This window comes from Nansenia antarctica, assembly GCF_963989245.1.
Source record: "Nansenia antarctica genome assembly, chromosome: 1".
NCBI lineage: Eukaryota > Metazoa > Chordata > Actinopteri > Argentiniformes > Microstomatidae > Nansenia > Nansenia antarctica.
Window position 1 is genome coordinate 54,541,164 of NC_137674.1, and position 121,896 is coordinate 54,663,059.

Genomic DNA, 121,896 nt, shown 5'->3' on the forward strand with positions numbered 1-121,896 from the left:
TGTTTACTAGGATTTTGTATTGTTTACTTAGGATAGCCAAACAGTTATTTTATGTTTTTATGTCAATGAATGAATGAATGAATGAATGAATGAATGGACTTTATTGTCATTGCTACAGTACAGGTACCAAACAACGAAATTTAGGAGGGGTGGCTCCCCTGGTGTTAGGAAAGGGAGAAAAAAAAACTTTTAAAAAATCACAAGAAGGGAAGGAGCTGGTTTACATAAATAAAGGCTATGTACACTATCCACTGTACTATACTGTACAGATAGACGACTAGGGTTGTCATATTGCACAATAGTATTATTTCACATTTATTTAAAGTGTCACAGTTTGCAGGCTTGAAATGTACATGTTTGTGCCTCAGCACTACACCTGATTTTTTCAGGCCAGCAGCTGCCATCAATCCGTCCAGACTGTCCAGGGCCCAGAACTTAGGTCTTTGCTGTGTTCAGGGCCTGGACGGCCCTGTGGTAGAAGCTGTTCTTCAGTCTGTTTGTCCTTGCGGCCAGGGTCCTGAACCGCCTTTTCGAGGGCAGCCTGGTAAAGTGTTCGTACCCAGGGTGGGTCGGGTCCCTGGAGATCTTGGAGGCCTTCCTGAGACAGCGTGTGTTGTACAGCTCTTCCAGAGAGGGGAGGGGGGCGCCGGTGATCTTCTGTGCTGTTCTCACGACTCTCTGTAGCGCATTTCTCTCCGCTGTTGTTAATGAGATGGTGGGAGGAAGAAATACGTTGTCAAAGATAAATCATAATGAATAAATACATTTGTTGGAGACCTACTAAACATGCAACATAGTGTAATATGTTTCATGCACCATTTTAGTGTGTTTGTGTGTACCAGCTAGCCAAACAAGTGTTAGCTTGTTAGCTAGCTAGCTAACTTTGTTAGAGATATAATAGATTATTTAAAAAGTTAATGCTTTTGTAATGAACGATAATGTTGTGTGGAATCAAAAATAATGATTAATTCATTGATATGTAGATTTGCTGTAGTATAATACTGTGAATTGAAATGATTTCACAAGCCTACTTCAGTACAAGTACAGTACACTGAGTCTATGGAAAACCTACCCTAGAGAAGTGTCCACACCTCTGACCTGAAATGTGTGTTACAGAATGAGGAGGTGAGAGGTTCTGAGAGATGACACCTTGATGAGTCACCAGCACTTCAGGTATTTGTCATTGTCATTGTATAAGCAATTCTATTTTATGAAGATAGTAGTAGGCTATTTCGTTAAAAGTGGTGTTGGTAACAGTGGGCAATCATTTGAAATGTACTGTCTTCTTTTTTTATTACAGCTTTGATGCCCAGATGGGATGGGAAGGAACTACAAGTCCCACTAGATGCTTTATGGACTATAATGATAAATGCATGTGCACACGGACACAACATTATTATTTTTTACCATTCTATTATTGTATTGCTCAATTGTATCTTGCCTAATTTTTTCCATTGCCATGAATTTTACTCTCTTGTACTTGTAATGGGATGTAATAAACTTTTGGCACACATGGCAAAAAATAAGAAATCATGAATCTTGAATTATTATTATTATTAGTAGTAGTAGTAGTAGTAGTAGTAGTAGTAGTAGTAGTAGTAGTAGTAGTAGTAGTAGTAGTAGTAGTAGTAGTAGTAGTAGTAGTAGTAGTAGTAGTAGTAGTAGTAGTAGTAGTAGTAGTAGTAGTAGTAGTAGTAGTAGTAGTAGTAGTAGTAGTAGTAGTAGTAGTAGTAGTAGTAGTAGTAGTAGTAGTAGTAGTAGTAGTAGTAGTAGTAGTAGTAGTAGTAGTAGTAGTAGTAGTAGTAGTAGTAGTAGTAGTAGTAGTAGTAGTAGTAGTAGTAGTAGTAGTAGTAGTAGTAGTAGTAGTAGTAGTAGTAGTAGTAGTAGTAGTAGTAGTAGTAGTAGTAGTAGTAGTAGTAGTAGTAGTAGTAGTAGTAGTAGTAGTAGTAGTAGTAGTAGTAGTAGTAGTAGTAGTAGTAGTAGTAGTAGTAGTAGTAGTAGTAGTAGTAGTAGTAGTAGTAGTAGTAGTAGTAGTAGTAGTAGTAGTAGTATTGTTTAGCTATTTAAACGTGTCAGCCCTGCAACAACCCCACTGACAGGTGACAGGTAGATAATGACAGGTAGTGTAATGGGGGTGTGGTTGTCTTGAGGGAGTGATTAGGGTGGAGTTAACCAGCTATTGTTCCCACCCATTACCTCTGTGAAAAATGTCTCTGAAGACTTTGATTTTGCTGGATATCTCAGTACGGTGGTTCAGGGGGTATCAACATTAAAATATCCATGACTTCATCATTTTAAAGCTTACAATCTACCCTTTCATAATCTGGAAAAAACAGAAAAATGATTTAGTTGCGGACTTTTTAACCATGCCCTGTCACATATTATTAAACATGTTGGCCGGAGATGCTTTTCATCAGCACTACAACCTATATCTCAAAATAAAGCTTTCCCTCCTGGTGTAGGAAAGAGTATATTTGAAGACTGGCACTCAAAACAACTAAGACTTGTTGCTGACTTATTCGAAGGTGATAATTTCATGTCATTCTCACAACTTCAGAGTAAATACGAAATACCTTACAATCACTTTTTTGCACTCCTTCAGGTGAGACATTTTGTAAAATCTGATCTATCATTCCCAACAGACCAACCAATGAAAAGCTCAATTGATAACTTCCTTCTCAATTTGAACTGAACTCCCTTTAACAACAAAAAATTCATTTCCTTTTTTTATGAAAAACTTTACCCTACTAACTCTATTAATATCAACAGATCTAGAGAGCTATGGGAAAAGGATTTGGAGGTTGAACTTGATGCCGACATGTGGTCAGATGCTTTTGAATCTGCTAAGAAAGTATTCACCTGTAATAGGCTCAAAGAGAGTCAGTACAGAATATTACACAGACTACAACGCACTCCCCACTTCCTAAACAAAATTAATCCCCAGATTTCTCCCACCTGTGTGAAATGCAAAAAGGATGTAGGAACTTATTTTCATTGTATCTGGCAGTGCCCCTTGATATCCAGATACTGAAAAAACATTGCTAAAGAACTTAGTTCGATATTCCACACTTCGGTTGGGGCTGAGCCAGGCTTGTTTATTCTGAATATACCTACGGGGCAACTCCCTCTCTCCACTGGACGGTTAACTTTATTGAGTAAACTTCTACTTCTGGCGAGGCGATGCATCCTATTCCAGTGGATCGAGGAGAAACCCCCCACAGTGGTACAGAGAAACTTTTAAGGTCTTTCCTATGGAACGCCTCAGTGCTACATTAAGGGGGAATTACAACTTTTTCTATGGTATTTGGCAACCCTTTCTTGATTATCTCCCTGATGATTTAGTTGACCTACTGCAGAAAGGGCGCCCACGATTTGTTTTCACAAATAAATCATAGTCATCTGTTTTGCTTTTGTAGTCTCTTTACCTTTGATGTGATTCTATTGTGTTTGATATGTCATATATGTCCAGTGTACTAATTCAACCCATGTTACCTGTGCTGTCTAATTGTTCTGTTGTGCAAATTGAATAAAATATTATATTTTAAAAATGAACCTACCATTAAAATTATAGACTGTTCATTTCTTTGTAAGGGGCGGGGGGTGAAATACTTATTTTCCACACTGTATGTCTCAGGAAACTCAAAAACACGGCATTGTCGTTTTCAAATTATTTGTTTTCAAACTGCATTATGTTCAAACCAAAGTATTAAAATCAAACCAACAATTATGTAATTATTGTTTTGACTACACAATATTTTGTGATATTGATCATTAGAAAGTATGAAACATGAGTCATAGTCTGCACTTGGGTCTTGGGTTACAGCACATGGGCCTGGAAGCTTGAGTTGAACAACAGGAAAGGAACAATGTCCTCTGGGGGAATTATTACATTCTTAATTAGGGTTTAGGTTCATGCTGAAACAGGCAGCATTACATACATCTTAAGGACCTGTAGGCTGGGAATAATCACATGCAAACTCACATTCCTAACAAATCCCAAAACGTCTCATTAAATGTCCACATTTTACCTCAAGGACTATTTTTCTTTTTACCATACATGTCTTTCATACCTAGAAAGTGATGGTTTGTGATGAAATGTAGGCCTATACTACACATGTACACGGATGAGCCAAAACATTATGACCACCAGCCTAATATACTGTTGGTCCTCCGTGTGCCACCAAAACAGCACCCACCTGCCAAGACATGGACTCTACAAGACCCTTGAAGGTGTCCTGTGGTATCTGGCACCAACCCATTAGCAGCAGATCCTTCAAGTCCTGTAAATTGCGAGGTGGATTGGACTTGTCGGTCCAGCACATCCCACAGATGCTCAATTAGATTGAGATCTTGAGAATTTGGAGACAGCGCAACACAGTGAACACTTCATCATGGTCCTCAAACCCTTTCCAAACAATATGTGTTGTGTTTGAAATCATGAACGCACGATACACTCGTAACATACTTCAATCTAGCTTTACTGAACAACGAGAGAACAGAGCAATCCATCACAGATATATATACAGATCAGGGGCCTCATTTATAGAAAGTACTTTGGATCAAATTTGATCTTACCCGTGGCGTACGTAGAAAACCACGTCAAAGTAATGATTTATAAAATGTCAACGTGAGTCAATTCGACTGTGGAAATGATCGTAGCAGGCACCATATTCGTTGTGTGCACTCCTTCATATATAATACGTGAGAGGTAATATTTCGATTTATGTTGGTGGAAATGGTATCCATTTCAAAGCGTTTCTCCTGTTTCCTCCTTCTGCCAATGGAGTCGCAGTTGACATTGCTCCAGTTTCTGTGTGTACGCATGGATCACAGTGTGCGTAGAGTGTGCGCAGTGTGCACAGTTTCATGCCATGTTCCTTTTTTATAAATCCCAAAATTGCAGGAAAATTTGCGTACGCACATTTTGGGCGGACGCAAGCTTTATAAATGAGGCCCCAGGTCACAAGGAAGGGAAAAACTACTGGCGCTACTTATGCAGATGTATTTATTTACTTTAACTTTAAAAAGAAGTGGAATCCCATTCTCCTTTTATATTGTTTAATGTTTAGTTGTTTAGTGTGGAAACAGAGAAGGAGGAGAAGGGTAGACATAGGATTAGAACTCGAGTAAAGCCTGGTACACACAAAGATTTTCTAAATCTTAACAGATGTTTTATCTGAGAGAGACACATGGAGATAAAAAATCATGGATTGAACAGTTTTGATCGTATTGTGTGTGGGGTAATCCGATATTCCCAATAGATATACATAAAGGTCTGATCTACGACAGTCTAGTCACGTACCCCAAGCCAGAAATCTCGCGTGATCCAGTAGTACCCTGACTGACCTGTACGAGGCAGCCATGTGCGACAGGGCAAATAAAGTGCAGAAGAACGAAAAGAAGAAGACGCGTCCGTCAGCTCGCTTCTTGATTGGCTACATTCCATTCCACGTCACAATCGGACTTGCGAGCAGGGTTGCCAGATGGGGCGGGTTACCGCCGAATGGGCTACTTTTGATCACACTGGGCCGGAAAAAAAGCATTTGGGCGGTTGGGCTGGATAAATAGCATTTAGGCGGTATCAAAATATCAGTGCCTGAAAGTTACAAAATGTGTGACGTTAAAACACACCCCCTAATAGCTACATACAATGTGCAGGGTTTTTATTTTATTTTACAAACATCATTGGCAACATACATAGAGTTTAGGGGGCAGGAGATGGGCACCTGCCCAATAGTAATTAGTGGTTTTCTGACAATATAGGTTTTGGGCTGGTTTTTGGTGGATTTTGTGGTTTTTAGACTGTGGTTAGGCTGGAAAATGTCAATCCTATCTGGCAACCCTGATCGCAAGTTGTCAGTTTTGCCCACACACAAGAGGACTTTTGATCTGCTCGGAAAATGGTCGGGCCGACGATTGTAAATATTGAACACGACCGGAGAAATTGACTCTTAACACACCTCACACCACAGGATAATCTTGTAGGATTAGAGATGCTCCGATCAGGGTTTTTGGTGCCGATCACCGATCACCGATCACTGGAATCAGTGATCTGCCGATCCGATATCACCGATCACCGATCACAGCGTCGAAAATGGCAATTGAAGCATTCTATTTATTGTGTAGCATTATTTATGTTTTAAATTATTCTTAACACCATTGACATTGTATATTAAGTATTTAAATGAAATTAGGAGATGAGAAAGTATCATGAATTGACGACCATCTGTTTTATTGAATTCACAACCACCTGTAGCTTACTTCAGGAAAAACAAATAAAATGTGAAAATAAAAATCATAATAAATAAAATGTACACTGTCACATCAAATGTGCAACATTCCACTCTAATGAGAGGAACTAGGGGCTCTTAGAGAACTTGGAGCTTATACTGTAACTGTAGCTTTCCTGAGGAACAATAAACATACCCAAACTAAACTGCAACATAAACAGGCTATAGCCAAATATAAAATACTGTTTCAAGTCAGTCAGTTTCAAGTCATATTTAGGAGGAGATAAGACAGCAAGTCAGCAATAATCAATAAAACAAAAAAACAAAACATTGCATCTAAGGAGATTTCAGACTCAAACCTTACTTCTGATTAAGCAGCATCACTGGCAGATTAGCCTTGAGAAATACAAGCATCTCAGCGTTTTTGGCACTCAGCCTGTTCCTCTTATCATCTAAAATATGTCCTGCTGCTGAAAAGTCGCTCGCTATCTACACTTGTGCAAGGTGCACAGAGGAAGACCTAAAACTCACGCGCTAATAGTTGTTGTTGCTATGGGCCAAGTGACTTCCTGCTCGCGGGGTCACATGACGTCGGTGAACACTACCTACACTACGCTCGTGAAGTCGCGCTGGAACTCTGACCAGCACTCGTGGAACGCCTCTCGTCCAATCAAAGCACTCGGTCCCTTTATGACGTCGAGCCCAGTGTGCGCTTCGGCGCTCTCTGAGCGAATCGACGAACGCAGCAAATGCCGTATGATATTCGTGGTATTGAAAGACCTTGCGTGCGTTCCTCCGCAAGGTATTTCTTTTGAGCAGACATTACAAACGGCATATTTGTTGTCTCTTTCCGACACTGTGTAATATTTCCAGACTGGCGACGCCATTTTGTAAACTGATCGGTCATGTTTGATCGGCCGTTTTGAGAACTCCGATCAAAACCGATCAAGGCCATATCGGCCGATACCGATCGGCGCCGATCAGATCGGAGCATCACTATGTAGGATAATCTTTAGAGCCATCTGATAATCGGGCGTTTGCTGTCCTTGGTCGGAAGGGGGGAAATCAGGCCAAAATCGGCCAGATTATCTTTATGTGTGTACCAGGCTTTACCTGTACAGAACGTGCTCCAGCCGTGCAGATCTTGATGGCAACGTATCGTTCCGCAAGGCCATAGAGAGTGGGTGACCAACACCAACTGAGATGGTTTGTGTGGCAAATGTGGCTTGCCACGCAATCTCAGGCACTTAATAGTGGAAACCACATCACAGAAATGCCTTGCCATGAACAACAGGGACAGAAACAGGACAGGATCAATGAGTCTCTGTACACACCAAGGGCGCAACCTCCTGGTCTGGCCTTGTCGGCTGTAGTTGTCTGCTGGTATGGATGCTAGTATATCCCAGGGCCCTACCCCCAATCCATCGCCTTAGTGCTGAGTGCTAAGCAGAGAATCAGAATCAGAATTCTTTTCATTGCCAAGTATATTTGCACATACAGGAAATTGACTTGGTGAAGTTGGTGCATAGGACATAAAGATACAAACAACAATATAATAAAACAACAATATATAAGCAAAAATAGTTTTGAAAGACAATGACAAAAGGGGCAGTAGAAAAATAATTATTCAGGTTGTAAATTAGAGTAATGTAAAACTAATATAGTTTATATATAGTTCATAATATAACATTGTCAGTTGTATTTGTGTGTGTGTGTGTGTGTGTGTGCTTGGGTGGGTGTGAAGGGGGGGGGGGGGGGGGGTTGGGGGTGGAGTGGAAGTCCCAGAGTCAGGGGGCTTGTTTGTGAGGCCCACTGCCATGGGGAAGAAACTGTTCAGGTGGCATGAGGTTTTGGTCTTTAGGACAGGAGCCTTTTCCCGGATGGAAGACTTTGGAAGAGGTGGCCGGCATGGGAAGGATCATCAATGATCTTTCCTGCTCGCTTACTGGTCCTGGAGTGGAACCGGTCCAGGACAGATGGCAGGTTGCAGCCGATGACCTTCTCGCCTGACCGAATAATCCGCGGTAATCTGTCTCTGTCCTTGACAGTGGAGGCAGCGAACCAGACGGATGAGCTGAGGATGGACGTGTAGAACTCGACCATCACTTTCTGCGGAATATTGAATTGCCGCAGGAATAACATCCTCTGCCGGGCCTTCTTGATGGTGGAGGTGATGTTCTCCTCCCACCTGAGGTCCTGTGAAATTATTTTCCCCAGGAATCTAAATGTCTCCACACTGCTAATTAGGGAGTCACACATGATAAGGGGGGCAGTTGGGGCTGGGCTCCTCCTGAAGTCCACTACCATCTCTACAGTTTTTAGAGCGTTGAGTTCCAGGTTGTTCTGGCTGCAACAGGAGGCCAGGCTGTCAACTTCCCTTCTGTCGGCGGACTCATTTCCGTTGGAGATTAATACAATGAGGGTTGTGTCATCCACACATTTCAGGAGTTTGACAGAAGGGTGGCTAGAGGTGCAACTGTTAGTGTAGAGAAGCATCAGGTCCCACTTAAAAAAAAATCTTTGCTTTGATGGAACACCAACTTTCCGATCTTAGGTTAGACACTAACAAGGCCATTGAGTTTGTTTCATGTCATATATTGTAGCTAGCAACAAAATGATTCACTTTGTCATTATCATTGCTGTAGTCTTGATATTGAATATTTCTATGCTACATTCTTCAAGAATCAGTGGGTATATATCCTGAATTGAAATAACCATACATTATTATTTATTGAGCACATTTCTTGTAACAGAATTAACTTATCAAAACAGTTGACAGGTTTGCCAAAACACAGATCAGGATCCCTCTCCAGAAGGTAGGCGTGAATGTGTCATAGACTACCATCCGCAGAGTACGTCACCAACCAAACTACAAAGTCTTCACTGTAAGGTACAAACCACTAATCCTAAAAAAAAAGACCACAAAAGCCAGCAGAGCTCTGGAAAAGGTCTTGTGGACAGACAAGATTAATATGATCATCTACCTGATTGATTGCATGTAGAAAGTTTAGAGAAAAACGGATCTGCCCAAGATTTACAGGATACCACCTCATCTGTGAAACATGGTGCAGAGGGTGTTAAGTTTGAGCCTCACAGGTGTGAAATCCATGTTCGTAAGATGAGCATGAGATGGAGTTGATAGACTGCTATTGTAATCAATGTTATCTGCTATACCAGTACTAGTAGAAAGGATTGGAGTCTTTTTTTCTCAAATCCACAAGTGAAACCCTATGCAAAGTACCTGAAATAATAGGTTTCAATGCCTTTTGGACACTTAAAAACATATTCATTCAGCTTTATGAGTATTCATAGTATGATAATGTAATAGAAACATTGATATTAGCAGTGCATGCATACAGTGCCAGTACCTGTTTTAAAAACTAGCTGATATGCCGAAATACAGTCCTTGTTTATATTGGGAGGTAAAGGACAAGCTCCAACTCTCAACAGAAAACAACATGTTCATCGTCAAGAATTTATACATTTGAAGTATATTTATTCTGCTACCATGTGTGCAACTGTTTCTGGTGTAGCAGATTACATTACTGCGTTGATGGGTACTTCACGGATTGTGCATGCTGCATCCCGGAGTAGAAATAGTGCCAATGGGAAAAACTACAGTTGGAATCTGGAATCAATACCATTGACTGTCTGAGGCAAATGTCATTTGTGGTCACATTTCTGTAGTCAGCACCATTCACCTCTGTCTGTCTGAAGCTGTGCCCCAATCAAACAAGTTCAAAGCAATGTCACCAGTCTTAACTCTTAGACTAGATGCTTCTTGAAATCTTACTTTAATATGCTGTACCTTCTCCTGTATAACCATTATAAGGAAATCTATACGGTCAAATAAAAATAAAAAAATAAAGCAAAAACTGACACTTGGGCTAAACAAAGTGTGTTTGTGTGTGTGCGTGTGTGTGTGTGTGTGCTTTAGATGGACTTGCAACACTCTTGTTGTTAAGGTTTCAGTAACATCATGTTTTGAAGATCTAGCTACTTTAGTAATTTAGTAAATGCTTTTATAATGACATAGTAATGGAGTTGAGAGGTTTTGCTATTACATAATCATTAGAATACAATGAAGTTGTGCTTGGTTGTGTCTCTTTGCAGAGAGCAATTTCTCAAGATTTATCTGATCGCTGACAGTGCCTGAACATTGGCACATGAGCAGTACTGTGGCAGGGCATGGGATGCATTAGAAGCCCTGCGGCATTGATTGCTTCTAAAGATAAGTCTCACAGGACATTCTCTCTGCAAGTTTCTCTCCATCCATTTCTTAATGCCTCCCCATCTCTCTATCCCCCTATCCACACCTAATGTAACCATGACGCTCACGCACGCACGCACACACACACACACACACACACATACACACACACACACACACACACACACACAGTCCGTCTGTCTGTATTTCTGACCCTATATGCTTATGACCTCGCTCCTATCCACCTAATGTCAAGCTCATCACCAGACTTGTCTGTGAACCAAACACAGTTTGTCTATCTCTACTCCTCCCCCCCCCCCCCCCCTTAATCCAATTAAGACCCGGTGAATGGCCTGAGGGAACAGCGTACTGGATGTGAAAAAGTACCACACTGTTTTTGACGGTGAAGCTAATTACAGTGTGGCTGCAGCACTTTGTTTGATAGGGAAATGTGATCCTGACTTGGGAGGAGTGTAATGAAGTTAAAGGTACCATGAAAAAGCAGGCGTAAGAGGGCTTAATCCTCTCTAAGGAAGAGTGTCTGACAGATGCCGTGAGGCAAGTGATTAGAGAAAGAGAGAGAGGTGGCTTTGTGTGTGCTGTGTGCAAGTTGTAAGTAAATAAAAGGTACAGGTACACTTATAGTATTTAAAACAAATTAAAATAATCTATTATAGAATATTTTGTGAATGTACAGACTATACTCTATAGTATGCGTACAGTTCTCACCATCCATGATCAGTGACACACATGTTTGCTAGTCAATGCCTCTGAAAGCTCCCTGCCAGGGTCAAAGTCTTGGAATTAAAAAAAGCCTTCTCGCCTCTACTGCCAGCATCCACTCATATTCATTGTGTGGCGGAGATGGGGAGAACAAAGACATTTTCCACCCAAGGAACTTTGGGTTCCTGTTGATAAGCAGAGGGGCTGCTCAAAGCAGAGTGGTATTTACACGCCTGTGTACAGTACAGAGCAATGGGCTATAAAGAGCAGAGGAGGCTAATGCTTTAGTGGCGCTGTATAAATAGTCACCCTTTGGAAAAACATCAAAGGGGAGAAAATTCTGGCCAATTAACAAGATTCCCAGCCTTACAGCCGTGTGTGAAATCGTGCGACAACAGTGTGTGTCAGACTTATCCTTGAGGCAAAAATAGATTGAATCAACATTGTTTTTGTGTAGCTGCTCTACACAGCACTTGATGCTGAGTCAATTTTGGCAAATAGATTGGACATACACACAAATCTTTTTTGCTGATTGGAATTTGGTGATGTGGGATGGTAATGTTTTCTGTGGGATGGTAATTATTTCGGGTGATGATATGAAGTGGATAATCACTTTACATATTGTGGCTGAAGGTAATGTATACTGCAACTTACCTTTGGGTCAAACAGTGTTAATTAGTTTCTCAAATCATTACCAGTTGAGTCAACTTTGAATGCAGTACTCGGTTTCTCACAACATAACTCCTGTACTTTTTTGATTAGGCTACTTTGAGGCAGATTAGGAGCTTCTCATAAATAATACAAAAAAGGATTTAATTACAATAAATTACACTACGGGTTCCTTATTTTACAGCCATTGATCCTAGTAGGGCATAAATTATTAACACTAGATCAACCATAATGAGGTCATTTGACACCTGTGAGTAAAAATAAATTCTATCTTTGCACAAATTTCAGGACCCACCTTTCATGACTTTTCCTAGATATGTGTGTTCTACCACCCAGTATCCTTACAAAATCTAGCTAGTATAAAGTGTTTTTGCAGTATTTGTGTGTGTTTCTCTGTATTTACGCTATAGTATTTGGCTGCCATCTTTTTTCTCCAAGGCTGCAATTCTCTTCCATATCAGCAGAGGTTGCAGGGACACACACACTGTGCTGAATCTTCATGCTTCATGCTTCAGTGCTGAATTAGATTCAGTGAAATTGATATTTGTAACATAATGTGTTTATATATAGGCTATATATAGCAATAGTGTTACATAAGATATGTATATGTACAGACAGTTATGAAAATTATAAACTGTACAGTATGTCTCCCACATGGCTTTCCACCGCGGATTTACCCAAGTTACATACGCAATAGTTATAAGATATTATAATGTGTGTGTACAATTATGTATGAACGATAAACTGTACAGTATGTCTCCCAGTTGTGTGTTGCATGCTATAGCTACCGCAGAAAAGTAATTGCAGTAGCCTACATTTGATTATGTCTGTAATCATCAACAAATATTATATAACGAACGGATATTTATAATACAGTATATAATGTATTGATAATGTATTTGCGGTTTCTGCTGCCGCAGAAAGTCGCTTGAAATGACATGCTTTGTGCATTGAATGACATTATTTACAGCTGTAAATGTTCAAATAATGCAATAGGCTATATACATGAAACACAGACATTATAATCATGAATAGACAAATAAACGTGTAAGTAAGAACTAGTAGGTTACAATGTGCAGTGAACAAATCAATTGTTGGGTGAATAAACTCTCTCTTGCCACAAATCTCGGTATTCTCTTTCCATGAAATGTGTACATTTCCATCTTGCTTGTGTTGGCACGATTGTGAGATATGAGATATATTAATTTATATATTTGCCTCACTTCCCGGGGGGCTAACATCCCCATGTTTGACACACATGACACCTGTGTGGGCAACTCTTTGCAACATGGAACAAATAAAAGGATATTTATAATACAGTATATAACGTAATCAAGTGTATTTTCACCGCTTGATTCTGTATTTGCGGTAGGTTACAATGTGCAGTGAAATGTCTTTACATAGATATATCAGATGGATATTTGTACTAATTTTCAAACATTGCAAACAAATGAACACAGAGAGAAAGACACACCTTGTGGAGGAGGGTAGCCTAATCTTTTTCTGACAACAACATGTCAGTAAATTTCCATCTTGCTTATGTTAGCATGATCATGAAGTACTAAAACCAATAACATTCTGAATGATTTGTCATTCTGTAATACTACTCTTTCTCTCCTTTCTTTAATTTATTTTCTTTCAGTTCTTTTCAGTAATAGGTGAAACTAAACTATAACAGGGTGCGGTGCATGCTGAACTTGAACGCCAGAAAATACCGGCATCAAAAGTGAAAAGGGAGGGGGATTAGAATTAATCACGTGTATGTAGAGATGTAGCAGGGGTGGGATGCAAACGGTGAGTTGTTCCAATCTTTGGAATCTGTTCCAAAATGTAAGATTGTACTACGCCGGTTTCACTCTGAACTTGAATGTGAGAACGTACCAGCATCAAGAATGACATACAAGTTGTTGACACTAAGAAGTAAATAAGTGTGTCATTTGAGTGTTCCTGTCATCACTCCTTTTTCTAATTAAATAAACCCAATGGGCTGAATTGCAACATTTTGCAACATGGAAATACTATTAAAATAAATTATATTTAGAATACAGTATATAATGTAATCAAAATGTATGTGTTCGCCGCTTGATAATGTATTTGCGGTAGGTTACAATATGCTGTGAAATGTCAGTCTTTACTCTTCAGTACTCCTAACCCAGGAGGAATTGATCATCTCCACCCCCCAGTCCACCTTTTGGGAAACACTGACCACAGATAGGGCTTTCACACCGGCAAAGAACCGTTAGGGGTCGCGTTCGGGAACCATCAAACCTTGGTGCTGTCTTGCGAACCAGCCCGTGTTCACCCCAGTGTAACCAGAACCCTCCGCGTCATCGACGATGGGCGATGAAGGGGCGGGATAAACAAAAATGTCACAACTAGATGGCAGCTACTTCACTGGAAATGAGGATAATATTTTCCACTACATATCTGAAATAAATACGATTGTCTATGAAACAAAACAAAAACACTTTCTACACACGTTCTCTTACTAACCAGCTGCTCCATTGCTGGAATAGAAATGGCTTACGAAATTTGCGTTCACGCGTGTGCGTGCGTGTGTGCGTTTGTTGAGCATGTGAGGAAGAGAATGATGAAACTTTTGATAATTGTTTTGATCACTAATGATTAGATTTAGATTAGATTACATTTTGTCTCCTTCCTTCTTGCTGGTCTTTGCAGCCTAGAATATGACACACCCACTGACGACGTGACTGTTTTGTGGTTCCTGCTGTGAACCAACTTTTCAGGCTCCGAACCAATTGAGTTTCGGTCTGAACGCGCCGGCCGGTTCCAGACTTGGTTCGCGAACGCAAACTGAACAGTTCTTTGCCGTGTGAAAGCCCTATGAGTGCTGCCAGTTGATAATGGAGGCCTGCCCCTCTTATCGTGTCTTTGTCCTTTATCTCACACACTCTCCCGTTGACTAAACCCTTCAAGCGCCCTGACATGTTGGTGTGTGTAGTGTGGTCTGACGACCTTCCGTCACCACATTAGGATCCTTCTTCTCCCCCTGTGACTTTGTCCTCCACTTGACACAGCAGGTGTCTGGGCTGCCAAAGATGCAGCACACTGCATTTGATTATAAGCAGTACATGATGTCTATAACAGCTTGTTTAAATGTCTATACATAGGCAGAAAACAGCATTGTAATTGTTCTGTTTATTAAGTATTAACACATACCTTTAGATGTTTCTGTCTCCCCCTAGCCGTTATTTGTATAATCTGTTACTCTTCTGATTCATGTGACCTGATAATGTGACCTCTATCTTCAAGAAGTGTACGTTGATTTCTAAGAAGAACAAGTATTCATCTGCAACTACCTGTTCTAATCCAGTTCAGTCTTCTAACGTGTTATGCATTTAGTTGCATTGTCGCTATGTTACCAATTCATTGACTACTTACCTGAATTCATAGATGGTTATTTTTGGAACTTCATTTCATGATTATATTTGTAAAAATAGTGAAAATACCACCACTCATCCATGATCAGACTTTGCTGAGGTGCTGGAACTGAAGAGTATCAATAGCAGTGCAAAATAACAGCATCCGCACACTCAAATACTGTGCAAAAAAGTTGTTTATTGCGAGCTTTCGGTCATAGACCTTCTTCAGGCATAAAGCAGACAAGTGAATGCAGTGGTATAAAGGGTTCAAACAACATCTCTTGAAATTTCACCTAGTGGCTAGGCTACAATGGAATTGTAGTCTTAGATTTAGTGGACAAAAACAAAAGCATACACAAGTGTTCATGAGACAGGAAACACCTAAATCAAATATTTACAATATATATACATAGCAGAACAAAAAACAATAGAGAAATGCTACAAACATGCAGAAATCAGGCAGTAGCCATCATATAGTATAGAACATATAAATCTAATGTAATTTATTCAAAGCACAACACTTATGTCGAAATCCTCATTTAGACCTAGGGGTTGTAGACTTTCTAGGGTATGGATCCAAAAAAGCTCTCTCTGGCATAACCTCCTGTCAACATCACCCCCTCTCTGAAGAGTAATCTGCTCTATACCCTGGAACCTAAGGGAGAAAATGGGATGGGAGTGGTTATTAAAATGACAGGCTACGGGGTAGTTCACATCTTTTCGTCTTATGGAACTTTTGTGTTCACTGATTCTTTGTTTGAGGGGACTCAAACAAAGTACTGGGACCTTTTACTATCACTCCGCCACACATGTATTCTATTAAATTACTGTTAGTTAGGCTAGGCTACACTAACGGTCGTTATCTATCAGACTGTAACAAACTTTGCACCACAAAGATGGATATATTTCCACAAATAACATTTGAGTTAAATTATGAATGGTCGTCAGAAGAGGACGTAGGGAAGGAAAGTGTTCAGGTTGCTTGGCAACAGTCCAGTTCAAGTTCAAGAGCAAATTCAGTTGCAGAACTATTTATTTGGCGGAGCCAAGATTACATAATCACCATGAAAACTGATAGTTACAAGCTAAACTGTAATTTTCCATCCTGACGACAATTTGTAGAAATATAATCATGAAATGTAACAAAGTTCCAAAAATAACCATTCCAATAACCATTCAGGTAAGTAGTCAATGAATTTATTACATACCAACAATGCAACCAGATGCATAACATGTTAGATGATTGAACTGGATTAGAACAGGTAATTGAAGATGAATACTTGCTCTTCTTAGAAAACAAGGTACACTTCCTGAAGGTAGAGGTCGTGCTGATATTCAGTATAACAGCACTCCCTCTTGTGTGATATTGCTTAATTATTGTTTTTCTTTCTCAGTTTCACCCTTTCTAATTCAAAACCTGGAGTCAGACTAATATACTCTCTCCGGACTGTTGATGATGGGAGGTGTTTAGATGTCTGCCTAGCTATACGCAGCTACGTATTATGAGGACAGAACAATAATACTTGATAATACACTCCCATCTTAATAATACATTAAGTAGGCCTATTTGCTAACTGTACATACTGTAGCTCCTTACAGCAGCCTAATGTGTATGCATGCATACATCATTCATAATGCATTACACATCAGTATACTTCATTATAAGAATTGCTGTAAGCATTGATAAGATTGTATGGCTTCTTTTGTTCAGGTGTTTTTTTAGTGTTATGGATACGGCTCCCTCCCATCACAGTTTTGAGCTGTGCTCATTGATTTCTCTACTACAGGACTCACTGCAGCTTTTTGTAATTCTGCAGCAAAGACGGTCAATAGGTTTATGGCTGAGGGAGGGAGGGAGCCACTCCTACTACACCCAGAGAATGAGAGAAAAAGGAAGCAAAGTTGTATAAGAGACAATTGGCAGGATCTCTTTTGTGGGAAATCAGTTTGTATGCATTTATGTTAAGGTTAGTAGAATATGTTGTTATTATACTTGATGTATTTTGTATTTGATGCATCTTATGTTACACTTTTTGCAACCCCTAGTTGCACATACTACTATTAGTGGTTTGGGATGAGAACTCAAAGTGGCTTCCATTCTTCAGTGCCAAATTCAATTTCAACTCTATTTGAAGTGCCTTTAACGTACAAGGCACAACACACTACACTCAACACAAGCCACTCAATGCAAATAAGGCACTTCAAAATAACAATACAAATGCTTTGAATTATTTGAAATCTGAAGTCTAAAAGTCTCATATATACAGGGCCCAGCCAGGACAAAACTGGCATCTCGTCCAGTCAAAGATTCCTTAGTGGATAACGCTTGTTCAGCCCTGTTTTGGGCCATGCAGGATTTCACCCCAATATCAATATGGTGGCCAAAATCCAATATGTGACACGTTCTAATGCTTTGGTCCTCATATCAGGATCCGATGTAATGATCAGATTTTTCTTTCGAAAAATGTGAATACATTTCCGCGATGTTGAAAATCGATGACACATCGCTAGTCAACGAACACAGCATGTTTTGTGAGACTGCTAACAATCTAAAATAGTGTTATAGTTTACTAGGTAGTAGTGGGGATTACTCACTGAATCCGTTGCGTTGCAGTATTTTGGCTTGACTAGCGAGTTTGTGTTGTGTGTGATTCTCAACAGCGTTGAAACGTAGTTCCGTGTTTCAAAAGAAAAGTCTGAACGTTTTGATTGGTTGCCAAAGCAGGACCAAAGCATTAGAACGTGTCACATAATATTCCAGCCATAATACCATTGAATGGAGGGTTAATTGAATCTAATAAGAAGAAGTTATGAATCAGTGCGCATAAAGACCGTTTTGGTGTAAATACTCTCTCCATTACTGTGAATCCAATATGGTTGTCATAATGAGCCCTTTTCACAGAAGGATCTAAATGGAAGGGTTCAACATGGAACCCAAAAGGGTTCTCCTATGGGGTCGAATGAAGAACTCTTTTTTCCAAGACACTAATTGAGTATTCAGGCTGATTCTCCTCCCTCCTATGCACAGGACCTAGCTGTACCCTGGTGGGGTGGCGCTGTGCTCTGTAGTGGAGGGTGCTTGTGTTTGTGTACATTCAAGATGATACCGCTCCACTTTTGTAGCAGGCAACTCATCTGGTGACCCAGCCAAATGCGAGGAGGAACTGGAAGCGCCAGGTACAGTTTCATAAAAGGGCCTGGCGGTCCCGGTGCAGAATGTCCCTGAAGCTGCAGCTCCTATCCCGCCCTGGGATGTTGGATGAGCCCTGGGATGTTGGATGAGCCCAGCAAAGAGGAGGGATCTGCTGGAAGGCCAAAGGTAGGGAGGGATTTTGGAAGGGGGGGGGTAAAGTAGGGGTGAAGGTGCCAAAAGCTGGACTGGGGATGGGGGTTGGTTCACGTAATGGGGGTTTGGGCTTTATACTTTATGAGATTCAATAAAAAACTAAAAAACATCACAAAAACACAACTAGTAAATCTTGTATCATCATCTACAGTTCATTCTAAACATTGTACATACTGAAGCAGAATCAAAGGTCTTTTGACAGATGTCTTCTTAAGTAATGTACATATTACTGTCTTGTTTGACACTAATTTGTGTTGTTGAAATGGGGACCTTGCAAGCGATTGCCAAGGAGTGAGGAGGAATCAGAGCCAGCCAAAAGGAAACCATAGCCAACTCTGGGACTAAATCAGAGGAGTGCCACCAACAGACAGCCACTGCTGAGGAGTGTGCATGTGTGTGTGTGGGTGCGTGCGTGCGTGACAAAACAAGAAACACATTTAGAGGTATCCATTCATAACGTAGGAGGTTAGAGGTAGAGGTTGCTCTTAACCATAGATTGAGGATACAATTACCCTACCCTCTCAGAACTCTAACTACTGTAACTACAGTATTAGAAGACCGGGTAAACTTCATCCTAATTTGACAGATGCTACATTGTCAACATGATATGAAACATTGAGGAGAGAGACTGCAGCAGAGACATAACAATAAGGTGAGGAGAGAGTGCAAGGTAAACATAGCAGTAAATATGATGAGCTACGTGTGCGTGTGCGTGTGCGTGTGTGTGTGTGTGTGTGTGTGCGCGCGCGTGCGTGCGAGCGTGCGTGCGTGCAAAGTGTTTGATGATTGTGCTCTTGGGCCAGGAATTTTGCATGTGGCCTTGCTCACACTGCCCTCTGTTGACTAACCTCTGAGCCTGCAGCCTCCAACTTTCTTGTCTAAGCTCATGTGTACATACATAGCTCTTTAGACTAGCCTGACCAGCAATACATGGTCATTCATTGTCTCTCATTGAACAATATTGTCAACAGAAATATACAGCAAAAAAATTAGCAAACATGCTAATTGTTTAACACATTGCTGCATGTGGCAAGTACACATCATGCAGACCACTTTAAAAGGAGGGAATCCAAATAATATAGCCATGTTGACCATATGGAGTGGACTTCCTGAATTGTCATTCTTTAGACAAACAGTTGAATTGTCATGAGATGAGATGAGATGATTGTCTCATCGTGAATGCACCTTTTTGTCCTGTAGCTCAGCATGAGTTACTGGGTATGATACAGGACACAATTCCTTCTTCTAGCACAACGACTGCCAATGGCCCCTGGCCTGAGCAGAGATAACTTTTTCCTGCTAGGACTGGTGGATAGATGATTCACTTACTTAGTCAAATGCATTTGTGTAAGTCGCTTTGGAATAAAGCATCTGCTAAATCCCCAAAATTTAATGTAATTGTAATAATAATAATAATAATAATAATAATAATAATAATAATTGGAAATCAGATATTAGGAAGCCAAATGACTGCCGCTCCCTAATTCTCAATCTAATAAAACCATTATTGATTATATAAACTCCTCAAAAAAAGTTCGGAAACGTTATTTCGGTCGATTATTCCTCCCCTTTAATAATACCAATTTGTGATGTCCGGACTGGACTTGTAAGTAATAATAGTAGATAGAGAACGTGGTCCATCAAACGCAGGTTTATTCTTTACAGCATCAGTATAGCAGCAAACTACTCAACATAACTTCTCAGCATGAATGAGTATGGCAGCCAACTACCCAGCATACACTTCAACTTCCTCCCTAGTCTAACACGTGATTCCGTCTTAAAGGGCAGGACACAACATTTCCCCCTTTCTGGAAAAGAGTTACTTGTACTAACAACAAGGCAAGCAAAAAAATGAAATGGTAGATTCAGCATGTATAAACAAAACAATATCACATTACCCAATCAATATCACATAAGGAAACTTAAATATTATTAATCTAGGTAATGACAGTCTAATACAATAACAATAGACCAAAGTAGTGCAAACAGTATAAGTGCAACAATCCCCATACAACAGGAATACAATTCAACAACTGTCAGTGACCCATTATTAGGCTATTCAAGAGACATAGTCCTTTAGCCATCCAGACCTCTGGATATTACGTCTAGGCCTGGGTGAATGATCAACCACAGGCTCTACAGTGTCTCCGTCTGTGGTTGCGGCAGTGTCTGGGAAAGCAGTGAGATGAGAGGCATTCCAAGTCTTTCCATCACTCAGAATGTATGTGCTGTCCCCCACCTTCTTGCTTATGGTGAGAGGATTACTGTACCTTCTGTGACCTTTCATCACATGCAGAGGATTCTTAACCCGCACTTTGTCCCCTTTTTGAAAAGCAGGAGGACGTGCACCACGTTTGGCATCAGTGTAGGCCTTCATCTTGCGCTGTCGTTCACTGACTCTGTGGCGAATGTTCATCGTCGCCGGAGTACACTCAGGAGCAGGAGGTAACAGAGTCAGCTTGGTTCGCATGGGCCGACCGTGGAGCAGTTCAAAAGGAGATGAACCAGTAGTGGCATGAGGAGTGGCACGGTAGACCTGGAGAAAGTCTACCACAGCTGGTTTCCAAGGCTGATGTTGCTGAATGGCCAGCTGGATGGTTTGTTTCAGCACCCGATTGAACCTTTCTATGGCCCCATTAGCAGCAGGGTAGTAGAGAGAAGATCGGCTGTGTGAGATTTGTCTGTCTTTCAGGAAGGATGTGAATGATGCAGACGTAAACTGCACACCGTTGTCAGTGACAATGTTCAGCGGGTTCCCATGCCGGCTGAACACAGATGACATAAAGGCAAGCACAGTGTTAGTAGTGATGTCTCGGGTGAAGGCTACCTCAGGCCATTTACTAAAGTAGTCAGTCATTGTAACAGCGTATCTGCAGTCTGGAGCAGCTGTTTCGAATGGGCCGACTATATCCATGGCAACCTTTTGCCATGGCCCATCAGGAAGTGGTACAGGTTGCAGTGGACCTGGACGTGGCTTTGCTGTCTTGTCATTTGACTGGCACAAGTGGCAGGCACGGATAGCACTGAGCACCTGATCATCCATTTTAGGCCACCAGTACAGTTCACGAAGTCTCTGTTTGGTCCGCACCACTCCTTGGTGGGACTCGTGAGCAATGGAGATCAGTGCAGGGCGGAGAGCGTCAGGGACAAGCACTCTGGAGCCTCGAAATATGAAGCTGTCCTTCACAGACAGTTCATGGCGGAGTGGGTAGTATGGTAGCAAGACAGGGTCGAGACCTTTAGAGGAAGGAGGCCAACCACTTGAGATGATGACGCGGAGCATTGTGAGCTCGGGACATGAGGCACAGGCAGAGTCCAGGTCAGCAGCAGAGAGAGACTCACTAGTAGAGGTGAGAAGAGCAACGTACTCCGTGTCGTCGTCAGCCGGAGCAGATGCAGCAGGCAGAGGTAAGCCGAGGAAGGAACGCAGTGTAGTAGCGTCAGTGGGTGCTGGAGCCTCAGCGATGGCCTGTATGCGTACAGTGTCTGGAAGCAGACCATCAGCAGAGACAGTGTGACCCAGGAATGGTAGACTGGGCTCACGGAAACGGCATTTGTCGTTATTAAGCTGCAAGCCAGCAGATTTCAGACGTTGCAGGGTAACTTTAAGAGCCTCGTCATGTGTGTGCCTGTCACTGCCATGTATGATGACATCATCAATGTAGTACTCCACACCCGGCAGGTCAGCGAGAATGATGCTCATCATCTTCTGAAAGGCAGCTGGCGCTGATGCCAGTCCATATGGCACACGGCAGAACCGATACAGTCCATCATGGGTGATGAATGCCGTTAGGTCGCGTGACTCCTCAGCAAGAGGCACCTGGTAGTAGGCGTTAGCCAGGTCAATGGATGAGAAGATGGTGGAGCCTTTCAGGCTGGAAAGGAGCTCATCCATATGAGGCAGTGGAAAGGCGTCAATAATGACCGCCTTATTGGGCTCACGCAGGTCGACACACATCCTTATTTTTCCAGTCTTCTTTTGTATGACGACAATGGGGGACACCCAAGCAGAGGCGTCGACAGGTTCGATCACTCCAGCAGCGAGTAAGCGCTTCAGTTCATCAGAAACTGCGTCTCTGACAGACAGCGGTAGCCGGCGCAGCTTTTGGCGTACCGGTGTGACAGAGGAATCGACCTTCACGCGGTGCACAAAGTTTTCTGCACACCCTACAGCAGCGGGAGCAGATGCAGTAGTGCACTGGAGCACAGGAGTAGGCAGAGATGCAGAGTCATTAGGAGGCACCACTTTGTTGTTTGCAATATGCACACTTAACACAGTCATTAGGTCCCTCCCCATCAGTGAGGTCCCCCTCTCCACAATGAAGAAGGTACCTGGAGCAGTGCGGCCATGGAGAGAAACATCAGCAGACATGCACCCCAGCACTGGAATGCTGGTTTTAGAGTAAGACACCAGCCTGGCAGTCGGTTCAGTAAGTGGAATGTTTTTAAAGTACTGTGCGTAGATGCTCTGTGGCAGTATAGAGACAGATGAACCAGTGTCAACCAGCAATTCCACTTTACTGGACTGTGAGTGTTCTGAAATAATCTCCACAGTGCATGTGATCTTATCACTATTACGTGCAGAATGTTCAGTATATAACACTGTAAATTCAGGGAGATCAACCTCACGTACCTCCTTGGTGTGTGTCTGTGTACTGCGACACACCTTGGCAAAGTGACCCACTCTGTTGCATTGTCTGCATGTAACTGATGCAGCTGGGCAGTTAGTTGCATTAGCTAAATGTCCATCTGATCCACAGCGGTAACATGTTTTCCGCTGTGAAGCCTCCCTAGGCTTTGTACGCTTACCCCACTGTCCCCCTTTTCGTTGTGGAGTGTGCTGCACCGCCTGCACAGATGCAGCCCGCGGCTCACAGAAGGCCTTAGCTTGCTCCGTAGCAGCCTCAATCTGTGTAGCAGTTGTCATGGCCCTTTCCAGTGTAAGTTTATTGTCCATCAAAAGTCTTTCACGGATCCGCGGGTTGTGTAGATGTTCAACTAGCTGATCACGGATCGCCTCATCCGCACGATCGCCATAGTCGCACGTAGCTGCAAGTTCACGTAGTGCAATCACATACTGAAGGACCGTTTCATTCTGCATCTGTACTCTCTTACGGAAAGCATGGCGTTCAGCAACAGTGTTTGTCTTGGGCACAAAGTACTCCTCCAACGCAGTCATTGCAGTGTCGTAATCTGCACCTGTGTTCGGGAGCGAGTAGAAGAGACGCTGTCCCTCGGTGCCCAGGCAGTGTAGTAAGACGGCTCTACGCCGTGCAGCAGGCCAAGCATTACCGCTAGCATTGATGACCAGCAAATAGTTCTCAAAAATTCGCCGCCATGTCTTGAATGGAATGGTGGGCTCACCAGGCGCAGGCAGGAAAAAACAGGGAAACGGCACGTTTACAGCCATTGTAAAAACTAGTAACTCCGATTACTCGTCGCCAATTGTGATGTCCGGACTGGACTTGTAAGTAATAATAGTAGATAGAGAACGTGGTCCATCAAACGCAGGTTTATTCTTTACAGCATCAGTATAGCAGCAAACTACTCAACATAACTTCTCAGCATGAATGAGTATGGCAGCCAACTACCCAGCATACACTTCAACTTCCTCCCTAGTCTAACACGTGATTCCGTCTTAAAGGGCAGGACACAACACAATTGTTATGGTATTTTATATAGTTGGAAAGCCTGATTAGTCACCTTTACAACGAGGTACAACTTGTAAGGATCATGCATTTGTGGAATGAGCAACACAGCTAACCGTGTGGGTAGCGGCCCAAAGAAATTTGCCAAAATCCCCTGCAATATTCTTTCAATGGGGGCAGTGTCATGGTGTGGGGTGGTATCTCTCTCACAGGCAAAACAGAACTTGTTATCATTGAAGGCAATCTCAATGCAGTGAGATATCAGAATGATATTCTGGAGCCAGTGGCGATCCCATATCTCCAGAATCTGGGACCTAACTCCATCCTCCAGGAGGACAACACTCATCCCCACAGAGCCAGGATCATCACAGAGTACCTCCAGAATTTGGGAGTGGAGAGGATGGAATGGCCTGCCGTGAGTCCAGACCTCAACCCAATTGAACACTTGTGGGATCAGCTTGGGCGTGCTGTACGTGCCAGAGTGACCAACGCAACCGTGTTGGCTGACTTGTGGCAAATCCTGGTTGAGGAATGGGATGCCATTCCACAGCAGTGTGTGACCAGCATGAGGAGGAGGTGCCAAACTGTTGTGACTGCGTATGGATCTTCCACACGCTACTGAGGTCCCTGACAGTGTAAAATGAATAAAGTGTAAAAATGGGCAATATGTTGTTGTTTTTTTGTCTTATTACTATGGAAGAGTGTAATCATCCAATCCACCAAGAAACTCAAAACGAGAGTGAATACCAACAGAAGGATTTTGCTGTGTTGCTCATTCCACGAATGCATGATGCTTACAAGTTGTACCTCGTTGTAAAGGTGACTAATCAGGCTTTCCAACGATATAAAATACAATACCAATTGGTATTATTAAAGGGGAGGAATAATCGACCGAAATAACGTTTCCGAACTTTTTTGGGGGAGTTTATATATGAGTGACTTGGATAGGTCATGCACCATGGTAGAGGGTTGAGAGAAGATTCGACTGTATATCATCTCTCAATTCAGATTCTTGGGATGTAGGAAGTAAAAAGTGAATTCAACAAATTTAACTGAATCAACTAGAACATTTTGGGGACAACCCTACTTTTTAGCTAGCGATACCCTCTTCAATGCATAATCCTGTGGAATCAAGAAACTATTGCTCTTGCATGAGTGTGTTTGTGAATGAGCAAACCTGGATGAGAGCTGTGAAAGCTCACTCTCAGCAACTACTGTATGTCAGTGTGTATGTGTGTTTTGTGTAGTATCTATGCATGTGTATGTGCTTGTGCACTGTATGTGTGTCCAGTGGGGAGATGGCAGCTCAGTGTAATCATTAGTAATGCCACCAAATGCAAATGCTCAACAAACAGACCAATTAACAGGGTGTCCTATGTTCCAGGCCTCCATATGCGGACACAAAGACACCCATTATATTATGTATACTGACCATAAATCAGTTTCTGATGTCATCCTGTGACAGTGCAACACAATGTAGCACTGAGGCTTTTACGGTAGCTACAGTAGCCAGAGTGGTGGCTGAGGCGTGAGAGGTTGCTACACATTTCTCATCCCGCTGCCCCCTGTGCCTTTTGCATCCTATAGTGCTGGCAAACGTGTAGCTCCAAATACGGTATACAATGCCTTAACCGTTTTATGTTTAAAAACTTAACAGGGCAAAACCAAGCTGTGCTTGGATGTCATTCATGTGTACCTTGGTGGAAGACACAGAATCTCACTGTGAAAACATCAACACACACATTCCACAAAGCAACACATTAAATATACAACATGTCGTGGGCAATTCTTTCAATATCTTATTTATTTTTACTCAATTACTGACTAGTAAATTATTATAGAAATCAGAGTTGTTGATTGTTCAAGTTAGACTGCATTTATTGTAAAGCACAATAGCATACAGCCGAGATCCGTTTGCAAAGGCAACTCCACTCCTGTTCCCAACACCTTCCTTATATCTCTCAACCAGTAACTCCCCACATTACTAATTTACATATATTGGTCTAAGACAATTGGCAATCAGCCATAAATCATGCGGGAGAAAAGTCCCCCCTCGGTTCCTCCGCTAGTCAGGGTCCGGTTGATTGAGTACCGACCCCCTCCCTGGAACTCTAACGGTCATCCATGGTCAAGGATGTAGAAAACACAGGTGGTGTTCAAATCTCTACAGAGACCTCCCTGTCGTTATTGCCAAATGCACCGGCTAGTTTCTCACCTCCTTGACCATCAGTTCGACCCCTACATTACTACTAATTTAAACAAAACCTTACTGTTCTGTTCCCTTAATTGACCCTCCTCGAGAGTAGAATAGATCTCTCCTGCTAGATGATAGTTACTCCAATAACACTACCAAAACAAGTAATTTGTTTTTAGAAAAGTATTTTTCAACAGCCTGATTAGTAGACATTGGTCAAAGGCCACAGCCTACCCTGTCTAATCTTTAATGCATACACTTTTACTGTAAAAAAAGGGATTAACAATCTCATAACCATATTGTTTACATCCTATTAACCTACACCACATTCCCATTCACCAGAGTCACCTAGGGAAGAAAGGTTAATCAATTTGCATTTTTATTTTATTTTACACAGTCCAATATTCCTAATGTTCGATATTCAATCTTTAATCTTTAGAAGAGAGGTGGATCTCCCCCTTCCTCCTGTAGACTCGTCTTGGCTCTCCTTGTAGACTCGTCTCGGCTCTCCCTGTAAACTCGTCTCGGCTTTCCCTGTAGACTCGTCTCAGCTCTCCCTGTAGACTCGTCTCGGCTCTCCCTGTAGACTCGTCTCGGCTCTCCCTGTTCAAGTCCTCTGCTGGGCCGTGTGAGAACAGGAGGCCTGGTTGTTCTCCCCCCCCTGGTTTCATCGGCCGCACTCTTCCAGCTCCAATCAGATTGTTGTCTGGAACACAGGACACAAACCAACCAAGCAGTATCTTCGAAAATTCAAACACCACTGTATTCTTTCTCAAAACATGTTTTTGTTCAACGCTGCTATTTTTCTCATTTTACTTTTTCCCACTTCAGGCAAAACTGCAAAACTCTTATAACCTCCACAATTTCTGTTATAACCTCCCCCCTGGTTTCAACACTCATATCTTTCCCTGCAGACACACCTGTAGGTATGGTACAGTGGGGGACATATTGAGACATCAGCTGTGATTTCCCAAAATGTCATCTTCACCCTGAATAGGCCCCCACACTCTAAACAGTGTAGATCTGTAGTTCGAAGGCTCTGCACCAGTGACCCATGCCATTATTGTCCCTCTTTTGGAGTGTTGAAACCCAATACTTTACAATTTCCCCAGAAGCAATTGTCAAATTGAGATACTGAGATGCAATGATCACATTTGTAAGATAATGCCATCAAAAGTTCAACTTTTTAGTTCCATTTAACTTCAATTACACCAGATGCACATTTTAGTCACACTCTCGATTATTATGATAATTCCTGCAGAACCTGTGTGTGTGTCCTTGCAAGATACAGCCAAATCTCCCTGGCCCAATGGCCTGCTTTGCCACAATAGTGACACACATCAGTCATTCTCTCTCCCCCCTCTGCCCTGACACACGACAGAGGGGTCTCCTACAAAGATTGTTGGCCTGTGTCATAGTTCTTTCGTCTACAGACTTCCAGCCAGTGTTCTAACAGGTCCCATTCTGGGACATAACGGTACGCCACACTCCCTCCTCGGCCTTGTGGGCCAGATGAGGAGACGGCGCTCTCCCCCTCCTCTTCAGACTCATTGTAAACACACCACACGTGGTCCCATGCTCCCCCCTCCACCGAGGATGAATTCTGCATGTTAGCTTGTGCTAATTTCTCCTCTGCCTTAATCACTTCATGATGATAGACACAGCTAGTCAAACTCATTTCTGAAACAGCTTGTAGTGACATTCTAAGACTAGACTAGCCCGTGTAGAGAGGCAAGCGAGGGAGAGGGACAAAGTGAACTGTGTGTGTGTGTGTGTGTGTGTCGAGTCTGTGTGTTGAATCTGGCCAAGGTTACCAGACACAGAGTCCTTTTTTCCTCTGAGAATAACTCAACTCTTAAACTTGGTTGGGTCACTGAATCAATGTATGACACACAACGTCTATATCAACTTCCCCAAATCTCCCTTATTATTCTTTATCACCAATTGTATTGACAAAGGAAGCACCAATTACCCACAAGCTTGTTTTTTCTTGATATGTAGACTGTTTGTTCTACAAGATCCCAATATCACAGTAAGACAGTAGCCTATCCTGTCCGCTTTATTCCCAATTGTATGGACACAGAAAATTCCCCACAAGCTTGTTATGATTAGTTTTCAGATTTCTCCCATACTAGACAAAGCCACCACCTGTATTATGCATTTGTCGTCAGGGAGACTGTATCATATCTCCTGTTTCGATAGACCACTGGACTTTCTATAGGCTTGTCGATAGACAAACTATAGACTTACCAGCAGACAACTAGACTTGATCAATAGACAACTATAGACTTAAGCTCTAGACCACTATAGACTTTATTGAGACAACTATAGACTTTATCAATAGCCAACTATGGACTTTATTGAGACAACTATAGACTTTATCAATAGCCAACTATGGACTTTATTGAGACAACTATAGACTTTATCAATAGACAACTATAGACTTTATTGAGACAACTATATACTTTATCAATAGCCACCTATAGACTTTATTGAGACAACTATAGACTTTATCAATAGCCAACTATAGACTTTATTGAGACAACTAGATTTTTAGAACTCACTTTTTAGTTGATCTTTGCTGTAAGCACGGACTGGAGCCACCTGTCACCACGGAGTTCCTCTCCTCTGTCAGGAAGGGAGTGGAGGGGTGCACGTCTTTGTTTTTGCTGTCCGCCGGCTCACTGTTACCACGATGTACCAGTTCAAAAGTTCAGTCGCTAAATCCTGGGTCACGGAAACCAATTGTAGAATCTTCTTGTCGGTAAAATGATGGAATGGATCAATCTATTGAGGATTGTGATCTTAAATGCGTTGTGTGTCATCTCAGGATAGATTAGGTGCGCAGCATACACGATTTGACAAGAAAATAGAATGTTCAACACGGGTCGGAATCTCTGTACTTGATTTATTAAGACAGCCAGCGAATGGTTCATCAGCACAGTATCTCAGCATACGGCATTCAACGACCATTCCACGACATTCAACGAACTCAACGACATCATTATGACATACAGACAGGCTTAAATACTCTCTCGACCACCCTCTGTCTGTGCCCTGGCGCCTAACCCCCAAGGTTTAAGATAACAACCTCTCGAGTCTGCATATTGTGGCGTTATTGCTACCCCTGAAGAGCAGGCTGACCTGGAAGGAACAGAATGTGTGTGTCTGAGTGACCTGAGAATAGAGTACCGGTATGTGTGTGTGTGTGGGTCTGTGTCATGTGTGTGTCTGACAGACAGAAGCATAAATGTTGCTAAGATCTAACACCGGTGTTCATTTTAAAGGTACAATTAAAGATAGTTTATTTGACCATGACAATATAGTGTCTTTTAGCAATGAAGAAATAGAATTAGAAATAACCAACAAACGCCTCATACAAAATCACAAAAAGTCACAAAGAACACATCCACCAAGGATGGTTTTCTAATCAAATTAAAGTCACCATATCAGACTCTTTAAAGTATAAAGGTGACTATTAAAGCACAAAATCAAAGTATCAACTAAAGCCCGGTACACACATAAGGATTTTCTAAATCTTAACATATTTTTTATCTGAGACAGACCCCACACATGAAGATAAGAAATCATGGATTGAACAGCCTTGATCGTATTGTGTGTGGTGTGCGCCGATATTCCCATTTCAGCACACCCCATACATAAAGATTATCGTTACGACAGTCTAGAGTCGCGTTCCCCAGGCCAGAAATCTTGCATGATCAAACGTGATCTAACGTAGTACCCTGACTGACCTGTATGTGTGACAGGGCAAATAAAGTGGCGAAGAACGAAAAGAAGAAGTCAGCTCGCTTCTTGATTGGCTACAATCCATCCACGTCACAATTGGACTCGCGAGCAGGGTTGCCAGATGGGAGAGATAGAGTTGGGTGTCATCGGCATAGCAGTGGAAGCGGAGGCCGTGGCGGCGGAGGACCTGTCCAAGTGTTGGTGGACCTGTCCACCTGTGTTGGAGACGGGTGAGGAGGATGGAATGGTTGATGGTGTCAAAGGCAGCGCTGAGGTTGAGGAGGATGAGGATAGTGAGGCGGCCATAGTCAGCAGAGAGGAGTATGTCATTGGTGATTTTTAGTAGTGCTGTTTCAGTGCTGTGTTTGGAATGGAAGCCAGATTGGAATGGTTCATACAGGTTATTGGAGTCTAGGTGGGATTTGAGTTGGGCAGCAACAACTTTCTCAAGGATTTTGGACAGGAAGGTGTGATTGGAAATGGGTCGGTAGTTGTTGGGGGTGTCAGGGTCGAGACCGGGTTTTTTAAGGATGGGGGTAATAGCAGCGAGCTTGAGGGCAGGGGGGACAATGCCGGTGGACAGGGAGGAGTTAATTATGTTTGTGATGAGTGGGGTGAGTGTGGGGAGACAGGCTTTGACTAGGGAGGAGGGAATGCGCAGGTTGAGGACTTCATGCTGGTGACTGTGGAGGATAGGACGGAATCAGTTATTGGGCTGAAAGATGTAAGAGGATGACTTGGGGGTCGTGGGGGGTTGGAATGGGGGTCAGGGAGGGTGGTGGGAGAGGCAGCAGTCAACTGGTTGTGTATTGTGTACATTTTGGTTTGAAAGAATGTTAGAAATAGGTTGCATTTGCATTTGGGGTTGTTACGGCCAGAATCGATGATGAAGAATAGTAGGAGGAGCGCGCACTGTTGAGGGCTTCTTTATATTGTTGTTGCTGAAGTTTGTAGGCATCCAAATGGACAGTGAGACCAGTTCTTTTGTGTAGGCGTTCAAGTTGACGGCCTTTGGCTTTGAGATGGTGGAGTTGGTCGGTGTACCAGGAGGCAGAGTGAGTGAAGGAGACAGATTTGCTTTTGGTGGGAGCAACCTGGTCAAGGCAGGAGGAAAGTGCATCATTGTAGGTGTTGACCAGTTTAGTGGGGGAGACGCCTGGAGTGAGGGCAGAGTCAGAGATGGAGTCAGCCAGGATGGAGGAGAAGGAGGAGAGGTTAATGGACTTGAGGTTCCGGAATGTTATGGTGCGTTTCTGTTTGTCATGGGGGGTGGGGATGTCTATGTCCAGGGTGATGGCCAGACGGGCAGAGATAGTGAGGTCTGTGCTGGTCAGATTGCTGATGATGATGCCAGAGGTGCAGACCAGGTCCAGTGTGTGTCCTTTTCTGTGGGTGGGGATGTGGTAGAATGGGAGATTCACAGCTTGAAAGTGCACTTGAAACATCTGCAGGAATTGCGTGACGCAATCAAGTCATCATGGACCAGAATCTCAAAGGAATGTTTCCAACATCTTGTGGAATCAATACCACAAAGAATTGAGGCTGTTTTGAGAGCAAAGGGAGGCCCTACTCAATATTAGTAAAGTGTTCCTAATAAAGTGTTCATCATCGTGAGTGTATATCATGCATTACTCAGGGCTTCGCTATTTCTTATAATACGATCTGCTGTAACATTCATATGCCACTGAGGACATCGACACATCGGCCTGTAAGCAGTCTGTTAATATTTGCATACCCTCGCATCTCCACATACTGTATCTATACACTCACCACTTTATTAGGTACCGGGTTGGGCCCCCTCTTTTGCCTTCAGAACTGCCTTAATTCTTTGTGGCATAGATTCAACAAGGTGCTCCTTCCTTAGAGATTTTGGTCCATATTGACATTATAACATCACACAGTTGCTGAAGATTTGTGACAAAAATATATCCCCCACACCATTACACCACCACCACTATTTTTGTCCAGAGAACTGCCGCACACTGGATCTCTGGCACCAACACCCATGTCACATTCAAAGTCACTTAATTCACCTTTCTTTCCCATTCTGATGCTTGGTTTGAAGTGCAGCAGATCGTCTTGACCATGTCTACATGCCTAAATGCATTGAGTTGCTGCCACATGATTGGCTGATTAGATATTTGCGTTAATGTGCAGTTGAAAAGGTGACCTGATGGGGGGATAAGAGAACATGAGCGGCTATGGCTCAGGAGGTAGAGTCGATGATTGCAAGGTGATTAATGATTGCAGGTCGGCAGATTGGTGGTTCGATCCAACACATGGCCACATGTCGAGGTGTCCTTGGGTAAGACACTGAACTCCAAATTGCTCCCAATGAGCGGACCGGGCACCTTGCATGGTAGCTTGCCGCCGTTGGTGTGTGAATGTGTGAATGAGAGGCCATTGTAAAGCACTTTGGAATAAGGTGCTATATAAGTGCATTCAGTCCATTTAGTAACGTGGCCGGTGAGTGTATATAATATACTAAGCACTTGTACTTGACCTAGAAAAACAACAACCTCGCACCTTCTGACTCTAGAAAACCAAAACGTTTAATATTTGAAACTCTCCAAAATGTTTTACTCTATGTTGTGAAGTGCTACCAATAACCCCACTGTTAAAAAACACTAAATTCTGTATAAAAAGAGTAAGTAAGTACTGTATAAAATATAATTTATTTTTCAAATGGAAGAGGGACAAACATTTGTGTATGGGCATGGTCAGCTAATGTAACATAGTGATCAATCAACTAATTAAAAACAAGATCCAAACTTTCCATACTGTTAGAAACAAACAAAAACATTTTATAGACTAAATAGTCTAATCTCTCTAATACCTAATTAAAAATGATTTAAAAAATTGCATTGACGTGGTTTGTCAGGACTCAAATACAATCGATCAAGAATATAGAAACGAATATAACTTAATACAACATAATATTCACAGTTCATCTTAAATACTATTTGTTCCATTTCCTCATAATATGCCTTTTTTACAATACAGATGGATGTTGAGGCACAATGTAAGGCACAGAGTCATGTATACTTCAGTATCTTCTGTGGTGCATGTCATGTTTCAAAATGGATCATGAAAAAAAGAGGAAGTACAATTGAAGTAAGAGTGTCCTAGCAGGGTATTGTGGTGTTATGTTTCTAGTGCAGTGTCTGAGAGCCAGCGAGGTCCAGCATTGTGCAGTGGTCACCAGGGTCTGTTCCTGAGCCGTCACTGACCAGAGGCTGTGTCTGGTAGCCCTCTCACTCCTTCCTCCCAGACGCCACACAGGCAGCTGGCTCGAGACAGATGGGGCGCAAACACCACCTCCAGCCTGCGGGGTGCACTAGCTTGGCCTACTGCACCAATGGGATCTTGTAGGCGCTTCAACATCAGTCTCACCATCACCTGGCTGGCCCAGGCCATGCCCAGGGCGGGCAGCACCTTGTTCCCCACCAGCCTGGAAGCGTCCACACACACGTCCACACACACGTCCACACACACACACACACACACACACACACACACACACACACACGCACACACATTTTAAATACTTTATTTATGTCCACATACAAAGTACAATATCTAAAGGACATAAATAATAACAGTGCATTTTGATATCATGGAAACAGTCAGTTACAGTAGTGCTGAGCCAACAACCAGTTCTGCCACACACAGGATGTTATTCACACCAGACCAGTGGGTTGATCAATAAGCCGAGCGGGTGTCCACAGTGGTTCTCAGGTGTAAACACGCCGCTCCCGAAGAATATTCCATTCAAGAGGGAAATGAGACGGAGCCAGCTTCTCGGATCTCCCGATGAAACGTAGGTGTCAGCATGGCGGCTCCGGTCTGCCAAACTGCTCCGGTAAGCTCTCTCGTGGACTTGGAAGTCCGACCACTGTTGCTCGTTCAGGGGCTGCACCCAGTCAGAGAAGTCCTCTCGAGTCTCCCTGCCCAACAGGTGTTCTGGGGTTGGGTTGGATTGCTGGCGGTAGACTCTTCCACTTTGGAGTGCTTGTTTGAAGGCAACTTTGATTGTTGAAACCAGACACATTGTCCAAACTAATCGCCACAATATCATTCTGCACTTTACTGCATTTACGGCGGCAGTTACGACGGGTGTGCGCTTAGATGTTTAGAATGGTGCGCTCCGGCAGAGGAGCTACGTCCGCACACACGCACACACACACACACACACACACACACACTTAGCCAAGGACCAATATCTATACAGATTTTCTCAGATAAGAGGACTAGTATTTACCCATAATTACAGAGTACTGGATCTGAGCCGTCCACAACATCAGTCACCTGAGGAGAAAGTGAAAAAGATCATTTGAATAATGCGATTTGAATAATCACCAACCGATTCTCAGATGTGGTCCCTTTCAACACTAGAAGCCTCAGAGATTAAGTCACATAAGGCAAATGTGCACCTACTTTTTGTTTATTATCAAGGATACACAGATCTGCATGTTCACTTCAATAAAGGTCTTGCTGCCTACCTGGTTAATGCACAGCACCGGTGCACTGTAGCTGTGGCTTAGGTGGTGGAGAGTCCTGGCGAGGGCCACCAGGTGGCGCGCTCTCTCCACGCCCTCATGGGCCAGGAAGTCGCTGCGGAACAAGGAGGCGACAGAGTCTACCACCACCAGCCTCACCAGGCCCCGGGACAGCAGGATGGGTACCCGCTGAGAGAGACAGGCCTGCAGCGCCCCCTATGGGACAGAACACCAACACTCAGTTCAAAGCTTCAGTCCACTGTGAGTGGAGGTAACTCCGGTCCATGGGAGCGGCAGTCCTGCTCATGTTCTCTTATACCCCATCAGGTCACTGATTCATCAATGTTACTGGTGGAATCCAATCCGAAGCAGTCATCCGTAAACCCTGCCCACATGTACCTGAATACTGCACAGATGCAATTGCGTCACGGAAATTCCACTTTTTGACCCTGAAAAACTCCCTAGTTGCTATGATAGTATGTTTTGGGTCTTTGTCTGTATGATGAAGAGCCATCCAATGAATATGGAGGCTGCACTTATGTTTCTGTACACTTCAGAATACCTTCTGCTGCTGCAGTCAGCAATTTCATCACACCTACCTCCTGGAGAGTGTTCCTGATCTGTGGGACAGTTATTTTAATGCCGACCAGCCCGTTTGTAATTGCTGTGTTCACCCTTGCTTTTGTTTATATAGTGACTAGATTTAGCCAAAAATCCAAGTTGCTGAGAGACACGAGCAGGGTTTGGGTGAAGTTGTGTGACGCGCTAAAAACAATTCGCTTGAGATAAAAAGGTAAGTTTAAGGCATTTATTGAATATAAAACAATCCAGCTCGGTGACGTACATAAATCCAAAAGCGACCAAAAAACAAAGAATGTCAAACAAATAGTAAATGAAATGCGGTCAACAAAAATATACAGCAACCCTGTCTCCCCTCCCTCTCCACTCCCGCCATACAGGTAAACAGGTGCTTAAAGTAACCTCAGGTAGGCCCGCCCATAATCATGTGACTTCCGGAAGGGTTATCAAACAATAAACGTGATCAAAACAATAAACAAACAAATCAAATAAGCTCATAATAAACCCATTAGCTTTTCGTACTAAATACCCAATAATCATATTCATGGCTCCTACAGTTTATTTTAAATTATGTTCCAAATTGTTGATTTTGGCAAGCCTACGGTTTTGGCTATGTTTCAGTTATTTTTCTTAACTGTCTTTGACACCTCTTTGGTCCTCATGTTGATAGACACCGACAGCTCTCTAGGCTTTGGAGTTTGCACAAATGATGTGACGGAACACACCTGTCAAGCCAATTGCCCTATTTATTATGCTAAAATAGGGAGACTATGCATAAAAAGTGTTGTGATTTCAGAATGGTGAAACCAATATGTACATAAATAGCATCAAATAAAAAACATTTCTTAAAGACATTTCTACTTTAACCTCATAGTAATTGTTTGATTTCAAACCCAATCTTGGGAAAGAAATGTGTTTCGATGTGTGTTTGTTTTGCTCTACATCGACAGCTCCTAAAATAATAAAAAAGCTCTATCGATAAATTGTTTCTGGAGTTAAATAATCTCCTATCCTATACAACATTGGGACTTTGTTTTCCAAATCCGATGCCAGGAGGCTGAGACGTGACTACCACCGCTACTAGCTAGCCACTGCAGCTAACCAGCTAGCCACCGAAACATCTTTAAACGGGACATCTTTTATCGGGAAATCACCCCGAATTACTAACAGCCTTATATATTCCTATACTACATGCTTCTGTGATATTGCTAGCTCACCATAACTTAATTGTTTTCTCTTCTCAGTGACACTACTCTCCTCTCCCATGGCTTGCTCCCGCTGCCTGGAGCTTAGCCACCAGGTCGAGGAGATGAAGGGTCGGATCTCAGCTCTCTACCAGATCAAAGAAGGAGAGAAATATCTTGATACAATAACTGATACAATAACTGACACAATAGTTACAGACACAGAATGCACGCAGACCACAATATCAATATCAAAGCCCTCGCATGTAAGCCCCATCCCAGGTATAACTCACTCTGACCCTATACCAGCAGGCACTTGGACCACCGTCAAGAAGAGGAGTCGTACCAAAGATTCCTCCAGTACCATCCCCCATGATGCCATCCTACTGCGAAAGCATCCTACTGCGAAAGCTTTGAGGTGCTGGAGAAGCTAGAACAACACCAGTCCACGTCGAAGGCTAAGACAAGAGGCCCTGTGTGAGCAGTTCCTGGCCCTACACCCCCATTCGGCACCCAGGGGCTGTCCCTTTCCCCACCCACCCTGCTATGTCCCCTACAGGTCCACCATGCCATCCTGCCACGGCGAGAAAGCAGTCACCCAGATGCCCGACATCTCCCCCTGGTCGCCAGCAGAGGAAACAACTGCAGTTTGTGTCCCCTTCCCCCCCGTCCCTCGGGAACTGAGGCAGCCACCCCCACGGAGCCCACAGCCAGAGAAGCCCAAAGGTAACATGACACGAACACTGTAACAAACACTGGTAAGTCCTGCATCATCTCGGTCCCCTTCCCATCTCCCAGGTATGGCGACACCAAATACAGTAGAAGTCGAGGCCTCTACCTCTGGTTACAGGGATAGATCTCATTTATAGACAACTTCACCACGTTCTTTAACTGTAGGGATCTTTTTGCGAGAGAGTTTTACCCAAACAGGTATGGTGCCCGCCTGCTGTCCATGTCCATGGACCTAGCTGTTCAGCCCTGGACCTGGCCGTAGCCTAGAGCAGAGGTTCCCAAAGTGGGTGCCGCGGCACCTGTCCGGGGGTGCCGCCAAATCTGCTCGTAAAAAAATAAAAAAAATAAAAATATTTTATACAATTATAATAATAATACATTCATAAACGTTTGTTTATTACATGTGCAATGGGGTTCATAAGCAAATAAAAGATATACGGCAGTCTGGGGATTTACACGGTAAATCAAATGAAGAACTACAAGTCCCTGATGACAGGGAGATGACGTCACCCAAAAAGGGGCGTGGACATTACGATGACAGGGAGATGACGCGCAATTGCTCTGATGAATCCATTCATTGTTGTGTCCAAAAGACTTGACAGCGAGAAAATACAAATAAATTAAAAAATGGATCGATTCCTTAAAAGGAATGCCTCACAGGTCACCACGGCAGAAGAAGCTAAGGAACCAGCAGCAAAAAGGAGTAAACTCCGACTATACAACGAAAGCTACCTTCGGTATGGGTTCACCTGGACTGGAGATGCTAACTGCCCGACGCCAGAATGCCTCATCTGCAGAGAAAAATTATCAAACCAAGCAATGGTGCCAAGTAAGCTATCAAGACACTTTGACACAAAACACTCTGCCTATGAATCCAAAGACCTTGAGTATTTCAAGAGACTGAAATCACAAAATGATAAGCAGAGTCAGCATATGATTTCATGTGCACGTGTCTCTGACAAAGCACAGGAGGCCAGCTATTTGGTGGCGCAGTTAATAGCGAAAGCTAAAAAGCCCCACACTATCGCCGAGTCCCTCATCATACCAGCATGTAAGGAAATTGTTAGGGTGATGATAGGGCCAGCTGCTGCAAAAGAAATTGGCAAAATTCCGTTATCTGACAACACAATAAAACGTCGCATTGATGACATGTCAGTTGACATTGAAACTGTTCTCACCGAAAAAATTAAGAAAAGTGGGAAATTTGCTCTGCAAGTCGACGATTCAACAGATATTAGTGGCCACTGCCAACTCATTGCCAACGTGAGATATGTTGATGCAGAATCCATTGAGGATAACTTCTTTTTTTGCAAAGAGTTAAAGACACATGCAACCGGAGATGAGATTTTCAAAGTCACTGATGAATACCTGAGAGAGTGGGGCCTTAACTGGGGAATGTGTGTCAGCGTCTGCACCGACGGGGCTGCGTCAATGACAGGGAGGGTGAAGGGCTTTGTAAGTAAAGTGAGAAAGGAAAATCCAGCCGTGCAGATAAACCACTGCATGCTACACCGAGAAGCCCTTGTCGCCAAGGCTATGCCCCCAGACCTCACTGAAGTCTTGGACCAAGCTGTGAAAATTGTTAATTATGTAAAATCACGCCCGCTGAAGTCACGGCTGTTCAGCACATTGTGCAATGAGATGGGGTCCGAGCATGAGGGGCTCTTATTACACACAGAGGTCCGCTGGCTGTCGCGGGGCAAGGTGTTATCCCGTGTCTATGAGCTCCGAGATGAACTGATAACTTTTGGCAGTGAGCACGACTTGCCATACAAAGAACAATTGGAAGATGAATCGTGGTGGAATAAGCTTGCTTATCTGGCAGATATTTTTAGCCACCTTAATGACCTCAACATAAAAATGCAAGGGAAGGCTGAGAATATCCTGACAGCGACAGACAAACTGAACGGATTCCGATCCAAATTGAGACGGTGGCAAGACGGGGTGGCCAAGAAAAACATAGAAATGTTTACGTTGACGGCCAATGACGCAGCACACAAGTCAGCGTCTTTCTTGAATCTGATCGCTGCGCACCTACGTGTGCTGGAGGAGAGATTTGAGTCCTATTTCCCTCCAATGAACGAAGACTTCGACTGGCTCCGGGATCCGTTCAACCCCCTCTCATCAGCATCAGCCGCTAGTTTGAGCAGCAAAGCTCAAGATGAACTGGCAGAGCTCATTATGGACCGCACACTGAAGCTCAAACATGGTGAGCTAGGTTTGGATAGGTTTTGGCTGCTTGTGGGACATGAATATCCATCTCTCTCAGAGAGCGCCATCAAGGTGCTTTTACCCTTCCCAACCTCCTACTTGTGCGAGCTGGCTTTTTCTTCTCTAGCATACGTCAAGAACAAGACACGCACGCGTCTGTCAGTGGAACAGGACCTGCGTGTCGCGCTGTCCACTATCTCTCCCCGCATAAAGAGACTCTGCTCCCAAAAGCAGGCGCATGTGTCCCACTAATGCGCACAACATATTTCTTTGTTTTGTATTTCTCTCAATATTTGTAATTCTGTCATGATTATTATTGTTACATTATTATAGTTGTGAGTTACCCGTTTGGTTCAGATGTGAAATAATAATCTCAGAATGAGCATTGAAATGAGAATTACATTTTAAGGCATTATTTTAAGCCCCCCCAAAAAAGCATTGTTCCATTGATTGATTATACAGGCCTTTGATATTTTATTTGTGTGAAGAATTCCCTCTGAGTCTCCTCCCATATTGTACAATCCTTGAGGGCCACAATTTTATTTTATTTAGCGATAGTTTGACTGACCTATGCATTCTTGCCCATCCGTTACAGTTCATTTATGACTTTTATTATCTTGTTAAAATTCATTGGGGCAATACTTGTGTATTATATATAAACACACATTTTCAAACCAATTCATCGTGTATTGTTTTTAGTTTAAGCTCCGAGGCATTTTTAAAATCTTCGTAGAGTTGGGGTGCCTTGGAGAAGGGGGAAAGCTTCAGGGGTGCCTTGGTTAAAAAAAGTTTGGGAACCTCTGGCCTAGAGGACCTTGATGTGGGGTGAGTCTGATCCTTTCCTCTAACACCGAACATGCCAGCCAGACTATTGTTTCCCACCGGACCCCCATCACCACAAACAAGGTAATACATGGTGTATAAGAAACTTAGTACCCATTCCATTAACTATACCCTCGAGTCAGTCCCTTTATCCAGATGACATCTCAATGGCAATTTTGAATATCAGGTCCCTATCGACCAACAAAACATTTGTCATAAATGAGCTCATTTGTGATAGAAAACTAGACTGTATGTTTCTAACTGAAACCTGGCTAGACACAAATGGAGCAGCAGCTCTTATCGAGGCTTCTCCCCCCAACTACAGTTTTTTTCAATCTACCAGAAATGGGAAAAAAGATGAGGAACAGCTACCATAGCGTCAAATTATCTAAACTGCAGGAGCATTGGAGTGATAGCAAGCGGACTGAGACCACCCTCTCTAAGCGGAGTCGGTCCGGTTGATTTGCTCTGGAACAGAGTGCGATTGCTGTGTTCACATATCCCCAAACGAACCGAATTAGGAGGGAAACACTCCCTGATTCTGAACAATGAGCTAGGTGTGAATCCACCCTTAGTTACTGTGGTTTGGAGTCAAGTTTAAAAGCATTTATATGCACTGTTAAGGTTGCCAGTGTTTCACATTAATTACCTAAACTGAGGCGGCCCGCCATAGTCTAATTTCTCTGCCATAGTGGCATAACAACATGAAATTTTTTTTTATATGCGAGCGCCGCAAAATTGTTTACATTTTTTAAATAAATTAAATAATAATTTGTGATGTCTGGTGTGTTTTAATCTGGAAGGGGAAACATATATAGACATAACATTGTACAATTTACACTTTCAAAGTTGGTCAGATCTGTTTGCATAGGACCGTTAAGGTACTTTCAAAACAAAAATAAATAAATTAAGTCTAGACATGTCTGTACGGATCGCCCTCCACGGTACGGCACGCATGTGTACCGCGGATCAATTGCAACATTTTAACAAGTAATAATATGACTTAATATTAGTTAATATCTCTTGTAAATCACAATGTAGAGTTGCCAACCTTACACTCATCTAGCTAGTTAGCTTAGCAGTCGTAGCTCAATTTAAAATTGGAGTGAGAAGCAGAGTTGTTGCCTTGTTGAAAACATATTCAGACTCCCAGCTGTTCTACACGAGTTTATGACATGCAGCTGTATCATGCGGTGGTTTCTATGCAAACCAGAGACTATAAAAACAAAAGATATTCATTCTGAAATAACATGAACTATTATCCTTACACTCAGGTGGACTCAATTCAACTTGTTGAATGACTTGTTGAAGACATTTAGCATTTGACCTAATTTTAAGAGTGACAAAGGGTCTGAATACTTATGTACATGAGGTATTTCTGTATTTACATTTTAATACATTTGCAAACATTAAAAAACGTTTTTACTTAGATTATGGGGTACTGTGTGTGGATTGATGGCAAATCTATTCAAAAATGTGAAAAAAGTGAAGGGGTCTAAATACTTTCTGAAGCCTATGTAGAGACAAATCATGAATATCATTAACTTGAACCCTGGAAAGCAGTAGAGATTAAATCCCACGATAATTAGTTATAATAAGTTATATATAAAAGTTCTTTTTTTTCAATCTCAATTTCTTTCTTTGAGAAGCATGAATAAAAATCAAAATGTATTTAGTTTATGCAATGATAAAATTAAAAACTGCCGATACACATTCGGTATTCGGCCAAGTGTTTCCTTAAATTCGGCTTCGGCCTCGGCCAAGAATTTTCATTTCGGTGCATCCCTAGCAATGATAGGTTGATAATGCGAAAAAAAAAGAATCCGTTGTTTACTCACTACACGTGAAGCTGGAAATCCACAACAACAAGGCTGCGTTCGTAATTTCGCTCTGGAATCTGATCAGCATTCAAGGAACGCCTCTTGTCCAATCAAATTACGTGGTCCCTTTATGATGTCGGACCCAGTGTGCGCTCCGGCACTCTCAAAGCGAATTTACGGACGCGGCCCAAGTGTATCATGGCGAGCTAGTTACGTTGTTCCGCGGAGAAGAACTCGAAATGCCTCCCTCGTCATTTAAAAATAAATGTATGGGAGCACTTTGCCTTCTCTGTCAATTATGACGGGAGGCACGAAAAAGGTAGCTCGACAACTTCTGATAATGTAGCCATTTTTTTCATACCATGTTCAAAATAAGGGTTCACTTTATTGTTTAGTTAAAAGTGGCATAAAACATGTTTATTCGTCTGCTTTAAAGAGCCCAGTGATTCACTGCTGCAACCAGGCGCCTCCTTCTCTCATATCATTTAAGTTGAATGTGTATTTCAGTATAATATGTAATGTTTGAGTGTAGAATATGTTATATATATATATATATATATATATATATATATATATATTACCAGTTTTGACATCTTGAATGTTGTTGGATTTCACATACCGTATTTTCCGCACTATAAGGCGCACCGGATTATAAGGCGCACCTTCAATGAATGGCCTATTTTAGAATTGTTTTCATATACAAGGCGCACCGGATTATAAGGCGCACCGGATTATAAAGCGCATAGAATAGAAAATACTGCAGTCAAACGTTTGACTGGGGTTGCGTTACGCCCAAGCTCCACCTACTGCGTTGCGTCACCTCTCCATCGGTGTTGTGTCAACTTCCCGTTGTCCATGCTCCACCTGAGCGTTGTCACCGTCAACGTTCTACCTGCTCCACTGTCAAAAATATATATTTTTCCACCTCAAGTATCAGCCGTTCGTCATCCATTTTTGCAACAAGCGTCAAGGACCTGCGGTGATTCACAGCTGACTCGCGTGAATAGCAATTCGCAATAGCTGCGACCACGAGATATAGAGTAGTTAGCTACAAGCATTTTCAATCTGGTATTATCTCTATTAGTGGATTAACCGCTGTGGTGATTTAACAGCGGATAAAAATACATCAAGTAGACTACAAACAGAGCAAAACAATAAAACAACACCAGAAAACAACCAATAGGCTATACAATTATAACCAACAACCAATATGTGACAGCTCCTGGTGAAATGTGCAACGTAATTTTTCAGTTTTGTGACTCTGAACGCAGCCACAGCTACGAACACTGCTAACAAAACACATCGCTACGAAGGTCTAAACTGTATTTTAATAACATGACAACATACTGGGAGAACATCGACATGCTAAAAACACATAACTACACATAACTAGATGAACACACAGTTCTTGCTTTTGAACACGAGCTAAAACGAAAGTATGTTTACAAATCAACCCTCCCTTACCGGTAGCCTCCGGCAAACGAGAATAATGAATCCAATACACAAATTATAAGTGTTTAGTGATCGTTAAACTGTTGTTTATTAGATCGAGTGGGTACTTTAAAACTTCAAGTTGAAAGCACCAAGAATAGTAGAAGTATTATAATAGAAGGACCGCCTCGAAATTCATCGATGTTCATGTCCCGTGCTCGCGCTGTTGCCTTCATTCGAATAGTGACTGTAGAGACGCTTCTACTTGCGGCTCTCTGTTCAACAACCCACTGTTGGAGTTTGTCCTCTAACTGTGTCTAACTGTGGCCATCTCGCTTTGTTCCCTCGGAAACTCTGTTTAGTCTTCTTTACTTGGGGTCTTTATACACACACAAGTGGTGTGGGACTGACTACCGGTGTTTACTGATTACCGTAATGCTGCAAGCGGTGCGCCTTTGTAGTTTACCAGTCGTACTGAAACATTTTGACAGAGCGCCTTGAGCGCCGTGTACAACCAGTATGGATCAACCAATTAACAAATTGATCCATATATAAGGCGCTCCGGGTTATAAGGCGCACTGTCGTTTTTTGGGAAAATTAAAGACTTTTAAGTGCGCCTTATAGTGCGGAAAATACGGTAATAAAAGGTGTTTTTACAGAATTCAAAGAAAAAGCAGTTTTTATAAAAAATAAAAATGTTTTGTGTTGATCCGATCTGTGACTCAAAAACCGTGACACGATCCGAACCATGAGTTAGGTGATCCATTACACCCCTACTGCTAACCAGGTCTCATGGAGGGTACTAATGATTGTTCAATGCTAAACAAACAACGACTACTGCACACACGTCTTACCAGATCGGCAGCATGTTCAATGTAGATGTTGTCACTGAAGCGGATGCTGCGTATCAGGGCCTGGGGAAGGTCTGGCCGCAGCCGAGCCTGCTGGGTAATCAGCTGCCACAGCCGCTTAATGGGGAAGGAGTCCTCTGTGCAGATATACACTGCTCCTGCAGGTGAAGAAACAGGTACACACACACACACACACTTTACTGAATTTCCCTATCAAAAATAGATATATAACAGTATTATGATGTATGGTAAGGGCTTAAAGTCTGCAGCTAGTTCAAAATGCAGTTGCCAGACTCAACCAAACGAATCTCAGTCGACAGAGCAAAATGACCAAACTGTTGAATATTCGGGGCAGCCCTCCTATGTTGTTGTTACCTGAGTTGAGCCCCCCGTACTCCTGAGGGTACTGGACGCTGAGACTCAGCTGGAGGCCAAACTGGGTCTTCCCTGCACCACTCTCCCCAGCCAGCTCTGTGATTCCTCTCAGGGGGACTCCACCTCGCAGCAGAGCATCCAGGACAGGACAAGCCAGAGTCAGTTGGTGGCCAGGCTCCAGAGATGGACAGTCCCCGCAGTGCAGCTGGAGGGCTGTGTGGGCATTCAATTACATTTTCTATCGCTTCTGGTAAAAATAACAAAATTGGCTCAGCAAGATTGAGGGGTTGAGTCCCTATGTGCACTGGCACAGGATTGCTTTAGGCCCTGAATGTGTGTGTGTGTGTGTGTGTGTGTGTGTGTGTGTGTGTGTGTGTGTGTGTGTGTGTGTGTCTATGACCTTGAGGACACAGACCCTGGATTAGGGTTCAAGGTTAGGGTCAGGGGTGGGCGAGGTGAGCAACAATCAGACAGAAAATCATCTCAGATTTTTTTCGCAGACCCCCCCAGTTTAAGAACTGCTGGCCTAGTGGATAGTAAGTTGAACTGGTAACTTGAAGGTCATGAGTTCAAACTAGTGTAAGTTCACTAGTGTGCCCTTGAGTAAGCCCTAAGCTACTCCAGGGAGACTCTCCCTGTAATCTCTAATTGTAAGTCACTTTGGCTGACGTGAAAATTATCTACCAGCAACATAGACTACAGTTTCAATGTCTACATCTGCAAATATGTACATATATTTTTTTAATTAGGGAAAAAACAAAGGTTCGGCCACCGAATGTATTCGGACGAATAATAGCAAAAAAAGCACATTCAGTATTCGGACGAATGTGTGAAAAGACTAAATGTTCACTGCCGAATAGTAGCAGGGTTTTTCCTGCATAGAGAATTATGAGGCGGCTGTCTCCGTCATATTTCTTGCCGCCTCCAGCTCTCGCCAAAAATCTTCTAACTGCAATTGCAGCATTGCGCCGACGTGGTGGCGGGGGTGCTATTTAACCCTAACCCTGGTGGCGCATGCATTTCAAGTGGCAACTTTGTAATCATGACGATTTTTTTGGTTTATTGCGAGTTTTCGGTCTCCAGGCTCTCGGTTCAACTCAAGTTTGTATGACGCAGTTTGACGAGATGCGCAATGCATTTTGGGGAAGTTGAGTAGGAATAGTGTGGTGTCATGGCATACTCAAAGATTTGGCCAAATCTAGTATACATACTAGATTTCTTGCATACTCAAATTTCACATAATACAGTGTGAACGCACTCGCATACTCAAACTACGTCATATCTAGTATGAGTAGTATGCTAGTAGCCTATGCCATTCCGAACACATCCATCGTGTACCTACACCGGCACCAGGAATACACCACTGGCACAGGGAAAACGAATAGCCTATCTTCTAGTGACTAATCGGATAGGTAGCAGTCAGGTTGCAGTTGCAGCTGTGTGTGGCCTACATGAGTTCCTCGTATTCGGGTTAAGAGAAGTCTGATGTGTGTCTTAAAAACACCGTTTTAACATTTATTAGCTAAATTTGACTAGTCGTAATTCGATTTTTACTAGTCTAAATTTGTATTCAAGATATCTATAACGTCATTCTGACTAGTTAAACGACAGTTAGAGATATCTGTAATTCAGTTTTGACTAGTCAAAATTGAATTACAGATATCAGCAGTGATGTCACCGAAAACGACACTCAACTCGTCACACATCCTTAACTGACATTGCAGATATCTGTAATTCAGTTTTGACTAGTCAAAATAATAGTTGCAGATATCTCAAACGTCATTATGATTAGTAGAATTGTATTGCATGACGATGCTCATGGTGCGAGGTATCTCATGATATTGGCGGGACCAGCAAAGCATTTGATGAGTGTTGGCAGAAGCAATGGCGGTTGCTGTGGTGGATAGGACAGCGCGAAAATGCCATGAAATAGAGAGAACATATCATCAAGGGATTTGTGGTGAACGTGAGATTCGTTCACTAGATGCTTGTAGTAGAAATCTACAGCGCAGTAATTGAAGCTGCTCCAGCGATTTCTGACAACAACAGACATATCTGAAACGTCATTTCGCCTAGTCTAAACTCTAATTTAAGATATCTGTAATAACATTTCGACTAGGCAGAATGAAAGTTAAAGATATCACCAATTTGAGATATCAATCATTAAAATGAATTTCAAGATATCTATCAATAGATATCTACAATTAAATTAAGACTATTCCTAATTCCAGTTTAAGATATCTACAACTTCATTCAAGATATCGTCAACTTAATTTAAGATATCTTTAAGGACAATGTAGATATCTTGAATTAATGGGAATTAAAGATATCTTGAACTGGAATTATGACTAGTCAGAAGGAAACCGTAGATATCTGAAACTGTAATTACAACTAGTCATAATTTAGTTGCAGATATCGGCAATGTGAATAGCTGATATCTACAACTGAATTGTAGATATCTGTAATGACAAACCCCATACACTTGAATGGCAAAATAAATTTGAATCTTACTAGTCAAAATATAATTACAGATATCTAAAATGTGAGTTTTGATTAGTCAAAATATAATTAAAGATATCTTGAATTTGAGTTTTGACTAGGCAAAATGATGTTGCAGATATCAGTAATGAATATCCATTGTAGCTAATAAATGTTAAAACGGCTTGCCATATTATGTTGTCTAACCTGTTGTAGGTGGATGTCGGCGATACGTAGAAGCAACCGCAGTGTGCAGGTGGTGGACGTCGGACTTTGACAGATGGGTAAGTCGCTGCAGATCTGGACCAGAAAGACTGAGAATCTTCTTTGCTGAATTTATGGAAGCTGAAAATTATTATAATAATTGGAAAAGACGCACCCTGTTAAATAATGCATTTAGCGACAGCACATCCGACAGTATTGACAAACGATTGCTTCAGTTTTGTGCAAGAAAGCAAGAGGACACATTGTGTAGTGGCAAGCTAAATAGTTAGTTGTTTGTACCTTTTTTTACGGCTGCTATAATCCTAGGGTTTAGTTCAAGTTGTTCCCAATCAATATTTCCCACAAAATCCATTTAGTCTGCGTTACATCTCGCCACTCTAACTTCAAAACTTCATTTTTTTCACTTCACTCTGAGAACTAGAACCTAAACTCATCTGTTCTCTGCTCCTGTAGTGTAACTCCGCCCATCTACTTCCGGTCACTGTAAATGCATGCAAATCGACATTTCTTCCAAATAAAAGCGCTCAAATTAAACTTTATTTTGCATTTAAACACGGAGAATAAGGATCAAGGAACCACAAACAATTTACGGATTATCTTTTTTCCTCAGTGCAACTTTAAACGTCACTTTTAGAAATGCGTGTATAGCTTGACGTGGATCTTTCCATTTGTTTTACATTAAAATATTTGTTTACCTATTTAAATGTAAATATTGATATTACAAACTATGATGTATAATGTGTTGGTTGTTTATATATAAAATAAACGATCTAATACTAAGTAATCTGTTTTTGTCATCTCTTACCTGGACTTGCTAGAACAGTACCTATTGATTATACGTATTACGTATAATGGAAATGATTTCAGGACCATGGATAGCATCTCACAAATAAATAGATTGCCTACTGTATGGCCACAGTAAAAAGCCATCAACACCTTTATACAAATATAATAGGCATTACATGCAATTGCACCAATATATAATTTGTAAAGCTCAAAATTACTTTTTAAAAATGGTATATAGTTTCTGTTCAGTAACTCGTCGTTATTTTAGCGAAAATAAGAGAACAGTGATCCACTTTACATTCATCCCTTATCTTGCGCTTCTATTTTGGTGTCGCGAAAAACGAAACCGGAAGTTTTAATAGAGGAAAACGCCCATTAGAGCTCATAGCTCCGTGTCACAGCGCGCGCGTCCTAAATAGTTGTGGAAGGAACCAAATACAATAATGGGATATAGATTTAGAAATAATCTTGAAAGCAATACAATACATGTTGCCATGAGCAACTAATTATGTTAGAAATAACTTTTAGTATAACAGTTTATCATAAAAGTTAATGGGAAACAAATACATTATGTTTACAAAATCCACAACAAGATTGATCCATGCTACCCTCAGAATATGGCATTTCGGTTTGGCCTATTACGTCAAACGTGTAGGCTCCTAAAGTCAAAACATTAGCTGTCTACCAAGTCCGATTGGGAATTGAGCATTTTAGGAAAATCATTAGGATTCAAAACCAAAGGACATTTTTTTGTCATTGTTTCTTATCCACATAATTGCAAGCAATGATTGTGAACATACATGTCCGACTTTTTTGGAATGAGAAACGAGCTTGCTACAAGCTAGCCAGCTGCTTTCGTGTTTCCCCCGCCGCATCTCTTTGTCGCCTGTTAGCTCGCTACTAACGTAAGTATCCAGAAGATAGCTAAACTGATGTTAACCTAAATGTCCCTAGTCATTTGTTCGTGTTGTGGTAAGGTTTTTATCGTTGTTTCACAATATGTTGCATACAACACAATATATAAATATAAATAGTATAGTATTATTACTAATACTGTAGCCACTGTACTAGTGCCGTGGGCGTGCCGTGTTGTGTTGTCAACATTACCACCACTGATGTTGTGTCCCTTTGACATTGGCATGGAAGCTCAGCCAGCCACCAGCAGATGATTATTAATCATTGATTATTGATTAACAGAGAACTATCGTATGACTTTATTGAAATAGGTTTATTTTGGGGCGGCACGAAGACACCATGACTTCCCGCGTGTGCAAGAACTGTGGTTGTTCGGACATCGATCTGGACCAGGCTCGCGGTAATGCCGTCTGCACCAGCTGTGGCTCTGTCCTGGAGGACAACATCATCGTGTCCGAGGTGCAGTTCGTGGAAGGCAGCGGAGGGATCTCGTCGGCTGTGGGACAGTTCGTCTCGGCAGACGGTGAGAGAGCATGCACATTAAATTGAACGGTGTATGAATAGAATGGAAACACCAACAGGGTGTAAGCTGTAGTAGGCTATTACAAAAAGAAACACCCATAAACTCATATCTAAATGTGGGATACTTAATTAAGACCCAAAGTCAAAATCCTTAAAATGAACAAGTGTACCATAAACATGTCCACCACGAATTGTGTAGCGCCCCTCTATAGAGTGATGGAGAAGCCTGTGAATGAAGCAAGACCTTTTATTCATAAACTTTTTACAGTCCAATGGAAGCATCCAGGCAGCAGCCTTCCCATAGAAATACACCATGCCATCAGAGCGTGATTCACATTTCCGCTCCAGAACAAGATGTACAATCCTGTTTATATAGAAATAAATTCTTACCAGTGGGGTTTGACAGCGGATGATGGTAAACATATTTAATGTAAAGTTATTTAACGATAGCCTGATTTGTGCATGATAGCAAATTGACATATTTCCATGTCGCATTTCCCCCCTTTGATGGTATATGACGCCATAGCTGTGGCACTTAAACCAAAATGTAACTAAAGTTCAGTTGCAAAGTTGTTGCCCTATATCAGTGCAGACTGGCAGGGGATGAGCACAGGTTGCTAGCCTACAGAACACTGTTATTCTATCATGAACTGGCCTGATAATGATTTGATTGATTGAGTGAAACTTAAGTTGTGAATGAATCGCAAGCGTCAATGCTTTTCTACAACACTGCTGATGACGTATCAGGGTCTTGAAGGGTTGTCCCATTTCATAGGGGAAGATTACAACCACTATGCCTTCGCTCCAAAGTGAGTGGCACTCCAAATTGAGCTGTAGGGGTAGGAAAGGGAAACGGGATTGGGCCTAGATCCAAGAGAATTGGATCGGTGTGAGCAATATTGTAAGCTCCATAATATAATGTTTCATAACATTTTACAGGTGGGTGGAATTTATCATTGTTTTCACTAGACCTGGGTATGTGTTTAAATATTTGTAGGTAAAATTGCAATCCAAATTGAGATTCCATTTGAAAACAGCCCAAAACAACTTCTATTTGATGTAATTAGGCCTAGGCTACTTAAAAGTAGGCTAAAGCAACTACATTAACCCAAATCTAATATTGCTGGCTCCAGGTCCATATAGGCCTACTGACTGCTTTCCATACAAGACTAGGTTAATACATTGGAGGTGAATGTGTACTCTTCCTTTCATATTTGACAACTTCATGAACAGGAATCCTGATAAACCATTTAATGTACTTAAATCAAGTTTATTAAGTACTTACTCCAAATCCACTGTTCTTATGGTTTGCATTAGACCACTAGATACATTCTCCCAAAATCACGGTTCTCCTTTCTACCTTGCCCATCTGTTTTAAATACTACAGTACCCACAATTACAGAGTCATAACCACATCCAGATGCAGTACACATGTACTATAGAAGTTAGTCTAGCTAGTAGCCGTCGTCATCGTCATGTCCTCCTCCTAACCAAGATAATGAAAAATTCCATTTCACTCAACAGTGCAAGAGGCAAGGTCATCAGCACAGAGCTGACACATGGTGCTCTCTGGGACCACAGGCAGGGCAGAGTGGGGTCAAAAATTAATTGAGTTATTTCATGATGGATTTGACACCTACTCCAGGAAGTAAACATAGGCTTTCTGTTAGCGATTTAGAGCCTCAGATCACCTAAATAATGCCATGTTTTGAGCGTATGCATGGTAGAATGATGGGACATAGAAATGGAAGTACCCCTTTAATAATCAGATTAAATCTGAATTCTGCTTCACCACTTCATTCATATGAACAAGAGGCTAGTATTATCAATAGTTCATACGTTTATTTCTTAACGTGTAGTAACATATAGGCCTCTTAGAACACTTTATAAATGCATCACTAAATGGTTTAAACATAATACAACTGCATTGATACAGGTTAATTCATCCTTATTGTGAAGTCTGCTTTAAGGTCAAATAAAATAAATAGGATACATTAAATATAAAGTTAAAATATGCATAGTGTTATGCTGCTGGCATGTGACTGGTCCCCATAGCCTACTGCTCGAGAAGCTCCTATTGAATAACACCATCTAACCTACTTTCCATGGAAACCACCACAAGGCAACAGGCCTCAAAAAGGCTTTCTAAAAAGGCTCCAGCACAAAATCTCAATTTGTATTTTATTACAACAGAAGATCTTGACATGTCACGGACAGTGGAAACAGTCATGAATATTGGCTAGAGGAACACAAGTCTTTAGAGGTTACCAGCTATGTTTGAGAGGTGTCCAGGAAAAGGTGCTCAGCTCACCTTTGACCTTTGTGGGCATGTTGACCTGGGACAGGTTGACCTGGGGGGAGAGTGAACATGCTTAGAAGACTTATTTCCTTTAGTTAAGTGTATCAATTCTGTTCACCAAGTACAAGTTATGGCAGGTTATCAAAGCCAACCAAACCAAAAGCCAACTAATTGGCAAGGTGTTTTTGCCTAACACTATACAAGAGCCTGGTTTTGACCTCTACCCCTCTGACAACATTTACAATTAAACAATATTAGGAGGGGCAACATTGTCTGGTTTCCGTGACCATAACACGTACATGCACCAACATGTAGAACAGTGAACTTGAGTAAAACATTCTGAAATACAACTAAGGAAGTTTACCCACCTCTCAAAATGCCTTCATGCACACTTGCCCCGTATCCGCCCAGGTCACTGCCTTTCATGGTGTTCGAATTCACTGCCAAGTTGTCAAAAGAACAGTTGTCATAAGGGTCCTGTCTCTCGATATGTCTCGCAATGACGACTCCAAGCTGAAGTGTGTCTTGTTCTTTTACTGTGGAGATTTCCTCATCGGAGGCCAAGTCTTTATATTCACTTCCAGTAGGAGTAAAGGGGTCAGGCTGGCCAAGAATGTTCTCTCCTTGAGATTTTTGTCTGAAATGGGTGGGGGGTTTCTCAACACTACTACTCTGCGCTATGGCAGGTTGTTTTTCCATAGATTTGGCTCTACTACTTTGAGTAGACCCATAGTTAGACAAGCCATACTCAGTTTGAAAACTGCTTGGATTGTATTGGGCTCTACTGCCTTGTTCAGCAGCATGATGGCCAATGGTAGGGTGGGATACTCCAGTTTGCTTTGAATCATACTGGCTTGGTGCAGGAAGTAATAAAAACCGTCTAGAGGCAGGTTTACTTTTCCTACCCTGTGAACCTTTACATGGCGTGGCTGGTTTTATGCTTTTGAGTTCAGAAGCTCCATGCCAGCTAGGAGTAGGTTTAACTCTTTGTGGTCTTCCATAATCATCAGTTTCTGATTTGATCATTTGCTGTTTAGAGGGCCCTGACTGGCTTGCATTTGGCACAACTCTGTGGCTTTGTAAACCTCCATACTGGCTAGTAGCTTGTTGGCCAATGTTACCTGGAAAAGAAGCAGACTTGATGGGAATAGGTTTAACTCTTATGGTCTGTGTCCCACTGTCCTGGCTAGAGACAGGTTTGATTTTGTGAGGAGCACCATACTGGTTAGGAACTGGCACAACTCTTTGTGAACCTCCGTACTGACTAGAAGTTTGTGGGTTTACGTTATTTGGAGGAGTAGACTGGCTGTGGGTAGATTCAACTCTTCTACTTTGGACATCTTCGTACAAGACCGGTGGAAGGCTGGCCTGTTGAGGATGTAACGAGATCTGTTGGAAAGGTCCAGTCTGACTTGGGGTAAGTTCACCTCTGCCGGTTTGTGCACTTTCACGTCTAGTTTCTGGTTGAATTCTGGTCTGCCAAGCAGGCTCTGACTGGCCAGAAGTCTCAACTCTGGGACTTTGTGAACCTCCATGCAGGCTAATGGATTCTTGATTGATGTTACCTTGAGAAAAAACAAGCTTGCTGTGAGTCGGCTTAACTCTGACGCTTAGTGGACCCTTTTCCTGGTTAATAGCTGGTTGGATTATGTCCTGTTGAGAAACACTTACTTTGGAGGGGATATGTTCAACCTTGCTGCTTTGCGAACCCTCAGTTTGGGAAGGTTGTGAGATGCTTGAGGAAGCTTGTGCATTACTGCTTTGTGAAAAGCTGTACTGGCCCATGGTAGGTTCAACTCTCAGAATGTGTGAACCACCAAATGGCCCAGAAGGTGGACCAGACTGGCTTGGGACAGGTTCACCTCTACCACGTTGTGGGCCCTCATATTGGCTAGGCCTTTGAAACAAATCATTCTGGTGAATAGCTACATGGCCAATGTTATATTCAACTGTACCACTTTGTAAAGCTTGATGTTGGCTGGAAGCAGATGTGATGCCAACACTGTGCTTACTAGGAGCTTGATTTACTGTGTGACTTTGTAAACCTCCATATTGGCTAGTAGCTTGTTGGCCAATGTTACCTGGAAAAAAAGCAGACTTAATGGGAATAGGTTTAACTCTTATGATCCGTGTACCACTGTCCTGGCTAGAGACAGGTTTAATCTTTTGAGAAGCACCATACTGTCTAGGAACTGGCACAGCTCTTTGTGAACCTCGATACTGACTAGTAGTTTGTGGGTTAACATTACTTGGAGTAGACTGGCTGTGGGTAGATTCAACACTTCCACTTTGGACATCTTCGTACAAGACCGGTGGAAGTCTGGCCTGTTGAGGATGTGACGACATGGTCTGTTGGAAAGGTCCAGTCTGACTTGGGGTAAGTTCACTTCTGCCGGTTTGTGCACTTTCACGTCTAGTTTCTGGTTGAATTCCGGTCTGCCAAGCAGGCTCTGACTGGTCAGAAGTCTCAACTCTGGGACTCTGTGAACCTCCATGCAGGCTAATGGATTCTTGATTGATGTTACCTTGAGAAAGAGCAAATTTTCTGCGAGTTGGTTTTTCTCTGACGCTTAGTAGACCCCTTGCCTGGTTAATAGCTGGTTGGATTATGTCCCGTTGAGCAACACTTACTTTGATGGGGATATGTTCAACCTTGCTGCTTTGCGAACCCTCAGTTTGGGAAGGTTGTGAGATGCTTGAGGAAGCTTGAGGAAATTTGAGAATGTGTGAACCACCAAATGGCCCAGAAGGTGGACCAGACTGGCTTGGGACAGGTTCACCTCTACCACGTTGTGGGCCCTCATATTGGCTAGGCCTTTGAAATAAATAATTCTGGTTAGTAGCTACTTGGCCAATGTTATCAACTGTACCACTTTGTAAAGCTTGACGTTGGCTGGAAGCAGATGTGATGCCAACGCTGTGCTTACTAGGAGCTTGATTTACTGTGTGGCTTTGTGAAATTCCATTGTGTCTTGTAGTTTGTTGGTTGATGTTACCTTGAGAGAGAGACTTGCTGAGAGTAGGTTTAACTCTGACACTTTGTGGACCCTTACCAACTTGGATTATTTTATTTTGAAAAAGACTATTCTTGATTGGGGTATGTTCAACTCTTCTGTTTTGTGAATCTTCATATTTGCTAGGAGCAGATTTGATTGCAGTGTTCAATGCACCCTGTGTGTTAGAAGTGGGTGGAATGTTGTGTGGTTGAGAGGCACCTTGCAGGCTAGTAGGTTTTTTTTGAGAACCACTACCGTTCTGTGTGCCCTCATACAGGTTAGAAGCTGGTTGGCCAGTACTGCCTTCCAAAGTGTTATACTTGGTAGTGACATACTTTTTCTCTCTGATGATTCCATGGTGGTAGGAGGCTGCATTGTTGGGTTGCATATCGTTTCTACGGTTAGGTTCAGTGACACTTCCAAGGTATGTGTTTTGGTAAGGACCATATGAACCAGAGAAGGATTTTACATTGCTTGGAGCACCATATTGGTTTTGAGCCTTGACATTTCCAGCTGTATGGTGTTCACTGCCAGACTTGACAAAGTGATGGGGTGCCGAATTGCCAACACTGCTTTGGGGAACTCCATACTGGCTGTAATGGCTTAAGCCAGAGATGGCAGTATATCCAGCATTGTGTGGTGTGCCACCACTTTGAATAGATGCATAATGACTTGGGGCAGGTTTGTTCACAGATTGGACTCTGGCATGGTGACTGGGGGAAGGTTTGTGTACTGTTGCAGAGTAACTAGGTCTGTCGCTTCCACCATTATATTTTGGCTCAGGTCTCGACTCAAGTTGTGCATTATGAAGACTTTGGCTGGGAAAGACTTGGCTGGATGATTGTGGGGCACTACTGCCTTGGAAACTGCTATAATAGCGTTGGATAGGAGGATTATGGTTGTTGCCTGCTAATGGAGATCCATAATTGGTCAGATGGCCACCAGTCTCTAATGCCTCATGATGGTTGGAAGCAGATCCATAATTACTTGGGGAAAGGTTGATGCTACCACTTTGGGCAGTGCCATAGCCTACTGGAGCAGATGGAGCACGAGTTGGAGAATCCTGGGTGACACTTCCATAGACATACCCATGTGCACCAATGGATGGTTGAATTTCCCCTCCTTGGACAGTAACAATGTTGCTGGATGCAGGCTTCAGATTACTTGGTGCAGGTCTGACTTGGTCTTGATCAGGTTTTGCACCGATAAGTTGCACACTGGCCATGTTGAGCGGCAGCTGCTGTGGACAGGGTTCAGGGATCCCACCATCTAAAGAGAGGGGAAATGGTTGACCACTTTCCTCAAAAGCAGCATAGAGTTTTTAACTAAATTAGTCATACCTGTGGTGTCTTTAATGGAACCAATGCCTGGCATCTCAGATTTGAATATCCTGTCAATGAACAGCCTGTTGACTGAGCTCATTGGATAGAAGCATCGCACTGTGAGTCTGTAGAGGGAAATGTCATTTTACATTAGAGCTGCCATTTAGTGGCATGGGCTGATAATATAACACATTTGCACAAAATGTGTAGTCAGGTATTTGAATAAGAGATTGTTGCAAATGTACACCACCATGCTGTTTATCTTGTGGTGCAGGGAATTAAGACTCCAAAAGTCCATTTGTCATAGTAAAACACTGTAACCTCACACCATAACCCCTTGCACACATTTACCAAATGTAGACCTTTTTCAAGTCTCAAAAAGGTCTGACCAAAACAGACACCATTTGTGCAGAGGTAATGGTGTGTGTGGGAATCTTTGTGTTGACAAGAAATGTTTATAATACTTAAAATGATTCGGCGTACACAATGTGTACCACATGTCGTTTACCATGTTTAGATCATTGTATGATGCAAAGATTACAGCATTGAAGGGCCAAACAGACACTCAGTTTCATAAACAAGTAAATAAGATTTCCTTACCTGAAGATAGAATCCCTGAACATTACAGGTGCACCATGAGGTATGAGCTCCCTATGAGATTGGATCTCATTTTCATACACTAGATGAGAGTCACCAACCTAAAACAGAACAAAAACTGCCATTACCCTTTGTATTGATGAAAGCTAGACGACAGGGTTTTTCCTGGCTCATACAAGGCCCTAAAGGCCATGGCAGTGTGTCTAGTTGGTCCTGGAGGGCAGCATTACCTATTCTTTGTCACTGACGCTAGAAGGGTCATCCAGATTTAAATAATTGTTTCTACAGTATTTAATGTAAACAAAGCAATAGGTCCCTATAGAAATTGCATTAGGCCATATTTTTGGGGGACTGAGAACGTATCATTTATGTTCTACATGCTATTTTTCATCATTACTAATATACATCTTTACTTAATCCCACCACTCAACCCATCTTACATTTCTCTTCATTTACTTGTGATACAGTGCCCTGCATAAGTAATGGAACAGTGAAACGTGTTTTCTTCTTTTGGCTCGACACCAAAAGTTGGGATTTTAAATCAAGCAATTACTGTGAGGTTAATGTAGAGATTCACAGCTTTTATTTGATGACATTTGTGTACAAATTGGTTTCACCATTCAGAAATTATGCAGCCTCCCTATTTCAAGGTACCTAAAAGTAATGGGACAACTGGTTTGAAAGTTTTTTCTGGCAAGTCAGGTGTAATCTGTCACATTTGTGCAGACATAAGTGCTGTCAATGCCTAGTAGCCTATTGATTCTAGGCTTTGCGTTTGCCCTCAGAGTCTGTCATTGGTGTCAACATGAGGACCAAAGCAGTCTCAATTAATGTCGAGGAAGCCTTTTTTTAGGCTGAAAAACTGATATAGCCGTAGGCTTGCTAAAATCAACAATTTGGAACATCATTAAAAATAAACTAGTGACAATCGCAAACAGACTGGTAGACCAAGATAGACTTCAACACTGGATGACCGTGAATGTGTCAGAGACATCAGCAGAATTAATCACCAGCAAACTACAGGCTTTACTGCAAGGTGCAAATCACTAGTCATCTTCAAAAAGCATGGTCACTTATAGTTTGCTAAAAAGTACCTTAAAGCCTGCAGAGGTCTGTTAAAAGGTACCAGAGTGATTGCAAGTGAACATTTACAATATCTGCCCACGATTAACAGAATACCACCTCATCTGTGACACATGGAGGGGATGTTAATGTTTTGGCATGTATAGCTGGCACTAGAACTGGCTCACTTATAATGTAACTGCTGACAGCAGCAGCAGAATGTATTCTGAAGTGTACAGAAACATCTTGTCTGCTCAAGTACAAGCATGGATGGCGCTCCATCATATGGAAAGACAATGACCCAAACATACTGCCATAGCAAACCATGAGTGCTTGATTTGGACATTTAAATCTGTCCCATCACTTTTAGTTAGCCTTCAACACGGACTACGCATAAAAAGTGTTGTGTCTATGAATGCTGAAACAAATACACTAATACAATAAAATAACAGCTCACACACTCTACTTTAACCTCACAGTAATTATTTGAACTTTGAGTGTACAGTAGAGCCATGTTTCACTGTCCCATTACTTCCACAGGGCAATATATTTTTACATTTTCAGACAGATCATAGACAAACATTTTTTTATTGTATTGATTATTGGTTGGCAGGTGATTGTGTCTAATGTTTAACTCGTTTCACCTTCAATTTGTTGCATTAAGTTACTCACTACGTACTGTGCTGTCATTGATCTCCCTGATGTTTAAACTACTGCACAAGATCAGTTTTGGGGCATTTTGTGATTCATAATCAAAATACCTGCCGTTGTGAAAGCCACATCCTCCTACTTCCCAAATGTTTTATTTACCTTTATTTGAGCATTTCTAGAGGTTTAAAATAACGAATAGAATTAAATCTGGAAACTAAGTAGATTTAAGAAATGTAAACTGTTATTTGTTACCGCACATTACCACCAATCTATTCACACAATTGAACAAATGTTTTCTTATGTGTATATTTTGATGTGATCAAAGTAGTTCCCTCTAACCAGCTTGTTAGAAAGCTTTATTGAACACCATAAAGTGGTTATGTCATGACAAACAAAGGCTTCAACCTGTTTCTTAGATGCCAGCTAGCCTTCGTTGTATGCATGTGTTCACCAGGACTCCTAACAGCTAGATACCTCTACGGCCAACTCAACTATAGCCAGTCAATTGGCTACCAGAGACAACTGTTTTAAAAATGTTTTAAAAGTTGACAGCCAAAAACTGTTCTCCGGTGGTAATCAGTAATGTTGAAAAACGTGTTAAAGCAATTGGGTAGAGCTTTCAAATTCCAAATTTGGTTTTCTTCTAAGACGGAAATCTAGGTGGTCTTAGATCTTACCATAATCCTGGTCCCGCACGAGTTAACGCTGAAGGCAAACAGAACTCTTGAAGCATCTGTTTCTTTGGGTTGACAGGTGCTGTCTATGAGCGAGGTACTGCGTGGGTCTACTGTTGGCCTGGTCCCTGTGGTGGTGGTGGTCACCACAGTCATGAGTCCATCAGGAGAACACACTATAAAAACAAAGTTCTGTTTAAAAGGATAATTCACTCTAACAGAAGTTTTGTATCGATCCAGTTCTGTGCATTAAGACATATCTACAAGCCTTAATTCCAAATGAATTAAGACATTAGACAGAGCCCATTTTACCAGTTTCGTTGGGATTGGGGACTGCAGATTCATAACAGAATCGATACGACAGCCTCATTCAAAACTAAAGCATGTGCATTATGGACGCTTACCTATAAGTTCATCCGTTTTGAAAAGACATCGCTTTGCTGTGGATTTCTGGATCTCCAAGGTCTTAGAATCTCTTGAAAGTATCTCAAATGTACCAATGAACTGGCTCAAGTTTATATCCTGAAAAACAAAACAAAAAGGCTTTGGTCCATAGCAGTGGTATACTGTTAAAGTGACGGACAATGTGCACCAAATCTAGTTGACCATTGTACATTGGATAACATACCTCATAAGTGTAGCCAACAGTGAACACTGGTACTTCCAAGGTCAAGCCCTGGCTCTCATTTCTCAAGATGTACCCTCTCTGCACTGCCAGTTCAGCTGTGAGGGGGACATGCCCGACACCCATCTCCCACAGGTGCCCCAGTCTTTGGTGGGGCATGGTGAAGATAATACCCACCTCTGTGCAGACCCCACTGAGCTCAGGGGGGACTTGGGTCAGGAGTAAAGAATTCAAGCAAGTTAAGGAGACGCTACAGGATGTGTGTAATGTATTTATGGAGGAATTGTGAAAAGGACAGACAAAGCTTTTAAGGATTGCTGAGTTTCAAATTGCTGTTTCTACTGCAGCTTGTTCACAAGAGAAAAATCCTTTAACCAGGAAATTGCTTCAGGAAACATTACAATGACTCTGCGGTCTTTTTGGGGAAGTAGGTGACCGATTTGATCACTGTGCATGTATCAGGCTATAGCTCCGTTTCGCGGTTTAAAAATGATTATCCTTCACCGGTCAACACTGAACAATTGAGCAAACATCAGTTGAACACCTCAGGTGTCAGATGTCTTACATGCATTGCTGAGCTGTGCCATGACAAAGGCTAGATGGTAGTAAGGGTCTTTCTGGGGCATGATGCTCAAAGTGTAGTTTATATCCAAGGAGTATTGGAGGAGCCCCTCACCTATGTACTTTGAAAAGAGAGAAACAAGTTGAAATTCACAAGTTGAAATTCATGTGAATATGGCTCCATAAATGTAACACATGTTTTGAAAGTTATTGGCCTCAAGTGATGTTACCGTCCTCTGCACAGCAGCGTCATCAAAGGGGACTCCGAGAGTGTAGCCATGGGTGCTGTTGGCGTTGACAACCTTCCTGATGACATAGCCGTGCTCAGCAGCCTCTGGTACTGAGAGCCGCTTCTCATTGAGCTTCAATCCCATCAGAGCCACGTCATGAGGGAAGTGTCCCAGGTACACAGTGAACACATGCTCTTCAACTACCGTCTCTGCAGAGGAAACGGAGGGCATGACATTATCAAATCATACAAACAGGATTAACAAGAATGTTAGGGTTGCCTCGCAGTAGCTCAGGCCAGTTCTCATGTCCTATTTTTGGCCCTACAACTGAATTGTGTTAGTTATGAGATAATAATGATAATAATAATAATAATAGGAGTGCAATGCATCGAAAGGATGGACATACGGTCAATGGTGAAGGGCTGTTGACACAGCAGTGGAGTATCAACAACTCTGAGAAGCCGGTGTCTGGTTTCCACAGTGCTGCCTTCACCATACACATGGGAGAATACGTGTTCATAGAACAGGGATATCACATACATCTCCATGTAGGTGTTGTTCATCACCAAGCTCTGTAATACAAGAGACTGTCTTAATACTTACTGCAGACCATTCCTGATGTGGAGAAATAATCTAGTTCAAATGTTGGTTGAAATTAAAGCCTTTCCATGTGCACGTCTCCAGGGGTGGTCATTCTGATCCACAGAGGGCAGGGTTGGCTTACAGCCCAGGACTAACACTGAGATTAATCAGATTGTGGACTATGATCAAGGCATAAAATTTACTTTTTGGTTTACCAGCCAAGGTGTCTTGTGGATGAGAATTCACCAGCCACTTAGATCTTTTAAGCCTACATTCAGGCAAAAAGCACATTAGCATTACTCCCTGCACAGAACGAAATACGCTTCATGCCTATCGCTGTCAAAATACTGTTACATATTTTCCCCTGCATGTTATCTCTTACAGTCTTGTGCAAGTTGAATTTTACTCAAATGCTTCATTGTAATACATTAGGTTGTATGTTGTAATTAAGAAGGCTCAGACTCTGGGGTTTGTTTGAAGGTCAGGAGAAGCGTGAGTGAGATGCACAGCAGTTAGTCAGCTGCAGGAGTGTTGTCAGAAAAGTTACATTTAACCATTTGGCAGACATGTTATCCTAAGCGACTTAGAAATTACAGGAACATACTCTCCCTGGGGTCATTTAGGGCTGAGTGCCTTACTCAAGGCACACTAGTGGTGGTGTTCCCAGGTGGGATTTGAACTCATGACCTTCTGAGTCCAACTCACTATCCACTAGGCCTCCACTGACCGAAGTTGTCAATCAACGGTGACCATAATTGCTGATCACACCAGTTTAGTTTTAAAATTGAAGCATACTTTTGTTGCCTACCCGCCAAAGGGGCTTTTAAAAATTATAAATCTACCCGCATTTTGTGTGTGTTAATTTTTTGCCCTGACGATGATTGGTTAGATCATGTGTGTTAGCTAGAACAACATGCATACATAACGATCCTCATAGATTTTGAGACCTCTGCTTTACACAAATCGGCTGGATCCCATGGATAGTCTCTAGGACTAAGTGTACAGAGTCTTACCCTTCTGTAACCTCCCTCAGCACCGAAGGGAACTCCCATCTGCACGATGGGGCCCCTGAGCACCAGTGTGTAGCCCCTGGCCCTCGTGGTGCCCATGTCCAGAAGTTGGCTCTCCACACCCATACTGATGCGCTTGCTTTCGAAGCCAGCGCTGCTATGCATCAACGGGGTCATGACCCTTGGGGTGTCCCACAGGAGCCTGGACCCCTCAAACGAGCCAGAATCTTAGATAAAGTGCAGTGGAAATATATTTGCATGGTACACAAGCCTTTCCATCATATCACTTATAAGGGCATCAAATGATTATCTAGAAATACATTCATGCACAATTATGTTGAGTAGTGATCAATCTAGAGCATTTTGGGGCATCTTAGCATGTCAAAACATTTGCATGGGGTTGGCATGATGACGGTATCAAACTCGAGTACCGTTTGTGGCCATGCAAGTATTAGGGGAAAGAGTTGTCTAATGACAGGTCAATTCAACACTTACTTATTGTGCAGGCCATAGATAGGTCAATCATGATGACCATCAATTTCTGCCTGAAGAACATTGTCCCATGAATGATCTCCACTGCAACACCATCTACCTGAAACAATGAAAGTGTAAGAGTAGTCAATCCAGTGATGGGCTAAAATTACTTTAAATCGGTCTCAGTAGTAATGTCTTCCTTTCCTTATCTCCTTTGAATAATCTGCACTGAGCTGAAACCAGTAAAACAGCTAAGAGCAAGCTTTCCCTTGATGCATTGTTTTCAGATCAGTGCAGATGAACAAACGAGACAAGGGGAAGTCAGTAAGACAGACACTTGGCATTTCTTGGAATATGAGGTTTTTACCATTATGGCCTCTGAGTGGGGCTGTCTGTAGGCTGTGCGAAAGACCACCCTATTTTGAGTGGCCCTTAGCATATACCCTAGTCCATGGGCCTCACTGATGGACATGGCAGCCATTTTCTCCTTATCCTGCAGGAACATAATCTGCCAGGCAGAATTGGCTTTTTTCTGGGCCTAGAGAACATGGATTCAATACACACAAAAAAGTGAATCTCTTTTTCCCTTACAGTATCTCAACGTAAAGATGAGGGGCACCACTAAAGAAGTGGGACGACAAGAATGTGTAGGCTATCAGTAGCGTTCCTTACCACAGTGAGGGCAGCCCTCCACTCTGCTTTAGAGGTTCCCTCCGAGGGGGCACAAGGTACGTCCCTGGACACAGTCACCTACGGGAGGGAGAAGCATCTTAACCAATCTAATTTGACTATAGGACATGTTTACCTTGGATGCAGACTGAAATCAACCTCCCTTTCTCCCCTCAGTGCAACATCTTTCCAACTTTGGTCCTGGAGGCCCAAGAGTTGATCCTTTCAATCGAAAAAATGTATTCCGATTTTTTTTTAACTACAATAAAAAAATAAAAAAAATATGTCAAACCAGCTATGATGCCCATACTTAGGCCCTGGTTTTCTACCAGGCCCTGGTTCCCTAAAACAACGTTTTGACTAGTTTCTATCCATCTATGCTCAGTTGGACTGACTTCCAGAATGCACAATGGGTCTCCAAGACCAGAATTTGAAATGTCCGCCATACTTCACCTCCATGTAGTCCTCTTCACAGATGACCTCCCGTTGGGACCAAGACAGTGGCAGTGAACAGGTCTGAGACATAGGGTAGCTGGTCTGTCGCCCGTCAGCAGCAGTGATGATGATGTTCAATTTAAAGGCAAAAACCTCATCGTTCTAGAACAGCATGAACATTTCAGTTTTAAACAACAGCAAGAGAACACAGTAAAGGTCTCCGAACACTAGTCTTAGAGAGCTATTTGGTGTTGAGACATTCATTCCAGCCCCAACACAAACACAATTAAATTTATTGCAGCCAAGGCCAAAGTGAATTAATTGAAACCGGTGTTAAGTGCTGGTCTGGAATGAAAACATGCACCCTCTAGTAGCTTTCCAGAACCAGAGTTGTTAAATCTGTCTCAGAGGGTGTGACTCTTCAGTCTTCAGTCAAGATTTGTAAAGGAGTTTTTTACATGTATTCTGAAGTCTGAAATGAGATTGGAATGACTAAGGAAAGGCTTGAGGTTCCATGACGTCCATCATGAGACGTACCTGGTTCTCCGTGTGGCAGGAGAAGTAGGAGGCTCTGAAGGTGGTATTGCCGTCCATCCTAAAGGTGCTGATGGTGTAACCACATTGTGCTGCATACTGTCCATGGATGTGGTGCACACCAGCGCCATCTGTGGAGATACTTATTTTACACTACGAACTGTGCTCCTGATGTGATATGACTGTACTGATGCTATTGGTCACAGCTAATGCTGAGGAGGATATACCACATAAAGGACCATCTGTGCTACCACCCACCTACAGCCTCGAACTGGAGTGCAATTCCTGTAAAACCGACATGCACCCACAGGTATCGGTCCCGGCATTCTGACTGCATTTGGACTCCTGGAAGAGTTGATCAAAGTATTATTGACAACTAACATCTTGAAAACAGGCTGATATGACCACTGCATTGGTTCATGTGCATGAAAGTTGAGGGCAATATGGTACAATGCTTACACTTTCAATTATACAGAGTGTCGTATTAGACTAACTTGGGCTCATGATCAGCAATGAACATAATCACACCCTCTGGTTTACTCACCATTTACACTTCCAACAAGCTCCATGCAAAACAATGCAAGTCTGGGGGTTAAAAGAAAGTTGACATAGAAAACGAATGGAGAACCAAACCACATAAATGTAAAATAATTTAAGTAGGCCTATATCTGAATAAGGGAAATGAAACGTACCCGATACAAATGCCATGACTTGTAGCCATCATTTGGCTGTATAGTTATTTGCTTGACAAAATAAAGTAAGCTAATCAGCCAGCAGTAAAATGATAGAAACAGTAAGCCAAGCACTTGTTGCTTAGACAACACCTGTCTTTGCTGACCTGACGTGACGCAATAGTGACAGACACAGGTGGACTAATCACCACAGACAGGTTGTCATAGAAACAGCCCATGAGACATAATTAAACCAAGGTGCTACTGATTCAGCCTGATTGCACTTGAACCTTTGAGAACCGTGGCACTATGAATGTGACTTACTCAGCTTTGCAATGTATGCATACACAAATTGGGACATTTGGTGCTTGAGATTCATACAGCACAGATTGTCCAAGGTACATCATTTGATGTTTTCATGGAAAGAAAAGATATAAGGGATTGTTGTCCCACAGTCCCAAATTGACCAGCAGAGGGAAGCATGCTCTTATGTACAGTAGCTACAGCTGTTTTTGTGATGTCAAACCACTAGATGGTGATGTTCTTTGATTCATGTCACTGAATCCTCATGACAGTGAGGTTTATTTATTTATTTCATTTTTGGTAGCATCACACTCTTGAATACCCCTTTATCATATTAGAACATTTAGGCTATTAATGTTTGTCTTTTTGGCAATGATGTAGTGTTGGTTTTCCCTCCACAGGTCCTGTGAAGGCCCCTGTCCTGGGAACGGGGTTCCACACCAGCCTGGGAAAGGAGTCCCGTGCTCAGACGCTACAGAACGGTGAGTCCTCCACCGCCCTCTCTCATCCCTCCATCATCCCTCTCAACCACCCTTCATCATCCCTCCATCATCCCTCTCAACCATCCTCCATCATCCCTCTCAACCACCCCTCTCATCCACCCTCCATCATCCCTCTCAACCACCCTCCATCATCCCTCTCAACCACCCTCCATCATCCCTCTCAACCACCCTCCATCATCCCTCTCAACCACCCTCCATCATCCCTCTCAACCACCCTTCATCATTATACTCTTTTTCAACAAGTTAATATAGGAGATTATATGACTGCAACAGAAGAGACAGAGGGCTGTTGACAGTATTGATATTCATATTGGAACTGCAACAGACATGCAGTAGCGCCGATAATACTATAGTATTACAGTAACGCTAAATGTATCTGTGGATTAGAATGGTCGTATTAGCCTGGGCTTCACTTTACACACACTGCTCAGCTACAACAGCTTTATGGTCTGAGCAAGTTAGCTGCTGGGTGCTAATCAAAGTAACACAACATTGCCAAGCAAAGGAATTCTTGCAGTTTGACCATTTATTCTTCACACATGTATCATTAAACTAATACTGTAAACGTTAATGTGGATCCTGCAGCCGTGGGCGGAGATACTCAGAGGGGGGCGGTATAATTCTAATGAGACCCCACTTTATGTAGGATGGGGCGGCAAATCTGAATGGCTTGTTGAATCACATATTTTCTGAAATAGGCAGCCCACTAAAAACTGACTGGGTTGTTTTATTTCACAGTTTGTGTTAGTAGACCCATCAGAGACCCAAATGTATGTGCACAATCACTGAAAAAGTGAGTTTTTTATAATATGGGAGCCAAATGTGTTCTGCCTCTCAGGGACTATGATCCTTATTCCCTATCTTGTGTGTGTGTGTGTGTGTGTGTGTGTGTGTGTGTGTGTGTGTGTGTGTGTGTGTGTGTGTGTGTGTGTGTGTGTGTGTGTGTGTGTGTGTGTGTGTGTGTGTGTGTGTGTGTGTGTGTGTGTGTGTGTGTGTGTGTGTGTGTGTGTGTGTGTGTGTGTGTGTGTGTGTGTGTGTGTGTGTGTGTGTGTGTGTGTGTGTGCGTGCGTGCATGCATGGAGTTAGAAAGGGGTGGGTAGAGTGGAGGAGAGACCGTGCACACTCACTCACTCACTCCCTCACTCAAACACACACACTCACACACACAGCAGTTAATATCAAAATAAAGGAATTATGCTCTTAAAAGCATTTGAGATTATTTCAGGGGATGGTTGGCTGGTAGACGACAAACAGCCTTTACTCCAACTCCAACACAACCCAAATCAACCTGTCAAGTCTAAACACACACACACACACACGTACACGCAGGCAGCATCAGTACATCATGTATCATGTACACACAAACAACACTCTTGCTCATACACTCGCGTGTCTATGCTAATTCAGTGTTTTTTCCCCCCAATGTGTCTGTTTACCCTAACCTGTGTGTGTGTTTACTCTAACCTGTGTGTGTTTATCCTAATGTCTTAGAGAGCTATTTGGTGTTGAGACATTCATTCCAGCCCCAACACACAAACACAATTACATTTGTGTGTGTTTGTCTCCAGGGAAACGGCAGATCCACAACCTGGGAAGCCAACTACAGCTCAATCAGCACTGCCTGGACACGGCCTTCAACTTCTTCAAGATGGTGGTGAGCAAACACCTGACGCGCGGCCGCAAGATGGCTCACGTCATCGCTGCCTGCCTCTACCTGGTGTGCCGGACGGAGGGCACGCCCCGTATCCTTATGACACCACCTGTGTGTGTGTGTGTGTGTGTGTGTGTGTGTGTGTGTGTGTGTGTGTGTGTGTGTGTGCGCGCACTGTATCATCATTCCAATCAGATCCCTCGATGCCTCTTCTCTCCATGCACAGAGTAGGTGTTGTGTATTTAGCTACAGTATTTTGTCTTCATGGGGTAGACCTTGATCTACATAGAGCAGTCAGTGCGTGCATGCGTAAGTGAGTGAACTAAAGGTAAATGGCAAGAATTATGTTAAAACCAATCACTCACAAGCACTCGATGGGAATATTTGAAATAACATTTTAAAAATGTTTTGCCAAAAGACCAGCAAATTAATGATCATTCTAATGTACTGTCCCTTACTGTCCCTCTTCATTTCAAGCCTGCAAACTGCGACACTTTAAATGAATGTGCAATAACACTATGTGCAATATGACAACCCTAGGGTACATAAGGTTGCAGAGAAATAGGAAATGTTAGAATAGGTATAGCATAGCATAGAGTACAGCACAGTGTTTTATCTGTACAGTATAGTATAGTGGATAGTGTACATAGCCTTTATTTATGTAAACCAGCTCCTTTCCCTTCTTGTTTTTTTTCTTTTTTTTTCTTTCCTAGCACCAGGGGAGCCACCCCTCCCAAATTTTGTTGTTTGGTACCTGTACTATAGCAATGACAATAAAGACCATTCATTCATTCATTCATTCATTCATTCATTCATTCATTACGTAACTCACTAAAGAGGTGAGGGAAAATAAATAATTTAAGTATTACATTTCTTTAAATTCTTGTATTGATGAACGTTCTTAGTTTATAAAAACTGATCGATGTCGAGGACCACAGGCTTTTGACCCCTTGGCCTGTATCTGAGAAATGTTATCGTACTGAGCAGTGTCTTTCACATACAATACATTTCCATCTGAAGTGATGTGAACAGTTCACCTTGTCAGCACTCCTTGGCTGGGTACGGAAGCATACAATAGGGGATCTAGGCCTACATCTCTGCCCATCCCTCTCATGTTCCTGTACTGTGCTCCAGGGTAGCACAAATATCAGTATCAGGTCAGGTTCACAATGAAATGATACTCCAACTCTTGAATTTGGCTTTGCAATATGCAAGCGGTCACATTGTGGAATTTTGATAATAAAACTGATTAATGAGGATAGCCACAGGATTTTGCCAATCAGCAGTATCACGGTTGTTTAGGCCTCAACAGTGTATTTTGCATACATTTACATTTTTGGCATTTAGCAGATGCCTTATTCCAAAGCAACTTACAGCAAATACATTTGACTAAGTAAGTGAATCATCTATCCATCAGTCCTAGCAGGAAAAAAATGTATGCTCAGGCCAGGGGCAATTGGCAGTTGTCGTGCTAGAAGAAGGAGGATTTTTTGGGGGGTGTGACACAGGAGAAACAGTACAGGAGGGTAGTAGATGTCTCAGGAGAAACAGTACAGGAGGGTAGTAGATGTCTCAGGAGAAACAGTACAGGGGGGTAGTAGATGTATCAGGAGAAACAGTACAAGGGGGGTAGTATATGTCTCAGGAGAAACAGTACAGGGGGATAGTAGATGTCTCAGTAGGGACAGTACAGGGGGGTAGTAGATGTCTCAGGAGAAACAGTACAGGGGGGTAGTAGATGTCTCAGGAGAAACAATACAGGGGGTAGTAGATGTCTCAGGAGAAACAGTACAGGGTGGTAGTAGATGTCTCAGGAGAAACAGTACAGAGGGGTAGTAGATGTCTCAGGAGAAACAGTACAGGGTGGTAGTAGATGTCTCAGGAGACACAGTACAGGGGGGTAGTAGATGTCTCAGGAGAAACAGTACAGGGGGGTAATAGATGTCTCAGGAGAAACAGTACAGGGGGGTAGTAGATGTCTCAGGAGAAACAGTACAGGGGGGTAATAGATGTCTCGGAAGAAACAGTACAGGGGGGTAGTAGATGTCTCAGGAGAAACAGTATATGGGGAGTAGTAGATGTCTCAGGAGAAACAGTACTGGAGGGTAGTATATGTCTCAGGAGAAACAGTATAGGGGAGTAGTAGATGTTTCAGGAGAAACAGTACTGGAGGGTAGTATATGTCTCAGGAGGGACAGTTAAGGTGTAGCCTGAAGAGATGGGTCTTCAGTTCTGACAGCTGTGTGAAGCTTGTTCCACCAACGGGGAGCCAGTATAATGTACAATACATTACATTTTACATTTTATATACATTTTTTAAAATACATTTTAAATAATGTGAACAATTCACCTTGTCAACACTTCCTGGGTACAAGAGCAAACTATAATAGACAGGCAGTTTTGGTTGAGGTAGCTGTGTGTATGTTGGTGTGGGACAACGCATGCAAGGGCGTTCCTCTGTTCCCTTCGGGGTTGGGTTGGGTTGGGCCTGTACAAGTAGGATGTTTTCACGCTTGGTGCCTTTCAGGCAATTTCTTTGAACTTGGTTCGCACACATTTTCATGCTCATGCACGTGAATGCCCCAAATGAAATGACTGAACCAAACTATGGGTATTTTCACGCATGGTCCCTTTCAGACAATGTTTGTGAACTCAGAGCGGTTCACCCAAATTGTCAGGATATTTTCACATGTAGTCCTTTTTAAAATAATTGAACTCAGTCATCTTTAAGTGACCCAAGAGGTGAAAGAAAAGTACAAGAACTCACACTGTGTTTGTCTTTGAATGAGAACTTCATTAGTTTTCTTGCTGGTCCATTTCAGCAGACGTCTCAGTCCACTTTGCTTTCATGGCACCATCTTTTATTAGAACTCAGGTCAATGAACTGCTTTGCACCATGGGTAATTGCACATTGAACAGAACCCAGACCTAAACTGAGATGGTCTCGGTTTGGTTCTCTTCTGAGGGGTCTAGAACATTCATATTTGCATTCACACGTTGGTGAGTTCACAACAATTGGCTGAAAGGGACCAAGTGTGAAAGTACCATTAAAGAGGACTACCGGTATATGTTAAAATTAACCATTAGACAACTGTTGAAGGGAAGTTTGTATTCTCCACACAGTCCATTGCGTTACATTGATACGGTTTGCTCAAAGGTATTTACAGTTGGTTCACATGGCTTTGTCCAAGTAACGTATGACTTTGATTCTCATATTCAAGAAAGCTCGAGAGCTACCAATTTTTTTGCCTTTGATTTTATGAATGACAGACTTGATGACACTACATGATCAGCTTCCAAAAACACATTATCCTTCTCTTCTCTCCTCTCCTCTCCTCTCCTTTCTGAGAGGCTTGACACCACATGCTCTCCTCTCCTCTCCCCTTTCTGGCGGTAGACATGGGGAAGTAATAGTTAATAAACACGATTTAGTCTACCAAATTAACTATTCATCATCTGGAATTCTGATATTAACATGAAATACATGTACCGGTATATTTAACATGCTAGTGAGAGGGTTGACACTGCATATTGTCCCCCAGAACTGTAGTTTGGAGTGTATCCAGACAAGTTTACCATGATTGAGTCAGCCAGGTGTTCAGCCAGGTGTTCAGCCAGTGAGCTGTGTTATATATTTTGATTAGGTGAAGTTCATGTCACAGAACTTGGATTCAGGTATGCTGAGCCAAACAAGGAAGCTGACTTCTGTGCAGCTATGCAGATGATGGTGTATTTTCCATTATCAACAAGGTTCCAAACATTAGGGTTAGAGTGATGCGATGACTGTCATTTTGTTTTTTATCTTATGTTATTTCCAGCTCTCTCAGCAGTCTCTGTCCTATCGTGCTGATACCTTGCCGTGGTGGGGCAGCTTGTGTGCTTCTATGACTCTGAGAGCTATACCGGCCGGGGTTTACACCCCTGGCAGGTTCAACCAAGCCGGGCAGGTTTCAGAGGAGGGGCCAGACGAAAAGCAGCACCTGGTCCTCCAGGTTGGGGGTTGGGCGTGGGGCCAACAACCCCATCCCGTAAAAAACAATCCGTTACAAAAACGTTGACGACAGAACAGACCTCAGCCCTGGAAGAAGAAGGATGCTCAATGAGAGGAAACATGACGCTGTGTGATGAAAGCTGTCAAGTCACAGAAGTCACAGAGCCGAAACCCCTTCTGTCAACCAGAGACATATGGAACCCCCAAGGCAAAAGGAAGAGTGGCCGGCCCAAGAACACCTGGCGCAGGGACTTGGAGACAGACATTACACAGAGTGGACTAACATGGAAACAGCTGGAAAGCAAAGCACAGGACAGAGGACCCTGGCAAACTGTTGTCGACGGCCTATGCTCCTCCAAAAGGAGCGATAGGCGTAAGTAAGTAAGTCTCAGCAGTCTCTAGCAGCCACATCAAAAGCGTAATGTTTCTGACACTCCAGATTTGTCCACCTCCATGAAGGGATTGCTGATGAATGCCACACAGGGCTCCAGTTTATCAAAGTCACTGAACCGCTCTTCAAACTCCGGACCAAGCCTGGTGAAGAGATCTATGTAGGCTACTTTTGGCTGTCCAGGGACACAAGTGCTGCTTCATTTTCCTGTAACATTTTTTGCAGAGAGGGAAAGTGCTGCATCTTTTCCCCATGGATGTGCTGCAGGAAGAGGGCCAGCTTTGCTTTGAAGGCATTCACAGAACTGATCATATCAGTGATGGATTTGCATTTTTCCTGCAATTCAGTGTTCAGCGTGTTGAGTTTCTCTGTGATGTCCGTCAGGAATGCCAGGTTCAGCTGCCATGCTGTGTTTGATAATAAGGTTGTGTCCCCACCTCATCTTTCAAAAAAAAGAGTTTCAATGTCCTATGCTCCTTGGTCTTTACTACTATGGAATTAATTATCTTTATGACAGGGGTCATCAGATAGTCAAATACAGTGATCGCTCACAAAACACAAAACAAGGGAAATTAGAATTTGCTTTGCAATCGCTATGAAACCTGTACGGTGCATGCCTGCATCATAGCTGGTGCTCCGTCAGTGGTCACTGACACACGTTTATTCAAGGCCATGCTCTTTTCCACAAAGTAGTTTTTGTGTATGTTATACTGTAGATGTCTACACCTCTGTCTACACCTCTCCATCAGTAATACTGTCAGAAATCCCTCTTCCACAGAGAAAAATATTATTAAAAAATATATATAAAAAAGTATATTTAACTGTGTTGTATTTTGTATGTGTTGTTTCTTATAGAGATGGTGGACAGGGAGCACCTGCACAAGAGGCCTTGTTGTCTGTGTGTTTTCCCTTGTATAAATAAAGGTTCAATAAGACAAATCCCTAACTCTACTACAGACATGCTTCTGGACCTGAGTGATCTCCTGCAGGTATGTTTGGGCCTGTGTCTCCCTTCACCTTAAGTATACCAATGGTTCCATATGTTTATCTCAGATAGGAGAAATACGTCTAAATATTCAGTCCACTGGTTCAGCCTTCTTTCATCAGGGATGCAAACTGATGGGCCATCACCAGTTTGCACCCCTGTTTCATGTTCAGGTGAAATAATATCTTACCCTGAGTTGTCCTCATCATCAGCCAGGAGTGATCCGTTCTGTCAAGTCAAGTCAAGTCAACTTTATTTGTATAGCACCTTACGTACAGCAATGCTGAGCCAAAGTGCTTCACAGTAAAAATAGATAAAATGCAGGGAACAAGCAAGCACAATGCACACAACACAATGCAACACAAAACATGGCAAAATCAAACGAGAAGACAAAAAGGACCAAAACAATAAAACAATAAGACAATAAGAGCCAGGGACTTACAACAAAACCACAAAATAATAAAAGCCAGGGACCAATAGCTAGGTGGGGGGGAAGGCTAGGGAAAACAGGTGTGTTTTAAGGAGAGATTTAAAAATGTCCAGGGTCTGAGCGGCCCGTACGTGGAGGGGGAGGCTGTTCCAGAGTTTAGGTGCAGCAGCCGAAAAGGCTCTGTTCCCCCTGGTTTTCAGCCTGGTTCTGGGCACCACCAGCAGCAGCTGGTCTGCTGATCGGAGGGATCTGTGGGTCTCTGTTATTAAGTTGGCAGGCCGAAATCTGCCAAAATCTCCTTAGAGAAACTTCAAACTAAGTTTAGTAGCGTTTTCATACTAGAATAACCTGTAAATGCTTTTATTGTAATCGCAAATTACATATTTTTGCAATAATATGCAATGATGCCTTTTCACATACTTTCTGGATTCCATTAGGATGCCAGCAACTTCACAGCTAGTAATCACAAGGTTAGGTGTCCATCCAGTGAGGGGAGAGCTTGGGGCTGTGTGTGAGTCTCCCAAGAAGAAATAGTTCCAGTTCTTAGCAAATGGATTGTATTTGTTGTATTCTCAGAATGCACATCAAAAGATCCTTTGAAACGTAACTCGCAACTTCACTTTGTTTGAATTTTCTCTGACCAGATTTTTAGCCTGTGCTGTGGTAGCAAAGTGGATTATGAAGAATCTGAAAATCCTGTACTACTGGCCTATGAAGACAACTCTGCGTGAGGTGATATTTCACCTAAACATGCAATTAGGTTGAACCATTCCTTTAAGGATGCATACGGTATATTTTATTGAAGATGCAAGAAATCTAAATCTTTAATGAGTCAAAGGCAGCATAAATACATATTCAGAGTGTCTAAAGGATGCTTGTATAGAACTCACACAATTATATTTTTGCTGTTAGTAAGTTGGCATCCAACCATTTAAGTAAAAAAATAATAATAACAGCACTACATCCGTTTTGGGGATTATATAAGAGCAAATCCTACCTTGAGATATGTTTGGGTTAAATGTAGCATTAGCATTAGGTTAGCATTTTGTGAAGAGCAAATAGACCAAAAGTGAAGAGATACTACTGTGCCATTTACTTTAAACGGGTCTAGTGTGACCTGCTTACTATTCCCGTGTTCATTTCCATGTCAAGATCAACTTTTCCTTTCAGACAATTATGATCACAGCTTTGCTTCACATGTATAGTGAGCTGTTTCCTCACAGCTCTTAGGTGGACTAAAAGAAAAGTCCACATGCATACGCACTGGGAGCTCTGTGGACACGCGACAGGGACCCATTTTTGATCATTAGCACTACGTTTAGAACTAAAGGCTGGCAACTAATTATACAAATGATCATTTTAACCATAAGAGGAAATGCAAAACTGATCCTAAGTGAGTGTCAACTATGATTCTGGTGGGCTCCATGACACTCCTTAATTACTGTAAAGTCATACTCATAGGCAGTAAGACATTAATTAGAATCCCTTTCCTTATTTGAAGAAATCACAGATCTAGCAAAGTTTGGTTGGTTAAAGTAATAGGATCCAATTATTGCCTTTCCACTCATTCAATCACAGAAGAACTTGGTTAAAGAGGAGAGGTAAGAAGGAAGATTGCATTGAAAGTATTTGAACTGGGCCGATGTCCCCTCCTCCCCGATTGTCTGTTGTCTATTCTTTCTTCTTTTTTGTGTCTGATGTTGTCTATTGTGCACTTCTTTTTTTTGTCATTTGTGTGCTGCAGGGATTAATATGCTGTACCGAGAACAAATTCCACCGGCTTTGGTCGTGTGGCTAATTATCTATCTATCTATCTATCTATATATCTATCTATCTATCTATCTATCTATCTATCTATCTATCTATCTATCCATCTATCTATCTATTTATTTATTTATCTATCTATCTATCTATCTCCACAGGTCAACGTGTACATCCTGGGGAAGACCTTCCTCCTGCTGGCCCGGGAGCTCTGCATCAACTCCCCAGCCATAGGTAAATAACCTCTACTAGACCTCGCACGACTAGTGTGAGTTCCTTTTCAACAAAGGTAAAGGGATAGTTCACTATTTTACACCTTATAATCATATAGTTCCTTACCTTGAAAGTAGTGTATGGGCCAGGAGAAACTGGAATCCACGGATCAGAAATGTTTAAATAGCCATTATTGACAATAATAAATAACAATACTGCATGGTTTTGTTGGTGGGAGAAAGTAAAATCCTTTTACTAAGTTCTTTCTAAGTTTTCATTCTGAACCAAAAAGGCCCAAAATAACAAATAATGTGCATAAAATAAAAATAAATATAATAATACAAAGTTGCAAGCCATTGACAATGTCTAAATCTCCTGGAATCTTGGCCATTCAGCAAAGTAAACCACCACTAACAAAAAGGTTTGTTAGGTACCTTGCTTTCAAATTAGAGAACCATCTGACTATGAGTTGTAAAAATGTGAACTATTCCTTAGGTATAAACATGTCTATTTTCAATTAGGCCCAGGTGTTTTTCAATGTCATGAATTGACCCCAAATATGGCATGGTGAGATGTTCAGAACATTGCATATAGACATGTAATGAATATATAGAGTTTCCCTCCCTATTCTTCATGACAGGCAATCAAATTTTCCTGTCAACCGTTCTATCTACAATCTCTGTAACACCGCATAATCCTAAACAGGCTCCGGGTTTGTGGATAGGTATTCTACCAAATACCTGCTTTGGCCTACCAAGCCAAGTCTGGAATTGTCATTATTAATGGTCCCACATCATGAAAAACTCACTTATGTGAACTTAAGTGCTTGTGCTATATAACTCTACTAACACAGAAACTAAACTAAAGCAATTCGGTCAGTTTTTTGTGGGCTGCCTAATTCGAAGAACATGCGATTCAACAAGCCATTCAGATTGGCTGCCCCCTACTTACCTAGTGTGTGGTCTGCGAGCACATTTCCGCCGCCGTACATTCAAAGGGAAACTCCCACTGTTTCCATTTAAATGGTTTTGGATTCCTTGTTTTGTCGTTCTGGGTTATTGTCGTTCTGGGTTATTGTGTGTGGATTCATGGCAAATTATTTTTATTTAATACATTTTCAATTTAGTCTATAACACAACAACATGTAGAAAAAGTGAAGGGGTCTGAATACTTTCTGAAGTTGCTGTGTGTATATATATATTATATCATTTATTTATTTATAGAAGCTGACTGCATTCAGTCTAGCTGTACAGATTTAGTTTTTCAGTAAAAACCTATGTTGAAATGCAAGAGGTTCATGTGAATCAATTAATTGTCTTACCAATTACTGCAATTCACTTCTTTAGAATGCTTAATGTTGTTACACTTGAAATTACAGCACGAAAGACATGAATTAATCCCTTATGATTTGTCAGGGTTGTATAAAGACCATTAGGTTGTCAAGCTAATGGATGGCAGAGCATTCTCCAGATAGAGACAGGCATTTTAAATAGAGAATGGTGAACAGTGCAGCAAAATGACTACAGAAAGGTTATTCTGCACTCTGCAGCATAATTAAGAGAATTTCTCAGCTATGCCTCCTTTCGACAAACATACACTAATTAGGACATGTGTCACAGGAGAAGAAGTGGCAACACTTGAGTCACAAAATGTTTTATGTCCTGCAGTTCCGTAAAGCTGTGAAACTAATACACATCATGTAATTTGTCAACCAGCCTCAGGCTGTAAACAAATTAGCCTCAAGTTATATGTACAAAACGACATGCTACTACGGGAATGTAGGTCCCAGTAGGAGTGCAATGCAACTTCTCTCTGTATATACACACAATGATGCGTGCAGCAGTAGCATCAACAGTTAAATAAAGAATGTTTTTTCTCAATAAATAAAACTGAATAGGATTTCTGCACACATACATCTGTCAAAGGACTAACAGGCATTTTACATCATTTACCGCTGCTACATTGTTGAAGAAGGCAAGAACTATTTTAACCCAACAATATGTGCGCACGCATACACGCACACACACACACACACACGCACACACACACACACACGCACACACGCACACACACACGCACGCACGCACACACGCACGCACACACGCACACACGCACACACGCGCACACACACACACGCACACACACACACACACACACACGCACGCACACACACACACACACACACACACACACGCACACACACACACACACACACACCAGCATGTTCATCAAATCCAGTGGCAACGTGAAACATGGGCAAACTGTGTCACGGCTCATGCATAGAAGACCAGTTCAGGGATCTGCCCTCCTTGCACACCTGTGCCGTTCGTACTGTCTGAAGAACACTGGAACTGGAAGGTCACTTTCCCACACTGCACCTCTGTCATGCCCTCCTGCCCAAAATAACTCAGTTCGTTGCCATCCAGCACCGCGCTGACAGTGTAGAAAGCATCCTGTTCCACTTGGACCGGGTGCTCAAACCACACAGAGAATGTACTGCTCGATCCGTCTGACACAAACTTGGTTAGGTTCTGTGCCAGGGTGGCACCCTGCCGCTTCAGTTCAATCTTGACGCTGTACTCGGCCTTCCCGCCGCTGGAGCCATACAGGCCCAGGCCTGCGATGAAGATCCGCTTGTCCACTGCAAACTGGATGCTATCACATCGACCCCTGTAGCGCCACTGGTTGCTCCGGTAGGCAGAAGACTGGAAGCGGTGGCACCTCTGTGTTGACAGGCCCGTCCTATGAGCCATGGGAAACTCCAGCTTGGGCTTGCTGGCCGCCGTGTACCACAGGAAGATGTTGTGCGTCTCCTCCAGAGTCAGCACATCGGACTGAGCCGCCCCGTCTGCAAACTCCTCCAGGGTCATGGTGGGAATGCGCACCAGATACAGCGTCTTTCCCAGTACCGCCCGTTTGTTGCGCGCCGTGGGCCCCATTCCCTGCCTACGGCATTCCGCCACTGCCCACTCTAGCAAGGCCTGGAAGACCACCGCCTCACTTGTGTTGAGGGTCTCCCGTTGCAAGATGATCTCCAGGGTCTGGAGGTCGATCTCGCAGAAGCCCTCTGAGCGGAGGGCCAACTCTGCCTGGGTATCAATCACCTCCCAGCAGCGCTGGGTCAGCTCGGGCTCCTCAAACAGTCGGCTCTGGGAGAGCAGCACGCAGGCGTTTTTAGCCTCCAGGCTGGTCTCCAGGAAGTTCACACAGGCCTTGGCCAAGGCAGGCACAATGTACTTCTTGGCAGCGTACAGAGTGGCCAGCACCGTGTCCGCCTCCAGTTCAATCTCATCGCTGTACATATACCTGGTGGAGGGAAGGGTGAAGACAACGTTACTGAGATCCACTTTTTCTTTCTTAGATTTATAACGACTGGTCCATTTGTGACCACAGCATGGTAACTATGGTAACTTTGCCAAAGTGTTTATTGCTGAATGCTAACAACAAATACTGAAACACAAGACTTGCAGATACAGTGCCATCCATAAGTATTGCAAAGAGGAAATATTATGTCTTCTTTTAGCACTATACTCAACAGTTTGTAACAATTACTATGGAGTCAAAGTAGAGATTCTCAGTATTAATATTTTTTTTCTGATTGTTTTCACCATTTAGAATGACACTCATAATAATTATTTGATTTCAAATCCAAACTGTTAGGAGTATAGAGCCAAAGAAAAAAGACAAAATGCTTCCACTTTCCGATACTTATGAAGGGCACTGTATAAAGACTCAAATGGTTACTTTACTTACTTTAAAAGAATTAAAAAAGCAGCAGGTTCCACATCAGGGATGTGAATCTCAGACTCTCCTTCTGCCAGATCTCCATAAAACATGGCACCAAAAACAGAGCTGCCTACTGCCAATACATACTGGAAACACAAGAGGAACAGCAATTTATTTCAATGCCTAGGTTTGCATCGTGCTTTCTCGATTCAGGTTTTTTGGTTGCACGTTAGGAAAAGCAAAAAATAAATACATTTGCAAATCATTCTTCCCATCCAAACACTGTTTTTTGTGTATTTTATGTGAAATACATTAGAGGGTTGAAGTGAATGCCATTGGCTAAATGAACATGTATAGAAAGTGTGATACTGCACAAGCCACACAATAAAAGCACATGACTGGCCCAGGTGAAAGAAACCCTCTCACCTTGTGTGCTGGAACTTTCTGTGATTCACCAGGGGGACCCACAATGAAATGAACATCGGCCATGTGTTCGTTATTGAACATTAAGGCATTCCTAAAACAGACAAATTAACACATGCAACTGGTAGTATTTGCTGCCATTTTTAGACATAATATCTTTTTGCAACATCATTTACATAAAATAGGACATGACATTTTGCAAGAGGCGTCTATGATTATGCAAAAACATACAGATGTACAATCAATATAATTTAATTGAAAGAGCATTTAGAACGTTCCCATACCTTTCTCGCAATGTGGGATGAGTAGACTGCCAGCTGGTTGTCTCAACGTTGTTGTTGATGTTCTGCTGGGCGGCAGTAGTGGTGGACACGGTCAATGTCTCTGGGACCTGAACGATGCTCTTCTTGCTGGCAGCAGTCACAGCGGCGCCGTGGCCGTTCGGGAGGTTGGTGTTTATGCTTGCAGGGCACAGTTCTGCAGCCATCTTCTTCTTCAAGGACAAAGTCACGGTTTCATAGCATATTGGCAGCTTGCCAGATTGTTTAGCACTCTTTTGAGTCCTTTTTAGGGTTTCTGGAAGCAAAAGGGAAAATGTAAAAAACGTCATGATCCGGCCATAAACGCAATGTGAGGGTACTGGCATCGGCAAACAAATCCACCTGTCAACCTTTTGACAAAATTGTATTCGCAATTGTAGTTTTCAAATGAATAATTCCACAAAACGAGTTTTTTTGTAGGCTTATGCCATCTCCATAATTGGTCGCATGTAGACTACAGAGTCAACCAACACTCGTACGCACCCTGGAAGTACCTGAACAGCAACATCAGGTATCCCTGGAAGTACCTGAACATAATCGAAGCGTTTACTCGTCACTAATTCTCGTCGCATCCCTGACGCAAACCATAACGACATCCCTCCAAAACACTCATCGCGCGTTACAACCCCAGCCTAAATTACACAATGTAGCGTACTAAGCTCACGTCCGCTACATGGCACTTACATCATGGCAATAGTATACAGTGCGTGTAGCAGGAGTGCAGTATAATCACGTATGTAGATACTGTAGTTTGGTATCCCGACGGACGCTAGGTCCAGAATGGACAAATCAGATCCGGAGATGCCAGCACGTCAGTAGTATAGCCCTGAGCGCCTCCCCCAGCTGATCTCTCTCTAATGGAGATCGCCACGGCAGAGTTGGAACCCTACCATATTGTTGTTGACTGATGTCTTTCTCTAATGGAGACCGACACGGCAGTTATAACCCTACCATACTGTTGTTGACTGTTGACAACCGTTGAAGTCACCGCTTCCGTGTGTCCCAATAAACATATGTTTCAATTCATGCATTTCTATCTAATTAGGCCCCGGATGGTGTCATCTATGTATGTATTTTGAAAGGATAAGATGGAACTGTATAATAATCTAACTAAACATCCGAGTTATTTTAGACCTTACTTTAGCAACAATACATTAGTAGTCGCCAAATGGACGTTGCTTGCAATTGCGTTCTGTGCAACGAAGTGCATGCGTAATTACCAAAATCTATTTATGAAAACAACTGTAGAATCTGTTTCATTTTTGTTGCAATTTGCATCATTTGAAGATAAAAAATGCAGCTCCACAATCCGTGCATTTTGAAGAACACGAAGTGTCTGCTGAATCTCGGCTGAAATTATTTACTAATCGTACGTTCGTGATGTCAACCATAATGTTTGATTTAGCATTTCAATCCGACCATGAGTAAAAATACAAATATTTCTCTTACCGATGTGCAGAATGGGCGAATGACAGATAATAACACATTCAGGTTTGGTTTCTGGATGCTTGGTCGCAGCCAGAAGCCATGTTAAATCCGAGGACTGGGTTACGGAGGGGGTTGGGCTTACCCACACCGGCTCTCCAACAGAGGGACTTTACATATTGACTGATAGGGGCGTTTAACCTACTTCATGTTTCATCTATGCAAGCAACGTGTTATATTATTAGTGTTCCTATTACTACGTAGTAGTAGGAACAGTATTGTTATAGGTGGTTTACTTATTATTATTCTTTACCTGGCTTTGGTGAAATAGCTCAAAAAGTCCCTGGAAAAAATTGCTATGAATTTGCATTTCACAACTAGAGAGCATCAGTAACTATGGCAGAAAGAATGACCATGATTGGACCATAGGTGGCGCTATAATAACCAAAAGTAAATAATTAACTTCAGAATTCTGGCATTTCCACCCTGTTGGATGAAAATATATGAAACTTGGTACATATGTGTCTTTCCTCATAGGGAACATATTTGCCTCAAGAACCCATAAGGTCCGCCATGATGGATGTTTCTGCAGGTGCAAAATAAAATCAACTCAAGTCTGATTGGTCCAAAATTGCATATGAACATGCGTGGTGCACCGTCTCTCTATAGGGTGTTCAAGGATTCCAAGATGGCGGAGAAAATGATATGAAAACAAAATATAATTGGGCCAGAATTGTCTAATTCTCATAGATTTTGCTCTGCTAGGTAAAGTCCCTGACCAAAAATGATGTTAATGTGCATGCCACAACTAGAGAGCATCAGTAACAATGCCAGAAATAATTACCATGATTAGACCATAGGTGGTGCTATAATAACTAATAGAAAATCAAGTGACTTCACAATGCTGCCATTTCTACCCCGTTGTATGAAAATGTTTGAAACATATGTGTCTTTCCTCATGGGGAACATATTTGCCTCAAGAACCCATAAGGTCCGCCATGATGGATTTTTCTGCAGGTGCAAAATAAAATCAACTCAAGTCTGATTGGTCCAAAATTGCATATGAACATGCGTGGTGCACGTCTCTCTATAGGGTGTTCAAGGATAAGAGATCCATTCCATGATGGCGGAGAAAATGATATGAAAACAAAAAATAATTGGGCCAGAATTTTTACCTGTGAGCTCTTTCATTAGCGGTGGTTGATTAAATGCCTCCAATGCATCTTCGGAAAAGTGGCGAGAACAAAGACGTGCATCTTTATGCAGTTGGGTTCGTCCACATGCATCTTCCCACTGCTTTCTCCTCTTCCACTCATTCACTAACCATGTCATTGCCTCTATGCTGCAGTAACGTGCAGTGAGGTCATTGGCTGGGTAGGCAGTGAGCTATTTTTTAAAAATCATGCGATTAACGCAGCAGCCAGACTTCAAATGGCATAGCGCATAATATAAAGGCAATCAATAGCCCTTATATCTTTTAACGCAGGCTCAAAACTCACTTCTTCAAGAAGTAGGCCTACTACCAGAATCCTTCAAGCACCTATTGTATTGTTAGTTTGCTATTCTTCTCTATGCTATTGCTATTGCTATATTGCTATACTGTATTTTTAGTTTGCTATTCTTCATTTTGCCTTAAAAAAGCAGTACACTCCTACGTTAAATGCAATTATTGTAAGTCGCTTTGAATAAAAGCGTCGGCTAAATGACTGTAATGTAATGTAGGCTAATATACTATACTATAAAGTCAATCACATAGCCCATATATACTATACTATCAAATAGCTGGTCAAAAATGTCATGTATTGTTATCTCATAACTACACATAGCGTAGCGCAACAGCCTGTATGGCATTGCCTACATGTAACGATGGTCAAACAGCCAAACTTCTTTCAATCAATTCTTTTATTTGACCTGCAGAGAAGACCTGCAGAGAAGACATATAAAACACAATTCTTCTCTGTTCTGCAACTCTTGTGAATCCATTAAGATGGCGGCCATTTTCTGTACCACCGTCTATGTATATTTTACATCAGGATAATTTGCTTACAGAAAGAACACAAATTTCCCTCAAACATTACAAATAACAATTACAAACAACAACATACCTGCAGAGAAGACATATAAAACACAATTCTTCTCTGTTCTGCAACTCTTGTGAATCTGCGCGTTCAAAATAACATACAATAAATGTTCTGTTTCACATCATCACAATACATCACAATACATGTAAAAACAAACAGCACAGTACTACACCAACATTTTCACCCTACATTACAAGATTCTCCATACAAACAACAAAACACGAGGAGCGTTTTACATGCGCACATACCCATTAAGATGGCGGCCATTTTCTGGTACCACCGTGAGTACGGCAACAAGAGAAGGACAAAAGAACGCGCAGACCTGCAGTACACCCAAACTCCAAAGGGGGGCTCCAACAATAACCAGGGCTGCTCAAGCACGGCGAAACTCATCTACATTCACCATAACTAAACATACATTCCCAACTCTGTTACACCCACCTCCCCTGAATTTCGCCAACCTTGAGCAGCAACTATACATTTAAATACTACTTTTTACTTTTTACACTATTACATAGGGCCGCCAAAGGACAGGACAGCCAACTTGAAAAGTATCCTATAAGGATGAAGTGGAAAGAGAGGTAAACTATCTCTCCAACCAACTACTGGCGGTAGGATGCGTTCTACACCCCACAAGACCCTTTTTTCACTGTGTATTACTAGCCTTCAAGAGGCCACAACCTCTTATGAAACAATCAGAATAACGAACAAACCTATATGTCATAGGATGTCAGTGTGCACAGTGTATACATGCACTGAACTGAGCTTCGGCTTATCTAACTGTGGAAAGCCTGGAACACTGACCTACAAACAGCTCGAATGTTTGACTTAGTGTCTTGGATAATGTCTTGTCCTGACATAGTATAAATCAATCTGTCAACTGGTTTGATAAGGCGACCAAACTTGGACTTGACCTGTGTGACTGTACTAGGATGTTCACACTGTGTAACAGAAGCTAGAGTGTCAGTACGCTGTGTGTCACTAGCATCATCTGTCTGATTTGTGTTACCAGAAACATCAGTACAATCATCAGCGCTAACCACAAATCTAGAATCAGAGTTAATGGACTGATCTACCATTTGCTCCTCAGCCATCTGCTCGGGGACCCTCTGAGGGGCAAACGAGACTGAAGACACTACAGTGTTAGTAGCCTCTGTCCGTGAGTGGTCAGGGAATGGTAACTGGGTGACCCACTCCAGGGTTCTTCCCTTGGGATCCTTGGGCTCTGGAACAGTCAAGGGAACATCCCTCTCCCGAACAGCTCTACCCCCATACTCCATGTCTTCAACCTCCCCTCCCTCACTCCCAGGACAGGAATCCACTCTCTCCGACTCGAACGCGGTTCCTCTACTCACTTCCCCAGGCAAGGAATCCTGTTCCACTTCCGACACGGACATGTCACTTGGCTCATTTGATGTATGAACAGCAGACAGGGATGAAACTGGGTCAGAGATCACACTCGTATCATACACCGGCAGAAAGTTCACCAACAACAATAGATTACGGTGGACTACCTTCTCTCGTCCAGTGACAGTGTCTTGTATTCTATATGTGTGAGTCTCAGAGTTCCTATCCACCACAGTGTATACAGTAGACTCCCAACGGTCAGCCACCTTTCTCTTTCCTCTCTCTCTCTTGTTCGCCAACAGCACACGGTCTCCGACGTCAATGGTGGGCCCTTTCACTCGTCTGTTGTAGAGCTCTGTGTGACGGTGCTGTTCTTTTATGACATGTTCCTGGGCTATGACCATAGCTTCTCTCAGATCCTTCGTAAGAGACATCACATACTTGTCGTAGCTGACCACAGCTGGATCATTCAGGACTGTCCGGAAGAGTATATCGACAGGGAGACGAGGAGTACGCCCGAACATCAGATAGAAAGGTGCATAGCCAGTTGACTCATGCGCTGTGCTATTGTACATGAACGTCAGAGTTTGCAAACGCCTCGGCCAGTTGATTTTTGCCTCTGGTTCAAGCGCTCGGATCATGTTACCGAGAGTTCTATTGAAACGTTCCACACTACCGTTACCCATCGGGTGATACGGGGTTGTGTGCGACTTTCTGACACCGGAGACTCTGAGCAGCTCACTCACTAGTTGACTCTCGAAGCTAGCTCCCTGGTCGCTATGGATACGTTCTGGGAACCCAAAGACGCAGAAGAACTTGTCCCATAGAACTCTCGCCACCTGTTTGGCTGACTGATCTTTGCAGGGGAATGCCTGGGCCATTCTTGTAAAATGGTCAGTAACAACTAACACATCAACTGACTTGTTCCTTGAGTCCTCCGCTGACCAGAAATCAATGCAAACCAGCTGAAGTGGCCTGGTTGATGTGATACTCTGCAAAGGCGCCCTCGCAGCAGGTTCAACTGTCTTACTGACAATACACCGCTGGCAGTTACGGACGTAGTCTCTTACGTCTCTGTCGAGGTTGAGCCAGAAGAACCTCTGTCTGGCCAAGCCAAGACTCCTGAACTGACCTTGATGGCCAGCATGGTCATGAACACCTCTCAGAACTTCAACTTTCTTAGACTCAGGAACCACATACTGGCGGCGTTTTGACTTCACGACTTGATCCCTCGAGACTCTGTAGAGTATCCCATTGCTCACAACAAGTTTCTCCCAGTGCTTCAGGTACCTCATGACTGTGACTGATTCCTTATCTCTCTCTCTCCTGGAGGGTCTCCGATGTCTCTCCACATAGTACAAGACTCGAGAGAGAGTCCTGTCTCTGAGCTGTTCATCCCGGAGTTCCTTCTCACTGTAAGCAGGAAGTGAGTCCTGACCACCTGGGACTAACTGAGGCAAATGGTGCAAGACTGCTACAGCACGCGTTCTTGCTCCGACCTCCCACAGATCGTCATATGACTGTAGAACAACAGACACTTCATCCATCTCCATAGACTGAGCGTGGACATGCAGAGGTGATGGGACACTTTGAGCGTAACTCTCTGCCTGGCGTGGAGTGTCACCACTATCATTGGACGACCGGAAGGCGTCCTGTACAGAAGCACTCGACACATCCTGGACTTCGGAGAGGAGATTCTTGTAGGGCTCTTCAAGTAATCTGTGACTGACTCTCTGCTTGACGAAAGGCACACGACTCAAGGCATCAGCGACAACATTCTGTGGGCCTGGCACGTACTTGATGTCGAAGTTATAGCTCGCTAACTTAGCCACCCATCGTTGCTCGCAGCAGTCCAGCTTGGGCTTCGTCATGATATGAGTCAATGGATTATTGTCCGTCCAAACAGTGAAATCATGCCCCTTCAACCAATGGCTGAACTTGTCACAGACACTCCACTTCAAGGCTAGGAATTCCAACCGATGGGCTGGGTAGTTTCTCTGAGACTGAGAGAGGGACTTGCTGGCGAATGCGATTGGCCTCGCTCGGTCTTCACCCTCTTGGATCTGCGACAGGACAGCACCGATGCCATCAAGGGACGCGTCCGTTGACAGCATGAAGGGACGGCTGAAGTCAGGGTGAGCCAGGACAGCCGTCTCAACCAGCGCCGTTTTCAGCTTCTGGAAAGCCTGCTCCGTTTCGGGGGTCCAGTCAGTAACATTCAACTTCCTGCTTTGTGACCTTTGTTTGGACTGTTTCACCTTCCCTTTTCTCTTCTGGCCCGTCAACAGAGAGAAGAGAGGCTTTGCAATAGCGGAGAAGCTAGGCACAAAGTGCTGGTAATAATTGATCATCCCCAAGAAAGATCTGATTCGTTTCTGTGAGGGGGTTACACCGTCCACTTCCATCAGGTCAGCACTTGTCATCTTTGCGATGCTCTCAACTTTGCTGGGATCAGTCAACACACCGTTGTCATTAATTATGTGGCCGAGGAATTTGACGGATTTCCGGAGAAAAAAACACTTTTTGGGGGCCAATTTCAGGTTATGACCACGCAGTCTACTGAACACCATCTCCAAGCGTTCCAGAGCTGTCCTCTCATCAGGGGCATACACCAATAAATCATCCAGATAAACCAGTAAGCTCAGATAGTTCTGGTCTCCGAAAATGCTAGTCATCATACGCATGAAGCTCCCAGGACTATTACAGAGGCCCTGCGGGAGGCGATTATACTCATACAAGCCCATAGGTGTTGTAAAGGCAGAGTACTTTCTGTCATCCTCGTGTAGTGGCATGTTATAAAACCCTGAGGTTAGATCCATAGTACTAAACAAGGAGTTACCTCCAAGTGCAGCTAAGCAGTCGGCCTGGTGAGGGAGAGGGTGAGCATCCTTCAGGGTCCTCTTGTTCAGCCAGCGAAAGTCTGTACAGATACGGAGATCTCCGTTCTTTTTCCATACAAGAACCAACGGAGATGCATATTCACTGGTTGACTTCCTGATTATATCTTTCTCCTCCATCTCACTCAGTACTTGGCGCAACTTCTGATACTGACTGGGGGGCACTCGTCTGAATGGGAGCCGGAATGGCCTGTGATCTGAGAGGTGAATGCGATGTATGAAGCCCTTTGCCTCTCCACAATCCAGGTGATGGCGTGAGAAGATGTCCTTGTAGCGCACAACCAGGTCAGCCATCTTGCTTCTACACTGTTCAGACACGTCACAGGAGTGTATGTCGAGCCCACTCAATCCCATGTACTTCAGTTCCTCATCAACAGTGCGGGCCGCATTTTCACTGGACGGGGTTACTTGACAGCAACTGAGTAGTGGGACCTCAGCAGGTCCGGTCTCATCCATGTCCTCGAGCGCAATGCAGGAGAAGACGTCGGCCAATTTAGCATTGCGTCTTACCAAGACGGGCCTGTCGGACGAGTTGATCAGCTTCAATGGAACCCATCCGTCTCCCCACAAAGGAGTAACAACTCTGGCCACCAGAACCCCTCTTGGAGCTGAGCGACACGATGTGGGCTCTGTCATCACAGCGCTACCAGGAGACACAATAGTGGACTTGGGTAGCTTGCCCCACATCAGGTACTCCCGACCAGGCTCAAGACACACGGCTGAGTTGCACCTGACTGTGCCTATCTTGTCAGGTATGACGTCACCTCGCCAACGGTTCAGACCAGCGAGCATCGAGAGAAACTGTTCAGATTCTGGATCGCCAGCAGGACAGGGCGTAGACACAGCCTTCCAGTAGCCATCACATTGCTTATACTGCCGGAGGATATATTTAATAACATTGGTGCCTAGTATCAACTCATCATGCTGGCCTTCAACTACCAGAGTGGGAACCATAATCCTACAGCCATACACCTCCATTTCCACGTTGAAAGCTGACTCAGGCTTGACACGGCGACCACCACAGCCAACAAGCACCACATTTGAACTGAACTGGTTATGCTCTGTAGCAACTCCAACCTCTCTAAGCTTTCCCTCTGCCGTCTTACTCATTGTACAAGCCATAGACCCACTGTCTAGCATAGCATTTAGAGTCACTGTATTACCAACTGTCACAGGTGTGTAGAAAAGGCTGTCACTACCACTAATTGTATGCGTATTCTGATAAACAATATCTTCAGAGTTATCACTTGAGCTTTTGAGAGCTATATACACTGTCTCAGCACTAGATTCGTCCTCACAATGGGAGTTTACTTGGCGACCTATACTTTCTCCCTCTGAATACAGGCCACCTAGTTTCCCTGAGGCTGAGGTGCTCGGGACGACCTGGTGGGACACTCAACTTTTGTGTGACCTGGGGCTAAACAGACAAAGCACAGCTTCTCTGACATGCAGTGTGAGATGGTAGTGTGTCTACTGTCATCACAGACTCGGCAGGCCTTCTCACGGGCGCCACCCTGGTATCTTCCGCCACGAGGAGCACTGTCACGCTGCTGCACTTTCCCCATCATCTGCTCCAGCCTCTCCATAATGCGAGCAAGAATCCTGTCTTCAGATTGCTGAGTGTTCTGGGCCACAGCAGTCGCGGAGGAGTGGCACGGAAGCTGGCCTAAAGCATGGTCCTGGGAAGGAATGAGGGTAGAAGGCGGACACTGTGTGTGGTACACTGGACTATGGGCAGGAGAAGGGGGGTACTGGGTGGAACACTGCTCAGACACAGACTGAATCGAAGGCTCTGGATGAGACTGCACAGTGTGGAGGGCGGTGGCATGGCTCTTCAATGGCACAAAACTACCGGTCCTGCCAGAGGCTCTCAGCTCTCTCTGATAATTATCAATCTTCAACTGTATGTCTCGTGAGCTCCACTCCTCAATAGCCTTGCATTCCAGAATACGGGATAGTCCAGAGTCCGGGCAATGCCTGACAAACATCCGTGCTACCTCTTCACCCACGTTCTCCATCCTCCTACCTTGTCTGCGAAGGCCCTCACCAGCTACATCAGCTGCTTTGTTGATCCTCAACCAGTAGTCTACAGGGTTCTCATTGGGTCTGGGTAGAGTGGCATAGAAATCTGACAACGGGAGGCATGATGACACATCACTGAAGTACTTGAGAAGGATATCATAGATGAGATCAGGGTTCTGCTTCACATCAAGTGTCTGATCGCTTCGCAAACCAACCCTCACAACATCCTTTGCCTTACCCATCAGCCTTGCCAGTATCTCCTCAGCCTGTTCATGCATTGGACATTTCTGCTTTCTCAGATAAGCTTTAGACATGTCAATCCAGTCCTGGACTGAACACTTATCAGAACTATCACCTCGGAACATTGGTGGTTCCCTGTCTGATGTTACATTCACAGTAACGCACGGAACCTCCTGTCTAACAACATTAGGATCAGTTACAGGATCTGGAGGCGATGTGCAGTTGAGGTGTGCACTGCTCATACTACTTGAGTGAACTACACCAGCTGAAATTAACTTGGTTACAATGGACTCGCCAATCTGAGCACCTAGCTGACCCATCATGTCTGAAAGGTGATGAAGAGCTTCAGTGTCATTAACACTGGGTGTGGATGTGGGAGGAGCCTCCCCTGTAAACTGTCCGACAGCAGCACAACCTGGGTCCTGACCTGACCCTGTGCCTCTACCACTGTCAGTAAACAACTGGGAACACCCCACCTCCCTACTATTCAACCCACCGATGACAGCACTGTCTGCTCTGCTCTGACATGCCCCCCATGCACCCCTCCCCATAGGCAACACTGGACTGGCAAAAATCTCATCATTAAAACCTGGCCTCTGAGCCATAGTAGTACAGACTTGCGTTGTGTAATATTACTGAATGAAAATAATAATAATAATAATAATGTTTAAAAAAAATATAAAGTTACAGCAGGACATAAAAACCAAAACAATCAAAGCACTTTTTAAACTGATGTAATCACAGACCTCAGACTGAATGACCATTTACTATAATACTCTGACCACACTTGATCTATCACACTAAGACCTGGCATCCACGCAGCATCCACGGAGATCGGCGTTCAGCTGATCTTGAGATCGACGTGTCACGGCACCAGTGTAACGATGGTCAAACAGCCAAACTTCTTTCAATCAATTCTTTTATTTGACCTGCAGAGAAGACCTGCAGAGAAGACATATAAAACACAATTCTTCTCTGTTCTGCAACTCTTGTGAATCCATTAAGATGGCGGCCATTTTCTGTACCACCGTCTATGTATATTTTACATCAGGATAATTTGCTTACAGAAAGAACACAAATTTCCCTCAAACATTACAAATAACAATTACAAACAACAACATACCTGCAGAGAAGACATATAAAACACAATTCTTCTCTGTTCTGCAACTCTTGTGAATCTGCGCGTTCAAAATAACATACAATAAATGTTCTGTTTCACATCATCACAATACATCACAATACATGTAAAAACAAACAGCACAGTACTACACCAACATTTTCACCCTACATTACAAGATTCTCCATACAAACAACAAAACACGAGGAGCGTTTTACATGCGCACATACCCATTAAGATGGCGGCCATTTTCTGGTACCACCGTGAGTACGGCAACAAGAGAAGGACAAAAGAACGCGCAGACCTGCAGTACACCCAAACTCCAAAGGGGGGCTCCAACAATAACCAGGGCTGCTCAAGCACGGCGAAACTCATCTACATTCACCACAACTAAACATACATTCCCAACTCTGTTACATACATTCACCTGCATCTCAACAGGATTTACAGCAGCACACAAAACAGCTCAATGACAATATAAATTCACCTGCATCAACAACACAGGATTTACAGCATTTGAACCGGCACGCAATAGCCTACATTATCTTAACTGTTGGATATCCATGATGCTGATCTCAAGTTAGCTGTGGAAATGTAGAACCGCGGCGCGAACAGCAGAGGACTGGAATGCCGCTACGGCAAGCCAAACGCAAACTGTCAATCATGCTGTCAGAGGCAGCCTGCACGGTGCCTCAACGTCCATCAATGAAGACAATGTGAGAACAGACTACGCATGCGCAAACCTACGAAACCGTTGGTCTATCACTTCGCATAGCACAGAAGCACAAGCACAGTCTGCCTCTCGCACACACAGGTGCCTCTCGCCAGCAATCAGCAATCAGCTAGCTTTGGGAGCAAACTCTCCTGGTGCCAGGGCATGCATTATATTTTTTATAACAACACATTTTACATCATTTATTTTTATTTTAACAACATTTTAACACATTAAAGTTAAGAATAATGAGTAAAATAAATTTTAAAAATATATATAATTTTTTTAGATAAAAAAATAATTAAAAAATAATTTTAAAAGACTGATATTCTTTTTCTTTCTTAAATGCCTGGGTGAGGCACTGCCTACCCTGCCTCACCTGACTGCACGCCACTGCTATGCTGTATATTGATTCCATTCAGCCTAACATTATAAATCGTTCACAAATCGCCTACACAGACAACTTTACTCTGGTTCATATCACTTAACATACTCTATAAATATATTGACATATACCTCCCATGTCTGATTAGCAAGTGCATCGTGGAACTACAATGTGTTACCATGTTGAAGCATTTCCAGATATCTAAAAAAACAGGCCTTTGAAATTTGACCATTTTGGCTAAAAGCTAAGGCTAATGCAAATATCAAAGTCATCTTCTCATGACCGCTTTACCTGATACAGTCAGATGTGGGTGGCATACTATGCTAGGCTTGCAGAATATAGTGTAAGCACATTATAAGTAGTGAAATGCTTGACATAAACTATACAACATGGTCATTAACTGGGGCAGGTTAATCCACAATGCATTTTCGTATTTTCGCTTAGTGTATATTATCATCATAGCATAGTAGCCTATATACAGTATATCAGGCCATAATTAGGTGACTGGTACCTTACAGGCCCGTAGTCCTAGGGTACTTCATAATATCATAGCTTAGTATATCATGAGTTAAACTTTGCCCATATTAGGTGAGTGGTCTACCCCCGTCTGTAGGTCTACCCCCTACAAACATGGGTTGTTCAATGAATGAATGAATCTTTAAACACTGACCTACTGTAGACTTACTTTCATGATTCAGATGTAATACTCTGTCTCATCCAGACCCTTGCCTGTACATCCCTCGTTTCGCCCATATGCTGGAGTTTGGTGAGAAGACCCATGAGGTATCCATGACGGCGCTGCGGCTGCTCCAGAGGATGAAGAGGGACTGGATGCACACAGGGCGCAGACCCTCAGGGCTGTGTGGAGCAGGTACGTCTCTATTAGACACTCAGGGCTGTGTGGAGGTGTGTCTATTAGACCCACAGGGCTGTGTGGAGGTATGTCTCTATTAGACCCTCAGGGTTGTGTGGAGCAGGTATGTCTCTATTAGACCCTCAGGGCTGTGTGGAGGTACGTCCCTTAGACCCTCAGGACTGTGTGGAGCAAGTATGTCTCTATTATACCCTCAGGGCTTTGTGGAGGTATTAGGGATGCACGATATGCATTTTTTCCAACCGATACCGATAACCGATGTTTACCCACTTGGTGGCCGATAACCGATATGATAACCGATATGAGAACAGATATTTCACAGTTGATAACCTGTAGTTCATGCACACCTGAAGGTAAGAAAGGGTTATGTAGTGAGCAAAGATTGATGATTTAATATTCCATAGTGATCTCACCAAATCTAACTTACATCACTATTGTTAACACAACAAAGAGAACACTTCTGACTCTTCAAATGTTCATTTATTATTTCCTCTAACAAACAAAACCTGTTATAGACAGTGCACAATGCTTTTTTTAGCCAAGATCTGGCCTCCTTTTATGAAAACAAAAAAGGCTCACCTAAGAGTAATTAGATCAAAAAAGTGTCAAAAATAAAGTCCCTCAGCACAACGTGCACCCGCTCCTTAGTTATCTTCCACTGTCCAAACATGGTTTCAAAAGCCTCGCGGATGGCTGTCGCAGTATGCGAACCAGAGCACTCCTGCGCATGCAGCAATGTCTTCTTCATATTGAAGTCCTCATCCAGCCACTGGGCCGTCAAACTAAGCATACTGACTGGACTAACGTCAGAAGTCCATATGTCCGTGGTAAAACTTATCTGGCTTATGCTGGTATCGATCAGACTATGGATGTGTGTGGCGACTGTATCATACAGAGCAGGCAGGCACACGTCTGCAAAATAGCGGCGGCTTGGGAGTGTATACCGGGGCTCTAAATGCGAAATTAGCTGGCGAAATCCTTTATCTTCTACTACAGAGAAAGGCTGGTCGTCGAGGGCCATAAATTCCATTATTTTTTCATTGATTGCTTGAGCCTTTGAGCTGTCTCGAGTAAACTTCCTGCAGCAACATTAATTTTCCAATATCGGGCCGATAAATATCGGCGCCGATAATATCGTGCATCCCTAGGAGGTATGTCTCTATTAGACCCTTAGGGCTGTGTGGAGGTATGTCTCTATTAGACCCTCAGGGCTGTGTGGAGCAGGTATGACTCTATTAGACCCTTAGGTCTGTGTGAAAGTATGGCCCAATCCCGATTCCCTTTTCTACCCCTATGGCTCGTTTTCGAGTGTGACTCGATTCGAAGCCAAGGCCTTCGAACAGAGCCACAAGCCATAGGGGTTGAAATCTACCCCTTTGAATTGGGACGGCCCTTCACCACGGCTACGTCATCAGCAGTGGTTTAAATAGACGCGGTACGGGTGACGCGTTATGTTGCCGGCGAATTCTCACATCTCGCAATGCCTTCTTCAGCTGTGTTTATTTCTGTTGCGTGTGCTATAAGCATCTTTTTTCGTTTTTCGTCAACACACCTGAGAAATCATGGAAGAGGGACAACCCTTCAAGACTGATACGTCATCAGGAGTATGGTAGAAAAGCATTGACGCTCGCGACTCATTCACAACTTCACTTTTACGCTATCAATCGATCAAACAAGTCATCAAATAAAAAAGAACAATGCTTCATTATCAGACTATGACAGAATAACGGCGCTCTAACCTGTATGAAACCTGTGCTCCTACCCTGCCAGTCTGCACTGATTTAGGACAACAGTGCAACAACTTCGCGGCTGAACTTTAGTTAAATTTACGGCGTCATATACCATCAATGGGAAACATGGAAAAATGCATGACTTACATATTACATTTTATGACGTTCCGAAATCCGAAGTGACAGGAACGCTGGAGAAACAGCCGCTGTCCACTGCATTAATTAACTACATGTCCTTGATGAGTCTCCCGCTCACTGCCCTCCATCAAAAATGTCACTACCATCAATAATATTACATAATAACAACTGCTCGGATTAGATTGCGAGTTGTTTTGGTATGCCGCAATACAATTTATACCACCAAGGGGGGGGGGGGGGGGGGGGGATTCGCGCCTATCATGCACATATCAGCCTGTGGATAGATAACTTTACATTAAATATGTCTACCATCATCCGCTGTCAAACACCACAATTTAGTGCCCCGCGGTGGTGTAGCGGGCTTAGCACTGGCCACCAGTGCATGCTGCCCACCGGGGCCGGGGTTCGTATCCCGGCTCGCCAGACCCGGATATGGCCGAGGCACATACGGGGAGCGGCATATTGGGCGGCCGCTCCCGAGGGGGGGTATAGGAGTAGTTCCGGACAAGGATCCGTCGCGCAACAGCGCCCCCGGGGTGCCGGAATAACGGTGCTGGGCTCGAGGAGCCAGTCAGCTAGTCTGCCTGGCGGCCTCCTCTGGGACTACCGGCCACGGGGTCGTGCGGCGGATCCCTCGCAATAGGCAGGGGATAATTGGATGCTAGGTTGGGTTCAATTGGCTACCAAATTGGGTGAAAAAAAGGGATAAAATCAGAAAAAACTAATTTATAAAAATAAAAAAAACACCACAATTTATTTCATGATTGTACATCTCTGAAATGTTAATCGCGCACATTTCTATGGGTCAGTTGCCGGGGCAGAGGAACAAGGTTACTGTCAGCCTGTGACAAACGCGCAGATATGAGTGCTCCGGTGTCTTGCTTTAGTAGTCTAGACTCTAATGGAAGTGATCAGGCATAACAGCGATTTTTTTGTTATGCTTGTTATAAAGAAAAGGTCTATAATGCATTGTAATGACATTAAACTAACGTTTGATAGATAACTTTACATATGTAATAATTAATTTATGATTGTACATCTCTGAAATGCTCGACTGTCATGCAGCCTGTAACGTTAGACACACAGCACATCGGCATAATAACGTTTTGTTGTTGTTGTGCTTGTTATAAAGAAAAGGTCTATAATGCATTTAAATGAATGATACAACCCATTAATAATATTACATAATAACAACTGCTCAGATTAGATTGCGGGTGCCGCTACATGGAAATAGGTAAAAATGCGCATCATGTACAAGTCAGCCGAACGTTTGACAGATAACTTTACATATGTGTACCATCATCCGCTGTCAAACGCCACAGGTAATAATTGATTTATGATTGTACATCTCTGAAATGCTCGACTGTCATGCAGCGTTGCGTTACTGTAACGTTAGACACAGCACCGACATAAAAGCGATTTTTTTGGGGGGGGTTATGCTTGTTATAAATAAAAGGTCTATAATGCATTGTAATGACATTAAACTAAGATAATAAGATGGTTATCATAATTTTTCAAATCTTTATTAATAAGTAATTACAGAGAAAGTAAAATGACATTTCCGCATTGAATAGAGCGACATAACATTTCTGTAGATGATTCGCAATGCATCCTGGAATCAAGGGGTAGCGTACCCCTATGGCTTCGAAGCTAGTCTGGTCCTGGAATCGCTCGAAACGAAGTCCTAGTTAGCCCTCGAAATGTAGCCATGGCTCGATGAAATATGAATTGGGACAGCCCTCCCCCTAAACGTGAACGCGCAAATCAAGCCATAGGGGTGAAAACGAAGTCATAGGGGTGAATTGGGATGGGCCATATGTCTATTATACCCTCATGGCTGTGTGGAGGTATGTCTCTATTAGAACCTCTATTAGACCCTCAGGGCTGTGTGGAGGAGGTATGTCTCTATTAGACCCTCAGGGCTGTGTGGAGCAGGTCTCTATTAGATCCTCGGGGCTGTGTGGAGCAGGTATGTCTCTATTAGACCCTCAAGGCTGTGTGGAGCAGGTATGTCTATTAGATCCTCTGGCACCAGCAACTCCTCAGTGACCATTAAAGATGCATCCACACCATAAAAACATATTCCTAATTGGGCTACATCAGTCATGTCGGTGCTTTCATCAATATCAATAGAGAATGCAATAAATGACTTAACTTTGTCTTTTAGTTGAGTGTTCAAATGTCTAGTAAGTTCCCCAATTCTCAGGAAGTGGCCAAGCTGACCTGAGGGACGATAGATAACAACAATGTGAAGTTTGACAGGGGAGGTGACAGATGGAATTCAATGGAAGATATGGACAGGTATAATTAGGGAGGACAATATATGTGTATATGTATATATGTTACACTTAGGTAAGATGAGGAGTCCTGTGCCTCCCCCTCGATCCGAGAGTCTAGGGGAATGAGAAGATGAGTAGGCGTTAGAGAGGGCTGTTTACCGATGTATAATACGTGTCTCTGTGAGGGCAAGGAAGCGGATGGACATGAAGCTGGCATAGGCTGAAATAGCCTCTGCTTTCCGGACCACTGACTGACAGTTCCAAAGTCCTCCCGCATCAAATGAGGTTGTGGTCAGTTGAGCATGGTGGATAGATTAGATTGGAAGGGGGGTGTAGCATGTCCAGAGTGTCCTCTGGGATGAAATAACAGGAATTGGGAGAGAGCACATTGTGGTATTTGCCGGTAGAGAGATAGAGTGTTAGTGGGCAATACAAGATGTAGGTAGGGCTCAAATGCACACATAGGGCTTTCACACCGGCAAAGAACCGTTCCGGTTCGCGTTCGGTAACCTCCGAACCTTGGTGCTGAGAAATGTAGGAAATTGGTACACGGTGGTACGCTCGACTATGAAACCTCAAACGACTGCGGTCATGCCGCGCGGAGTCCGTTCCGCTCACAGTACGCCCGACTCTGTGGCAGCCTTAAGTGTCAGGAGGCTGTCACTCTCTGAATGTCCGGATAGAAATTGAGATTCTGTAATTGCTGATGACTAGCAGAGTTACAGTCCCTCCCACCTAACGATGAGTTAACGACCAGACAGGTGTCTCCACTCGTATAGTCGTCCAAATGTATAGAGAATGGCACAGGTGTGCACGCCTTAAATAGTTAAGAAACAGAAACTAAGCAACAAATTCGAAACAAATGCTAAACACATTTTAACGCCTCCCACAGTTACATTCGGTGATTGGCTTCAAACGTGACCGCTTTCAATAGAACAGAAACTGAAACTCAGCGACAAAAATTCTACCAGTTCACGGCTGCCACGACACAGACAGTTAAACAAGATTAGTTGACTTACTAGGCTAGAGGTAGGTAGCTTCTCTTTACTCAGTACAAATGTATAGTTCATGCCTATGTAACAGGGGTGTCAGTGAAACATTGGAGTAAAAGTATACATTTTCTTGAAATGCACAGTAACAAAATACTTTAAATTTGGAACGGTTTAAGCGATTAATAACTGCTGGGTCGTGTGGAGGTCGGTTAGTTGAATGTGGGTCAGTTAGTCGAATGTGGGTCGGTTAGTTGAATCCAAAAACAACCAAAATGTTCATCCTTATGTGAAACATCTGGAGACAGCATGTGTGGCGTGCATGTGTGTTAACAATGCTGTGCTCTCCTCTACTCTCTCGTAGCACTGCTTGTGGCTGCGCGCATGCATGAGTTCCGCCGCACGGTGAAGGACGTGATCGGAGTTGTGAAGGTGTGTGAGGCCACTCTTCGGAAAAGGTGAGATTTCAGGATATTTCTGTCTTGGCTGTGTTACTACTCTAGACAAGGCTCACATTCATTGTCCACCAGGATCACTCTCTCCCATCATGGCAACGCCCCCTGGCCTCTCATTAAGCCCTTTTCCACAGTGGTACCAACGCTGTGCATGCCAGTGCATGCCAAGGCCAATTGCTTTTCCACAGTCAATTCCGGGCATCAACGCACTTAGTGTGACCTGAAACTGTGACTTGAACCTGTTGGATAACTACTATTTGACATATATTGTTACTGTCTCTTTTATAGTTCACCACCACACAAATGTAAATGTAGTGCAGATCATACTACGGGGCGGGATTTCAAAGGCAAACTGTGGAAATTCAAACAGGTGTCTTCACTAGGCTTGAGGCACAGGCCTTTTAGCACAGGCCACGAATTAGCCTTGGCAAGCACGGGCACCACTATGTAAACCTAATCTAAAACCTCTTGTTAGCTACGGGTATCTAAAGGTTGATTTGGCTATAATGCTAATACCATAGCATTATAAATTGCTGGGGAGTAGGGTTGGGCGGTTTCACAGTTAAACCGTGAACCAGGGTTTTTGAAAATAGCTAGATTTAATATATACGTATATTATACGTAATAATCTATGTCTACATCAGCCAGTAGGGATGATCCGATATTGATATCGGATATCTGTGCGATATTGGTCCTGAATGCTCGCAGATCGGACAGGAAAAAAAATAGGCACCGATCTGTGCTCCCGATCTGGTGTGTCACTCACGTGATGACAACAGTAGTAGTCAGTGGTTACATGCATGAGAGTTGGCTAGTAGCTACCTGTGTGTAATGGGTCTGACAATGTCATGATGCCAGCTGGTGAAATCATAAACCATTTGCTTCGGTAATTTTTCGGTTATTTACTACAGATTGTAAGCTTTCAAATGATGCGTCATAAATAAAGACGACTAGGGCTGTCCCTAACGACTATTTTTCTAACGATTAATCTAGCGATTATTTTCTCGGTTGGTCGATTACTCTAACGACTAATTTGGCGATTATTATTTTTTCTGTTCGATTAATGTATCACTTAATTTCCCCAAAAATAATGGCTGTATTGTCTCTCTGTTTAACAGTGTCTTTATAAAGCACTCTGGGTAATAGCTGCTGCTCTTATAAAACAAAGCAGCGTGTGACATGCACATTACTCAGACGGCCGCCCCTTTAAATGATCAGCTGATGTATGGGGGCTGTCTGTGGGCCCGCAATTAAACACAGACACCTTTAATTTGGCGACCTGCTACTACTACTACTACTGTAACTGCCTCTGTCAAACAGCCCCAGACACAGGGCAGACTCACTGCTATGTTTAGCCAACTTGAATGCCAACATGGCCATCAGGGTTTTTCCTGGCTCAAAATGAGGCGGAGGTGGTACCAGTGGTGTTTGACATCGGGGGGCAGGGTCAAAAGGGTCGCTTTTCGGAGAAGCTGCAGCAACAGCTCTCTGAGGGGGATTCCGCCTCCGTCTGGAAAGGCCTTAAGACCATCACCAACTACAAACCCAAGTCCCCGCTGATGTCCGACAACCTCCCTCTTGCTAACGAGCTGAACGAGTTCTACTGTAGGTTTGAGAAAGAGAGGTTCCCGCCCACCCCCGCCCTCTCCCTCCACCCCCCCCGGCTACAACCACCACCCCCGTCCCCCAGGGGGGCCAATGTCCCTCCTGCTGACCTCTGTCGTCATGAAGGTCCTGGAGCGCCTTGTCCTGGCCTACCTGAAGCTCATCACGGATCCTGTGCTGGACCCCCTGCAGTTCGCGTACAGAGCCAATAGATCCACGGAGGACGCCGTGAACATGGCTCTGCACTACGTACTAGAACACCTAGACACTGCAGGCAACTACGCCAGGATCCTGTTCGTGGACTTCAGCTCGGCCTTCAACACGATCCTCCCACACATCCTGGAGCACCAGCTATCCCTGCTGCAGGTGCCGGACTCCACCTGCAGGTGGATCACGGACTTCCTGACTGACAGGTCTCAGCGGGTGAAGCTGGGGAAGAGCATTTCCAGCTCCAGGTCCACCAGCACGGGCTCCCCGCAGGGCTGCGTCCTGTCTCCAGCACTATTCTCCCTTTACACCAACAGCTGTGTCTCCCGCCACCCCTCGGTCAAGCTCCTGAAGTTTGCAGACGACACCACCCTGGTGGGCCTCATCTCCGGGGGGGACGAATCTGCCTACAGGGGTGAGATCGAGGGGCTGCAGAGCTGGTGCAGTTTAAACAATCTGGAGCTCAATGCTCTGAAAACAGTGGAGATGGTGGTGGACTTCCGTAGGAAAGCAGCCCTGCCCCCTCCCATCACGCTGGGAGGTACCCCGGTGGCCTCCGTGGAGTCATGCCGCTTTCTAGGCATGACCATCTCCCGGGACCTCAAGTGGGAGCGGAACACCGAGGCCCTGACGAAGAAGGCCCAGAAGAGGATGTTCTTCCTCCGGCAGCTGAGGAAACTCAGGCTGCCGAGGTCCATGATGGTCCAGTTTTACACGGCCATCATAGAGTCCATCCTCACCCACTCCATCATCACCTGGTTCCCTGCTGCAACGACCAAGGACAAGGCCAAGTTGCAGCGGGTGCTACGTTCAGCAGACACCAGGGCTCTGAGGAGGGCAAGGAAGATCATGGCAGACCCCTTCCACCCCGGCCACGGCCTCCTCACCCTGCTTCCCTCTGGAAGAAGGTTGCGGCTGCCTAAGGCACTGAAGGCCCGCCACAGGCTCAGTTTCTACCCCTCAGCCGCCAGGCTGATAAATGACTCTGGCTTCCCCCTCCCCCCCGCCCCCAAGTCTGCCCAGGACTGAATATGCACTGGACTCACCGTAAAAACTCTGCACTGCACTTTATATTGCACTATCCATTGCACTGTTGTCTGTCCTGTGTTGTCCTGTTTTGTGTTTTTTGACACGTGAAAAAAGTATAAACGCACTTACTGTAATGTCGAAGCAAATTCCTATATGTGTATGCATAATGGCAATAAACGTTATCTGAATCTGAATCTGAATCTGAATCTTAAACATCAAACACTTAATTTCTTGTATTCTGGTGAATTGATATGCACCAATTTGTGCCCTTTCTGCATCAATTTATGGTGGAAATGTCATTATTTATGTAAAGGAAAACACAATATTCAGGCACCAGATGACCATTCAAAATATAATGTAATATAATGCAATATAAGGCTCTCAGGCATTCTGTACTTTCAAATATGTATTCTCCTTGAGCAGTCAACATCAACTATCACCCACGTCAGCGCAGTGCCGCAATTGCAGTTAGAAATTACAGAAATCCACAGAGTGCAACGCTTGTAGAAAATACGACGTCAGTTTGTCGAGAGCTGGAGGCGGCTAGAAATATGACGGAGGCGGACGCCTCATAATTCTCTATGCAGGAAAAACCCTGGCCATTTAGAAGTCTGTCCATCACCACAACACATAGCTAGCTAGTAGCTACATGGCTAGCTAACGTTACTCTCGCTGCTATGTTATGATTAGCTAAATTGATGCTAACGTAGCATGCTACGAGCTAGATAACGTGACAATAGGCTACCGTAGCTAGCCAGCTACATAGCTAACGTTACTAACACCAGAAGACAAGACATACAAACCAGGGTTTCCGTTAACCGATAATTACCGGTCTTTGTCCGGTAAAATTAGTGGAAGTCCGACAAGTTGAAAACTCGTCGGACATAAATGTCCGGTGAAAATAATTCCCTCTAACCATTTTCAGCTGAGCACCAAACACACACACACAACTGCCCGAGAGAGAAGGACCCGCCCCCTTTAGTTAGCCTATAGGCTATAGGCTAACTAAAGGGGGCGGGTCCTTCTCTCTCGGGCAGTGTAGTGTGTGTGTTTGGTGCTCAGCTGAAAATGGTGTCCCGAAGCGGAGCGCTTTAACTTTATCGCACAATAACAAGGATAACAAACAAAACGGACAACATTTACACTAAGATGGAGACAAACTTCAGCGATATGATCTAACAGCCGGTCTTCAGGACGACATACAGACCCGTATGAGCTTACAGGGCTATCCCCTATCTATCTGAGAAAAGGCATAGCCTAGGCTGTAACATCGAACGGAAATTAGCCTATACGCATTGCAAGTTAATTTAAAGCCTATTTATTTTCAAAGAGTTTTATTCTATTTTATTTTATCTGATAAAAGGCATATGAACGGAAATTAGGCTAGCCGTGTCACGCCAAAAGCCTACATGCTTGCACTGTTACTGTTCAATAAAATGTTATACATCTAGACATTGTGGTATTTCTTTATATACGTATCCCAGACTGCCTATCAATTGTTTCTCAATAAACAGTTATGTTCTCCCCATTGTCATACTCCCGAGCTAAACGAAATGCCTTCCCAACCAGCGAGACCTGGTTATAGAAATGACGTTGTTTTATTGATTTTAAAAAAAGGGTAAAACTGGAAAGAGAAAATAGAAAACTCACATTAATCCCAAACAATTTAACAAACTTCAGTTAACGTAATGTGGAGTCCGTTCATTGATCGATGCTGTCTGTTCAGTTCCCAGTGAGGCGCCCGTTCAGCGCTGGATTTGACGCATGGCATAGCGCGCATGCGTCAAATCATGTTATATTATTATATATTATATAGCTCGCATCTAATCGTATCGGATGAGAAATAGACATTAAATGGCATATATAGGCCGCTACACAACAGTAATCACCGCGACAAACAGCTATATTAGATTTGAAAAAAAGAAATATGATTTTGAAAAAAAAAAATTTTATTATATTTTAATATGATGACCGGAATATATCACGTTTGTCCGGTAAATCGAATTCTTCCCGGACACGATGTCCGACGGCAAATTTTTCTAACGGAAACCCTGATACAAACTGTGGTGAGCTACATTGCTTGTGTAACATTAGCTAGTAGCCTCCTCCATGTTTCCACTGGTCGCAGCCATGTTGTTTATTTGCGACGCCCCGACGCACATTACGCAAGTCGACGTATTGACGTAGTCGATTACGTCGACGCGTCGTCCCAGCCCTAAAGACGACACAAGTATTTGAAGTATTTGAAGTATTCTCAAAGATCCTCCTATAGACTTTTGGTCGAATCTGAATGTGCCCTTGCAGTGTTTACCATACATAGTCTCATTATGAACTAAAAGTATTTTTAGCGCTGTTTGTATTTATTTATTTGAAGCACTGCTCTTGGAAAGTGTTCGGGCAGGTCCACAGAAAGGATAGGGCTTAATCATTTGAAATTGGCATGACAATCACATGAAATAATTGCAGGAAAATTTTGAACATTTTTAGAATTCTTTCAATTGGGACTATATTGAACCTTTAGAAACCTTAAAAAAAATATCTGTTTTTTCATGAATGGGTTAACGTAGGACCTAGGACCTAAATACCTGCAGTACCACATTTGATACGCACTTTCTGACGCGATTTCTACTATAAAATACATCATGAAATATAGGGTAATTATGAGTTGCTTCAAACAACTATATACTCGTTGGATATCAGTAAGAAATTTGATATTCTTACCTTAACCATTGCTAAAATAGCAAAGAATGGGGACAGAAAATCGTTGTGGGCTTGTTTACCATTTTCATTTTTTTTTTTATCGCATTGCATCATGAAAATCCGCAGCTGATCCTGTTAACCATGTTGTATGCAATCCGGTGAATTTTCGCGGTTACTGCGTTCAACTGTTCACCCATTTTGAGGTCTGAAAAAAAGGCCAAAAACTGTATCACGTATGATACGTGCAACGTTATAGGGTTAAACACTAGTCGCCCGATGCTTTCATTTTCCATATGCTGTAGTACAATGAACATGTCAAGTGTGGTTCCTTTAAGGCTAGAGTTCCTGGAAGATACAGCCAGGGATTCTTACCTGTTGCCCCCCCAACTTTGCATCTTTATTTTCTGCCCAGATTGACAGAGTTTGAGGACACTCCTACCAGTCAGCTCACGGTAGATGAGTTTATGCGGGTGGACCTAGAACAGGAGTGTGATCCTCCCTCTTTCACTGCTGGGCAGAGGAAGGTCAGGATGCAGAAGGTACGTTTTCTGGCACTGGCTGGCACTGGCTGGCCTCCCAATGAGGCTTTAGTTGGTATTGCATAACCCATCTGTGTAACCCATGTTTTGGCCAAGACACTTTCTCACTTTCACTCTCCTTTTTTAGCTTGAACACGAGTTAGCCAAGAAGCTTGATGAAGTTCAAGGTAGGTTTTGCTTTTTCCCAGTGCATGGTAATAGTTGTGGTCTCAGTGCAGGGTTTCATCAGTAATAATGGGCAAAAACAAATACACAAATCAACTTATGTTTACTGCAATTGACACTCAGATGTTATCAACAATCAGTGACTAGTGTCTATAAATACAGGTAAGTATTTCTATAGTATATTATTAAAACATTGTAGGACAGGATTGAGTTTGAATATTAGGATGTGAAACACATAACAATCTCTGACCCCCTGCCCTCAGGTGAGATCTGCTCCTACAGAGATGAGATTGAGACAGAGTTGGAGAACAGTAGACCAAAACTCAGAGGAATGTATGCTGCCTACGCCAAAGAAATAGGTGAGTGTGTGTTTATCGTGGGTGTGACAGTCCGATAAGGCCATGGTTAGGTTCGTACCTCGGTTGTGGGATCACTAGGGCTTTAAACATAATTCAAGCCCGAACCGACCCTGGCTTGTCAAGATGAGGCCATTTTATTGAGCCCGAGCCTAAAAGCCAGAAGTCTAGAAAACGGCTCTGGCTTCCTCCACTACGCACAACAGCAACATTGCAGTGCTGCGGAGTAGGGAGAGGAGGAAGTCACTTGCTGAAAAGAGTGGAGAGAGACTGCTTAAAAAGACACCTTAGATACTATCAACAAGTAGACATGTACTGCACCTCTGCTTTTTTGTGTTGTTCCAATGCGAACAAAATAAATAAACATGTGAATACCAAAGCATTTGGAATTGCAACAATTTTCTGGGAGAAGTGGTGCGTTATCTGACAGAAGTGCAGGGGTTCCAATATTTTTGCCCATGGCTGTATATACAGTGCCCTCCACAAGCTTCTGCCATGGCCATCTCAGTCCCCTGACCTAAACCCCATTGGAAACCTGCGGGCTGAGCTGAAGAGGAGAGTGCACAAGAGAGGACCTATAGGACCCTGGATGATCTGGAGAGATTCTGTAAAGAGGAATGGTCTCAGATTCCTTGCTCTGTATTCTCCAACCTAATTAGATGTTACAGGAGAAGACTCAGTGCTGTTTTATTGGCAAAGAGATGTTGTACAAAGTTTTAAATGTGGCACACGTGGTTTTGTTAGAAATAATTATTTGATACATACATTTGATGACAGACTTTTAGTTTTTCTCCGAATAAATTTACTTCAATTAAAGGATGGATGTTTAAAAAACAAATCTGTGTGACATTAAGCTAATTCACTTCAAGGGTGAATTTTGTATAACCTTTTTTACTCTTCTTTACCTAATAATAAAATATACTGTATATTTTATGCCTACTCACAGATGACTTGGATGAGACATAGACACGTAACTACTGTATCTCATATAACTCAACATATTCATCACAGTATTTTGATTATGGAGAGACGCAAATGTATAGCACAAGCACTGAAAAAGTAAATTTTTCATAATATGGGACCTGGAATTATGTTTTTACCTCTCTTTTAGCTAGACTCCTCATACATCTTAAATGGAAACACGTATTGCCACCCACCCACAGTAGATGGATCATGGATGTATTATATTTCATCAAGCTAGAGATTAGATTTTACCTGAAAGGTTCACTGAGACACTTGGACACCTTTTCTGGACTATGTAAAGACCTTAAAAGTTGTCCCAGAGGATTGGGATAACTAAAGCCATAGTTATTGGAATATTTTTGACTTTTGCACTTTGAACTTTCCCATTACCTATGTTGTACTTGAAGGTCTCCAAATTCCTGTTAATCTCTGCCATAGGGATGGGAGGGAGGGAGGAGATGCATATGTATGATTGTTTGTGCTATGTTGGAAAAATTGCAAAAAATAATAAACAGCTGGCCATGTCTCGAGGTGTCCTTAGGGAAGACACTGAACCCCAAATTGCTCCCACTGAGCGGGCCAGTGCCTTGCATGGCAGCTTGCCGCCGATGGTGTGTGAATTGGTGAATGAGAGGTCATTTTAAAGCGCTTTGGAATAAGGCATTATATATGTGCAGTCCATTTAATGTAAAAACTATTGAATTAAAGCTGAGAATCTCGACTTTGACCTCATAGTAATTGCTTGATTTCAAATCCAAACTGTTGGTAGTATCGCTAAAAGAAGACAAAATGCTTCCTCTTTCCAGTACATACTGCATGTACTGTATATATGTATTTACGTACATCCATATAACCCATTTCCCTCTTCACCTCTGGCCCCCAGACCCCCTAGATGATGTGCTGTCCCAGGCCTCCTGCTCCAGCCCCAGGGAGAGGGACCATGATGACCAGGAGTTGGAGGTGGCTGCCCTGCACCTCAACCAGGACTTCCTCTGCCAGGTCATCCAGGGAGAGCAGGAGGGAAGCCAGCCAGAGGCCAAGGAGGAGAAAGGGACAAAGGAAGAGGTGCTGGAGGCCCAACTTCCACCCAAACACCTCTCCTTGGCCTCCATCTTGGGGCCCCTGCCCAGCACAGCCAGCCTGGCCCTCAGCGAGTCCATCCTGCATTGCATCACTGAGGACAAGGACAGTAGTGAGTGGTTCACTAACTTAAACCTAATTTTAAAACATGTTTTTTTTAATGACTTGATTGGTAAAGTACTGTTGTTGTTTTCTCTACAAAGAACTGCCTCAAAAGAACTCACAAAATAAAAAGTGAGCCCCTCTGACTAGAATACATGCAATGGCAAATCAAGCCTTCCCTTAGAGGAGAGGTTTGAGCAGATCCAGACGTGTCTATATGCCTACCTCACCTGGCTCATGTCCATCTCAGTGACATTCTCCTTTTGTGTCATGAGTTGAAAGCTTTTTCACATGTATGAAGCTTCTTCAGAATATATATTAAAGCAGATACACTTCCCAATATATATATATATATATATATATATATATATATATATATATATATATATATATATATATATATATATATATATATAGGGGTGTAACGGATCACGGCTGATCTGTGATCCGTATGGATCGCCCCCCACGGTTCGCAGCCATGTGTACTGCGGATCAATTGCAAAATGTAACCAAGTAATAATATTACCGTAGTTAATATCTCTTGTAAATCACAATGTAGAGTTGCCATGAAAAGATAGACGCGACAGTTGCATGCTTTGTTTTACTCTAAAGCGCAATGATAGGTTGATAATGCAAAAAATATCTGTTGTTTACTCACTAGTCGTGAAGCTGGGAATCCACAGCAAGTGTATCATGGCGCGTGCTAGTAACGTTGGCGGTGGAGAAGAACTTGAAAGGCCTCCCTCGTCCCTAGCACTTTGGCTTCTCTGTCAATTATAACAATGATGGAAGAAGGGTGGTTGATAAAAAAAGTTACGGTGTGTAGGCATTGTGCAACGAGAAAGTCGTATGAGGGAGGCAATATGTCGAGCATGGTCACACATTTGACGCAACATCACCCTGGTGTGTTGATGGGAGGTACGAAAAAGGCAGATCGACAACTTCTGATAATGTAGGCATTTTCTTCATATCATGTTTAAAGGAAGGTTTCACGTTATTATTTAGTTAAAAGTAAAGCATAAAACATGTTTATTTGTCTGCTTTAAAGAGCCCAGTGATTCACTGCTGCAACTGTCATGCCAAAACCTGCCGCTTGCCAAAAGCTGCCGGGGGTGCGGCCTAACGCGTCACGACCAGCTGGCACGCGCACGCGTCACGACCAGCTGGCGACTGTGACGCGTCAGTCTAGTGTTTTTGAAACCTCCGAGGCGAGAAAGTAACCATATATATTCACAAAATGTATCCGGTTTATCAAAATAACCCTTATATCTATCTGATCTGACGGTTTTTTTCACAACGTTATTACTAGTCATGTTACTTTGCTAAATTCAGCCGCTCCAGTAACAGCAAACACCAGTAAGCAAGTTGATTAATTCCCCAAAAAATCATATATATATATATATATTTTATTCTATAAAAGATACACAGATTTTCTAGAACTGCAGAATGTGAGGCTGACACACACCTTTGGTGCTGTATTGCTGCATTATCTGAGGATTATGTGCCAATGAATTATGTGTCAGTTCAGATATTGCTGTAATAAGTAATTATCGACAATAATGAGTGAGATTCTGAGATCGGCAACACAAGACTAGAAGTTGTTTAGTAATCATATTTGTATTGTAAATAGTGCACACTTTTTGGTAGGGATGTCCCGATCCCATTTTTTCACTACCGATACCGATACCGATACCTGGGCTTCAGGTATCTGCGATACCGATATCAATCCGATATTTGTATTTATTGTTTTACTCCTGAATAACACTTCCCCAGTATATAGTCCACAACAACAGTTGGCTATTAAAGACTGCCAGCCTTTATTCAAGCAACAAAACAGTACTCTGCAGTACTCAGTGACCAACTGGTTTAAAGTTAAAACAATTTAAACTGCAGCATTCAGCATTGTAAAAAAAAAAAAGAGTTACTGTCTGATTTCTAGTTTTAGTGCCTTCATGTTTTTATTCTATTTATCTTCTCTTACAAATGGCAAATCAATTATAGCACCCTTTTTAAAAGTGTAGCCTAGTGACGCTGCTGGTGAGACCAGAAACCAGTCCCAGAATCAAAGGAGTGTCAACAATATCTGCTTTTCGTTTTTTTCATAACAGCCAACTTGTTTTAAGTACCACTCGATATAATATACAACAGTTTAACGATCACTAAATACTTATAATCTGTGGGTAGGATTCACTGTTGCCAGAGGCTACCGGTAAGTGATACCTGGCTTGTAAACATACTTTCGTTTTAGAACGAAACGTTAGCCACTAGCTGTTAGCAGCGTTTTTAGCAGTCACCATTCAACATTGATACAAACAAACATTCAAATACTCGTGTCGTCTTGAATTTTTTTCCGATTTCAATGTATGACGCATCATTTGAAAGCTTACCATCTGTAGTTTCAGACTATGTAAACAATCGGAAAATTACGTAAACAAATGGTTTATGATTTCACCAGCTAGCATCATGACATTGTCAGACTCATTACACACAGGTAGCTACTAGCCAACTCTCATGCTCGTGACCACTGACTACTACTGTTGTCATCACGTGAGTGACAAGCCGGATCGCGAGCCCCAGATCGCTGCCTATTTTTTTTCTGGTGCGATCTGCGATCCAGCATTCAGGACCAATATCGCGGCTATATGCGATATCAATATCGGATCGGGACATCCCTACTTTTTGGCTGTGTTCAGCCCCAGGACTTGTAAACACATGGCTTTATTGGCTTGGCCTTAAGCAAAGATAAATCTCCCTCCCACACACAGCAATATGGGTGGGTTCAGTGTCCTGGTCCATTAAAATCCCATACTGTGTGTGTGTGTTTCTCAGGGAGTGTGTGCCCGTGCCTGTGTGTGTGTGGGGGGGGGGGGGTGAATGTGTGAGTGTATTGTGTGCCTCCCTTCCTCTACAGTGTCTGTGTGTTCATGCGTATGTATGTGTACGGTCTGACAAACACACAAAGACGAACACACTCATCAAAGCTGACGTTATGGGGCCAGTCTCTGCAGGCTGTCTACAGTAGCTCTGTGGTCTCTCCCTTTTTTCCAGTCCCAACATTACCCCAGAATTTTGGCACCACAAAGTGTATCTGCCCTCCATAGACACTGGAAAGAGCCAAAATGATTTGACAACCCCCTTTGATCCCTCTGCCTATTTAAAGCAGATACACTTCCCAAGAACTCTGAGACAAATGAAGTTGTAATTAGTTCATGCTGATGTCATCAAAATATTTCTCCCTACTGGAACGGAACATTAGTTGCCTACGACTAAATAGTTTCCATACGTTTTCAGTCTTCATCAACAAGCTAGACATTGTACTTTGCGTGCATTAGGCCAGGCCAAATGAATTAGTAGTTCAACGGGTACTGACACCAAGTGTTGTCGGCGACTAGAAAATTATTTAATTTTCACCATGATATCCACAATGAACTTCTATGACAAACTGTTAAAAATACAATTGTGAAGCAATGGGATAAATGAAATGCAAAAGAAAAGAAAAGAAGAAGCTAAAGCAAAAGAAAATGGCATTTCTTCTATTTTTAGAGTCGACAGGCCCCCTTGAACCACTTATTTTGAGTGTTCCACAGGCAAATTGGAGCCCTTGATCTGAAATCAAATCAAATCTCAACTGACTTTCTTAACATTTCAATTCTTCAGGGATCAACTACATCAGTATCAGACGGACCTGAGACGGTGATATAACCATTGATGGCTAAAATGTCTTCAGGTCTGATAGAGTGGGAGCGGTGTTTCTGTCTTTTTAAAGCAAACTGTTGCTGTCTCGATATTGAATTCCACTTAAGAGATTGTAATGCCTTGTGTTAAGTGTGCGTCTATGTGATACCACCTGTTTGACAGTGATAGGTGTCTATGGCCCCCCCTCTGCTGAAACCTGTACTCTTGATAAACTTGCTGAATTGTTCTATGCAATATCAGAAACATTGATTATCGCCAGCTGGATTGGTTGACACACTTAAACAAGCTTAAAAATATGCAGTGGTCTAAACTTGACACAATTAATATGGCCCCATATAGTACACCCCAACCATTCAGAAACAGTTCTTAAGAAATGTTCACCCTGTTTCAGGGTACCCCAAAGTGATGGGACATTCATCAAATGTCCAAGTAATGGATGTTTAGTATTTGGTTGACAATCAGTTGCATGCAATAACTGCCTGAAGTCTCTGGTGAGGCTGTGCCGGGCGTGTACTGCAGCCATCTTCAGTTATTTGTTTGAAAGTATTTTGTAAGTATTATCTAAGGTGAAGTAAACATCAAAGATGCTTTGCTACCAGCAGAAAACTGCAGGAGCTACGATACGATGTTGCAGGTTCCTCCGTCACGGCGGAGTTCCTTGATGGAAGTGTAAGAGCATTCGCATTGTTGGGAACCCTTCTGCATCCTCAGCAGGTATCTCAGGGTCACCAGCGTTTCGTCCCTTAGCCTGTACGCCTCGCCTGAGTGGGGCTGCAAAGATTAACCTTCGCCTGCGGAAGGGTTCCAACTGCGAGCTCTGGTCAACCACAACCATCTTGAACTGGTTTCAGCTGCCATGGCAAGGGCTTTCTTCAGATTTTTTGGCTCCAAGCCAACCTTCTGTAAGAAATAGCGCACTGATGTTGCCGGGAAACCACGACAAGATATTTAGCATAAAGGGAGAACAGTAAGGGCCCTAGGATTGTGTTACGGATGGGATTGTAATTCCCAGTGCGATCCCTAGGTGTCTCCCGCCAGCTGCCCACTGTGCTGTCTCACTCTCTCACTCACTCACCCACTCATCATTATGAACTTATTACTTGTGTTAATTCACTAAAATGTGAATTTTGTATAACCCTTTTTACTCATCTTTACCAGGGGTGCCAATAATTGTGGAGGGCACTGTACTCATACCATAATGATTATGATAATGTATTAATATAGCGTTTTTACAAGTGCTCAAAGTGTGTTACATGACAATAACAATAGAAACTACTGTCATCTTAACCCCTGTAAAGTTACTGGTAAAAGTGTGCATGTTTATAACATGTAATTTTGTAACAACTCTTTGTGTTGATAGTCTAAATACAGTATGTTGCATTATAATGGGAATGGTGGGGGTTAATGGAAACAATTTCCAAATGTCTCCAAAACTAAATTCTTTCATCTTACTGATAAGCTTTTGAGCGACAATCCTGCCCTAAAAGCTATCAATTGATAATCTGTGCTCTGTTATTATTAGATGTGTTTTGTTCTGTCTCTCTGTTTTTAGATGACAAGTCAGAGAGTGGAGAGTTGGACCTGGATGGTATTGATGATAAGGAAATCGACAGGGTACGTTCCTTCTCACTCTCAGTGTTTGAGATAAGGATACTTTTAGAACAGATCATGAGGCTTTAAACAAGTTTCCCTTTCAGAAGTTACTACTTGCGATTGTGATTTTTGGGAATATTTTAAGGTGAAGAAAAGATGACCATACAATGCAGCATGGAGGGTTTTCATCTCCCTGTATGAGCACATTACTAAAACAGATGTCCCCCCTGTCTTCCTTCCTCCCTTTAGTATATCCTCAATGACAAAGAGGTCAGCACTAAGACAGAGTTGTGGATGAAACAGAATGAAGAGTACCTGAGGGAACAGAAGGGTGAGACAGTTAATGCACTCTTTTCGAAAACATATTCATATTGTGGTGGTCTAGTGGATAGTGAGTTGGACTTGTGATCAGAAGGTTGTGAGTTCAAATCCCGCCTGAAACCACACCACTACTAGTGTGCCCTTGAGTAAGGCACTTAGCCCTCAGTTACTCCAGGGGGAATGTCCCTGTAATTCGTAATTGTAAATCGCTTTGGATTAAAAGCGTCTGCTAAATGGCAAAATTATTAATTATTATTAATCATATATAAAATGACGTTCCCACCAGGTTCATATGAGCTAACTAGGGATTGAAATGTTTTACATCCTTTTTACAGAATTAATTTAAAAAGAAAACAAATATGATATACACTTTCTTGGGATACGTTTCAGCACAGTCTATGGGGTTAATGTTTAAATGTATCTTTCAACTCAATAGACATAGTATACTCCTGAATAGTGTGAAATATTTATGGAAATTCACAATGGCGCTTTATATATAATGTGATTTATTATTATTATTATTATTATTATTATTATTATTATCTATACTTCTATTGAGCATTCTCAGTACTCAGCTCTCACTGTCATTTACAATGTATGTACTGTCTCTGTCATGGTTTCAGAAAAAGAGGAGAAGATAGCTAAGGAGAAGGAACAGGGGACGTACAAGGAAAAGGTAAGCATAGATTATGTAGATGGTGTGTGTGTGTGTGTGTGTGTGTGTGTGTGTGTGTGTGTGTGTGTGTGTGTGTGTGTGTGTGTGTGTGAGAGCTGGCACATATTTTCTGTTTGAGCCGAGTAGGGATGGGACGATACACTAAACTCACGATACGATGCACCTCTCAATACAGGGGTTCACGATACGATACAGTCACAATACGATATCATAAATAAAACAAGATGAAAAAGCGTGACTGAACAATAACTTAATTTATAATTAATATAATATAATTTATTCTGTTCCATAAAATAACATTTTGTGGCTTGTTACAGTGCAAGCTAAAACTTTGCTGGATACTTTTAAACATCCTATTTCCATCTCTAGCCTGGCCTAGCTAGAAGACATTTTTCTTAGAAAAATCAACATAAACAGTTGAACACAAACAAGGACAATGCTTTGTCACACACACACACACACACACACACACACACAGCCTTTTCCCCAATGAAAGTAATTACCGGATTGCGTCGCAAATGTAGGCCTACAGCTCTCTCGCCTATTTGGGCATAGACAGACTCTGGTTGCTCACCATCTAGATGGGATAGGGTTCTGAATCGTGGGTCTAGTGCTGTGCTCTCCTGAAGCATATCATTAGTGTCCTCAGACTACCTGTCTGAGATGTTGCGTAGGATAGCGCTTTTCATGCTGGTCACGGTCGGGGAGTCATTTACACCGGGTGACATGCACTGCTCGACCATGCACTTAAGTGCGTAATCAGTGACACCGTGGGCTGTTTTTCACAGACAACAGTTGTGGCCGTCTTCAGCGGCCTGAGCAGCTTCACCATGTCTTCTGCATTCGGATACATCATTGCAATCAAGAGTATCGATGTCTCTCGCATTTCTTCTACTGTCTGGGCTGCTCAGAGCTGCTGCTACAGCAGCTTGTTGTTCCAGGTAGCGATCAAGCATCTCAAACGTGCTGTTCCATCGCGTTTGGACATCAGTGATTAGTTTATGCTGTGGCAACTGTAGCAGGGTCTGCTTGCTGGCCAACACTGCGGTGGCTGAATGTTGGAACTCCTGTGGAAGAATGTTGCAACTTTTCACACACGGCCAAGTACGCGACTAACGCCGGCTACCTGTAAGCCTCGCTGGGTAGCTAGATTGAGACTGTGTGCTAAACACTTTATATGTGGCTTGAGACCGCTTTCACTCACTGCGATGTCCATGTTAAATGGTTAAATGGTTCAAATGGTGAAGTGTAGCTAATGGAAAATAAAACACAGTTTATTTCGCGATCCATTTTTCTGCAACACGATGCGTATCGTCACGTTTTTGTATCGCGATATATCGGCATACGATATTTCGTCACATCCCTAGTCAGGTCCCCAAGTCAGGGCTCTGCTCTCTACAGAGACTCCAGTGACCTTGACTATGGCAGTAGCCCCAGCCCTGCGGTAACCTGTCTTGTCGCACATCCGTGCCATAGTGTCATAGCGAACCAAAAGTATTTTTAGCGCTGTTTCTTTTTTTTCTTTGCACATTTTTCACCACTGTTCCAGAAAGTGTTTGAGCAGGTTCGCAGGAAGCCCGGAGCTAGGGCGTTCCCAACAAAAAGAAGACACAATGCTTCATCTTTCTAATACTTACAGAGGGCACTGTGCTTGATCTGTACGTGATTTAGCTTGCCTTGTGCAATGGAAACCACAACTCCACACACCTCAAATACACGCCTCCTGTCCTCAAAAATGATCTTCTAACCTTTCACCTTTTCCTCCTGCAGCCCAAGAAGACATCCAAGAAGCGAGAGCCCATTCGTGCCAGCACGGCCGGCGAAGCCATCGAGAAGATGCTGGAGCAGAAGAAGATCTCCAGCAAGATCAACTACGATGTGCTGCGTGACCTCAACAGCAAGGGCAGCAGCGACAGCAGCCCCTCCAGGCCAGCAACTGATCCTTCCCCTAGTAGCTCTGGACGAAAGAAGCTAACTCGCCGCAAGAAACAGCCTAACAAGACCAACCTGGGCCTGGCCGTCAATGCTAGTATCATGGGCAAGAGGTGAGGAACCTGAACAGTGGAGAGTTTTAATTTGTGTGGATAAGATGATGTTTAGAGAGAGCTTTAATCTTGAGCTTTAATCTTGTCTCCAACAAATCTTAGCTGCATAACTATGGCTTTACATCGCAGTTCGAAGTGACACAATTCAGATTTTTTTGCTCATGTTTTTTCTCATGTGGCACAGATTGGATATGTAACATGTAGGTGTAAGCAGTAAAAAAGCACATTGAATCTGATATTCTCAGATCCGATTCAGGCCTCAATATCAAGCCGGCATTTTGATGATGTTTGATGTGAGTTTCACTCACTTCAACAGTGAAGTGCTCTTTCTTCTCCGCCTTTAAATGTGCACAATATTTTGCAGACCTCTAAACATACTTCGGAAAGCAATTTTACTTGCAGGAGGGAGAGGGGAGTTGTAGGAATTTAATCAAGGAATCAAGGAATTAATTCAGGACTGATGAGGGCATTCAAAGCAAAATATCCTGACTCAGAAGTCGTTTTAAAAAGTGAGTTGTTTGTGAATGTGTCTACTATTGAGTTTTTTCAGAACTCTTCAGGCTCTTTTATGTTATTTTCAACTTTGTACAAGGGCATTTTTAAAGGTAAGCCTTAAATAGCAATTACCCTAAAAATGGGTGTTATATCCTGAGGACTATGAACCTCACCTGTATAACATGCGCTACTCAGACAACGGCTGTAAGTTGAGTATTGTTGTCAACTGTGGAGCCCTACGTTAGACCAACATAACATAACAACATGGAATCTTCAATACCCAGTATGCATAGCGTTAACAAAACCATGGCAACTGTGAATACATCACAATGGGTCTTGAAATGTATGTTAAAAGCTGATTTCTGGCCAAGTGAGCCCCATCGTTTTATCAACGGCAGAGGGTTTCATTAGCCCCTGTGGATTGGTTTGAGTTTACACTTTTTAACATACAGCTTTTCTCTTCTGGTGTAGGTTGCAGACTAGACATTTTGTGAACAAACAGCTTTTTGTGTGTGTAATCTGCCAGTTTTACCATCCTATGTGTAGCCTCTGTGTTGTTTTATTTGTTTAATTAATTTACTCACCTGTATTCTGCCATTGTGATAATTGTTATTTACCATAATGTTTCCTTTCAGGCTTCGTCCACTCATATCTTCCACACCTAAAAAGAAGAGAGCTGCTTCACAGGTGAGCCTCAGGCCATACATAAACATGTTATTCGATGAAATGTAACATATCACTTTGAATTTAAATTACTCAGGAATTTCTTTGTTTGCTAATTGAAGCAAAGGCATGGTCATGGCATGCTGCTTCAAACATGAACAACAGAGAAAGAGAAACCCAGGAGTGTCATAGGATGTACGTTTTAGAGATATCAGAGAATGAGAAATAATAATAAAAAACGATGGCGTGTAATCGGGGTGAGTGCTAGATTGTAAGCTTATTTTCACATGGGTTTACTTTATTAGCTGAATTTTTTTAAATGTTGTGCTGTCAATAGTCTGGTACAGCATTTTCCAGCCAAGACATAAGAACATGAACAGAACTTAACATGAATACATTATACTTAGATGGAGAATGTTTGGTTTATTGTGTAGTACGTTCATGGAAGGTAATATAATTGGTGGAATCTTTATGTCTGGTGGATGGTCTGCTCACACTCAAACCAGTGGCGGCTGGCCAATAAAGGGCGCTAGGGCGCCGCCCCCACCTTCCAACGCAGCCCGACTTCCTAGTTGCTACTTGTAAAATATATTTTTAAATAAACATTGTTTATTCATAAAATGCGGCTGATATTCTGTCGGCGCCTATCAGCATTCATTAAAAATCCTCCAATACAATAACATTTTATCTGTGTGTGTGTAAAATTCACTGTGAAAATACATAGGGGAGGAGTCGGGGCGCCGGCCGAATGGCAGTCTATGGCAGTCCAAATACTTTTGGCTTACACGTGAGCTGTAGCAGCGCTCCAATTGGCTGTCTCCTATTTCTCGGTCGGGGCGCAAAAAATGCGCCCGAGCATGCGCAGATTATAGGCTTACCTAGGCTGCAGCCTAGGGCCACTACCACTAGGGGTAGTAAAAATAAAAAAATGCGTGAGACTTGAGAGCCCTGAATATCCGGTTGATAAGTCTGACGTCAAACGTGACGTTTTGCAATTTCCGGTTCCAAACCAGAAATTCTCCGCACCAGAATACCAGTGTACTACAGCGGTAGAATGACAGTTTAATCGTTTTTTAGACTCGGATCTATTCATACAACAAGGGACGCAGCACTTTCCCGTTTTCCCCATATTGTCAGGGTATTTGAGCCTCGGAAAAGCGCTATATACATATAATTTATTATTATTATTATTGCGGCATTTCGAAGACAGCGCCTCAGCCAACTTTGGACCCGGAAACACGTCGCGACTTAACAACCGATATTCGGACAGACAACAGGAGAGGAGAGCAACAGAGAGACAGACAACAGGAGAGGAGAGCAACAGAGAGACAGACAACAGGAGAGGAGAGCAACAGAGAGACAGACAACAGGAGAGGAGAGCAACAGAGAGACAGACAACAGGACAGCAACAGAGAGACAGACAACAGGAGAGGAGAGCAACAGAGAGACAGACAACAGGACAGCAACAGAGAGACAGACAACAGGAGAGGAGAGCAATAGAGACAGAACTGAGGTGAGGTGAGCAACAGAGATAGTTCAGGAGGATAACAAACAGTTCAGTATGACAGAGACAACTAATAGAAAGACAACTGTATGATTATAGAGTTTACATGTTCAAGGAAATATTGTATGATAATAGAAAGGTACACTTTAATTTAATTAAAGAAGTAACAAAGAACACATTTATTATCACAATTGCATTGTGTTCCATGTCTTTCTCCATTGATAATGCCTAGTTGAATGGCTAAACAAGACAACTGTCTGGACAGTACTGCTAGAATTATTCACCTTACCGCTGCACAGATAGACAAAGGGTATAAGTCCATTCTGTTAACATTAGGTCTACTCTGCTAACAAAGACTATTCCAGTTGATTTGTCAGTTGTTGTGCATTATATTTTTGTTGTGTTTGCAGTTTGCCCTTTAATAAGTTATATATAAAAATAATTAAGTTATACTGTATATATATTCTCATGTTAAAATCGACTGTAAATCCAGATTTGAAAGTTGATATTCTTCCCCGTGGAGCATGCCCCCATAACCTGTGCCCCACCCAACATTTTTATCACCAGCCGCCACTGACTCAAGGCCTTTGCACACCATGTATTTTTAATCCGTCATCCGGAAAAAAACGTTACTCACAGAGACCTTGCACACCGGTCCGTTGCGGAGTCCGTTGCGTTTTTTTTACGTTGCGAACTTTTTCTTTTTGAAGAGGACAAGCGCGTCTTCAACCTCCGCCTGTCAAGAGCACGCCGCATCTCAGAAAATGCATTCGGCATTCTGACCCAGCGCTTCAGGGTTTACAAAAGGCCAATGGATTTAATCCATAGTTTTGCATGCACAGAGGAGGAAGCACATGCATGCAAAACGATGTATTAAACCAAATGCAGAGAACTTAATGACTTTTTTCCCCCTTCTTTGAGTGTGACCCTACCTCTCCTCTAAATATAACTAATTTTGAGTTATACACACCAGTGGTAGGTGCAAATGATATAAAAAACAATCTCAACTTGTTATACCTGAAGAGGCTGAGCTGGTCTGCTCTGTCTCCATCCCTACACTGGAACTCTCCCTTTCTGTCTGTGTGTCCTCCTCATCCTCTGTTTCATCCTCCTCATCAAATTGAACATTACTGTCTGATCTGTTGAAAGAAGGCGTTATCTGCGTTATGAAACCATACTGTGTGGCTAACAGGTTGCACTCTGCTGTAAGCATCATCATCATCATCTGTATGTTGTTTTTCTTTCACAAGTTCTAATTTGACGATGTGTCCCAGTCTATACCATGGCGGAGTGGTCAATAACAACTCTCAAAAGGCTTTTGACGGACGCGAAAAACGCAGAAAATCGAACCTGTTGCGTTGTTTTTTTTTGACGGACGAATTATTACGGATTGGTGTGCAAGCGTGGTTGACACAACATGAGTTCTAATTTATTTTTTTAACGGACGTAAAAAATGCGTTGGTGTGCAAGGGCCTTCAAACGTGTTGCTTGTTTCACTGCCTTCATGTGAACCCCCTTGTACCTTTTCTTCATGTCCCTCAGCTAAGTCAAAGCTTCTTCATATTCCTCTTTGTAGACAGTCTTGCCCTCCGAAACGTTCTTCAGGGGGACTTCACTCATTGTTTTCCTCTCTCTTATTGGTGAATCATTTCTTCAACTCTTGAAGAAACACATGGTTTGATAACAGTGGGATCCAGTGCTCCTGGATGACCGGTTTCACACTCAAAATTGTAATTGTCTTCTAGGTCACCCCCAACATCGCTCCGGCTGTAAACCCTGCTAGGTTTGCCCCGTCTACCCTACCCGCCCCACTCCCTACATCCCCTCCACAACCAGCCCTGGTGGAGAGTGGACCGGTGGCCTACGATGAGGTGGCAGAGGAAGAGGAAGAGGAGGAGGTGGAGGAGCCATGTGTCAGCGCTTTGCAGCTCATGGGTGGAAACGGTGAGAGGACACAAATAAACACACATTGAGTGGGAACTTATCACACACAAACACACACACACAAAGAAACACTGATGAGTCATAACACATCAGCACAGTGCAGAACTATAGAGAGAGTCCATTGCACAATAGATGGCAAAACATTCTAATATTTTCCTTGAATCCTAGGCAGCATTGCTTTTTTTTTTTCAGGACCTGTCATCAGTTGTATTGACCCTAAGAAGGCAAACCCAGTCCACATAATCCAGTGGCTGCAAACCTGCTTTGCGGCTGTCAGTTCTACAGCACTAGCATCCCTAGTGACTGGCACTAACAGTAACATTTCAACTTTTTCAGAATATGGGTGTGAAGCTGAGGAGGAGGAGGCGTTCTAACCCTTTCTGCAGTGGTCTCTCAGTTGACTGAAGGTTTGGGACTGGAGAAGGAGGAGAGAGGACAACAACATCCGCTGGTCAAGCCTTGTTCAGATGCATTGCAATGAGAGCACAGAGACATCTCAATTAAATCTATTTTAAAGTCAGGTTGTAACACAACAAAATGTGAAAAACGTCCAGGTGTGTGAATTTTTACTGAAGGCTCAATGCCACAATGCTTTTACTATAACATGGAAGTAGAATTTTTTTAAATCAATTTTGATCAACAGTTTAACCGAATTACCCTGATTTGAATTGGAGTTGACATCAACTCTGCTTACCACCATCCTTTTTTACCCCTGTCCTTGCCCTAACCCTATCTTTGTCAAAACTTATTGGGCCAGTGTGGTGGGTTGGGGGGGGTTAGGGGTCGTTTGCATGTAAATATATTTTATGTTTGTTATGAGATTATGGTGGGACAAATTAGACTAAGGCAGGCCACCACAGTTTTTTGAGAATGACAATTGGTTAAAGCGTCCATTTAGTAAATGTTATATCGGCCCCAAAGTTCACAAAAGTGGTGTTGCTTTTTAGAACAGACCATTATGACGAAGCACACAATTAGTTTGTAAAACAACAGTTAAGCCATTGCATTAGATTGCATATCCATATGGTTCGTACCATGAACTAGACATAAGGATATGTTTTGCAGTAAATGGTGTTACCTGTAAATGTATTTATGATAATGTAGTCTTGGATAGGACAAGCACTTAGAGTCAGCTTTCGATTGGTACCGCACTGTTGCTGAATAAGATTTATGTTAAAAAAAAATCATTTAAAAAAAAATCATTGTTAAAAAGAATTATAATAATATTTTTTTTAAAGAATAGCTTACTAAAAAGCTAACCTTTTTAGAAATGTTCTTAGATTTTAGCTAGCATTGTATTTTAGCTATTTCATCCTGTTTATACAAAGAAGATGTTTTGAATATATCCAATTATGAATGGGTGTTAAGAATTATTGTTGTACGGCAGTCAGTTTATACGACAGTTGATGGAGTCAGTTTATACATGTTTATGTACTGTATGTCGTTTCACCTCGTGGCATTTTCAAATGGAATGAAATATTAGCTTTTGTGTTTTTGTATTTACTTTTACTTGCTCACTTTCTGTTGTATGAATGTACTAAAAATTATTGTAAACTGTTGATCTTTACAATATTGGCTCTACATGACAATGTCACCAGCTTTGAGAGAGGAAGGTTTCAAAACTGATCTAGCCAATGAGCACACCTCTCAATCACATACATTCCCTTTATATCAGTGAATAAAGCCATTTTAGTAACTACAGTGGTTCTGTGTGTATTTTCTGTGTTTTAATCTGTATTTACACTGCTGATACACCATGAAAATCCTTCACAGTGCTGTTATATTATGCTGGTAAAGTGATCGCACAACATATAAACCATTAGAGTTATTATATAAACAAACACTTAAAGTAG

General features: G+C 42.8%; 3 protein-coding genes across 4 annotated transcripts; 1 reads left to right on the plus strand and 2 right to left on the minus strand.

Annotated features, from left to right (window-relative positions):
- Positions 1-32,990: 32,990 nt before the first annotated feature.
- xrcc3 (X-ray repair complementing defective repair in Chinese hamster cells 3) lies at positions 32,991-47,732 on the minus strand. The gene is made up of 7 exons (XM_080540937.1): positions 47,637-47,732; positions 47,340-47,477; positions 44,655-44,867; positions 44,283-44,437; positions 34,653-34,865; positions 34,412-34,458; positions 32,991-33,601 (listed from the first exon to the last, which is right to left on the minus strand). The coding sequence occupies exons 1-7, from the start codon at positions 47,707-47,709 to the stop codon at positions 33,373-33,375; spliced, it is 1,068 nt and encodes a 355-aa protein (XP_080397063.1). The 5' UTR covers positions 47,710-47,732; the 3' UTR covers positions 32,991-33,372.
- A 1,665-nt stretch (positions 47,733-49,397) lies between these two features.
- brf1b (BRF1 general transcription factor IIIB subunit b) lies at positions 49,398-120,782 on the plus strand (the record flags this gene model as incomplete). Its single annotated transcript, XM_080549326.1, has 18 exons — positions 49,398-49,581; positions 65,677-65,757; positions 67,347-67,520; positions 72,769-72,800; positions 75,149-75,221; positions 92,617-92,766; positions 98,270-98,363; positions 104,314-104,440; positions 104,568-104,607; positions 104,869-104,964; positions 106,808-107,116; positions 112,355-112,416; positions 112,645-112,726; positions 113,340-113,392; positions 115,163-115,437; positions 116,568-116,619; positions 119,845-120,043; positions 120,380-120,782. 18 exons carry the CDS (start codon positions 49,398-49,400, stop codon positions 120,415-120,417), a joined length of 2,121 nt encoding a protein of 706 aa, XP_080405452.1. The 3' UTR covers positions 120,418-120,782.
- btbd6b (BTB (POZ) domain containing 6b) lies at positions 77,463-81,230 on the minus strand (the record flags this gene model as incomplete). 2 transcript variants are annotated; one of them, XM_080540056.1, is made up of 5 exons in its annotated part: positions 77,463-78,506; positions 78,954-79,072; positions 79,353-79,443; positions 79,634-79,925; positions 81,119-81,230. In XM_080540056.1, the coding sequence occupies 4 exons, from the start codon at positions 79,834-79,836 to the stop codon at positions 77,474-77,476; spliced, it is 1,446 nt and encodes a 481-aa protein (XP_080396182.1). In that variant the 3' UTR covers positions 77,463-77,473. The 2 variants fall into 2 exon arrangements, with proteins under 2 accessions (XP_080396182.1, XP_080396181.1); XM_080540055.1 differs by lacking the exon at positions 81,119-81,230 and having other exon boundaries at positions 79,634-79,995.
- Positions 120,783-121,896: the final 1,114 nt, after the last annotated feature.

Bases quoted from the DNA above. Each gene is read 5' to 3' on its own strand.
- xrcc3 (XM_080540937.1), bottom strand. From the start codon at position 47,709: ATGGATTTTGTGGGAAATATTGATTGGGAACAACTTGAACTAAACCCT. The intron at 44,868-47,339 runs GTTAGACAACAT...ATGCCCACACAG, and splicing joins CCGACATCCACCTACAACAG to CCCTCCAGCTGCACTGCGGG. The intron at 34,866-44,282 runs GTAAGACGTGTG...TCTGTCCCATAG, and splicing joins TTGAACATGCTGCCGATCTG to GGGGCGCTGCAGGCCTGTCT.